The 121,896-nt window shown below is 39.1% G+C and overlaps 1 protein-coding gene across 2 annotated transcripts; it reads left to right on the top strand.

Moving 5' to 3' along the window:
* Nucleotides 1-17,302: 17,302 nt before the first annotated feature.
* On the top strand, nt 17,303-106,301 carry zc3h4 (zinc finger CCCH-type containing 4). 2 transcript variants are annotated; one of them, XM_048264139.1, is made up of 14 exons: nt 17,303-17,582; nt 32,434-32,668; nt 32,795-32,902; nt 36,427-36,685; nt 54,286-54,437; nt 65,837-65,933; nt 76,937-77,073; nt 79,574-79,675; nt 90,266-90,377; nt 92,174-92,283; nt 92,374-92,801; nt 94,775-95,088; nt 96,856-97,119; nt 103,541-106,301. In XM_048264139.1, the coding sequence occupies exons 1-14, from the start codon at nt 17,503-17,505 to the stop codon at nt 105,106-105,108; spliced, it is 3,966 nt and encodes a 1,321-aa protein (XP_048120096.1). In that variant the 5' UTR covers nt 17,303-17,502; the 3' UTR covers nt 105,109-106,301. The 2 variants fall into 2 exon arrangements, with proteins under 2 accessions (XP_048120096.1, XP_048120097.1); XM_048264140.1 differs by lacking the exon at nt 17,303-17,582 and adding an exon at nt 17,753-17,838.
* Nucleotides 106,302-121,896: the final 15,595 nt, after the last annotated feature.

The raw sequence follows: 121,896 nt of genomic DNA, 5'->3' as shown, positions 1-121,896 counted from the left end.
ATGCTAACCATGTGACTTAGCTAACTTAGCTAATCATTTTAAGCAGTTTTGCTAAAAATGGTAACTAGCATGGTAGCATGCTAACTATGCTAACCATGTGACTTAGCTAACTTAGCTAACTAGCTCCAGTGGGTAGGAGTCATAGTTGATGACAAGTAACAGTTACAATGGCTGAACAGTTAAAAGGTTCAGTAGTTTAAAGGGTTAAATTGTTTAACAGTGAAATATTGTAGTGAGGACTTTTATTCTGAAACAGTTTTTGGCAGAGGAAGCAGTTGAATAGGGTGTGTAGTCTTAATAGGGCCAGTTTGTATGCTTAAAGCCTGAGAATGGCAGTTGGGACAGGTGGCCCAACACCTGCCATAGGGATTCTAATTGCTTAACGGCTCTATTGTGATGTCATCAGCCCATGTTAAGTCTATGGGGAAATTTCGAACAGTTTTTAATTAATAGTTTAAAAGTATAAAAAGTTACAAAGCTGAAAAATACATAGCACCCATGTCCTAAGTAAGACCTACGTAACATAGTTTGAATGAAGTTTCTAATGCTAAACGGTTGAAGCTGCATTAAACGCTTAGAAGAAGAAGAAGAAGAAGAAGCCTAGGAAGAACAGTACAGTGCATTTTCATGCACTGTAACTAGAAAAGCATTTCCTGAAGGAAATACAGTGCATGAAAATGCAAAAAATATGATGTCAAATATCATACAGAGTAAAAACAAACTATGTTGGTTGCTAGGTAGATGAGGTTTAATATAGTTGGCATGACTGAACAGTTAAATAGGTGGATAGTTTATATAGGTAAATGATTTACTTGGTAGATAAGGTTTAATATAGTTGGAATGATTGAACGGTTAAATAAGTGGATAGTTTTTTTTTTTTTTTTTTTTTTTAATTTTATTTTATTTATTTTTTTTTTTTTTTTTTTATTTGCAAACATCATTGACATTACAGAAAATGCAACACTACGACATGCACATGAATACTACATACGACAAACAGACGTACATTACATAAACACATACTGTAACTTAACAAGACATCACATTGACTTGGCTTCCACAAACATAACACAACATAACATTAATAACAGAAAGGCTAAGGATGATTTATGTCCCAGGATGATTACAGATATGATTATCAGGGATGAAATTGATGACCGGAATGAAAAGAAGGGGGATGGGGGTGCGGATGGTAGCTCTAAGAGTGTGAATGAGGTGGTGTTGGGATGGGGGTGGGGATGGGGGTGAGGGGTAGTGAGTATGTGAGGATGTATGTGTGTGTGTGTGTGTGTGTGTGTGTGCATATGTATAAGGCTGGTTTGCTGTTGGGCCAGGAGGAGAGAAGCTGGAACATAGAGAGGGAGAGAGGGAGGGTTTCAGGAGAGGAGTTGTAATTATTCTATTAATGATAAGTATAATAATAGGAATAACTGATTGCCTGGTTGATTGCCTGACTGATTGCCAACCTGGGCACCCATTAATGGCCACAGTTCCACCCAGCCCCTGCAGTTATACTCGCGACGAAGCTGACAGAGGGGAGGACCTGCGTGCCACCCCATCGCCCCCAGGCCCCCAGCATATGCACACATCCCCACTACCACGACCAACCACACCTCACCCCCAGACCTTCACCCAACACGCCACTCTTGACCTAAATATGTACAGTATGTGAATGGCTAGGTTGAGGGGTCTATCTAGAATGTAGCATTAAAGAAGTGGGCATGCATGGTGAATATCTGTCAGGATTTCCCCATGCACACCACACTTACCCTGTGTAAGATGTATGCCTCAACAATGTGTGCATTAAAATAAGTGAGGCATGCAGATAGACACCTGATGAGGCATCTACCTGCACTCCACTCTTACCCTAGCCTGTTTTGTAGTTTTTGTTTATGTATGTCACCTAACATGTAGTGCGATTAAAAGAGAGTAAAGCGTGCTGTGTGCTTCCAGGACAAGGCGTGTGCATGAGCCGTATGAGGAGGGTGTGCACCGGGGCCCAGGGCCAATAGATAACCCACAGGACCCAACCAATGCCAAAACCACACAGCTTACCCACCAGGACAGAGTCTCCCAAGCCATCCAATGGGGCCCCGGCAGAATAACGATGGGAGAGGCAGAGAGAAAGAGTGAAATTAGTAAAGTTATCAGAGAATGTAAATAAAAGGGGGAGGGAAAGAAGGGGATGCTATTTATATTACTACTACTACTACTAATAATAATAATAATAATAATAATAGTTCCAGCTACCCTCCCCTGCCTAGTGTTCATGATATGTGTATCTGTTGATGAAGTGTGTTATGATCGTGTGGAGATGGAACTCAGGCAAAGAGGGTCAGGACTGTAAGTAGGTGATAAAGGGGTACCAAGGAGAGGTTGTATCCTGAGTATTGATTAAGTTTGTAGTTGATAGGTTTTCTAATGATATATAGTCTGTTAACAAGTTTTTCCAATGAGTGATGTGAGCTTTTTTCTAGATTTCCAGTTCATGAGGATTGTTTTCTTTGGCGATAGTCAGCTACCAGTAGTGTTTTATTGCCGGAGTTGCTTAAATTGACTGTGGATGTATCACCAAGTATGCATAAGGAAGGGGATGCTGGGATGTGACAGCCAAAGATGGAAGAGAGAGATTTTGTGACACTCACCCAGAAGTGGTTGATTGGAGTGCAATGCCAAACCGCATGAATGTATGTATCTGGGTTATTTTGTGTGCAGTGAGTGCAAAGATCCGAGCCAAACCCCATTTTTGCCAATTTATGTGCAGTGAAGTGGAATCTGTGAAGAACCTTGTATTGTATTAGTTGTAGATTACTATTCTTTGTCATGAGGTAGATGTTTTTGCACATTTTGGTCCAGAAGTCGGCACCGGGAGTAATTGATAAGTCTGATTCCCATTTGTGATATGGCAGGCCAATTGTTTTTTCTGAACAAGATATAATTTTGTAAATTTGGGAGAGTATTTTTTTGGGAGAGGGAATATTAAGCAGCTCTGAGATTGGTGGGGGAATGTCAAGGTTAGCTGTCTGGATGTTAATTTTTCCTAGGATAGATGATTTAATTTGCAGGTATTGTAAGAAGTGTTTACTCTCGATGCCGCGGCTTCTGGACCAAACAGGAAAATGAGGCCAGATTATTGTCTTGAAGAATGTGTTGAAGGTGAGTGATGCCCTTTCCCATCCATGTGTGAAAGTTAAGTGTTTTTTATTGACGGTGAAATCTGGGTTATTCCAAATCGGGTGCGAATTGATGGTGCTATAGGTGAATCAGTGATGTGGTAGAATCTCCACCAGGCTGTCAGAGTAGCTGAAATTGTTGGGGCTTTGAAGGATGGATGTTTTTTTTGACCGACTGACTGCAGAAAGGGAGATCTGAGATTTTAATTTCTTTACAGATTGTTTGTTCTAGGTCTAACCAGGTGTTGTCTGAGGGGGTGGGGTGTAGCCATTTGTGGATGAAGTGGAGCTGGTTGGCCAGGGCATAGTGCTGGAAGTGTGGGGCCTCTAGTCCTCCCATTGCTTTTGGTTTTTGGAGAGTGGCGAGTTTGATCCTTGGGGTCTTATCTTTCCAGTAGAATTTAGTGATTAATGAATCGAGAGACTTAAACCAGAGGGTGGTGGGCTGGGTTGGAATCATAGAGAATAGATAGTTTATTTTGGGCAGTATTGTCATTTTGATTACTGAGATTCTGCCCATGATGGATAATGGGAGGTTCTTCCAGCTTGAAGGTCATCATCTATTGAAGTGAGTAGAGGGGAATAATTTAGGCTAAATAAGTCTGACAGCCTGGGGAGACTTTTATCCCTAAGTAAGTGATATAGTTAGTGCAGAGTGGGATAGGTGAAGAGTTACTGTCACATCCCAGCTGTTGGGATGTAATGGGAGAACTGCAGATTTATTCCAATTGATTGAGTATTCAGAAATTTTAGAGAATGTGTCAATGAGTTTGATGGTTTCTTCTACTGATGTTGTGGGGTCTTGAAGAAAGAGAAGAATGTCGTCAGCATAAAGGCTGATTTTGTGATGCATATATGGAGTCTGGACACCTTTGATGAGGGGGTTCTGACGGATGGCAGCTGCTAGGGTTCAATGAAGATTGTAAATAGTGAGGGGAGAGTGGGCACCCCTGTCTAGTTCCCCGTGAAGAGTGAAACTTTGTGATGTTAGTCCATTGGTGATTACTGTGGCTGAAGGAGAGGTATATAGAAGTTTAATCCAGTTAATGAACGACTCCCCCTGAAGCCAAACCTCCCTAATGTGGAAAAACAGGAAATTCCAGTTCACCCTATCAAAAGCTTTTTCAAGGCCCAGAGTTGCTATGATGGTATTATCTTGAAAATTTGTAGAGTGATACATTATATTTAACAGTCTGCGGGGTGTTGGTGGATGAAATTCTACCTTTAATGAAGCCTGTTTGGTCTGGGTGGATAATGGATGGGGTGACCTCTGCTAATCTGTGTGCTAGCATTTTTGCGACATCTTATTGTCCACATTGAGGAGAGAAATTGGTCGGTAGCTGGATGGCAATGTTGGGTCCTTATTGGGCTTGAGGAGCAGTGAAATTGAGGCTGTGGTAGAACTAGTTGGAAGACGCCCTTTCTGTTTTGATTCATTAATCATTCTGATGAAAAGTGGAGCTAAGATGGTCCAAAATTGTTTGTAGAACTCAGCAGGAAAGCCATCCGACCTGGTGCTTTATTATCGGGCATCTGTTTCAGAGCATCAAACAGTTCTTGGTGAGTTATAGGTGATTCTAGGTTTTTTATTTCGGTCTCATTGAGTTGTGGTAATTCGATGCTGTTTAGGAAAGAGTCTATGAATTCCTGGTTGGGGTTTATTTCTGAAGAATATAGTTTATTGTAAAACTGGTAAAAAACATGATTTATTTCTTCAGGTGAGCTGGTTAGCTTCCCTGCTGAGTTCTTTATGACCGGATTGTTGATTTTTCTTTGTTACGCTTGGATTTGATTTGCTAAGTATTTACCTGATTTATTGCTATGGTGGAAGTTTTCCTGCCTTAGACGGTGAATCATAAATTGAGTGTGTTTATTGAGTATTTCATTGAGTTTGAATTTATGTTTCCTAAGTTTTGCCTGTGTTTCTTCAGTTGGGTTGCTTGCATTGGTTTCTTCTAACTGTTTAATTTTATTGTTGAGTTCTACTTCCTGTTCTTTTTCCTTCTTTTTTTTGTATACTGAATATGAGATGATTCTTCCTCTGAGTACTGCTTTTCCTGTTTCCCACAGAAGGGAAGGAGATGATTCAGGGGAGCCGTTCATTTCTAGAAAGAATGCCCACTCTCTCCCAACAAAACTGATGAAATTTGGGTCTTGTAAGAGGGATGTATTAAAACGCCATTTGCTAATTGGTCGCTGTTGGTTCGTTATGTTCCATTTAATTGTAACTGGGGCATGATCGCTAATGACTATGGGATGAATAGTTGAATCAGAGATATTTTTCATTATAGAGTTGCTGGTTAGAAAATAATCAATACGGGAATAGGAGTGGTGGACCGGAGAGAAAAAAGAGTAGCATTTGGAGTCTGGGTGCTGAAGCCGCCAACAATCGCCAAGGCCAGAATCGCCATGAACTGTTTTATTGTTTTTGTGGATTGCCAGATTCGCTTGCTTTTAGAGTGATCAGATCTGTCAAATGTGGGGTCTAACACTGTATTAAAGTCGCCTGCAATTATGATGGGACAGCCCGATAGAGTTGAGATGGAGGTGAAGAGGTTCTGAAAGAAAACTGGGTTGTCTGTATTAGGGCCATAAACATTAACAATTGTTACAGGGTATTGTGAATTGAGATGTTTATGATGACAAAACGCCCTTCTGGGTCTGTGATGGTGGCGCTATGGATGAATGAGATTCTTTTGTTAATCAGAATGCAAACTCCCTTTGTTTTGTATTGTAATGAGATGAGAAAATGTGATTGAATTGTCTTGATTTGATGCGGTGTAGTCTAATTCTGAGAGATGAGTTTCTTGTAGGAGACATATGTCAGCTTTTAAACTATCCAAATGATTTAAGATTTTCAGCCTCTTTGCCTGAGATCCAATCCCACGGATGTTCCAGGTCAGGAATGTAAGTGTTACCATGTTGTGATTGTACAGTTATGAAAATGTTTGATAAGGTAGGTATTGTGTGTGTGAGAGTGTGTGCAGGTGTCAGTTAGATAGGAGAGGGGAAGGGGGGTGAGGAATAGGTGTGTAATGTGGTGTGCGAATGAGATGTAAAGGGTAGGGGCTGAGAAGAATATAGAGCCTAAAGAGGTAGGAATTTGGTTCTGGAGTGGTGACAGCATGAACATTTCCTGTTTAGCATTGAAAACATACAGATCATAATTTGACTTTAGCCTATAGACATAATAAACAAAAAAGACAGGACACACAAGCAAACATGTATAGACAAAACACCATGAATAACATTAAACATTGAGAGAGCAAAAGAGAATGGGTGGGTAGGGGAGCAAAAGGAATGAAACATAAGAAGAGAGAAGAGAGAGGTGATCCAAGCATCAGTAGGCAGTGGGTTAGAGAGAGTTGAGGGTGACAATGTTATAATCAAGATGTATGTTGGCATGATGTATGATGTGCTATAGCCAGGTGGTGATATTGGGGTTAAGCGATACAGAGTTCCATTGACATACAGTTTATCGACTGACAATGCTGCTCGCTTGCCCTCTTGCCTGAGTTGTTTCATTATGGGCAAGAGGGCTCTTCTTCTTTCCTGTATTACTTGTGGGAATTGGTCGCTTAGTCCCAATGAAGTGCCTTTCAGTTCTTTCCCTTTGCTTTTGATGAGTTCTTTGTGTTTGAAGTGTTCGAACTTGGCGATAATTGAGGAGGTTTTTATTGTCTTTGGAAGTGAGACGGGTGTACACGGTGGAAGGTAATCTTGTCAACTGTTTCTGGCGGTAGTTTGAGAGATGACTGCAAGAATTCTTTAACTGCTTTCTCTGGGTCGCGTCGGGTGTATCTTTAGAAGTTGACAGGGGAATTCGAAAAAATGAGGTTATCGCGCATGCCGCGCACTGGAGGTCTAGGATTGTTTCTTTCATGATCCGATTTTCGCTGGTGAGTTGATTAACATGGTCGGATAAGTTTGTAATATTTCCTTTGAGTTCACGGTTTTCTAATGCGAGTGTGTCGATCTGTGATTGGGAAAATTCGAGGCTGGCTTTTAAATCCTTAATATCTGCGCAGATGTTCCAGTATTGCAAGTTTGTTGTTTATGGATTGTAGTAAACTGACCTCGATGGATGTAGAAGTAGCGCAAGCGTAGGTGATTCTGGTTCAGTCTCTGTTGAGTAGTCACGAAAAGCGCTTTTGCTGGGTTCAGATGACATAACGCCCAGAATGAAGAGGTTGCCGCTTGGAAAAGGTGGAGAATATAATCCGGTTTTTGATGAGAGTTGTAGAGAGGTAGTGGTTGTTTTTAGTAGAAAAAAAATAAAGTTTTGTATTTCTGTTTACAAGCGTCAGTGTTCAGTGCGCTGCCATTTTGGATCTCTTATATCCAAATGGATAGTTTAAATGGTTAAATTATTTAGGTAGATAGTTGACGATAACTGACACTTGGAATGGCTCTAATGTTTGCTAGCAGTTATGCTAACTATGTTAACAAAGATAATAATGTTAACCAAGTTACTATGCTAACTAGCATGCTAACAATGTTAAAATGCTAAGTATGCTAACCATGTGACTTAGCTAATTATTTTTAGCAGTTATGCTAACTAACATGCTAACACGCTAACTATGCTAACCATGTTACTTAGCTAACTTAGTTAATCATTTTTAGCAGTTATGCTAACTATGGTAACTAACATGCTAACTATGCTAACCATGTTACTTAGCTGACTTAGCTAATCATTTAAGCAGTTTTGCTAAAAATGCTAACTAGCATGCTAACATGCTAACTATGCTAACCATGTGACTTAGCTAATCATTTTAAGCAGTTTTGCTTAAAATGCTAACTAGCATGCTAGCATGCTAACTATGCTAGCCATGTTACTTAGCTAACTTAGCTAATCATTTTTAAGAGTTTTGTTTAAAATGCTAACTAGCATGCTAACATGCTAACTATGATAACCACGTTACTTAGCTAATCATTTTTAGCAGTTTTGCTAAAAATGCTAACTAGCATGCTAACATGCTAGCATGCTAACTATGCTAACCACGTGACTTAGCTAACTTACGAACACCGAACACCTGCCATAGGATTCTAATTGCTTAACGGCCGTATTGTGATGTCATAATCATAATGTTAGGTCAATGGGGAAATTTTGATAGTTTTTAATTAATAGTTTAAAAAGTATAAAAGTTACAAAGCTGAAAAATACATAGCACCCATGTCCTAAGTAAGACCTACGTAACATAGTTTGAATGAAGTTTCTACGTTAAACGGTTGAAGCTGCATTAAGTGCGTTAGAAGAAGAAGAATAATAAGAACTAGAAAAGCATTTCCTGAAGGAAATACAGTGCATGAAAATGCAAAAATATGATGTAAAATATCATACAGAGTAAAAACAAACTATATTGGTTGCTAAGTAGATGAGGTTTAATATAGTTGGAATGACTGAACAGTTAAATAGGTGGATAGTTTAAATGGTTAAATTATTTAGGTGGATAGTTGACGATAACTGACAGTTGGAATGGCTCTAATGTTTGCTAGCAGTTATGCTAACTATGTTAACAAAGATAATAATGTTAACCAAGTTACTATGCTAACTAGCATGCTAACATGCTAGCATGCTAACTATGTTAACCACGTTACTTAGCTAAATTAGCTAATCATTTTTAGCAGTTTTGTTAAAAATGCTAATTAGCATGTTAGCATGCTAACTATGCTAACCATATTACTTAGCTAACATAGCTAATAATTTTTAGCAGTTTTGCTAAAAATGCTAACTAGCATGCTAACTATGTTAACCATGTTACTTAGCTAACATAGCTAATCATTTTTAGCAGTTTTGCTAAAAATGCTAACTAGCATGCTAACATGCTAACTATGCTAACCATGTGACTTAGCTAACTTAGCTAAGCAGTTTTGCTAAAAATGCTAACTAACATGTTAACATGTTAACTATGCTAACCATATTACTTAGCTAACTTAGCATAACTACTAAAAATGATTAACTAACTATGCTAACTAACATGCTAACTATGCTAACCATGTTACTTAGCTGACTTAGCTAATCATTTTAAGCAGTTTTGCTAAAAATGCTAACGAGCGTGCTAACATGCTAGCATGCTAACTATGCTAACCATGTAACTTAGCTAATCATTTTAAGCAGTTTTGCTAAAAATGCTAACTAACATGCTAACATGCTAACTATGCTAACCATGTGACTTAGCTAACTAGCTACAGTGGGTAGGAGTCATAGTTGATGACAAGTAACAGTTACAATGGCTGAACAGTTAAAAAGTTCAGTAGTTTAAAGGGTTAAATTGTTTTAACAGTAAAATATTATAGTGAGGACTTTTATTTTGAAACAGTTTTTGGCAGAGGAAGCAGTTGAACAGGATGTGTAGTCTTAATAGGGCCAGTATGTATGCTCAAAGCCTGAGACTGGCAGTTGATCCAGGTGGCCCGAACACCTGCCATAGGATTCTAATTGCTTAACGGCCATATTGTGATGTCATAATCATAATGTTAAGTCAATGGGGAAATTTTGATTAGTTTTTAATTAATAGTTTAAAAAGTATAAAAGTTACAAAGATGAAAAATACAAAGCCCACATGTCCTAAGTAAGACCTACGCAACATAGTTTGAATGAAGTTTCTAATGTTAAACGGTTTAAGCTGCATTAACTGCGCTAGAAGAAGAAGAATAAGAAGAAGAAGAAGAAGAAAAAGCTTGAATAACAGTACAGTGCATTTTCATGCACTGTAACTAGAAAAGCATTTCCTGAAGGAAATACAGTGCATGAAAATGCAAAAAATATGATGTCAAATATCATACAGAGTAAAAACAAACTATATTGGTTGCTAGGTAGATGAGGTTTAATATAGTTGGAATGACTCAACAGTTAAATAGGTGGATAGTTTATATAGGTAAATAATTTACTTGGTAGATAAGGTTTAATATAGTTGGAATGATTGAACGGTTAAATAAGTGGATAGTTTAAATGGTTAAATTATTTAGGTAGATAGTTGACGATAACTGACACTTGGAATGGCTCTAATGTTTGCTAGCAGTTATGCTAACTATATTAACAAAGATAATAATGTTAACCAAGTTACTATGCTAACTAGCATGCTAACAATGTTAAAATGCTAAGTATGCTAACCATGTGACTTAGTTAACTTAGCTAATTATTTTTAGCAGTTATGCTAACTAGCATGTTAACATGCTAACTATGCTAACTATGCTAACCATGTTACTTAGCTGACTTAGCTAATCATTTTAAGTAGTTTTGCTAAAAATGCTAACTAGCATGCTAACATGTTAGCATGCTAACTATGCTAACCATGTGACTTAGCTAATCATTTTAAGCAGTTTTGCTAAAAATGCTAACTATCATGCTAACTATGCCAACCATGTGACTTAGCTAACTTAGCTAATCATTTTTTGCAGTTTTCCTAAAAATTCTAACTAGCATGCCAACTATGCTAACCATGTTACTTAGCTAACTTAGCTAATCATTTTTAGCAGTTTTGTTAAAAATGCTAACTAGCATGCTAACATGCTAGCATGCTAACTATGCTATCCATGTGACTTAGCTAACTTAGCTAATCATTTTAAGCAGTTTTGCTAAAAATGCTAATTAGCATGCTAACATGCTAGCATGCTAACTATGCTAACCATGTGACTTAGCTAACTTAGCTAACTAGCTGCAGTGGGTAGGAGTCATAGTTGATGACAAGTAACAGTTACAATGGCTGAACAGTTAAAAAGTTCAGTAGTTTAAAGGGTTAAATTGTTTAACAGTGAAATATTGTAGTGAGGACTTTTATTTTGAAACAGTTTTTGGCAGAGGAAGCAGTTGAACAGGATGTGTAGTCTTAATAGGGCCAGTTTGTATGCTTAAAGCCTGAGACTGGCAGTTGGTCCAGGTGGCCTGAACACCTGCCATAGGATTCTAATTGCTTAACGGCTCTATTGTGATGTCATCAGCCCATGTTAAGTCTATGGGGAAATTTTGACTAGTTTTTAATTAATAGTTTAAAAAGTATAAAAGTTACAAAGTTGAAAAATACAAAGCCCACATGTCCTAAGTAAGACCTACGTAACATAGTTTGAATGAAGTTTCTACGTTAAACGGTTTAAGCTGCATTAACTGCGTTAGAAGAAGAAGAAGAAGAAGAAGAAGAAGAAGAAGAAAAAGCCTTGGAATAACAGTACAGTGCATTTTCATGCACTGTAAAAAGCCTTGGAATAACAGTACAGTGCATTTTCATGCACTGTAATAAGAAGAAGCCTAGGAAGAACAGTACAGTGCATTTTCATGCACTGTAATAAGAAGCCTAGGAAGAACAGTACAGTGCATTTTCATGCACTGTAATAAGAAGAAGCCTAGGAAGAACAGTATAGTGCATGGAAATGCACTGTAATAAGAAGCCTAGGAAGAACAGTACAGTGCATTTTCATGCACTGTAATAAGAAGCCTAGGAAGAACAGTACAGTGCATTTCCATGCACTGTAATATGAATAAGAAGCCTAGGAATAACAGTACAGTGCATTTTCATGCACTGTAATAAGCATAAGAATAAGAAGCCTAGGAAGAACAGTACAGTGCATTTTCATGCACTGTAAAAAGCCTTGGAATAACAGTACAGTGCATTTTCATGCACTGTAATAAGAAGAACAGCGATACGATAATAGTCCATTGTATTTACATGCAATGCAATTATGTTGTGGACAGAGGAAACAGTTGAACAAGATGTGTAGTCTTATTAAAGCACCAGTATGTAGGAAATAATGGAAAATAAACTGTAACCATTCCAAAAATGATCACCATATGTTGTCAGAGAGTAAGGAAACACGATGAATTGAAGTAATGGCTTATTTGACAACATTACTCTAACCTGTAAAACCCTGTAAAACCAATGAAAAAGAAGAGTTACGGGGCGGAATCTCTTGGAATTTTCGTTTATGTTTTGAACGATTAATTCTAGAATAGCGTATTAATAATGGTCTAGCGCGTCCTCCTATTTGGGTTGCCAAATTAGCAAAGGCCAACTGTCAACAGCTGCAGTTGTAGTCATGAACGCCTACGAGAGGCAGGCAAATTTCCAAAATTAAAACAAGAAACAAAATAAGTGGACATCGGAGGAGCTTCCTGAGATGGTGACGTCTTCGTGAAACGAAGAATATCAAGTCTGACGCAGAGCTGGCCATATTTCTCCACAACAGGTAGCCTATGCTAAACTTCATCTGCATCGCTAACTTCAGCTAAATATGTTACGTAGGTTAGAGGGGTATTTTTTGTTTTGACTGTTTCCGTAATGTGTAGCTGGGTCATGGTTGGAGAAACGTTAAAGCAGCTGCAGGTCAACTAACGTTAGCTAAGTCTTCATTACATCTGGCAACCCAGAAGAGGCTCGCGTCTGGTAGTCTTGAGAACGTTCACCAGTGTTTTGATTTTGGCCTACAGAACGTTCAGTAACAATCCTACAAATCGCACCTTTAAGAGAATGAGACTGTATGCTTAAAGCCTGAGAAACTGACAGTTGATGCAGGTGGCCGGAACACCTGGCCTAGGATTCTAATTGCTTAAGTGCACTATTATGATGTCATCAGCCCATGTTAAGTCTATGGGGAAATTTTGAATAGTTTTTAATTAATAGTTTAAATAAATAATAAGTTACAAAGATGAAAAATACAAAGCCCCCATGTCCTAAGTAAGACCTACATAACATAGTTTGAATGAAGTTTCTACGTTAAACGGTTGAAGCTGCATTAAATGCGTTAGCGGAAGAATAAGAAGCCTAGGAAGAACAGTAGCCTACAGTGCATTTTCATGCACTGTAATAAGAAGAAGCCTAGGAAGAACAGTACAGTGCATTTTCATGCACTGTAACTAGAAAACGCAATTCCAGGGAATTACCAGTGCATGAAAATGCAAAACATATGGTGTGAAATATATTGTTAAAACAGATGATGTGCTAATTGGCAACCAACATGATGAGGTTTGAACTAGGTAGATGAGGTTTAATGTAGTTCAGTGGTCCCCAAACTACGGCCCGCCAACTCATTTTAGGTGGCCCCCTAAAACATGTCCGTGGTATATAGCATCTGGCCCGCACGGGAGTACGACATCGTCAAACTATAACCTCCGTAATTTCCCCATTCATTCTCTACGGCGAGTCTTAACAGTACACATGTAATACTCTTTTTGTCCACTGGTGGTTGTTTTGGTGCTGTTTCGCGTTTGCCATCGAAAACGGAATGAAATGTAGGCCTACCTGCAAACAATGTAAGAGGCCTATGCTGACTGAATCAGTGCTCAAAGTATTCTAAAAGTTTATCAATTATTCGTTAATAACTAACTTCTATTCAAGTCATATTTCTGGGACTTTCTGGGATAATTATTTCTATTTTTTATTCACACATTCAAATGTTCATACAGAGTTCAAAGTTCTCATTAGGTGAGTGAAAGTTAGAATGGTGGTCATTTCAGATGTGTTTGCCAACATTTCATAAAACGCTCATAGTTTGATAACTTTAAATTATTTGTAGGATGTTGCTTGTTCACAACATGAGTCTTTTTATTAGTATTATTTCATTTGAGCTACATTTTACACTGATATGGCATGGTGGCAACATAAACACAGCTAGCAATGGTATTAAATTGCAGTAGCCTATGATTAAATGTAATGGAATATTCAACTAAGGTAGACTGCTGTTCACAGCACTAAGCTATTTATGGTTGATATACTCCGAGTCTCTGGCCCTCTCTTAGAGCCAGGCATAGTGAACTGGCCCTCGGAAGAAAAAGTTTGGGGACCACTGATGTAGTTGGAATGACTGAACAGTTAAATAGGTGTTTGGGCTGGTGCTGTCCTGTTGGGTGATTGAGGAACAATTCTGAGGTAAGAGATTATTTAAATCTGTATGATGTTACTTCAGCACATTATTTGCACTACATCTACTCTCCCTCTTTTGCGTTGTAGTACGTTTGTCTCGTGGTTCAGCGGTGAGTTATTTGCTCTGATTTGAGCCTCTGCTTATGGCAGCCTTATATCCAATTCAAATAGGCAACCTCACCCCGAGTGTTTGTTAATGTTTTTTTTGTGCCCCATTGTCTGCTAGCGTCCCTAATTCCCTGCTAAGTATAAGTATAAGTATATGTACTTTTTTGATCCCGTGAGGGAAATTTGGTCTCTGCATTTAACCCAATCGGTGAATTAGTGAAACACAAACAGCACACAGTGAGGTGAAGCACACACTAATCCCGGCGCAGTGAGCTGCCTGCTTCAACGGGCGGGCGCCGGGAGCAGTGAGGGGTTAGGTGCCTTGCTCAAGGGCACTTCAGCCGCGGCCCACTGGTCGGGGCTCGAACCGGCAACCCTCCGGTTACAAGTCCAGAGTGCTAACCAGTGGGCCACGGCTGCCCCAAACGGCTGCCACGGCTGCTAGTTTGCCAGTGTAGAACTGTGGCCGTGCCCCTCCACCCGCAGGGGACAACGGTACTTCAGCTAACCCGGAACTTGTGGTTGACCATCTTCAAGCTTGCTGCGCCCACGTCACCTGATGCTGTCACCCTGTCTTCTACTGCTGCTTGTTTTATGTTTGCACCGTGTTTGTCCTCGTCTTGAGTGTTTGTGAGCAAATGCAACGCCCTCCCTGTGCAGGTTGTGACATTAAAGCTGACCAGGTGGTTGCGCCCATGCAGCCTGACCTCCAGGAGCTGTTGGGCCAAAGCGGGTGGCAAGCTGATTCCCAGGTGGTGGTTTCCCTTCACTGTCCTTTGTAATTGCTGTGCATCAAGTGTGTGTTGTGCTCACCTGTGGTGTGTTGTGCCTGGATCCTACCCCTTGTCCTAATGCCCTGTTCCTGGTCCTTATTGCAGTAATAGTAGGCCTATAGGGCCTTGTGCAATATTTGTGTGCAACCTGCTTGTATGTGTGTGTATCCTGTATATGATTAGTCTCTTGTGGTTGCATTCCTGTTTGTATTGTCTCTGTGCAGTCCATAATGGACCGGTTGTCATGTGTCAATAAAATGTTCTTTTTATAGAACCATGTCTCCAGTCTCAGTGTTATGAACCTGTGTGCCCAAAGGGGTCTCAACTGACCAAAAGGTTTCTAAATTAATTCCTGGGAGGGCCTAACCCAGAAAAATTAATCAGAAATCAGAAAATGAATAACTGGTGAATGACGAGAAGTTCAATAAAAATATTGTTTAATGCTTATTTCTCCTATTACTCCATTTGTGTGGATGGAGGCGGAACACGTCTCCTCGTTGCCAGGGGCGGAGTGGGGCACTAAAATCCACCGGGAAAATCCTGTAGTTTTCCTCGAAATTGATCGCTTGTAGGGTCATACCATTAGACGAGGGGCCGCTCATTTATCCCCCTACATTTCTGTAAATAGATTTGACCTGCAATCGGTTCATTGGATAAACCAGAAACACATTCCCCAGGAGGCTTTGCTCCATCCTAGCCTAGGCCTGCGTTAATTTAAGAACTAACAAACAAATGAAATTGTCATTTTTTTTATTTGTGACCATGAAAGTTCTGTAATGCCTGAATAAGACAAAAATGAATTAAGATTAAAAAAAATTAAGGCTAGCCAACACAAAAATCAGCATGGGAGAGATGAGTGTGCAGGGTAACCATGAACGACATATAGACAGTGAGTGAGTGGTTTAAAAATGGGTTGGACTTCTTAAAGTTCTTAAAGTGTAGATCTCGGAGATTTTCGCGGAAAATTCTTAATGCATTTCTCATGTACGACTCACGGCCGCGTGAAAAGCTCTATAGGCCCTCTATGGGCCGGCCCGCACCTTGGCCGGCCGACCGGGATAACTCCTGACCGTCCCGATTGCCACTCCGCCCCTGCTCGTTGCCCGATCCGCCGCCAGTTGAAACACCTAATTGCGTGCTTGGTGACCCCCACGTCCTGGCTGACCGTGTCACCATGTTTTTCCTCACTGCACCTGTAATCAAACAGACATATGTTTATGTTTTATAGTACGTGGCATCCAAAGCCAAGTATGCTTACACAATACAATATATGAGATAGGTATTAAGGAGATTAAATTTAAATAGAAACATGACTTACAAAGTTCCTCTGTTCGCTGCACGTTGAGGGCTGGTGGAGGGAGTTGAGGAGGGACTGCCGTTCCTGGCCCATAGTGAGGTGGGCAATGTGTAAGAGGGGGGGAAATTTTATTAAATGGTGGTCATCTGTTAACCATGACTGGTAAACACATGGGGCCTTTCTATTCACTAATATTTCAGAGATCAGTCCCTACCTTGACTAACTCTCCGCATGTTAAATGCGGGTGCAGGGAGTTGAGGTGGTGAGTCCTGCCCCATGGTGAGGTCATAAGGAAGAGAAATGGTTGTGATCTGTTAACCATGGTAGGGCCAAACAATGGCAAAGAAAAAAAATCTCTGGTCATGCTGGACATGAATTTGTATGTTTCAACATTTTGGTATGCACTACCTATTTCAACCCCATGAATGGATTGGCAAAATCAATGTGTTTCAATACAATCTGATACAACAATCTGATGTTGGACTTTTATTTTGACAAGTTGTCGTCATTCTGTCTTCCACATTCATGAAATGTTTGGTATGAATGTTGAGCCATGTCTCATGAAACAGTCATGAATGCTTTATGTGCTGTTTATGGCAGCTGCTATGAATGTGTTATGAACTCACCCGTCAAGTAAAGTGTCAATATTGTTTTATTTCTATTAGGCTGTTGATTAATTTGACAATTATTGTTTATTATTGATATTCTCCTTAATGTAGTCTTACCATGTTACTGATATTCTCCTTAATGTAGTCTTACCATGTTATGCGAATCAAAATACTTTTATATATCTTCATAATACCGCCGTGCCTTGCCTGTAGGCTAATCAACATTTTGATGTGCCTGTGAGTGAATGTGAATTGCGATTTTGAACAGCACCGCAAAATGACTTATTTAGGCTAAAGGTGAATTTAATCTTTGTGAATCTCGAACGGGATCAGCCCATAATGATTTCACAAAACAAGAAGATGAACACGAGACAGTAAAATTACAAAATTACTTCCGGGGGAGGTAGCGAAAATGACGCAATGTCGCCGTTTTTCACGTGCTCCTCCCATTCTCTGACGGGGCGCCATAGCCGCCATTTTAAGTCATCGAGTTTCAATTACAGCGCATAGGACGGAGAACTGGAACCAATTCAACTAATTTCTCTTCTAAAGTATTAGTAGGGAACTGACTGTTATCTGAAGCTCTTCCTTAAATCATTCATCATCTAGAGCAAAGTCAAGTTACGCATGATCAAGTAGAATCCTGCCTCGATTTTAGCCTTTAATGTAACTTAGGTAACGTTAGAGGAAATGGCTGTGGAAAGCATGACTGTCCATCCAAACTCCCCAACAACAACCAACCACGAACACAACAGCCTCACTGACGAAAGGTCGAGTAATTCTACAATCATATTTCTATCCAACAATTACTTTCCCACGTGCTTTTTAGAAATAAAAAGCCTGGGTTTTGTTTTCATTTTTTTTTCTTACAAAAGGGATTAAAGTCGCCTTTTCTGGGGAACAAGTACAGAGGTAACGAACGCCATCTTGAAACGTTGCACAGCACGGAAAGACAAACATGAGCTCAGAATATTTTCAGAAGATTATTACCATCAACTATCATAGTTTATGGGACGTTGAAATGAGGTAATTTGTGAAAGGGGTGACCATTTAAACGTATCTGATCCACACTGAGTAACTTTATGCCTCTACTTGAGAACTTCAAATGGCCTAACGTTAGATGTTAACTAATTGCCATATCGATATATAAGTTAACGTTAGGATCCATCTTGCTACAGGCTAGCAGACACCATTAAAGTTAGCCATGACCAGTCAACGTTAGCTAAGTGATCAACTTAGCCAAGTTAACTGCGAACCACCATCTCATTAATACACGGAACATCGCACGCAACTGTAACTATATAAACCTTAATCTTCACCAAGTCAGCTTGAATAAAAAGTGCTGTACGCTCTTCCTGGTAACTGGTGAGCATGGATGAGAATTGCGGTGTTAACGTTGCTCTTTAGTAACGTTAACGGGTAGAGCTACACTTGCTATGTCCAATCTTGGCAGTGAAACAAAAGGCAAACACCTCATTACCGTTAAATGTGTGCTAGTTTCAGTTTAGCTTCTATCAATGGGGTGTTTTAAATGATAATAAACTTTAGTTTGATTTCCCCCCTTCACCATTTCTAAGCCGAATCTTGACTAATGTAACAACAAAATGGCGTTAACATTGTGACAAGTTAATGTAATACATAATTTCATAGCTGTATCAAGAAGGTTGGCGTTGGTTAATTGCCGTGGCACTTTCCACGCATAAACGTAGAGTTAGGTAGCCTAGCCTCAGCCCTTATCAACGAAGGAAGAATATCGTTAAAGATAATATTCTGAGAATGCAAGTAATCTACCACGTGAGGCGGCTAATTGTTGCTACGAAATCAACTTTTGGGGGATTTTAACTTTTTTGCCCTCAAGACCCCCCTGTCTCCATGTAGATTTCCCCCAACCCTTCAATTTTATGACTTCATCTCAGAAGTCCAATGCTGTTAGTCAAGCTCCATTAGACCCCATTAAAACATTTAAAGAACTGCTTAACCATTTCAGCAATTCTTAAGAATCAGCCATTTCCATTTGTTCTATTCCCTTACGTTATAGTCTAAATGCTATTGTTGTATTTATTTAAACAAACCTATTCATGAGCTCTCTTTACAATGTGGATTTTAGTTGATAAATTAGGCTCATTGTCTGAAATAATTTCATATAATCTCATGGCCCTGCTTGCAGCTCCCTGAGGACCCCCCCTTCCTCCTCCCATCTCCTCCTCCTCTTCCTCCTGTTGAGAACAATTGCTTCATGTAATATTTGGTGGCTTCAGTAACAGCTCAAATTTGCGTAATTCACATGCTGTGACTTGCTGTCCATAAAGTGGTAAAGTGCTTACCAGGTAGGCCTAACAAACCAGGGTCATGAGTCACATGCTGTCCTACAGTGACAAGAATTAGCGTACCTGTGGAATTAGGTCTACCTGGTTTTATTCATTAATTTGGTTAAATAATGTGATCTGAACGTAAGTCATAATTAGGTAAACACAATGGGACATATAAACATGAGAATGGAATTTTTCTGCTAATGAATGCTAGCTGTTTTGTCCATGAGACTGTTGAGATTCATTGTATTTCAGCACTAGGATGATGCTTTCATGGTGCCCTTTTTACAGCATACAATGTTGTGGGTTCTTTCAAAGCAATTCAATCTATATTTCATCAGTCGTCAAACCATTTTCCCAGTAGCATTTGTGGAATGTCTGTTCTAGCCTCGTTGACACCAGACCCTTCTCAAGAGAGTGGGTCTGGAAAAGGTTAATTGACTTACGACTTCCAGTAGGGGCGTAACTAGCAGTGAAATTAAACTTAAAATGGTGCATTAAACTCTTACCAAATAGTTTCAAAAGTGTAGTAATCTTGTAAACTAAGGTTTTTAATGCAATTGTTTACTCAATTCTAAAGAAATATCCGTGCCATATCCGTGCCGGATTAGCGATTATATTTGCGTGCCTGTGTTTTAGGGACATAGGGAAATTGGCTTCAATGGTCTCTTGGCCAAACGGACCTGCCGAACAAATCCCAAATTTGCCGAAAGTTCGAATGGGTATTCCCAGGCTAGCAAACTTCCTGTGCATAGCTATGTTTTTAAAGACACACTGTCTGTTCCATGTTTTATGTTCACTTACTTTGTTGAACTGTGGGCTAATGAATATTTACACTCTTTTAAGATTACTTTGTAGCCTTTTCCAACAAATGTAAGCCTATATCATTTTTTGTTGTTCTAAGCATTATGAGATTTCACTTCAGAATATATGTCTCACAAATAGAAAACTCAAAATGTTGTGAGTGTTAGTTAAGTTAAAACTTTGAATGCCGCGCTGTTTTCGGAAGCTTTGGCCTAGAGTGCCAGCAATCTAGATCATTGTTGACAATTTTTGTAGAGCCATAGCATATTCTATGTTATAGCAATGGACACTATGGCTCGTTTGAAAGGTAAGACTTTAAGCTCTCAGTGGGCACAAACCGTGAATCTGTGATCGGTGGCGGGGTCTTTTTGAGGGAGCCGTGAGCGCGCACTTATCCACTTATATTGGGTGGTGGTGGTGGCTCACTTTGAAAATTCAATTTAAAAGAAACCATTTTGATTTGAGGTTCAAACTGTAGCAAGTCCTCAATTGTTTGAGTCTCCTCCACCAAAACTTTAGTGGTCTCTTTGAGGTCAGTTGACATGGTCACCGTTAGACTAGAGGGGAGAAGGGATGGGAAAAGGTCTGGGCACAGTTCTTCCAGAACTTCGTACCAAGTTAAAGCGGTGTCGAGATGTTTTAATGCATCCCAGAAAGATATTTGACTTGTTAGTTTTTAGAACATTTATTTTATCTAATGACATATCTAACATCATGAATTGCATCCACATATCCGTATGCACAATGCCCAACTGTTTTTCACTAGCCTAAAACCGAGTGATTGAATGCTAATTACTTCATTCTTCTTAAAGTAACAGGCACTTAACGTCTCCATTAGCTAGCATGCTCACTTGATCTGATAGGGCCCTATGAAATCCATTTTTATTATTTTCCAAATTCCGTTTTATTTTTTCTCAAATTCCGTTTTTTTGGGTTTAATTTTAGTTGTTTCGAGTTTTTTTTTTTTACTTGTCTTCACTTATAAAAACTCAATGACAGACACAATTCAGCTTTTTAAATATTCAGCAAAGCCAATAATTTGAAATTCTCCAACATTGAGCCAAATATTTAACAAATCTCTGTGCAAAAACAACAGGTTGTAACTCAAAATACTTAATACTAAATACTCAATACTTAAAAGTAGCCTACTTTATTGTAGATTCTTTTTTTTTTTTTAAATATGTGTTGCTTTCTAGAGCATTTAGCCTACCATCGTTAGCACACATCTCCACTGAAGGATGGCTACATGATGGTAAGGCGTTTGATGTTGCGCTCTCTCATTGGTGATAATCTATTGCAGCACTTTTTAAATGGTGGGTCTGCGCATCTGCTGGTCCTTACCGCCTGTGACTACGTTTCTCTTCGTCATACAGTCTGGCACAATGTAATAATAATCTGTCTCCGTAATGGGCAGATACTTATTTTGAGGTTTAAAATCATGGAGTTCCCTTAACCAATCAGCAACGTTTGGTAATGACGTATGCTGTGTGCTGGAGTTCAGGCTCTTACGCTTACCACTTCCGCTTCCAGTTCAGGCTCTTACGCTTCCCACTTCTGCTCTCAGTAGTAAACAGAGGCAGTGTCTTCGTAGTGGATATATCTCTGTTGAGCCAGCCACAGACCGAGAGTTGTATACCAAAAGCGTCACGTCACCGAGATTATATCAGCTCTTGTCACACGCCAGTTTTCCTCTTATCTCTTCTCGCTGCTTATCAGACGATTGTTGTTCTCACGCCAGCCGGTGACTTCGTCCGAGCTCACGGAGCTTTACTTCGTCCTCCACAGGCTGTTCAGACTACACTCGGATAAGTTGGATTGTACTGGCGACCCACGCAGTTATTTAACCTGGAGCTTGCTCGGTTAAAGTAACAGTTGTTGCGGCATAAAACAACGCAGCCTCACCTTGAGCCACTGGCTAACGTTACTGTCCACAAGCACGGTAGTCTCGCCTTGAGCCCAGCTCGGCCACAGGCTAGCTTCAGTCTGTCAAACACAAACACGGAGCGGTTTACCTTGAGCCCAGCTCGGTAACCGCTAGTCCCAGTCAAGCACAATCACAGCAGCCTTGGCTTGAGCCCCGCTCGGTAACCGCCTAGCTCACGTCAAGACACACCGCCTGCGCCTTTGAGCCCCCGGTAGGCTAGCTAGTAGCTAACATTCCATTCCTTAAGTAGGCCTAACATTGCCGCATTGATTTTGTAAAGGTAATTTGAGAGTAGGGGGAGAATAACGAGCAACAAACGTTTATTTGAAAACATGATGCATTTAGTACACTTGTGCGTTTAGGTTTAGTTATCACCATCTGATAAATCAAACTTTTCCCAAAGCCAGTTGGAAGGAGAGTTATACGACGTCCTTTGACAAGACAAGCCTCTTGTTCCTGCTTTAATTGCGTGATGCCCTTGAGAGTTGAGACAACTTTGCGGATAGCTTCTAGCGTCTCTTCCTTCATCGCCATTGTTGCTATGCTGTTGAACTACAAGCTTTGCTGGACTACAAGCAACTCGGCAGGCAAGTTCCGGGTCATCACTGAACTGTTCGCTGAATGGCTTGGCTACACGCGAGCCGTATAATGTGGGTTGGGCCAGACTACGTGCGAGACCTAAATCAAATTTAGGGCGGAAGTACGTACAGTGGGTCCCCGTTAAGTTTGGATGGGTTCCTTCATGAATCACGCACCCCATTTTCTCAGCAGAAATGGCACAAACTGCAGTTGACACAAACAACCACAAGATGTCACTTGGGTGCCACTACTATTTTTGATGCGACTGACTTACTGCTTCCATGACGCAGCGGGGGCACGGGAACTTAAATTGATCACGGTAGTTTAAGCTTACACTTGACAAAACATTCTAATATGAAAATGTAGATGCAATTGTTGTAAAATGGTGCAGCTCCTTTAAGAAAGCGCCGTGCAGGGGGATGGAGAGAAAGCGAGAGGGATAGGCCTATGTGTGTTAGAACTTAGCGTGTGGAAAAAAAGTACGTGCTGTTGAGACTGGAGCGAGTCATATTCAAAATAATGCAAAAAAAAGCAATTATCCTCATTCATTGCAACCAAAGCATGCCTGCTTGCCGACGTTTAAACAAAAAATATATCAAAGCACCTTTTGCGTTTGAATGAAGCACGAAAAAATGTTTAAACAGCTGGACAAATGATTTAGCTAATTGATTATATAACCTGTACACCAGCAATTGTTGAACATTTACCTGTACAAGTACATTGACAGTAGCCCAGCCTAACAGCATGTTGTAGGCCTACTGTAGAAATTTCACTTAAATTGCAACCGCAACATGCCTGCTTGCCAACGTTCAAAACGACAAACGAAAAAAAGATAATAAAACAACAAGAGGGTTGAGTCTGAATGACACTGAGTTTTTGTAGTTAATAAATATTTTTGTATAAAAAAATGGTCATTCTTCAATCTCCTTCACTGACGCCTATGGAAAAGGCTTAACGTCCCAAAACAACGATCAATGATCATCAAATTTCTCTCTCACATTGCTCCTCATAACCATCTATAAAAAAGTGTTTTTTCTTTTCTTTTTGAGCACATCCGAATCCCAGGACATAACGCACTGGACCTTATAATAGGCTCCAGATATAATTCCAAAGGGGGCAGATAGGGGCCACTGCACTTAAAGATGAAGCTTTCCGAAATTTGAAATTGCGATCAGTGACTGGCATCGGGTGAACGAAGCTTTTTGAAGTTGAACAGGCTATTAAAAACTATTTGCACACCTCCATGTCACAGGAGAGACTGGGCTCTCCCTTCTATGACAAAAAGACGTTAGGCTACCTGCAAACTGGCCTATGATTTCATTGCTGAGTTTATGGCAAAGCAAGAAAATGTTTTTTTTTTTTGAGTCAGGATATGGCGAAGTCAGTGTCATTTATTTGTCCAATGTTAGCCTATAGATACAGACCAGTACATCTTATCAATAGTTTGAATGTCGTGGTGTGTTTCTGCTCATTGACAAATACCGCTCAGCACAATGATTCATGCCCAATTAATTCCCCCTGTTAAAGTGTTCGCCTTTGTTACACTATTTGGTTTCGCGGATGTAGCCTATGATAAACACCATATGGCCAAATATGTGACTCAGCTAATGTTATAGGCTATACAATTGAATTTCCCTCTTAAAGGCAAGCTGGTGTAGCTTATTAGACTAGGCTATTATTAAAATACACCGACGGTAGCCTTGGCTATGTGTAAAGTAAGCTATCGCATGATTTCATGCACGTAAGTGAAAAGGGCCTTGCAAGTTCACACAGGGCCTCGCATCCCCTTGCGACGGCCCTGTAGCTCCTCCTAAGACAGCGAGGAAAAAGTTAAAATACGCGATAAACCCGGGAAAAGTTGACAGGTTTGTTTCGGTCCCGGTGATTATTTGTGAAATTGTGCAAACGACAGCCTTTTCAAGGCATTTCAAGGAAGGAGTCGTAGCATGCAAGCTCCCAAATTGACCCAGTAGCCTAAGGCATCAATAAATTGTTGGGACTGGGGAGGGTCATGCGTTTTTTCTCAATCACTTTGGAGGGTCATAGAAAAAACTCTTGCTGGCGAGGGTCGGTCACGTCTTTTTTGACTAACGCTCCCAAAACTCCTCCGGTAGCCCCTTAATTAAATAAATAACGAACAGTCCCTAATTGATTAATAGCCTAGGCCTACACCAGCAATTGTTGAACATTGACCTGTACAGGACATTGACAGTAGCCCAGCCTAACAAGCAAATGTTGCAAAATACATCAAAAGACGCAATTAATCAGAAATAAATAATGTAATCTGCATCGCTTTATTTAACAAACTGCAAGCAACAAGAGCATTGAGTTCGCTGTAAGGCCAAACCCAAGAGCAAAGCCTATCTGTTAAGGCAGTCGATAGGCTATATAACGAGCTGTGTGCCTGGAAAGACGATAGATGACGGCTCTGGTCATCCCATACCCTCCCCCCACTTCCTGTAGCCTACCATTATGAAGGCCTGTAGCCTAAAACAACTCGTTGCCGCTTTTGTGACATTAAGCTTTTTCACGTTAAGCCCCCTCCCCATCCCCTTCTTTCACAAGCAGTGGGGAGCCTGGGCACAAAGTAACACTTTTGGTAGACAAAGGAGGGTTCTCCGCGCTTCTGTCGCTTGGCCACAATCCGCTGCAACCAGGCCAGGACAGATATTTTTAGAGAGGAGAGCTTGCAGCTCAGATGTCTTCTTAATTTTCTTTATTCTTCAGTAAAAGGTGCAGAACATTATTAAACTTTGACTAACATTTCGATGTGTCGATGTTTTTGACTAACTAACATCTAAAACGTTAGTCAAAGTTTAATAATGTTCTGCACCTTTTATTAAAGAATAAAGAAAATTAAGAAGACATCTGAGCTGCACCGGCGCTCTCCTTCTCTAACACTTTTGGCTTTGGCTAAATATTTCTAAAATCATTTGAGTTTCACTAGTCACATGTTTTAACAAGCAACACTGGTTATTGAACTAATAACAGACGTGTGTCGAAAATTGACTTTATTTTCCATAGCCTACGGAGAAATAACATATGCAGAGTCTAACCAAGGTCAATCTTGCCAAAAAAAAGCCTCAAACCTGAAAACACATGAGGCAAAAGTGCAAAACATCGCATATTTTTGTATTGCAATCATTGTAGCCTACAGTTGTAACAGCGCGTAACAGTCGTTTTACTCGGATGCGCTCATTATAAAGAACGTTTAAAGTGTCCCAAAAACAGCTATCAATTAATCACCAAACGTCTTATAAACAAGTATTGCCAGGAGCAACACCTTGCAAAAATGATAACAATAGGCCTAGGCCTTTATATGGCTTTGCTCCTGCCTAAATTCAACTCAGAACTACCTGAAAGTTGCAGACCTGTTCTGGAAATACGTGCATTAACCCACTCGACCGTCAGACAACGCCATCTGCTTCGAGTAGGCCTATTGGGTAGGACTGTAGCCTACACTGGTTGCTGTGGCACAGTCTTGAGTGACCTAATTCGCTTTCCTTTGTCATATGAATGCTGTCATTTTGTTAACATTACTGTTAAGGAGATGCTGTAGGCAAAGTCTATATTTCAACCTCGTTAGTGTAGTAATAAAAAAACTCAGAACTATTCACAAGGTTTCTGGGCAGCATATTTATGTTCTGTTAGCAAGCGAACTTCTCATGACTACCGACAAAGTAGCCTACTGCCAGCTGACCTAAGCTCTCATTTTAAAACATTACTGAGAGACAGGCACTGTACAATCAAGAAATCTTGCCACTGAATCCAAAACTATGTTTAACATTATGTACAAGGCTTAGGCTACAGTGGACTAGCATGTTGCAGGGGGCTGCTAAAAAACACAGAGAAACGCACTGAAAACTCGGCCAATCACAGCCCTTGCTGTCGAATCGCGCCGCCTGGTTCGACCGTGGAACTCCACAGCGGACTATGCTGCCCCCCCCAAGCGGCTGCAGTTGTACTTACATTTCACCATTCACCATGATCGTGAATGAAGTGTCAATTTTTAACTGGGACCCACTGTAGGATGGTAACGACCAGGCCATCTAATATGTGCTACCAATAAGGCTAGTTGAAACAGGGCATTAGTGCGTTGTTGGGGCGAATCAATGGTGGCGGTATCTCATTGAAGAGACTTGACGTGATCTAAGAAAGGTTCCCAGACCTTACAGAACTTAGTAGAGGTGCCATGGAAAGAGTACTTCATTTTTTCCAGTGTCATAAAATGAAGGGCCTCCCTAATCCATTGAGAGTGGGGGGTCCAATGTAGCAAAAACACCTCGCAAAGAGTGAGAGAAAGGCCACAAGTTCACAAAAGTAGGATGGTAGTGAATGGCCAATAGGTAGTACATCAAACAAGGCAACTAATGGTGAGGGACAGATGTTGCTAGAAGTGATGGCTGAAAGAGTCTCAAAAAACACCCTTCCAGAACGGTGCAAGGACAGGACAAGCCCAGAACATGTGGCCAAGACTGGCCGGTCGTAAACCGGTCACAGCTTGAGTCTACACCTGGGAATATACGAGCCAGTTTACTTTTGGACCAGAGGATGAGTGGACCCATTTCAAAGCATGCTCCCATACCGCAGGGTCTATCTCTATATTAAGATCATCTGACCATGCAGTGTGTAGGGCATCAGAAGCTGAGGATTGGTGCGCAAGAAGAGTGATGACAGAAAAAGTTTGAGAACCACTGGTGTAGACCCTTGCAAAAAGTGGTGAGGCTCCTTTAAAGGCACCCGTAAGAGGTTTTTTTTACCTTAACCTAATGTGAATTTTGAATTGAGTCAAAAACAGGATGTAGAATTGAATGAATGATTGTATCAAGCACGCAACTTATAACTTAAAACAGTAACAAATTACATTTCCAAGTAACCTTCCCAAAACTGAATGTATGCTAGATTCAACACATTTATCTGTTGTGTGACTGTGGAATTGCTTTGAATTACCATGAATTTAATACCACTTCATGTCATTCAAAATTAACTTCCTGTGGGGCAGAGCCAATTCAATTAAAATTCCAATTCATGAATTGAATGGAGACCCATTCTAAAATTCGGAATTTTGCACAAGCCTGCTTATAACATGATGTACGGCACTTCTGCCATTGTCTGAGTGACCCTCTATAGGCGATACTGACCTAGTAACTTTGTGTGTTTCGGTAGGAACACTGGCCCCCCTCCAAAATCGAAATGGAAAAGAGCTGCTATAGCAGAGGTTCCCAAACTTAAGACCACTGAGACCCAATTTAATTTAATTTAAAACCAAACATTTATTCACAACTCTGAGACGAGACTAAGAAAGTATTTTCTTATCATTTATTTAATGGCAATTGAACAATTACACATACATATGATGCAATAAACTAAGCCTATTATAACCACCACTCTATTAAGACACTTTAGTCTAGCGTTACCCGCAGTCCGTCAATGACAACACCATCAAATATGTTCCGGATCAACATCAAACATCAGTTTGATAAATAAGCTTATGTTTAATTTAAATTCAACATCTCTACTTTTGAAGCTATTTAATCATTAACTTTTTCAGTATCTAGTACTTGCGGCCCTCCTGTAACACCTTAACGGCCTACACCCTGTGCTATAGTAACAGACTAGCCACCATGTGTGTCTTTCCTCCCTTTTATGATGTCATCACTCAGTTGTGTTTTGAAATACGATCTTGACAGAAATGGTTGTAGTGCATTTAGAGTACCACAGTTGATATTGAAAAATAGAGTTCGAAGGCCTTTTGGCAACAGGCATACATGCTTGTTAATATATCATGCACTATGATTTGCCGTTTGCAAAGTACAGCAGTGTGCTTAATCATAGTAGTTGTGCTCTTACTTTTCAGGTAGGGTCCTTTAAAATTAATGCCATGTTTTGCAATAATGTTAAAGCTAATTGGCCTGACCCTAACACACTAACTAAATCAACTAGATGGTTAAAGATGTAGGCTGAACCATTTCATTTGTGTGCATTAGGAACAAAATAATGCAACTGTACAAGGGATCTTTGTCTTTATGCCCACACTACTCCATCCTTATGATCATCTACATCCCAGACTCTAAAGGCACTTCAAACGGGAGACTGAGACTGGACAAACAGTCTGAATCAGAAATAGTGATCTGTTTCACACCTTTTTCCCTTTTAGATCCGGACCCTCCTAGTATAAAAGAGGAACTGTGCACAGCGTCCTATGATGCAATCACCGTTCACTGGATATCAGACGATGAGTTTAGTTTGCTTTCCTATGAGCTTCAATACGCCATATGTACACATCAACATTCATTAACGGTTGTTAACCTGACATGTTCTTTAAAATGTCAATATTTTTGCGCATCTGAATAGTTTTACAAAGAATATTATTCTGCTGTTCTGAACAATTAAATTCACGAAAACTTGGTTATAGCTTTATTTTCCAGGGTTCCCACGGGTCATGGAATTTCTGGAATATCATGGAATTTTAGAAAGTCTATTCCAGACTTGGAAAGTCAGGGAATCTTATTATTTGTGGGACAAAGTCATGGAATGTCAGAGAATTTTGTTGTAACAGTTTAAAATTTTCTTGCCAAAATGCATTATTACAAATATATTTCTACGCAGAATTTGTGTATCTGCTTACTAGCTTTACTGCTTGCTTGAGTAGCCCAACTGTGTTTATTCAATGCCCATTTATTCATCTCCTGCCCTATATTGTACAGTATAGTATATTGTACTATTCATTAGTCAGTCATTTTTTTTGTCAGGGAAAAGTCATGGAATTTTACATTTGACACCCCCGTACCCCCCACACATACTTACCCCCAACATTCCAGATCAATTTAACGCGACATGTTTTTATGTAGCATAGTCATATTTTACTCCATTTGAAAGCTTTAGACTCTTGGGAATCGATACACCTTTTTATGTAAAATATAGTGCTTTACGTTTTCAAATTTATCTTTCAGTGTCTCAATTCAAAAGGGTCCCCCTTCTTCTCCCTCGGTGGCCGGATTATTTCATTTCCCTATCCCAGAACACCCCCACTTTTAAAAAGCTTGATACGCCTCTGCACATAGGCTACAGGAAGCGCCGACTGTCATTCTTAAAAGTATATCGATACTAATAAAATTAGGTATTGTGACGTTTCTAATTTCAGGGTAATGCGATACTTTTGTAGTATTGGTGCACTGTGCAACACTAGTCAAAGGAGAACAAATGCTTATTTTGTGGAGAGATAGCAGATTCGGTGCTCACCCTTATGAGGTTAGGTGCACCAGTGCGACGCAGGAAAAATTTTAGTCGCACCATTACAAATTTTGGTCGCACTCTAGAGCCCTGTAGATGCAGCATATTGGGTCTTGGAATGTCCATAGAATAGAATATCCATGTTTTATCCAATATAAGTTCTGTAAATGTATAGTGCATCTTATACACATCTATTGAACTAGCAAATAGTACTTTTATGTAATAATTCCATATTTTGTGTAGTCATTCTATATAAGAACCACTGACATCTAGTCCATTATAGTCTACAAGAAACTTCAGAGTGTTACCTTTCTTTTGAGACCAGTATTATGCTTCTACAACAACCGGTTCATATACAGCAGGGGTCCCCAACCTTTTATGTGCCATGGACCGGTTTGATTCCTATTTTTTTTTCACGGACCGGGCGGGGTCGGGGTTCCATGTTACATATGTGTTGTGCATGCATTACTTGAAAAGAACTAGCTCCAGTTATGTATGAACAGTGAAGGTAACGATCTCTTGTGAAAAACTTGAACTTGAAGAAGTGAAAATTGAACAATATGAACTATGAATATTGAACAACTTGAAGCTAAAGTGTGAACATGCTTAACAAAATATGGGAACAAAAAAACATGGGAACTAAACGTGCATTACTTAATATAATCAGTTTGAGCCCTGCTTGTTTCCCTGCAACAAGAAGCTTCCATCTGGGGGTGATGGAAGACAGTGACACCCTCAGTGTGTTTGAAATGTCCAGTTGATTGCGCAATTTGGTCTTATAGTTGCAGTCATTGCCGAAAACCCGGCCTCGCGATAGATACGCAGGTGGGAAACGCCAGTGCTTTTACGGCTATCTCGATATTCTGCTTTGGTTTTGATCCAAAACCCGCCAGAGAGGTTTCCTTCTACACACTCTTAAGACCACCGCCATTTGCAATTTCGATCAACTGCTCTTCCTCCCGCGCTGACAAGTTACTATTCGATATTGACAAATGGGTTGCGGACCCACTCATTGGTTTGCCGTGGATCTTTGGAGGATGGGAAGTAACGCCAAACTCATTTGAAAGCGCAACAAGGTGATCGCGACCAGCTGCGCGAGAAAGGGCCCTGCCTCAGTCTCTCCCAAAACCCCCACTACTGTTTGGAACATATCAAATACACCCCGTCCACTTCGCCGTCCCCACAAATCAAGCTTGCTTTAAATGCAGCGACTTTTATCTGCCAGTTTAAAGACAGTCATCATCCTCCCCTGGAGTGAAAGGTTGAGGTCATTAAGCAACCCGCATATGTCACACAGGTAGCCTAAGCGAAGTTTTGACACCCAGTCCTCATCACTAAAATGTGCAGCTAACGGGTGACTTTTTTCTGTAAGAAATCTCTGCAGCGGCTCTCGCGAACTCAAACACTCTGGCCAGTGACCTGCTAAAGATGCTTGTTTTTGTTGCTCATTCTAGCAGTTTAGCTAACTTCGTGTGACACTACCGCTAAGCCAAGAACTGATCAAGTGAAGTGAGCTGACCTGAGGCTGCGCAGCGCTGAAGGCAATATGTAAAAGTGTTGAAGGCGGGACAGACAGACGTAAGAAAATAGACCTTGCAAAATGCAAACATGCGTAATCAAACAACTGCATATAGACCTATGCCATGTAAAAAACGTTAAACATTATTTAATTAAATTTAGTTTAGTTCGCATGCATTTTTAAACTCATGTCGTAGGCTACGTCCGGTTAAGAATGTCCTATGTTCGGTACGGGGTCCGGGCCCGTGGTTGGGGACCGCTGATATACAGTAAGCCTTTTATTGTTAGTATGAGTATTTTGGGTAACCAAAAATGTCTAGGTGGAGTCTCCATAAGACATTGAGCAAAACTCGTGGACATACCTTTACAAATAACTGTGTAAAATACTCATCGAATACTACACTTTTACACACAGCTTCATAATACCTGGTGCCAGGGCTCAGTTGAAATATGAATGAGGCGTTTCAACCAGGCAAAAACAAAATGTTTCCTTGATCTGATCATGTACACTAAAATGTCACTTAATTATACATTTTTTGTTTGTTTTGTTACATTTTTAAGGCTGTTTATAGAAACGGATGACAAAAAATTCAGTGTCTGTGTCATTCAGCGAAACTGATTATTTTAAGAAAATATATGGAAGGAATTCTTAGTGATATAGGTTTAGCTCAACTCTACTGAAAGATTCAAAGACCATGAAAAAAATGCACATAAAATAAGTTTTAACAGCATAATATTTTTTTGTTCTAAAAGGAATTTATGTACCTTTCTTATAAACCAATTATGATTCTTCATGCATATTTAAGAGGAAATAAGTCTACTGATTCATTCTCCTAGCAGTTTTATGGCAGTATAACAGTTGTACTGTATGACACTTCTCTGTTGCATTGAATGACACTGTCCTGTAAAACATCCTTTTTCCTTTCCCGATGGCCACTTTTCTGCACCTCACACACAAATGAAATTCTACAGTCCCTGTCATTTGCCTGCATGGAATTAATCTCATCTCTATTGTTCTTAAACAAACCTGCCAGTAATTTTAAAACCTGATTATGTCTCCAGGTGTACCAACCTTGGGTCAGGTTTTACAACCAGAAAGCCTTGGGTCAAGTTTTACAACCAGAAAGAATATGCTTTAAAGAGCCATGACCTATGATTATCAAATAATATTTTGCCTGAAATGCATATTGCTAATCTGAAACAGGTTGATGTTTTAACACCAATGTAATGATAAGCTGATATTGTGTTGTACAGACGTGAGGAGGGTGAGCTGGAGGAGGGTGAACTAGAGGATGATGGGGCAGAGCCAGACTCTCCTCAGAGAGAAGGGTCTGAAGCATTGGGAAAACCTCACCACAACAAGGACCATCAGGCCAGTGGTTCAGATGATGATAAAACTCATCGCCGCAAAAGGAAGAGAAGGAAAGAAAAGGAGCGTGATAAGGAGAAAAGAAGGGCAAAAAAAAGGCGGAAGTCATCTAAGCACAAAGTAAGAGTTTAGTTTGTTTACCATTTCATCATTAATCACATTGGATTTTTCAATTCCACATAAAATGTCCTCTTGATTCGATTACGGGATTTTCCAATGCAATTACGTTGTGTTTGTGCATTATAGCGACATGCTTCCTCTAGTGATGACCGTTCTGACTACAGCGATGATTCTGACTACAGCACTAACGAGAAGAGAAAATATCGAGACTATAGCCCGCAGTACACTGCCTCTGTAAGTACTGGGTAAAACTGAGATTTATATTCATAATGATACTCAAGGTTTTCCAGAGAAATGCACGTGCAACATACTTAAAATAAATAAATAATATCTGTTGGAGGGATGTCATTTTCATATCTCAAATCTCATTTCAAATGTTTTGCTGAGAATATAATGGCTATGACTGTCTTACTTATTAAGTTTCATACATATAACACATTTAGTCAATTTAAGTTAATGTATTATTAAATTGTTAATATAATGTTAATGTATTATATGTTTCATACATTTCAGTAGCCTGACGCATCATACTCAGATTCTAGTCAGAAGATGAGTCTGATATTGCTCCATTGGGATGTAATTATGGGGTGTGTTTCAACCGATACAGGGGGGGAATGCCTCTGCACTCTAAGACTAAAAAGAGAGATCAGATTATACCCATTCTTAAATCTTTACATTGGCTCCCAGTTAATTTCAGAATTGATTTCAAGGTTCTACTCCTATCATATACACGGGTTTTCCCGTTTACTAACAAAACTAGATGCGCTGCAGCAGCCGGGGCAGAAGACGCCAGGGTCAGCCCACAACGCTATAAACTTAACCTAAATAGTCGGCTGCTGTAAGCTACAATCGGATTTTTTTGTATACCCCTGTTGTCTCAATAATAATATCTCATTAGATATGTCAAAGTTTGCCGTTCATTTGCATTATTAATATAACATCGTATTTTGTCATTTTTGGCGGAGACATGCATTCCGTTAGGGATATTGAACATATTTAACATTCTCTAACCATCGCGATTTCCTCGAATTGGTGCAGTTTTCAGCACAAAAACTCATTTTATTCTTTTGCTCTTTTGCATTGCTCTATGCTGTTCTATGGTGCTTTCTGCCTCTCGGTTGCGCACGCATGTTTTCGTGACGTTGCATAGAAATCCATGTATAAGTCACTGAATGGACTTGGCACCAAATATTTTTCTGAAATGCTTCCTCAATATACACATGGTAGAGAGCTTAGATCTACTGGAGCTTGTCAATTAATAGTCGCCAGGGTTATAACCAAGCAAGGAGAAATGGCATTTAGCTATGATGCCACACAGCGCTGGAATCAGCTTCCAATAGATATTAGATTTTCCACTAGAGTGTTTTTTTTTTTTTTTTTGTTTATTATTGTTTTTATTATCATTATTTTACCTCCTATTCATTCAGTCTTATTTCCCCCTGGATCTATTTTATAATTGTATTGTATTAATTACTATTATTATTACTGTTAATCTTTTCTTTTTCTTTTTGTTTCTTTTAAGCACATTGAGTGACATTTTGTATGATAATGTGCTATATAAATAAACTTCAACTTGAATTTGAACTCAATTGGATAGACCTTAACCAATCAGAGCAACGAAATAGCTTACCGTGAGCTGGAGGTAAAACACACAAACCATCCTTCTTCTCCACAAATGCCTTAAACATTGTGTTCTGGTCTTTTGTAAAAGTATCTCCTACAACACCCGATAGCGAAATCTAAGACAACTAAATACGTAGCAGGGTAGGCTATTAGGAAAAACGGAAATTTCCCCTCCTTCGTTTTTAAAAATAATTGAACACCGATGCTAACATGTTATAAACAGCTGGGGACTGGTGTCGCAAACCCTTCGAGCAAACAGGTGGCCAATCAGAGATTAAACAAACGAGAGAACATGTCACAATTGCATGTAATGAAAGTGAAGTCTTAGAAGCCTTCTATTTCCTTCTAGCCACAACGTTTTTGTTGCAGACAAAATCAACCTAAGCGTGCTCAGATGACGTGATGGACGAGGCACTGTTGCTCACCTGTCCATCACCGTAAAGCCCAATTTGATTGGTCCTAACAGTTCTGCTTCGAGCATAGCTGCTCCACAACGGAGCAATGCCAGACCGAACTTCCCGACCTCAAATGTTGTGGGCGGGGCTAAGTTCGGCTGGCACCCAGGCTAACATATTTAATGTATATTTATTCTGTTAGCAGATAGTTTGATTTAATTTATTTAAGCTCGAGGAATCATTGAAAGCTAAGCCCTCATTTACAATGATGTTGAGTAGTAGGAGTACAAGAATGAAAACAGGAGATGAACAGGGAAAAATAACAATAACAACAAGTGATGCAATTCCAAGGAATTACTAGTGCTTACAAAGTGGTTGATACAGTGTTGCTTGGGTAATTGAGGTAGTTGCTTGGTAGTTATTGCAGGGCTTAACATTTTTCAAAATGGGGGGAATTCCCCCCTTAGGTTATTATTCATATAGGGGGGTTGATTCTGATACCAAGTCAAAAATTGCGATTTCGATACTTTCTTAAAAATGTACTTGATTTGGGGGCCCCCACCACCTTGACGTCATCAGTAATATTGAATATAAGAGTGGGATCATTCACAACAGTGGCCATCCTAGATTCTACTTTACTCTCTCAACACACACTGAAAATGATGGCTTATGTGATATGTTTCTATTTCATATATTTTTAAATTCATATAGAGTGTATTTAGTTAATAATGTATAGTATTTTACTAGTAAGTTCTAGTAGCTAAACATATTTAGTAATTTGAATGTTTCATATTGATTTTTAAACTATTACACTTAGGCATATCTTTAATGTGGTGTGTAGGTCTAATTGAGTGCACATTGGTGATGTGTAGGTGTAATTGAGTGTCTGTCACTTTAAGAAATACGTGAGTAATTAGCCTTCATCCTGACGGTTTTAGGCTAGTGAATAAAAGTTGCGCATAGAGCGTAAGGATATGTGGATGCAATTCATTATGTCTTCTATGTCATTGGATAAAATAAATGTTCAAAAAACTAACAAGTCGAAGACAATCTTTCTGGGATCAATTGTTTTGCAATGTTCACTAATGATTTTAGTGAGCATTACTGGCAGACGTGATCTGAGCTAGCAGGATAGTTACCAATGAGCTCTCTCCAGATGTAAAAAGTTTGCCATGGTTGCGTAGCCTATTTGCGTAAGCGCAAAGTGGTTTTCTCTCTCTCTCTCTCTCTCTGTGTGTGGTGTGCGTCGCTTCATGAGGCTATGTTCAATTCAACTCGGTAGTTGATCCGTCCGGTCAATAGCACCGCATTCACGCCACTTCATGATTAGATTAACGTCTTTAGACAGGCTGTAAAAGTGTATGCGGGAATTTCCGCATTATGATAGCTAGAGTTGCGGGACTTGAACAAATTATGTGCAATACCCGCAATCAAATTTAGGCCCTGTATTGTATGTAAGAAAAAAAAAACTGACTATGACCATCAAACCAACCAGGAAGTAAACTGAAATGACTATGGGATGTTTGTATGCAAGTCATTTCATAGTTGGTTAAAATGAAATGACAATACTTTAATAATCATTTTGCTTAGGTTATGCTGAAAAAAAGGATATAATATAGTCAGTATTGCACTTTCCTGAGACCTCTATAAAGTCATTAAAACATAGTAATGCAAAAATGGCTGGAGTTCTAAGGGTTAATGTATCTCTTTAATTTATAGTTGCATCTTAATTGTTTTCAGTCTCATGGAGGTTATGCATCTGCCCCTCCTTCTGGCCACGGGGTTCCTATGCCTAAAAAGGGCAGTTACATAAAGATGGAGAAGCAGGGCTATGGAGACTACGATGAATATGAAGAAGAAAACTATGAGGGTGAAGAGGATGAAGAAATGGTCGAGGATGAATACGATGACTTTACCAAGGAGCTCAACCAGTATCGCAAAGCTAAAGAGGGGAACAGCACAGTCTGCACAGGAGGTGTGGGCAACCGTGGAGGCAGAGGTAAGGACTCACACGCACACACTTTTGAAGTATTTATTAAGTTATTCATAGGGACATTTAAATTATGAATGTAAACATGATCAACCTTTTGATTATTGATTAATTTGACAATTTGTCAATAAACATAATTAAATCATATATAATTAAAGGAGAAATCTTATGATAACAGTACATTTTCGTTGCGGACCAAAACAATGTTAATTGGAGTGTTTTTTAAGTAAGACTGGAATAGAGCCAAATGATTAATTGCATTTGCAATAATATTACGATGTGATCAAACAAGATTTACAGGGTCACTATGTACGCAATATGTGTCTACTTGCACTTGCCAACTAGGGTTGTGCCGATGGACGATATAATCATTGACAGACATCACGATGGGAAGCAACCATCGTGATGCCAACGCCCTTACATGCCAGGCACTAATTCCTGCTGTAACATAGGCTAAAACATAAAAAACCTTTCCCTGGAAATTAAATTGAGCCTACTTTAAAGACTGTTGGCCAAACAGTTATCACTTATTAGCCTACCGTTTTGTAAAATAAAAGACTTATCAGTCTACTGTCTTATTCAAATAATTCCTGATTGTGGCGTGAATGTGTAATTGTCTTTTTGTATATGTCTTCCAGTAGGCCTATAGCCTACATTGAACATTGATGTAAGATACAGTGGGCATCGCTTTCAAATGACCACTTCAGTCGCGCATTACGAGGCGTGATGCTGCGTGAAGCTTTAGTACCACTTTCAGCCACTTTGCGTCGCTCTGCCACTGTACATCGCTCTGCCTGCCGCCCCTTCTGAAAAAGCAGGAGACTTGCCGAGAGTAATCCCAGCCTACTTAATTCAATAACAAAATAAATCATGCATAATTAAACATTACCTCGATTTAGGCTACTTGGGTATGTCTTAAGGCTTGACTACACGGGGGTAACGAAAATCGAAATCGAAATTTGCTGTCACATATCAGTGTTGGGGGTAACGCAGCTACGCAAATCAAAACAGTGGTGTGATAATTGAGCCAGTAGAGAAATAACTGTTCAGAATTAATCTGTAGCCTTGGGTAGTAGGCTTCTGCAGAAAACAATGTTGTTGCCGATTTAATACTATCTGGCGACGTTTTTAACAGGCTACATAATAGAGGCTTAGACAACTATGACCCACGCTTTGGTTTCAGAAAATTAATTTGCCCTACTTCTTGACTGCAATGTAGTCAATTGATTGCTTTGACATGTCATTTTTTTTTCTTCTGTACAATAAACAAATACATCTGCTTTATGCCGCAGAATTACATTCATATTTGGCTGACTTCTGCAGACGCGCAAAAAAAATACTGCCAGGCCATCCTTAAACATATTTTCGTTTGCCGTAATCCCTCGACCGACCCTGTCAATTTAGAACCGACCCAAATATTTATTTTTTCCCCTTTTAGTCTGACCGACTTGCGGTTGTAAACATACGTCCAAGACCGACCGATTTTTTTTTTTTACTCTAAACAACCAATACAAATAAAATACTATTTATTTTAGTAGGCCTAAGTATTGTGAATATAAATTGCCTACATACAAGCGTAGGCTCTCTTAAATAAAACCCTGTGGCGTCATCTCTACACCATTGGTTTACGATGTCACACTATGGCCTATACACCGTTTCATTCACACAAACATCTCAATGACTAAAGACTCAACGCTTATTACTTGCGCGAGCTCTGGAAGAACTGTGCCCAGAGTACACAACTGTTTCACCAGCACATTTAAATGACTTGACTAAAACCGTGCATAACTGGAGGTACACCTGTTATCTGAGCAGTCTGTATGTCCTCATTTTGCGAATCGCGGGACGATATGAGTCTGTTGCATAGATGTCCGAGTCCGCGATAATGTTTGAAAACCACTGGCTCGTAATCACAATAATTTAACACACGACAGTTGGATACTTCATCATGTTCCCATGCCTACATTTTGGTGAGTAGCATAGAGATTGTTAAAACAATAAAGTATGGCTCTCCGTTTGGGACATCGAAAACTTATATTTTTAATAGGGTAGACTACCGTCGGAAATGCTGACTTGCAAAGGCCTCGGGATAACACGTTATCTCCACTATCATCAGTCAATGCCTCCTTGATCAAAGTGGGGAATGAAAGAAAAAGTTTGAGAACCACTGGCTTAATAAGTTACCTGCAGTCCAGAACACAGAATATTGCAACAGAAAGTTGCCTCCCTGACTACTATTTGTTCCAACAGCATTCAAACAAAGCCTTTATAAAATTGAAAAAAATATATTCCATAAAAAGTAAAATAAAATACCGTTACTGTAGTAACTGTATCCCAAGCTTCAACCCCCCACGTCTGTGACAGGCAGACGTGACACCGCTAAATTCTCAGCTTGTTTATACCCCACACTGAACGCGTAAGACCGCTAGGCCCATCACTGTGGGGTGCAGTAGCCTAGCCTACTCTCTGGGATTTAAATCAAGCAATATAACCATACAAATGTTTAAAAATGAGTAATTTTGGCTTTGTCTGAACGGGCCATTGTAGGCTACGTAAAAAATAAACAAGTAGGCATAGTCCCTATCCAATGATATCGGCAAATGTTTGTTTTCCAAAGTAAGAATTTCACTTCACCATGCACCTTCGACAATGAATAGCTCATTACTCTTATGTTACTGTTGAACGTAGTAGGCCTAACTGGTATCATTACAAACATTATTCGGTGTCCTAAACACTGGCATTTTATGGCATTGTGTCATGTAAGGTCGTTGCAAAATCTAGAGAAATGTGTGAGGTGGTCAGCGGGGGACAATTGAGACACACATTGGATTGTGTTATTACTTGCATTCCACACTATCCACAGCTGTGGTATCGGGGGGCAGGATGATTACTGTTAGTGCAGGCTTTATATAAAATTCTTCAACAGAAGGCCCGTCTCGACTGCAGGCTTGCCCAAAATAAAGGCCTGTGGTTTGCGCAGTCTACAGTAAGTAGGTTAAATAACTTTCTTAAATAACAATGATCATCAGTAGCCTAATATTCGACCATTATTTTGTGTAAATGGGCTATGCATTGGGTTAGACACCAGGGGCCATATTCACAAAGCCTTTTATCTTAACACTAGGAGTAGGCTACTCCTAAATAGCAATAAAAGATTTTAGCTATAGGAGTTTCTCTTATTAAGTTATTCACAAAGCCTTTCAGACCTAGGCTAGGCTTAGTAAGGTAAAATGACAACTCCTGAACAGATTCTGGAGCTGAGCGCTCTAGAATCTTTGACTAACAGTCTAAGAGTGAGTGAGTCTTCGTTGCTATGGATGACGTTATTACTCATGCACGAGCTTGACTGAAGTGACCATCTTGATTGGCTGATGATTGTAACGCGGGAATGATTCCAAACACCTCCCTTACGATGAGTGGCAGGTGACAGGTCTGAGAATGCGTGCGCTACACAAGGACAGAATAACTGAATAACTGAATAAAAAGGCCTAGCCTAAATGAATCAAGAGTAAGGCAAAACAAATAGCCTAGTAGCCTAATGAAACATACGGATTGATGTATGTTTGTAGCATTATTAAATTAATCTGTTACTATGCCTATGCCTACATTTGCAAAAGAGAACATTTTAATTTGATTCACAATAATGTTACATTTAATTTACATGTTGACAATGAGTAGCCTAGTTTTGGTTGTTGTTGGTGGCGTTATTGCATGTTAGTTATGCCTACAATGCAAAATTGCTTCCTCACGATTGGAAGCTCCTGTAGCCGCATAGGATTTCAAAACAGGCGAAATGCCACAAAAACGGTTTGTGAATAGGTCTGTGAGTCCTCTTGACTTCTTTTAAGCTGTCACAGCTGGTGGGAAGGTGTGATTTGTTGGGGGCAGGGCCGGATTAACTGGGCACAAATGTCTGATGGCCCCCTCTGCCCCCCAGTCAACGTGAATCGGGTGGTCAGTTAATAGGCTATGCCGAAATAGTTTTCAACATTTTGAATATTAGTGTCGGGTGAATTAGGAAATGTTCTCAAAGTAGCCTTATGGCTGAAAGCTGCTTGGGATCCCCCCTGTCAAGCAATATAACCATACAAACGCGCGCACTCATTGTTTCAAAAGGAGTAAATTCGGCTTTGTCAGAACTGAGCTGTGGACGACACGGCACGGCATGCCCAATTGAAAATACATTAACGCAACACATCACAGACCCCGCTTCTCTCACGGCAGTCACTGACAGTAGCCTAGAATAAATGCATGGGGAAAAAAACTTCCCCATGACAGACATCGTAAAACACTGAAAGTTAATATTTTGTCACTATAACATACATCTGTCCTTTGTCAAATGTGTTATGTAACAATGTAACAAATAATACATTTGCTTATTTCACAGAAAAATATAAATAGCCAGTTAGGGTCTACAGTGCAGAGTTGGTAAGTTATGGTAGGCCAACTTGGAGTGAACATACAAACAGGGGAAATTCTTTCTCTAGTAGCTGAGTAGCCTCAGGTGCGCACATAGACATAAGGCCAACATGCAAGCCAATGAATCGCGCTCTCCACGACAATCACATGCCAAGTTAAACTTAAATAGGTTAACATCACTCTAAGTTCGCCTTCAAGCAAGGAAAATGATGATTTGAAGACATCTGTTTCGTTGGAAGGGCAAGGGGTAGCAACAGGGCAACACAGAGACGGGCCCGATGGCAGGGCTGTTATGAGAGTATTAAAATATGGGATATTCTACGGGAAAACATTAAAACGGCAAGACAGCGGGGAAAGTTAAAATAATGGATAAACACGGAAAAAGTTGGCATGCATTGTTTCGTCCCCGTGCACAGGGGATTATTTGTCATATTATTAATCACATATGATTATTTGTGTAATTGTGCAAACAGGCTAAACACATTTCAAAAGGAAGGACTGGTAGCATGCAAGCTCACGGAAAGATTGATTTAAGAACGTTATCACAGTGTGTGTGGCTGTGGCGCGCAAGCAGCGGGCGGAAGACAGCGACAATTGGCAGGAGGGTCATGTCTTTTTAACAATTCTGTCGGAGGGTCATTGAACAATTTCTAGCAGGCAAGGGAGGGTCATGCAACTTTTGACTGAAGCACTCAAAATTCCTCCGGTGGCCCCTTCAATAAATAACGAACAGTCCCTAGATTGCTGCTGGGCTAAATGTCTTGGTTCATGTCTGTTAACAACTCATTGCCGTCAAACACGTAGCCTATCTCGCGGATGCATCCATTACAAACAAACATGCAATGTGAACGTCTGGGATTGGGAAGAGCACTAAATGCTCTACTGAATAAGCACAAAGTCAAACCCTTAAATAAAAAACACTCTTTAATAATCAAAAAAATAAACCGCTAATGAAGTAAACTTGTGACCATCAAAAATCGTTTATCGCCTGTAACTCCGTGATAACAGGACGTAACAGGAAGGCATTTGGCTGAGCAACGGAGGTCAATATGGTCTATATTTTGTCCAAATGATGTCTGTCTATCATCGTTGCACTCTGAGAAAACCTGAATGTTTAATTTGTCCTGCGTTTTTTCTACGGCTGCAAGCGGGATTCACTCGCAGTTAACCAAATATTTCTTTATTAGGGCAGGGCAGGCATATTTCTGGCTATTAAATTATTTCTAAACCAGTCTGCTAAAGTCTGTAGTGAAGTCTGTGTAGGGTTTTCCAGGCTCCATTTCTTTCTTTTTACGAGACACCCTGCTCACTTGAGTCATCTACCGGTTGTTTGGGTTGTTGCAGTGTCTCACTGGGAAAATACAAATTAAAGTCGCGTGATACCGCGTGATCCCACGCACGGACCGCGAGTGAAGCTGACCAAGTCGAAGCACTGCCCACTGTATGTAGCCTCTAATATTTTTGCAAGGCTACAGCACTGAAGCGCCAAATGTGTCCTTCTCCTCCGTGTTAAAATGAACCATTTCTTTCATTAGTTATAGGATCAGAAAGTAGCCTATCCGTCTTTAACTGTAAGGCTTGTATTTCATGCATTTAGGTAGATAGATAGATTGATAGATAGATTACTTTATTCATCCCCAAAGGTAAATGATGGTGCTACAGCAGCAATTAATAATATAAACATATATCACACATATACATACATACATACATACATACATACAAGTTAAAAAATAAATACAATTGGATATGGTCTCCGTTGAAGAGGTTGCAAACTGTGCATTATCTCTCAGCATAACATTTTCTTCTCACGACACAAAGGACAGTTGTTATAAAATAGTTGGCAGTGGGCAGGAATGATTTCCTATAACGGTCCTTGTTACAGCTAAATTGAAGCAACCGCCTGCTGAAAACACTCTGTTGTCTGACCAGTAGTTCGTTCAGTGGATGTGAGATGTTGTCCATAATGTTAAGGAGCTTTTGCAACATCCTTCTCTCAACAACCAAATCTAGGGGTTTAAGTGTACTTCCAAGCACAGAGCCAGCTCTTTTAATCAACTTGTTGAGTTTTTTGGTGTCATTTGCTCTGATACTGGTGCCCCAACAGATGGCTGCAAAGAAAATGGCATTAGAAACAGCAGACTGGTAAAACATGTTCAACATTCTGCTGCACACATTAAAAGATCTAAGCTTCCTCATGAAGTATAGTCTGCTCTGACCCTTCCTGTAAACAGCCTCAGTGTTGCACTTCCAGTCCAATTAGTAGGGTCATTCCACGTCAATTCAACCAGGGCCCACACACTAAGGTCTCAAAAAATTCCAGGTGTACCTATGTTTGAGCTGCATTCTGTGTATGAAAGGTGCTATACAAATAAAGCTTATTATTATTATAATGTCAAAAACACTGACCGTACATACTCTGTGATTAATTAATCCAAATGAATCAAATGCATCCATTTTTGCTATGAACATCTTAAAAACAAGTTTGGCAGATGAGCGAATCAATGAAGAGCCAAACCAACATTACAGACTAAAGTTCAACATCTCTCTCTTTTATTATAATTTTCTCTTTGGCTCAGGCATCAGTGTAGTGCCTGGTGTCAGATTTTTAGCATGATAAATGCAAATGACTGAAGTTACCAGTCACTGTCTATGACATGTGCAGCGTAGGCTACCCTAACACCAAAGTAACATTTGGAATACCCCCTATGATTTTTCCTTTTTTGGCCATTCAAACATGTTGTAGATTTTAATTAACATAATTACTAGGTTGTTGCCTTTTCTATCCAGTAGATGGCAGTCCAGGATAGGAAATAGAGAAGTTCAAAACAGTACAGTAGGAAAATGAGAGAACGAGCCTACAAGTGCAAACGGAAATGTAGTTTGTGAAGTTATTGGAATGGAAATAAATGTAACCACCTTCAACATACTTTTGAAGACATTTTGTTTCAAGCTGCAACACATGTAGTCAATTTATTAAGGGAGTTTGTCTGTTAGTTAAGGTAGGCTCAGCAAAACGTTAGCTAAGTTACCTTTGACAAGGCTGGTAGCTAGCATTTCAGACGTGAGAACTGCTACGGTAAACAACAGAAATTCCTTACTGCAGATTCAGAAATAGTAGATTGATGCTCCTGTCAACAGTACTGGTCTGGGTGTTCTTTTTAAAACGTAGGCTAAATGTTTCATTCAAAGCAGTGCTTTCTGGTCTGCCTGCTTCAGTCACAATAGCCAGACTGCACTGGGTCAAATGTCACTATGAAATGGGATTAATGAGCGAAGACAGCTGAAATCAGTCACAGCTGTGTAACTAAGTCTGTGCATATTAATGTAAACAATCTAACTGTTGTGAAAACGTCCTCGAAACTGTGCGAAGTTCTGCAAACTCGTCTTTGTTCTCCTACTATGCAACTTGCTGCTGCGTTTCTTTAGCTGTTATGCCTGCATTTGCCGCGGCTTTTTAAATGGCTCTGCTGCTTCTGCATAGATACACCTACCCTCAAAGATTCGCTCTGATTGGATTTCTTCCCAACTTGTCCGACAAAAAGAGTAGTTTTGATTGGATCTCTTCTCCATTTGTCCCTCCCTAACATTTTCGTCTCGTTTATATTTGTTGACTTAAGTGTCAGTTATATTTTGTCATAGTCTTCGTCATCATATCTGATTTTTTATTTAGTTTTCATCTGTGAAAAAGGTTTGTTGACGAATATTTTTCGTCTTAGTCAATGAAATGAACACTGGTCCGCTGTAGCATTGCTGGTAAACAGGGCAGCGGACTGCATTCAGCGGCAGTGTGATTGATGCTGTAAGCCATTGGTTCCCAAAGGAGATTTTATTTGAGTCGCCAGCATAGCCTAGTGACAATTTATGTTGTGTAATAGGCCTAGCTTATACCTTATATAGCTTAGGAAAGCTAACAGCTTTCTATTAGGATCTAGTTTGTTAACAGTCACGGTTTTGTCATAACTCCCTCTGTGCATTTTTGCATTTAGAATAGCTCTGAAACTGGGGGGGCGAACACGTCGCAGAGGGGATGCCAGAGCGTGGATATCTCACTCGCAAAATGAAATAATATAATATTTCTGTCGGGGCCTACCATGGATCTCACAGTTACAAAATGCAAGGGGACATGAATCAGCCTATATTTGCATGAACAATAATGGACAACAACTCTTCAACTTGGCCTGTTAAAATCTAAACAGTATAATTTGAAATTGTAAACAAATGTGCTGTCAACAACTAAGCAGACATCCATAGACCAGGACATAAGGCTATTACATTTGCGTCATAGGCTGCAGGTAGCCTACCGGTAGTTTCAGGGGAGCCGCTAGGGTTGCACTATGCCCCCCAAAAAAAAAAAAAAATGAACGTTGGGTCGCGATAGTCTGTCACTTTTAAAAAGTGGGTCCCCAGAAAAAAAAGTTTGGGAAACACTGCTGTAAGCTACAGAACAATACTAAAGATCACCTCGTTGAAGTCATACAGTAGACTAGGCTAAATGAGAGCTTACTCTTTTTATCAAGCTGGGGCCAGAGATGATGGCCTTTGGCGAACAGTTTAGGTCTACTCAAAATGAGTAAAACCAAATTTGGCGAAATCTCACACTTTTTTCCCTTTCCACTTTGCACAGTAGTTTCATTAATTCCAATCGGAGGAAAGAAAGACACATGCCGTTTTCTTGTTTAATCAATTTGGTAGTTTTATTATCTGCTAGTAGGGCTGGGCGATATGGACCAAAACTGATATCCCGATATTTTGGGGCTGATTGGCGATATACGATATCGATACGATATTGATATTTCAAACAGAAAGAGCGAAGTGCTTCATATATTCACTCAACACAACATATGACAACACAGCCAGTTTTAATTATATTAATTTCAGACTGCTCTAACAGAGCTGTGCAAAAAAGTGTAAACAATAACATAGGCCTACAATAGGCATAGGCTACAGTTGCTCTGATAAAGCTGTGCAAATAACAAAAGACCAAAAGTTGACCCTGACTGACAACATGGCCTACATTGTACTGCACAATGCAATAGGCTATTTTGGGCACAACAATATTGAAAAAACCTGCAGTTTTGTCACACAATGCAGTTTTTTTACCTGTAAGGGTTTGATAGGGCCTAGATGACAAGCAAATATGATGGCCTAGACATGTTGCTATCAACAACAAAAATAGTTTTAAACAATTAGTCTACTTAAACAATGTAACTGAGTCACTCATCAAGAGTGTGATAGTAGTAGTAGTAGTAGTAGTAGGCCTTTATTGTCACATAGTCACAAAGTAACCAGCGAAATGAACCATCAACCTGTCCATACAAACATACATATAATATGACAAGGGGGGTAGACAGGACAGGGAGACAGGGCGTTGTGGAAGAATACAGCATAACATGAGGAGAGGGGAGGAGAAAAAAAAGGCAACCCCCAGACTATGCTCCTATGGGGAGTACAGTGTGGGAACAGGAAAAAAAACACCTCAGCAACATTAGCACATACACTTTACACAACATGAGAGACACACGGCTTGCAACGAGGGGGAGGGAGGGGGGTGGAGGGGGATACCAGTGCAGGCAGGCAGCCATCCGGTCCTGCAGCCATTTCGGGCGCTGGTCACAGACCAGCTTTGACAGACTGGGGGTACAAGCGCCCGAGGCGTGGGATGGGGGTAATGGGGGTGAATGCATGTCTGTATATATGTTAGATGTATGTGTAGGCCTGGTGAAGCGCCCTCCCTGGTGCCCAAAGTCTTAGTGCCTCAGTCCGCGAGGATTGTCAAAGCCGATAACACAGCAAGTTGCTATGGAGACAGCCTTGGTCATGTCCCAGTCAGAGTCCACAATCAGCAGGTGTCTGTGGGGGGTGGGGAAAGGGATGCAAGAGCGTCTCGCTGCAGTGCTCTTCCGGGGGAGTTGTTTTCCAGCAGCTTCCAGCTCTTCCGGGGGAGTTGTTTTCTAGACGCTACCGTCGTTTTGTATGCGTTCATTTTTGCATGTTCCGGTTCGTAAGAAAAATCCCTATGCACGATTGAATTGGGGTTTCAGGAATCATAAAAAATGATGCCCTAACTGCTCGCGAGTCGCGTGCATATCATCTTAATAAAATCAGCGTTTAGGTTGTCTCCCTGAGGACTTTAGATCTGCGACTGTCGCTAAACGCAAGTGTATTTAAATTAGCTAGGCTATGTACCAAAAATGACATTTTACCGTGAGTCGAAGAGCTGTAGTTGCTAAACAGTGTTGTAACTTAAATCTGCGTGTACAAAACCGCTTGGAGCTCCAGTGGAATTTTGATTTCTAGCCGTTTATGTGCCGACGGAATAGGCATCAGCACCAACCTCTGATCAAGGTAAACAAAATCTGACTCGGGTGTCGTCATGTTTGAAAGTTTGTAGTGCTCTGCGAGGGAGAACGGTAACACGCAGGGGGCGCAGTTGAGCAGAGCTGCGGCTATCTGAATGGTCTGAACACAGAAGAGCAAGTGGCTTTGATAAAATGGCCCATTATTTGACATAATACCGGTATTACGATATTGTCTCAACTACATATCGTTTTCAAAAATATATCGGTCATAGTCGTAATACCGATATATCGCCCAGCCCTATCTGCTAGGCTATAAGCCTAATGCAAAACCATTTTCTGATATTTTGTATAGATTGGCTATATGAAGATATAGATAGGCATAACCAGGGCGCCCAATGCGTGAGACACACACATTTCAATTCGTTCACTTGTGTAGTGGGCGTTGGACCAGGGGGAACGCCGTCCCCCCACTTCTTGGAGCATTGTTTTGAGCATTTTAATATGCATTTATTAACAAAACAAGCGTTGTTACCAGTGATAACAATGCATCACACAGTCTCCAATTAGGCCTCTTTGTCATAAAATTTGTTACAGGAATGACCGTCATGGTGTAGCACTCCACCATGTGTCAAGGTATTAAAAAACTATGCAGCTCGTCGTTCCACGTTACCCGAAAGTAGCTAGAAAGTGCCTAGAAAACCATAGAATATACAACTGCCTGTATCGGAATCTAGCAAGCATCTTCATTGCCCACTGTTGCAATTCCTTCGTTTGTGTTTTGCAGAAAGCAGGTAGGCTAATCCAGTGGTCAAAATGACACGATAAGCATGTGTGAGTAATAAGAGTGATTTTTATCGAGGGAGCTCCAATATAAGTGATAGGCTATTTAACCATAATTAATGACCCAACGCTGAACCTGAAAAACTTTAGGAAAAACTTACGATTGGTGCAGCTACTTTCATCCAAACAAACTTTTCAAAACTTGCCTGCCCAATGTTCTTTCTGTTATTTTTTTGTTTTGTTTTATTGACTGTGCACCTCTGCATTTTAATAATTTGCAATGACATTGATATTACGCCCCATCAAATTGAGCTACACTGCCCACAGTGTGTTGAATGCGTGTGAATCCTTTGTGTGCTATTGTTATTGCCATGGTTTACATGTGGTAATGAATGAAGCCATGCCGCATGTTATTAGACTAGGCTAGATTACATAGGCTACTCTACATTATGGTTTGTCTGTTTATGATACAACAAAATCAAAAGCTACAGACCATATTCATAGACTTTGGTGGAAAAGTGTAGTTTGGGTGAAGACATTACATTTTTAAGCTAATCCAAGTCATTTAATTGTTTTTTTTTAATTCAGTTTCATGTTCACGAAAGCTGGTAACAATTGGGCCTTGGCCTTACACACCGATGTATATGGAAGTGCGAGTGTGACTCCCCACTACACCACTGAAAATTCGACTTGAACTCAAGCAGGATCTTCCGACAAAAATGCTAGGAGAGAGGGAGATAGAGAGCGCGCGTGTAAGTGACGATTATTCCTGGTGGTAGCAGAGTAATGGATACCTACAAGAATTGTTTCGAATAAGGCAAAAAATATGAAGGCAACGAATGAAATGTTAGGTATCCGCGCGATGTAGGTAGGCACAGGGGGTTTGGACAGTGGGTTTAGTGAAATAGAGCAACCTATTCTGTTCTTACTGTTTGCTCTCATGATACAGCCCTTACTGAAACTATAGAAAGGCCCAGACGAATAGGCAAGAGGTTTTGTGTTGCGTCGGAAAATGAGACATTTTATTTTTCATTTTTTTCCTGAAAAATGGGGTAACCACTGGCCTCATGACCTATTGACGTTGGAAGTGCTCACCCCACCCCCGAAGCGCACTAAGACACTTGTCATTTACCTTGTAGACAGACCCATGGCTACACTAGACAGGCAACTGTGTTCTGTTCCCAGAGCATGCTTTCTCTGTCTATGATCTGCAGGCTTAGGGCCTCCTCGACGAGGAGATTGCTATTCCGCAGATATTTTGTGGCACAATTGAATGGTAGCCTATTAAGGAACTGCGGACCGAAAGAATTTCCTGAATAGAAAATATTAATATTCTTAATTTAGTCTTATCAAATAAAGAGACATGCAATTAGGGGGTAGTGGTGTCAGCGCTCATTCAATGTATGTGCGCGTCTGGAGATGACGTGTGTAGAAGCAATAAACAACGTTATTTAAAACAACGAACAAAGCGGATCCTTGCTGTCCATGAAAACAGCACAGAGGCTCTAATCCAAAAATGGAAATAACAGGTCTTTGAATTGACACACAAAATTAGACTGTTGTAAGCCTATAGTAATTATATATTATAGGTTCTCTCCATTGTTTACCTGCGACAATTCTCCATGTGGGGTAGTGTCAATCAGTAAAGTGATAGCCTATTGCAGGTAGACAATGTTCAGACAGAAGATGAACACTGCTTTCTCTGTTGGTATTTCTGTCCCTCCAAAAACTGCGTTAAAATGGCGTTTTTAGCAGTCAAATTAATGAAAGTAAGACAAACATAAACAAAACAGCCAGATGCCTCTTCATAAAATAACAGACACATTTATAAACAATAACAAGTTTTATCGTGAGACTGCATTTTGTTTGGAGATTTTCCGTTTGCTTCGGGATTTAGGCCTACCGGTAATTCACTTTTGGATTGTTTGATTAACTGTTGGGAATGTCGCAGGAGACGTGCTGTAGGCCTATCAGCCAGTTACAGAAAACCACGAGCCGCTAGGTTTTAATCTCTAATATCATTTAGTGTAATGGAAAAAGATATATATGCAAGTGAAACAATCCACTTTGCCACTTCGATTTTCAAAAGAAATTGTTATTTGTTTTTTGGCGAAGTATTGCTTCACTTGTAGTTAGGGATCGACCGATATGTTTTTTTCAGGGCCGATACCGATATCAATTATTACCAAAACAGGAGGCCGATAACCGATATGTAAAACCGATATGTCAGTTGTCAAAAAGGGGGTAGATAGTAAAGGCTATATGCTGCAAAAAAATAATTAAAAAATCATTTAATTATGCAAACTTTTCTTTCTTCTTTTGATACACAATTGTCTATCAACTTGCATCACTTTGCAAGTGTAAATCCTGTGTATCATGTTAATCCAATAGCTGAGTGATAGCAATTATTTTCATAGAGTACAGTAAGCCTGCACAATGGGCTATGTGCTTGTTAAGGGACCTGTCACAAAGAGGATGCTTTGCCATCGTGTGTGTGAGTGCACGAGAGAGGGAGAGGTGCATGCGTGATGGCAAGTGTTACGCTTGAATAGTTTAACAAAACAGTTTTAAAATATTTGTTAGGCTATTTAAGCATGCAATTTGTGTCCATGTGTAGGCTATAAGGCTAAGCTACACTATTGAGAGCCTAAAAGGCACGTTAATAGCCAGCTCATGACGCGATTTTGTCCAGGTCGGATTAAATTACGGTTGGCCCTGGGTGCATAGTCTTTTCTGACAGTCCGTTTCAAAAAGCAGCTATTAGACTTTTTGACGTTCACTATCGCATAATTTATGACTTGTTTGTAAGCTACTATGTCCGCCGACGTCTCCCGTTACAATTAACGAACGAGGCGGAGGCAGAGAACTCCCGACGCGCAGCACCCGAGTTTGTGGGCTAACTAGTAAACAGCATCAGTAACGTGCATCAATCGGGAATTCGCTAAATGAAGGAAGTGGGTGCTTTACATATTGATCCGGATCAAAGAGACAATAGCTTACAACGTGGTGTTTTTGTAACTTTGCTGTAGATGATTGTGATTCACTGCAACTTCAGCAATGTAGGCTACCTTCCTTACCTTCGAAAAATAGCTCCGTGGGCTACAGCCCAGTCTGCACTCTGCCTCAGTGAGAATCCTAAACTTTGTCTGTGTTCAGTCTTCGATCCTGATTGGCTGCATTCGTGCTAACTAACAAATCAGACGGTGTAGTGGGCGGGACAATGCTCTTGACCACAGAGTAGCAAATGCAGGGAGTGAGAGACGCTTTACAGACAAAATAGTGCTTCATTTTTATCCATTTCAATATCGGCTTATCGGTGGAAAAAAATGACCGATACCGATTATTATAAAAATGCTAAATATCGGCCCTAATAATTGGCCAGGCCGATAATTGGTCGATCCCTACTTGTAGTCTCAGGGCTTAAAATTCTTTTTTCAAAATGGGGGGGAATTCCCCCCTTAGGTTATTCATGTAGGGGGGATTTGGGGGAGGGGGGGTCGATTCTGATACCAAGTCAAGAATTGCGATTTCAATACTGATACTTTAAAAAAAAAAAGTGTTTGATTTTGGGGCCCCACCACCCTGGCGCCATCAGTAATATATACTGTAGTGGGATCATTCACAACAGTGGACATCCTAGATTCTGCTTGACTCTCTCCACACACACAAACACACACTGAAAATGATAGCTTATGTGATATGTTTCTATCATATATTTTTGAATTCATATAGAGTGTATTTATTTAATAATGCATTTTTTAAAGTATAACATTTTACTAGTAATTACTATAGTAGCTAAACATATTTAGTAATTTGAATGCCTCATATTGATGTTTAACCTATAACACTTAGGCATATCTTTAATGTGGTGTGTAGGTCCAATTGAGTGCACATTGGTGATGAGTAGTAGGTGTAATTCAGTGCCTGTCACTTTAAGAAAATACCTGAGAGTAATTCTATGGAGTAATTAGCCCCCCTTCAACCTGACGGTTTTAGGCTGTAGTCGCTAGTGAATAAAAGTTGTGCATAGTGCGGTATGTGTATGCAAATCATTATGTTTTCTATGTCATTAGATACAATAAATGTTCAAAAACTAACATGTCAAGACAATCTTTCTGGGATCAAGTGTTGACGGACCTGAGCTAGCAGGATAGTTACCAAGGAGCTCTTTCCAGATGTAAAAGTTTGTCATGGTAAGCGAGCCCTATTTTGGCGTAGTTTAAAGTGGTTCTCTCTCTCTCTCTCTCTCTCTCCTCTCCGTGTGTGGCCTGCATGAGGCTATGTTCAATTCAACTCGGTAGTTGATCAGTCCGGGTCAATACCGCATTCACGCCACTTAATGATTAGGCTATATTAACGTCATCAGACAGGCTGTAAAAGTGTATGCGGGAATTTCTCGCATTATGATGGCTAGAGTTGCGGGACTTGAACAAATTATGCGCAATACCCGCAATCCCGCAGTGAAATTTAAGCCCTGAGTCTGATAGAAACCTACTCTGAAAAATACATATTACTCATACAAGATAATAGTAAGATATGCCTCTTAATGGGTGCTGTTTGATGACCCTGAAAGATGCCATTACATTGACATTAAAATTATGGAATTGGTTCTTGAACAGAGATATTCAAAATCTGATGGCTGATGTTGGTTTTACCAAAAAGTTAGTTAGAAATTGAGGACACATGACAGGTGGTGAAAATTTTACGGTCAATTTCTGTTGGATCACTAGGGGTAGTAGTATGTTTCTGCATAAATTGTAAAATTCTCTAGCTTAACCCTTAGAACCCTCAGCTGTTTTTAGGGCATTTTCACTACCTTTATTCATAAGGATTTATTCTGGTCATTGTAAGTGCCACACACACATATTATATATTGTTTTTTTCAGGAGAGTCTAGGCTATCCAGATCATCATTTCATGTATTGCCATCATTTCATGTATTAATACTAGCATTGATTTTATTTTGATTTTTAAAGAATTAAAATATAAAAAGTGTATTATAAAAATCTTATATTTCGACACATGTATCTCACCACAGCAAGCTCACAGCTCTACATGCATTTCATGTGTGTGTAGGGCAGACTGTCCTGAATCGGGCAATATAATTGCCATGTTGGAGGGATACTCTGGGGCTGAGCAATTTACAGAAATATGTGCTGTGTGATTTACGGAAATAAATGCCATTTTTATTTAGTGATGAAAAATGACCTTTTCTAAGCCCATATCTGTGACACTTAACTGATCTGACCTGACTTGACCCGAGGTTGTTAGCCTCATGCGTGCCTGTGTGTATGCAGTCATAATAATTCTCAACTTTTTACTGCATTGCCATGAACAAACGGGTCCGCGAGTAATTCAAACGAGAGTAATGGGTGTGCAGCGCTGGTTTGTGTACATGACGTTATAATTTTGCAGTCACTTCGTCTGGTTTTATAAGCCAGAAGGATCGATAAACATGGTACCAATGGATAGCCCTGTGCCCCCTCTTTCATCTGATATGCTTGCCATATCGATGCGATCACGGGTTCGCAAGTAATTCAAACGAGAGTAATGGGTGTGCAGGTGAACGCAGAGAAGTATAAACTGTAAATATGATGCAATTTGATTTAATTTCATGATTTTTTTTATTTTCATACTTGATCGTACAGACAAGTGTGTAGTCTCGTTGAAAGCCCCACTTCTGCCCTGTCATGCAATAAAGGTTTCATCTCGCTGCGATGAACAGTTCTGGAGCAATGTAACAGAGAAGAAAGGGTGTGTTTTTTGACGCACTTTGTGTCAATTGGGTTCTAAGGGTTAATGGCTCACCATCACAATTAATATAAGGAAGTATCTGGTTGCTATGCATTCATCTCCATTTATTATAAATTACACGGTTAATTATGATTAGAGTTTCTGTCAAGCTTAACAGACTACCTGAAACATTGTACCCTTATCTCTTGTTTGGTTGTACCAACATTATTTGAAAGATGATTAACTGTACATTTACTGTAGGATACTCAATAAAGCATGTCTTCATTTTTTTAATTGTCTGGACTGATTTTGACATGTCATGCCCAAAATTATATACATTTGGCTAATTATTTGGGGTTCTGTGTTCTCTTGACAGGCGGGAAAGGCAGACTCAAAAACCAGAGAGGTCGTGGGCGGGGTGGTATGAGGGGTCGCGGTGGGCGAGGTGGTGGAGGAAGCAGAGGAAGAGGACGGGCAAAGATGGGTGCAGACAACGATGATGAAGGCACATATGGAGACGATTTGGAGGTTAGTATGATGTCCTGTGTTGGATGCTTTATTGTTTCTAACTACTGAAGTCCAAATTCAAAATGTTGGAGAATGTTGTCTCCCCCGCCCCCTCTTCTCCAAATTCGATGGTCATGCGGTTTGCCATCAGAGGTGACTGCTCGAAGACTACAAGGGAAGCTGCGCCTCCTCTAAAATATTACGAAATGTTTTGTCAAATACTACAGTAACATTACTATTCCAACTAGAGCATGCCTGAACGTGTTGAACTTCATGGCTACTTAGTTTACGATTAGTCTATCGTGATTTTGTTCAATTTAAAAACCCATAAAAGCTCAGCTTCACTGGACTGTCAATCTCTCAGCGCAGCAAAGCAAAAATTGTAATTTCCAGTGAAGCCCGGCGTCTGGCAGTGAATGGGGCAGTGGAATGGCCCAGATGCCGAGCCACTGTATGATTATTGAATGAACCATCAAAGTGGCTGGCCTCTTTTTGATTGAAGCGTCCTTGACAGGGCGACCCGAGCTTCTTTGGAAGCTCAAGTCGGTGGCGGTGTGTACGTACAGTCAGAAAGTGGAAGTCCTATCACCATTTGTGACTGCTCCAGCTGACTCTAATTAGCCCAATTCTCCAGATAGGTAGATCAGCTAATTAATGAATGTGTGTGTGGGTAGATGCAATACAGGGTAGGACTTTACTTCCTAAATACATTTGAAAAATGCTTTGATTTTTACAAACAATTTTTAATGAAAACATGCTCATCAGAGGACTGCTTTTCTTATGTAAAACTGTCTATTCTAATTGCGAGTGAACAGTAAGTATTTCTTATTTGAACGGTTAAAATGTGCATGAATAAGTTTTCCAGCATCATGCACTGGTAAGCTAAGCTGTGTTCTTCTATGCTTGATGCCAAATTAGCAAGTATATTAACTGATTGTGTTTTCTTTTCGGTCTGTGGTTCAATGATTCTATTCAGTTGTGCCACAAGTCATCAAGCGGGTGATGGAAGTACCAAACATAATTTGACTTCAGCAGTGAAGCCTCCACAGACCAGTAGTTTTCTTTGCATGGTCCATAGTTTGAGAAACTCATGTTTGCAATGTTTTTATTGATTGCGAGTTATAGTTGTAGCATCCATCTCCCATTTCCCTCTAACTTACGATTGTATGTTTCTCTGAAGGTACCCAAGTTGCCTGATCATGTATGAAACATGTTCTTCATGCACAATTCACAAATTCTGTAGAATTTCAATAAAGCTGCCACTGGAACCTGGCAACTTACATTTTGTTTGCGTGCAGCAACTGTCTGTGCAGGCCAGAAGGCAACAAGTGCTCTTCCAAACTGATCAAACTCTCTTTTCATACCTTTCAACTACCCAAACAGTAGTTTTTGAAGGCAGCTGCGATGTATCCTTTATGCCAGTTGTGCTTAAACTGGGGGTCCCGAAATTATGTGCACTATGAAGTAAAGAACATTTTCGACCAACTGGGAAAACTGAGATAGTTAGTAGCCCCATAATATAGGCTTACAATTCACGCCTCATGTAGTGATGATCTCAAAGATGCTGTGCATGAGCTTACCGGTGACAGAGCACTATGCAACCTCCTTTTGCCACAGGAGCGCCAGTTATACACTGGACGAGTACTAGTTACTAGTTACTAGCAAGTAAAACATGTTTAAATGGCTATATTTATTTTTATTAGCTAGAAATGATGCCGCATGTCTAAATTCAATGCTATTTAAGCCACTTCGAAAGTTTGTTTAGATCCAGTGATTCTGCAGTCATGGAAACACAACGTCACACTTTCGGTACTTCAACATAGAATTTTACAACCTTCACTTGTTGTGGAACGGAATCTTATGTTAGAATGTTCAAAAACGTACACCTTTAAGGGTTCAGAGAATCCAGAGAAATCTTTGCGAACAATGGAAAGAGCTGAAAAACAGATTGGATGGCCGTGGTCTTTTGGACCTCAGAAGGCACTGCATCAACTCCAGACCTGTCATTATATGGGCTCAGGAAAACCTCTGGTAACCATTGTCTATGTCTAGGGGCAGATGGCCTACTGGTTAGCACTTCTGACTTGTAACCGGAGGGTTGCCAGTTCGAAACCCGACCAGTAGGCAAGGCTGACCCCTCACTGCTCCCCGAGAAGAGAAGAGAAGAGTTTCCCCCTGCATTGGTCGTGATGCCCCTTTGAAAATCGGAGGTTCACAGGCTACAGTGGCCTTGGTGGCCCCTTTTTTCAATATTCTGTGTTACGTCCGACTAGCGATTTTTATTTAGCCTATGGCCTGGCAAATTAAGCTTAGCATTCACAGGGCAAATTAATTTAGTATTTTACGCAGTGGAGAAAGTGACGGCGCAATGCCAAAAAAGAGAGTGCGTCCAAATTCACCCATTCTTTGCTGAACTAGGCTACTCGCGAAGTAGCATACTCATCATCACACAGACATCACATGTATCACACAAAATGAAATTATTTTATCTTATCTTTAATTTAAATAGTAGGCCTACAACATAGAACATCAACGTGTGGTGGCCGGTTTTGATTTCGTGGTGCCCAGCCACAGATTAATCAACGTATGGAAAACACTGAAGGTGTAAGATTAAAAATATTTAGCAGCACACGTTATGCTTGACGAATCGACGCTCATATTTTGCGTCAACGTATTTTTTGCGTCGATGTCATCGATTACGTCGATGCGTTGTCCCAGCCCTAGCGCCCGTCTCCCTACCCATTCATCTCGGTGGAATACTTCACCAACTTTCCCTCAACACATGACCAACCATATATCAGAATAAACAGCAGACCTTACCGAACACAAAGGTGTATAGCTGTACCCTGTACAGTTAGCCATTCCAGAGTAATCCGTTTTTTTGCAGACATTTGCAGCAATGTCTATATGCATGTCTCCAACTTTGGGGTTTAGGTTTCACAATGTGTTTAAATTGTTCAATACACAATTTTATAACAGGCCAAATAAATGTTACAAATATCGCCTAAATATCTGTAAACATTAAAGGAACCATATGTAAGATTGTGGCCAAAACTGGTACTGCAATCACTTTCAAAATACGGAAGAGCGGTGTATCCCTTCCCCCTCCCCCCTGATCGAGGTTGCCAACCCTGATGGCGAAACACTACTGACTTCGTGATTAGTAGATAGGTGGAGGGTGGCGCATCAGGCCAAAACACAACATGACGTGACAAAACACAACATCAACATCAGTTGAGGGCTGCAACTTCACTTTTTAAATGACAATATCCTGGCCGCACTACTGTTGTCAGTGATATAAGTATTTGAAATGAACATGATTTCTTAATGTCTAGTGACATATCAGGGCCATTTTATGATTAATTGAAATATTTTTCTTACATACGGTTCCTTTAAAATCAGAAGATATACAGCGGGGAAAATAAGTATTGAACACGTCAACATTTTTTTCAGTAAGTATACTTCCAATGAGGCTACTTGCATTCACCAGACATTAGTATTAACTCAGACAATCCACCCATATAAAAAAATCCAAACATTAAAGTCCATAGGTAGAGTTATGTGTAATAAAGTGGAATGACACAGGAAAAAAGTATTGAACACGCCTGCTGAAATTTCTTAAATACTTTGTGGAAAAGCCTTTATTCGTAATGACAGCTTCAAGGCATTTCCTGTATGACGAAACTAACTAGTTACAGTATTCTGGTGTGATTCTGGCCCATTCTTTTCAACAGATAGTCCTTTAATATTGAAGATTCCAGGGGTCCTTGTGAATCCTGATCTTTAGTTAACTTCCAAAACTGTTCAATTGGATTGAAGTCAGGGCCTTGATTTCCTTTCTCTGAAACCAACTGAGAGTTTCCTTTGCTGAATGGTTTGGATCATTGTCCTGCTGGAAGGTCTAGCCATGTCTCATCCTCATCATCCTGGTGCCACCACCTCCAAACCTCACTATTGGTAGGGTATTTTTAGGGTGATGCACAGTGCCATTTCTCCTCCAAATATGGTGTGTAGTATACCATCCAAAAAGTTCAATTTTGCTCTCGCCTGACCAGAATACATTCTCTCAGTATTTCATAGGATTGTCCAAATGTTGTGTAGCAAACTTTCAACGAGCTTTGATATCTTTTTCTTCAGCAATAGAGTCATGCAAGATGAGCGTGCATAGAGGCCATGGCGGTGGAGTGCATTACCTATGATTTTCTCTCTAACAACTGTACCAAGTCCTTCTGGAGCTTTCTCCGAGTGGTCCTTGGCTCTTTGGCTACTCTTCTGACTATCCTTCTGACTTCCTGGTCAGAAATCTTGCAAGGAGATCCTGTGCATGGCCAGTGATGATGCAGTGATGTTCCTTCCACTTGCAGATAATGGCTCCAATACTGCTTGCTGGATGCTTCGGAAGTCTTGATGTGCATCTGTAACCAGTTCCATTGATATGTTTTGCAACAATAAGATTGCAAAGGTCTTGGGAGAGCTCTTTGCTTTTACCCATTATGAAATGTTTCTTGTTTGACACCTTGGTAACAAAAAACCTTTTTATAGCCCACCAGTATGTACTAACCCAGCTTATATCAATTTGCACAGATAGGAGGGATCATTTCTCTAACTACTTATAGATTCCAGTTTGTTCCTTGCCATTTCTTACCTTTGTGTACTGCTTTTTCTTAGCGTGTTCAATACTTTTTCCCCGTGCCATTCTACTTTTTTACTCATAACTTTTAGACATTAATTTTGGGATTTTTATATATGTGTGGATTACCTAAGTTAATACTAATGTCCGGTGAAAATTTCATGCGAATAGCCTGGAAGTATACTTACTGAAAAAAATATTGACGTGTTCAATACTTATTTTCCCCGCTGTACATATAGGACAGATAGGACGGACGCTAATAAGTTCATGCTTTGTTTTATCGCTGGATTTTAGGATAGCCTATAATGGCAACCATTGCATTCCGAGCTACAGTCAACTCTAGCAGGCGTTAAATGACTGGGGACTTTGTGATTGTCATAATGTGCTGTCTCTGCTATTGCTGCTTTTGATCAGTCAGATTTGCAATCTCCTGTGGTGGGCTGGACATGATGTAGCATCAAAATGCCCGCCCAGATTCCCATTTCCGCCTTAACCACTGAAAGCTCATCAGGGGGTAATATTGTGGAAACAAACGTTGCGTAGGCTAAATTTATGGGCCATACTTGGGTCATTGCAGCTTCACTGGGGAAATATAAATAAAAGACATGTGATTCACACGTGAGGTCATGTGAGAATCATGCGTGAAGCCAGACAATTGAATGTAGTACCCACTGTATGGCCACTTGGCCAGTGCGAATACAAATGAAAAAAAGGTTTTGGGGGAGAGTAGTTAGTAGAACTGATTTAGAAGTGGACTGTTCCTATAAATAAGTTCCTGTAACTACGTAGTCAGAAAAAGCCTACTGTTTGTTGATGGACAGCGTTTTTGATTAAGTTTTTCTACCATTTTAATAAACAACACACACACACTTCCGAGGTCAAAGTAAGGAATTGTCTGAACTTGTTTTCTTGCAGTTCCCAACATTAGATAGGCCTACTACCTTTTAAATATGTTGTTGGTTGATGGCCTTTTAAAATAGCATATATTCACACAGATCTAACTTTGTTACTGATTAGGTGGTTTGTCATTGTATGGTTCTGGATAATCACAGTCAGTTGGCAGTGCCAGCGTCAGCTGAACTCAAACTATTTACACAGCAATCAAGTCCACAGTTGCGTGTTAAAACTTCCAGCTGAAATAGTTTTACTGCGGAGGTAAGCTAATAAGTAATGTGAAATAAGATAGTTGCCCCAAATTCATTAGACATCAATGAGCTTACCAATGGGGGAGTGAGTGTATATTTTCTGAGGGAAAGATCAGACAGGACACGTTTTTTTATGTTGTTTCGTATTGGCAGTAAGTGTTCTGCATGCTGCTTATGCGCCCAGAGCGTTTGGTGTTTTTTGCACTTGCCGTGTCTTGCGTTTTTGCGGAAGTGCCTTGAGCGCCTCGAATTGAAAAAAGTTCAACTCCAAGCGGAAAAGCGCCTATGTTTATGAAAACATAGTGCACCTTGCATTTTATAAGTGGCAAAGCGCATCCTGTCTGATCGTTACCTTAGGTTATCTACCACTCCTTTGCTACCAAAGTTCTGCCACTACTACGACAGTGACAACTAGTAGATTGATGCTAAAAGTCGAAGCAGGTATGTAAACCATAGATATATATAATAAAGCTTAGATGTCTCGTCCGCGCTGCTGGCCAATGGAGGTCGACATCCGCACCTCGCGGCCATCTTGTCACAGTCAGCTCGCTAACTCATAACATTGTGTTTTAATGGTGCATACTGTAATGACCGGTAGTGACCTGAAGGTGTCATTGTAATAGCCTGGGGGCATTGTTCTGCCTTTAGTAGAAGAGATATATACAGCGGATGTATGTGGTAAAAGTAAAGTTTAATAAACCGAACACTGAGGAACTCACGTGTGGAAGTCAAGTCCAGATTATAGCTACGTTAATAATGTTTGTAAGAAACCAAACCGTTTGTAAATCCGTCAAGATTTCAGCGAGATAAGAGTATTGGTGTTCGTGCAGATCACTCACCTTACACCAGGTACCACAGAGCCCACCAGATAGCTTGCCTGTGACAAGATGGCTGCCGGTGATGCCGTTAGAGACTTCGCCATAAGACATCTAGCCTTTATTATGTACAGTGGGTCCCAGTTAAGAATTGACACTTCATTCACCATCAAGGTGATTCACGCAGCTGGGTGAAATGTAAGTACAACTGCAGCCGCTTGGGGGCAGCATAGTCCGCTGTGGCGTTCTGCGGTCGAACCGGACCAGCAAGGGCTGTGATTGGCCGAGTTTTCAGTTTGTTTCTCTGTGTTTTTAGCAGCCCCTGCAACATGCTTGTCCACTGTAGCCTATACGCTTTGTACATAATGTTAAACATAGTTTTGGATTCAGTGGCAAGATTTCTTGATTGTACAGTGCCTGCCTGTCTCTCAGTAATGTTTTAAAATGAGAGCTTCGTCAGCTGGCAGTAGGCTACTTTGTCGGCAGTCATGAGAAGTTTGCTTGCTAACAGAACATAAATATGCTGCCCAGAAACCTCGTGAATAGTTCTGATTGTTTTTAACTACACTAGCGAGGTTGAAATATAGCCTTTGCCTACAGCATCTCCTTAACAGTAATGTTAACAAAATGACAGCATTCATATGACAAAGGAAAACATATTCGGTCACTCAAGACTGTGCCACAGCAACCATAGGCCTAGGCCTACTCGAAGCAGATAGCGTTGTCTGACGGTCGAGTGGGTTAATGCACATATTTCCAGAACAGGTCTGCAACTTTCAGGCAGTTCTGAGTTCGAATCTAGGCAGGAGCAGAACCATATAAAGAAGACGTTTGGTGATTAATTGATAGCTGTTTTTGTGACACGTTAAACGTTCTTTATAATGAGCGCATACGCGGAGTAAAACGACTTGTTGCCGTTTTGGGACATAAGCTACGTTAAGCTTTTTCACGTCAAGGTGGTGTTGTTAGGTCTACAGCTTCAGAAAGCTGCAGGGGAGCGCGGGGCACAAAGTAACGCTGGGTTAAATGTAACATGAACTTTTTTCCTAGTTGCAGATGGTTGATCGGGACATATTGGTCAGTTAACCACATTACTATGAGACGGTGTTCCACAAATGTTCAGTCCGTATGGACGGTTTTCAATGTAGATCTACAGCAAAACGCCTTTTGAAGGCATCAAAGTAAATAGGTGGTAGGCTACTTGTCTTTCGATTACTGCGTTGTGGGTGCAGCTCACTGACTAATAATCGTCTTGTTGGCCAAAAACGAACACCGTTTTAAAAACATGTAGTCAACACATAGGAGCTATCTTATCTTAAAAGAAACGTGACCCAGCGGGGTTAGTTGTAACGCGCTGTTACAACTGTAGGCTGCAATGATTGCAATACAAAAATATGCGTGTGTTAGTTTAGTTAGTTTTGTGATGTTTTGCACTTTTGCCTGTTTTGTGTTTTCAGGTTTGAGGGCTTTTTTTGCCAAGATTGACCTTGGTTAGACTCTGCATATGTTATTTCTCCGTATGGAAAATAAAGTCAATTTTCGACACACGTCTGTTATTAGTTCAATAACAAGTGTTGCTTGTTAAAACGTGACTAGTGAAACTCAAATGATTTTAGAAATATTTAGCCAAAGCCAAAAAATGTTACTTTGTGCCCCGTGCTCCCCCACTGCTTGTGAAAGAAGGGGATGGGGGAGGGGGGCTTAACGTGAAAAAGCTTAATGTCCTAAAACGGCAACGAGTCGTTTTAGGCTACTCCCCACAGGCCTTCATAATGGTAGGCTACAGGAAGTGGGGGGAGGGTATGGGATGACCAGAGCCACATTCTATCGCCTTTCCAGGCACACACAGCTCGTTACCATATAGCCTATCGACTGCCTTAACAGATAGGCTCTGCTCTTGGGTTTGGCCTCACAGCGAACTCAATCCTCTCGTTGCTTGCAGTTTGTTAAATAAAGCGATGCAGATTACATTATTGATTTCTGATTAATTGCGTCTTTTGATGTCTTTTGCAACATTTGCTTGTTAGGCTGGGCTACTGTCAATGTCCTGTACAGGTCAATGTTCAACAATTGCTGTGTAGGCCTACAGGCTATTAATCAATTAGGGAGCGTTAGTCAAAAAAGACATGACCCTCCCTCGCCAGCAAGAAATTTTTCTATGACCCTCCAAACGCATTACCCTCCCCAGTCCCAACAATTTATTGATGCCTTAGGCTACTGGGTCAATTTGGGAGATTGCATGCTATGACTCCTTCCTTGAAATGCCTTGAAAAGGCTGTTGTTTGCACAATTTCACAAATAATCACCGGGACCGAAACAAACCTGTCAACTTTTCCCGGGTTGATCGCGTATTTTAACTTTTTCCTCGCTGTCTTAGGAGGAGCTGCAGGACGCCGCAGCAGGGGTGAGGCCCTGTGCTTAACTTGACAGATGCAAGGCCCTTTTCACTTACGCGCATGAAATCATGCGATAGCTTACTTTTACACATAGCCAAGGCTACCGTCGGTGTATTTTAATAGTAGCCTAGTCTAATAAGCTACACCAGCTTGTCTTTAAGAGGGGAAATTCAATTGTATAGCCTATAACATTAGCTGAGTCACATATTTGGCCATATGGTGTTTATCATAGGCTACATCACGAAACCAAATAGTGTAACAAAGGCGAACACTTTAACAGAGGGAATTAATTGGGCATGAATCATTGTGTTGAATGGTATTTGTCAATGAGCAGAAACACACACGACATTCAAACTATTGATGTACTGGTCTGTATCTATAGGCTAACATTGGACAAATAAATGACACTGACTCGCCATATCCTGACTCAGGAAAAAAAAAAAATTCTTGCTTTGCCGCAAACTCAGCAATGAAATCATAGGCTACCTGCAAACTGGCCTAACGTCTTTTTCATAGAAGGGAGAGCCCAGTCTCTCCTATGACATGGAGGTGCTAAATAGTTTTTAATAGCCTGTTCAACTTCAAAAGCTTCGCTCAATCTGATGCCAGTCACTGATCGCAATTTCAAAGTTTGGGAAGCTTCATCTTTTTAAGTTTTAAGTGCAGTGGCCCCTATCTGCCCCCTTTGGAATTATATCTCGAGCCTATTATAAGGTCCAGTGCGTTATGTCCTGGTATTCGGACGTGCTCAAAAAGAAAAGAAAAAACACTTTTTTATAGATGGTTATGAGGAGCAATATGAGAGAGAAATTTGATGATCATTGATCGTTGTTTTGGGACGTTAAGGACGTTAAGAAGGAGATTGAAGAATGACCATTTTTTTATACGAAAATATTTCTTAACTTCAAAAACTCAGTGTCTAAAACTCCGTGTCATTCAGACTCAACCCTCTTGTTGCTTTGATATCTTTTTCGTTGTCGTTTGAACGTCGGCAAGCAGGCATATTGCGGTTGCAATTTAAGTGAAATGTTTACAGTAGGCCTACAACATGCTGTTAGGCTGGGCTACTGTCAATGTACTTGTAGAGGTAAATGTTCAACAATTGCTGGTGTACAGGCTATAATCAATTAGCTAAATCATTTGTCCAGCTGTTTAAACATTTTTTGTGCTACATTCAAACGCAAAAGGTGCCTTGATATCTTTTTCGTTTGAACGTCGGCAAGCAGGCATGCTGAGGTTGCAATGAATGAGGATAATTGGTTTTATCTGCGGATTTATTTTTTTTTGCATTATTTTGAATATGACTCGCCCAGTCTCAACAGCACATACTTTTTCCACACGATCTGAGTTCTAACACACATATCCCTCTCGCTTCTCTCTCCATCCCTAAGACGGTGCTTTCTTAAAGGAGCTGCACAATTTTACAACAATTGCATCTACATTTTCATATTAGAATGTTTTGTCAAGTGTAAGCTTAAACTACCGCGGATCAATTTAAGTTCCGTGCCCCCGCCAAGGCCATGGAAGCAGTAAGTCAAGTCGCATCAAAAATAGTAGTGGCAGAACTCCCAAGTGACACCTTGTGGTTGTTTGTGTCAACTGCAGTTTGTGCCATTTCTTCTGAGAAAATGGGGTGCGTGATTCATGAAGGAACCTGTCCAAACTTAACCGGGACCCACTGTATATCTATGGTGTAAACAATCAAATGTAAGGTGGACTTCAACAAGGCTGCATGCCGCCATCTACAGCTTAGGAGGGCAAGAGAGAAATTTCATGTGGAGAAAATGTTGGTGCAAAAATAAGCATGCATGTGTTGATGCTTAATGAGTCACGTCTCTCACATTTGAGAGAAAGTGGAATAGAGCATTATGTCCAATATTAATCTTCTGCAATTCTCATTAGTGGGTCACTTTGATACTAAAAATATGAGTCTATGCAATGACTGTATGATATCTGTACTGTCCCTGTGTATATATCAATGTGTGACTGTATTTAGAGATAAGCGGGAATATTATGACTTTGCACTGTTTCACTGTTCTGCATGGCTGCGTCAGTAGCTATCTGCTCCGGATTGCCAGGTTGCCACTAATCAGAGTCTGATTCAGTGTAGTCCACGTGAGATGGGATGACCAACGCCATCTCCCGTCAGCCTGGAAGGATACTTAAACCCTAATCCATTCATTGTCTAGTTAGAGCAGCTGATGGATCTTTAGGTGAAGTCATGCTGTCTCTCCCTTGATGCACATCATTGTAAATAAACTCTGTTCCTGATTTTTCATACTATTGGTCTGACTGGGTCTCTATTCATCTGTGGTATCAAAATTACCATCACATTGTTACACCCTCATTTTTATGATTTTATTAATTAGTATAATAAATAAATGACTGAATTTCAAGACGTGTATTTTCTAACAAATATTTCTGTTTTGTTCAGTTTGCAGATGATGACTTTGATAACATGGGAGAAGATGATTTTGAAGATTACTCTAAAGAGATGAACCAGTATAGAAAGTCTAAAGACCGTGGACGTGGTAAGAGTTGTTTAGCATTGAATTGTCAGACAGGTACGCTCCATTCATTCAAAGTAAGAGAGCAGCAAGGTTAGGTTAGATAAGGTTATCCCAAGCTCTAGTTTAGACCAAACAGTATTGATAGGTAATTTAAGTATAAGTGAGGGAAACCCGTGAGGGAAATTTGGCCTCTGCATTTAGTCATGCATAGTAATCACATACTACAACATATATTAACACCAACACGATCAAATTTGTGACTACAGAGTTTTATTTTAGCATGGGTTTCCTCCGTAAAAGAGATCTGCATGTAACTTCACAGCATGCGGTTAAAATCCTTAAATTCACGGACGTATTTTGGCTTTATTTTTTAAGCAAAAAACGTCACTTTTCACAGCCGCCAGTCTTTGAGAAGACGTGAAATATCCACTGGAATTTTGTTTCTTTATATTACACCTGCCAGGGAATGCGTGTTATGTGGGTAAGCTGCTGCCTAGCAGGTAAAGCACGTTTAAATGGCTATAGCCTACATTTAAAACAATTTATTAGCTAGAAATGATGCCACATGTCTACATTCAATGCTATTTAAGCCACTTCGAAAGTTTGTTTAGACCCAGTGATTCTGCCGTCATGGAAACGCTACGTCAGACTTCGGTACTCTATTATATTACTCTATTGTATACACAACCATACTCTACCTGCACTTGGTATTTAATGCTTCTTTGCACTAAATTTGCACTGAAATGCATGTCAACTGCATTTCCATGGCTCTGTACCTGTACTCTACTAAATGACAAAGTTGAATCTAATCTAATCTACTGGCTAGTGAGAATTTAAGCAGCAGCTTGCCTTTTGACTTTACCTGCCCAGCTTTGAGGCCAGATCACTGCCCCATTCACTCCCAGGCTTCCCTGGAAATTATGTAATTAAATAATTTGTTCAATAAATGTACAGCTTTGCTGCACTGAAAATAATGTATTCAGAAAGTGCAGGTCTGATGATCTTCAGACTAAGCCTCAAAATAGTTATGACATTAATTGTAAGTGTTCGCCCATCACAGCTAAAATCGAACAAGAAGTCGCCTTAGGAGGCAGTCTTTGGTTGCTTGACATGAAACTTGCTGTGAGTGCTTACAGTCATGTTTCTGATAGCATCGAGTTGCCGTGGCAACTCCGGCCTGCTGGACTGCTTGGCCCCCTCATTGCTGCTTGTAGCTGGGTAGATGACAAATAGCAGAATTCAGACTGTCCATGTGTCACACACTTATAAAAAATGGCAATTGTTAAGAATTGATATGGAAATGTTGTAGGTCTGGTAGGTTCAAGTTCTGTCATAATAAATTTATTGGATTTGTATTTCACTTTTGACTTAAAATAATCATCCAAACATAAAAAATGTCATATGGTGTGACTGTCCACCATGTGTGCGAACTTCCTAAAAAGAGTGTATATCCATAAAAAGTATAATTACTTTAAAGTTTTACCATGCATATAAAAGAATTGGATGTTTTTTACAACCACAGAAAGTTTTGATGTTTATGCATGCTGTCCAACTAAGTTATAATCAAATATATTTTGTCCATAAAATGGTTGGCTTTTTAGATTTTTATATAAAAAGCTTTGAATTGGACATCATCAATCGTGGCCAAATTTTAGTGTCTTATGGTGTGACATCATTTGCCTAAAAAGTAGCTATTTTCCACAAATATTCTTCATGAATTCTTAAAAAGCACTGCTGCCATGTGGTCAGTTGCATGCTAAATAATAGTTAGCTGTATTTAACTGTCTAGAAAATTAGCTTAACTGTCAAAATATCATATAGTGTGACGCTGCATCATATGGTGTGACAGCTTTTTTCAAGTCACACTATATGACATTTCTGTCACACCATATGACCAAATTGCATTTTTAAATAAAAGTTCTTGTAAAAACATGTTTTAAATTCAGATATTATATGTTTTTTGTTAAATCTGTGATAATTGGAAAAAAATATGTACAATTCATATTTCTCATACTTTTTTCTTTTATGTTACCATGCCATGTAAGTTTAAAAAATAAATACTAAACTTTCATCTATTTTGCTGTTACACGATACACCATTCATAGAGAGACTTCAAAATTCATTGTTAATGATTTTATTGTCATTAAAAACCCTGTTTTGCTCTGACACATGGTGGAGTGGTGCAGTTCATCATATGGCGTGACACCATGTCATTTGGTGTGACATTAAATAATGTCACAAAAAAAAGACTTTATAATTGAAAATCATTAAAACATCAATAGCACACAAAGGAAATGGTATCTGCAAGAACCTCAAGAATTTTGAGTGAGTTCTTACAAGAAATATCAGAATTAAGCTAAAATATCTGGTTACAGTTAGGAGCATTCTCCACCTTGACAAAATAACTTGTTAAATTTTAGGTTTTTCTTCTAAATATTCACAAGGAAATGTTGCAAATCAAAGCAAACGTGATTAAAATGTACAGTGACATAAATTAAAGTAGAAAAAAGTATCTAATTTTCATTTTATTTCAAATTATTTTCACGTCACACCATATGACAATTTTAGAGATACAGCAACACATAAAAACACTTTTTAGGGATGATATTTGAAGTTTTTTAAAATTCCTTTTTTCAGGCTTATTTGTCATCCACCCAGCTACATTTTCATTTTTTCCCCTCGTGCACAAAGCTACAATTCATTATGCATGCTTCATAACCAAATTTCTATTAACCTGTTACTGCAGAAGCGTCCCCTAGTGGGCCCGCTGCAAGGCCAGTTGTGACTTTCAAAGTTAACTTTATGAAAACTCCCAAAACTTAGCCCTTTAAACATGTTTAAGATGTAATATATAACCTTAGATTTTGTCACAGGAAATTAAATTACCTTCCAAACATCTGAATCACAAGTTTCAGCTTGAAGTGGATGCCTATAAAGTTGTTTATTTTTCTTGCTCACTAGGTAGAGGAAAATGGTAACCGTAAGCATATGTAAACACAAGCTAATGTTCTCTAATTTTTCACGACCACATAATGTGTCTTCACGTAAAGTTGTACATGAATACAAAGCTGAAGATGTCCTCTCCTAGATTCTGTGGTTTGTACTGGCTGTCAACCAACTATTTGGCATGAGTGACAGTTTTGCACCTATGGTATCAGCACTACATCATGTTCAAATGTGTCCCATCATATCACTTCCTAGTTCTTGTCAGGCATCCCAGAAGTGATTGACACCTTTCCTAACAAATAGTACTTATTCTAACAAAAACGTAGGTGGGTCATTTGTCATGTTTGGTTGTGTAATTGAGTTTGCATGACTGGTGCTTAACTCAGGATTCCGAAACAATTTCCACATCTGCTCGGAAGCCATTTTTTAGTACAGTAGCTCGGATACCGTGCAGGTGACATGGTCTGCTGCATTCGTAGTGACTTTGTTAGAGCAATATACAGTCTGTAGCTGGTCTACATTGCCTGTGGTCATCATGACAAGAAGAAGCCAGACTATGGTTGAAATTCATGAGGAGCTTTTCAGAAAAGACCGTGAGGAGGATAAGGAGGATTATCTCAGCAATGCTAGCCCTATGGCCGCTAGCATGGACTGGGTGGTTGGATGTGTTGGAGTTTGGAATTCATGCTGACGTCGGTGTGTAAGTGACTTAAATACATATTGATTCACGTCATGTGCATGAAGTAATGCATAGTAATAATAATTTCAGTATTTGTCCTTAGCATATTAGTGTAGCTTATTAGCAATCCCTGTAATAGGCTTGCATGTAGCTGAACACTACAGTGTAAAACAACATAGCAGAGCTAGCTTGACACCCCACTGTGTGCTTGCTTGGGCACAGTAATGTATAATAATATTAAATGATGTGTGTTTTGTTCATCAATATATTAGAGTAGCCTATTTGTAACGATTATAATACAGGTTAGCATGTTGCTGAGGACCATGTTTGAAGTTACACTAGAAGGATCAGAAATGCATAGTAATGATATACCTGTTGGAATGCCAATGTTGGATTGAAATCCTCTGAAATTCTGAAATTACTGTATCTGGTAGCCATTTAAATTATAGTGCTTGCTCAATTTAATAGCTTGAAGCAACAGTTTACCGTAATCCATTACACAATTAAGTCATGAGAACATTTAGTTATTATTAGTTAATTTTGCATTTATTTATATTGTATTATTATTTTTTCTTGCAGTGATAAAACAGGGTCTGGCGCTGTGATTCTGGCAGCTCTCCCTCCGCCTGTCTCTCTCTCACCTCAACATGCTCATCTGCAGAAGGCACCAGTTGGGCATCAACATCTATAGAATTATACAGGACATTTTGTTCTGTATATAAAAGCGAACTTAATGAAGTCAATAAAAACCCTGGAGATGAATTTATAGCTTGGCCTGAATGATCATTGTGCTGCATGTAGAACTTGAGATAATGAGTGTGTACAAAAAAAAGTACAAAATGTTCAAAAATGTGTTGAAAACAGCAATACTTTTGTGATGTATTAAACATATTATTTTTGAACTGAGACTAGTCACAAAATACTGAGAAGTTTCCTATATTCCACCCTTGAAATTCAGTCCTCTTTTTCTCTGGTATATTTAGATTTCCCAAGTGCTATCTTAAAACCTGTCATTTGAAGTTTGAAGAGTGATGTGCATAGGTCTTTTTTAGATGGTGCCCTCTGTTGGATGGACTCAGTGCTACACTCTGGAGGCATGGACATGGGGGCTCATGAACATGCCCCAGAGTGTAACACTGTAGCTGCCTGGCAGCTCTAGCTGTTGACTGCAGCAACTCGAGCTAGGTAGGACAGATTGTTTTCCATACCGACAGTACTCGGTGACCTCGAAAATCCGAGAACTATGTGAAAAATGACCAAAATTCTCCTTTAAGGTTTGCAGAAAAGAACGTGGCACAGTATTTGTAGTATTTGTTTGTTTTTTCCCCACAGTGTTGTGGGCCAGATGAAAGTAGAATGTGGTAGTTTAGTAGTAACTATCTTTTGGGGAAGGCAAGATCCACGTTAGAAAACAAAATTTTATGTATTTAAACTTGATTAGTTGGTAGTAGAACTGTTATATAAAAACAATTAGAACATATTGATGGGCTATAAAAAGGTTTTTCGTTACCAAGGTGTCACACAAGAAACATTTCATGATGGGTGAAAGCAAAGAGCTCTTCCAAGACCTTTGCAACATTATTGTTGGAAAACATATCAATGGAATTGGTTACAGATGCATTTCAAAACTTCAGAATCATCCAGTAAGCAGTGTTAGAACCATTATCTGCAAGTGGAAGGAACATCACTGCATCATCAATCGGCCAGGATCTTCTCACAAGATTTCTGACCAGGAAGTCAGAAGGATAGTCAGAAGAGTAGCCTAAGAGCCAAGGACCACTCGGAGAAAGCTCCAGAAAGACTTGGAGGCAACAGGTACAATTGTTACAGAGAAAATCATAGGTAATGCACTCCACCACCATGGCCTCTATGCACGCTCACCCCACATGAATCTATTACTGAAGAAAAACATGTTGAAGCTCGTTGAAAGTTTGCTATACAACATTTGGACAAGCCTATGAAATACTGAGAGAATGTATTCTGGTCAGGCGAGAGCAAAATTTAACTTTTTGGATGTCCTACTCTACACACCATATTTGGAGGAGAAATGGCACTGTGCATCACCCTAAAAATACCACACCAACAGTGTGGTTTGGAGGTGGAGGCATCACGGTGTGGGCCTGTTTTTCATCTCATGGTACTGGCAGACTTCATACAGTTGAAGAAATGATGAATGAAGCCATTTTTTTCTGGGAGAATCTTGCCATCCACCAGGACGATGAGGATGAGACATGGCTAGACCTTCCAGCAGGACAGTGATCCAAAGCATTCAGCAAAGAACTCTCAACTGGTTTCAGAGAAAGGAAATCAAGGCCCTGACTTTAATCCAATTGAACAGTTTTGGAAGTTAACTAAAGATCAGGATTTACAAGAGGGACCCCTGGAATCTTCCATATTAAAAGACTATCTGTTTAAAAGAATGGGCCAAAATCACACCTGAATACTGCGACTGATTAGTTTTGTCATACAGGAAATGCCTTGAAGCTCTCATTACAAATAAAAGTATTTAAAAATTTTCACTAGGCGTGTTCAATACTTTTTTTCCTGTGGCATTCCACTTGTTTACTCATAACTCTACTTATGGACATTATATTTATATGTGTGCATTACCTAAGTTAATACTAATGTCTGGTGATAATTTCATGCAAATGCTTCACTGGAAGTATACTTACTGAAAAAAATGTTAACATGTTCAATACTTATTTTCCCCGCTGTAAGTAACGGCAGCAGCGGACTGATATTACCTAGGCTATTACTAGTAGAGCCCGACCGATAAAGGATTTTGAAGGCCGATTCCGATATTTACGACAAATATTTGTTGATTTAAAAATCCGATATTCCGATATATCGCCTATATATATATATATATATATATATATATATATATATATATATATATATATATATATATATATATATATATATATATATATATATATATATATATATATATATATATATATATATATATATATATATATTTATATATATTTTTTTTTATATATATATATATACAAAAAACATTAAAAACATTAACAGATTTCCTAATATTAGTTATTTATGAGTATTGACTAAAATAATATGATAATGCATTTTAAAAACAAACTTGTTTATTTTTAAATAATATTGTCACAGTGGAATAGAGGAACATCGAAATATATTAAAGTTCTGATAAATAAAATGTATAAAAATAGAAACTTAAGATATTAAACCTAGTCTTTTGAACAAAAACACAACAACAACAACCAAATCAAAGTTACCAGTATTAAAAGACTTGGTAAGCTTCATAAATATAACTTTGAACTAAGACTTAATAATTACAAAAAATAAATATAGCTGCAAGCAGCAATGAGGGGGCCAAGCAGTTAAGCAGTTGAGCAGGAGTTGGGATTGGATTGGACTGGACTGGACTTGATTGGATTGAATTGGATTGGACTGGACTGGATTCGAAGGTCACCGAATTTATTGTGTGTCCTCAAGTCCACATACCAAGTTTGGTTTAAATCGGTGAAAGTGTTGATAATTATAGCACCCCTAGTGGTGAAAGCACACCAAATTAATTGTGCATCCTCAGGATGTAGTCCCAAGTCCACATACCAAGTTTGGTTGCGATAGGTGAAAGTGTTGCTAATCATAGAGCCCCTAGTGGTCAAATGTCACCAAATTTATTGTGGGTCCATAGGATGTGTTTATGAATCAACGTATCAAGTTTGGTGTCGATACGTAAAAGTCTTCCTAATTATAGCGCCCCTAGTGGTCAAAGTATACCAAATGTATTGTGGGTCCTCAGGATCGGGTCCCGAGTCCATGTACCAAGTTTGGTTTTGATAGATAAAGGCGTTGCTGAGATATGAGCTAATTTCCTGTATCTCTAGCGCCCCCCTAGTGGTCGAAGGTCACCAAATGTATTGTGTGTCCTCAGGATGGGATTCCAAGTCCATATACCAAGTTTGGTTTCTATATGTGAAAGCATTGCTGAGATATGACCCTACTTCCTGTGATTATAGCGCCCCCCCCAGTGGTCAAAAGACTTCAAATTTATTGTGTGTCTTCAGGATGGGGTCTCAAGTCCATGTACCAAGTTTGGTTTCAATATGTGTAAGCATTGCTGAGATATGAGCCTACTTCCTGTGATTATAGCGCCACACAGTGGTCAAAATGTACCACATTTCTTGAGCCTCCTCCTAATTGGGTCCTGAGCCCATGTAACAAGTTTGGTTTTGATACGTGAAAGCATTGCTGAGATATCCCTTCACTTCCAGTTTGGTGGCTTCGCCGCCAATTTTGATTGGCTGTTACGGGCGAACGGTTTTAGGTTTGAAGACAAAAAGGGATAACTTTTTTGAGGCTTGGACTGAAGATTATGTGTGTCAAGTTTGGTGTCAATTGGACAAACTTTGTGACCTGTGAAAACTTTTAGCTGTTTTTGATTAAATCCAATATGGCGGCCAAATCAATTACGTTGACGTCACAAATTCACATCTGTCGGACTTAGGATCTCCCACAGAATTAAAAATCACCATTAGTAAGTTTTAATTCCAAACACAACACCCGTTACAGGCCAAAAGGTAATTTAGCTAATTATAGCTCCACCTATAGGTCAAAAGTCATTATATTTATTGAGCCTCCTCCTTATTTGGTCCTGACCCCATGTACCGAGTTTGGTTTTGATACGTGAAAGCTTTGCTGAGATATCACTTCACTTCCTGTTTGGTGGCTTCGCCGCCAGTTTTGATTGGCTGTTACGGGCAAATGGTTTTAGATTTGAAGACAAAAAGGGATAACTTTTTTGAGCTTTGGACGGAAGATTATGTGTGTAAACTTTGGTGTCAATCGGACAAACTTTGTGACCTGTGAAAACTTTTAGGTGATTAAATCCAATATGGCGGAAAATCCATCATGGCGTAAAATGACGTCATTCAACGTTGAACTCGGCTTGGTCCAAAGATTCTAACGATACCTCATATTTGACAATCGGGCCAATGGGTCAAAAATTACTTGCATGAACGCACGTCCAACTTTGGCCTGTTGGTGGCGCTAGAGTGCTCGAGGTGCTGACTTGAACCTCTGGTTAAATTAATCATGGGACTGTGCCTAATTAGTGTGCCAAATTTCACAACTTTTCACCAGACGGTTATATGGGCTGCCATAGACTCCCATGCCAGAGGAATAATAATAAGAAAACTAACAAACACAATGGGTGCCTTCGCAGCTTTGCTGCTTGGCCCCCAATGATGACATTATTACTATCATCATCATTTGTATTATCATTAAACAAGATAAAGGTCACTCCTAAATGTTTGAGTGTGTAATAATTAGTCCCTATTGCCTTATAAGCTACCTTATAATTACAATGTCAGCTTGCTTATCCCTTTACCTGCACTTTTAAAATTATTTCCATAAGCTACATCAAACCAATTTCAATCATCAGTTGCTGCCTGCCTTCTAAAACCTACTATTTAGTGGTCTAAATCCATTATGTAACTCGTTAATGCTGCGTCTGAACGACAGTCTGAAACGCACACTTGGCGTCATTGGATTTCACACACGTGTAAAAGAAAAGCTAACTTTTATGCACAAACTACGTTTTGCACAAGCTACGTTTGATACTTTCTCTCTATGTCTAAATGTTCACTCCTCGCACGTCTAACTTACATTTTACAATGCAGGGACTGTAACTACAGATATACTAGTTAAAAATACAGTAATCATTACTTTATTTAGGCAGAATAAGTTCGTTGTGGTTTCCAAGCTCATTAATGTTAACGTTAGTGGTCTTCCACTGATATTCATGGCATTAGCTAGCTTTGTGGTTAGCTAGTCTATGATGAGCCATAATTTAACAATGGATAACGTCATACTGCAAATTGTAAAACATACGCTTTCAAAATAACAGGCCGGGGAGAGATGGTACGTCTCACTGCTATAACTGTCACGCTATTAAAGAAATACATCTTCAGTCACATTGTCAAAAGTTAAAAGGACAGACAGTCAACCACACTGTAACAACGTAACGTAATTACTAGCTAATTCCGCTTCACTCTCGGCTTATTTAACAGCAGCAAAACTGGACATTGTTTTCACGAATTTTGTCATGCTTATTTGAGTTAAGAAAACTGATGGGGATGTTCTTTTAATTGTTATTCAAGCAATGTATGTCTCGTGACCAAATCACCATGAACACACTTCATTGATGATCTCACTCGCGGATAACTGGTTCTCTCTGCCCGACTCTGCCTGGATCAGCAGGTTGCAGGATGTGTGGCGCGTTATACACGAGTGTTGCCAGCAGGGACGGTGTAGAGTGCCCTCTGGTGGACAAACTATACAACGCCAACACTCATGACATGGTTGAAGGGTGTTTCGTCCGTTTTTATTTTATTTTTAAAATATTCATTTATCGGCCATTATAAATGCCGATACCGATAGTTTGGAAAATGCCTAATATCGGCCGATATTATCGGCCCTCCTATAAATCGGTCAGGCTCTAATTACTAGGTATCCTGATTGGAGTGCGCTTCTCTGTTTACTTTTAGGCGCAGTACTACTAACTGGGGCAAGTAAAATTCCGCTGCTGCTGCATTAGTCCCTCAAAATGTAATGCCATCATTGAAATGCAAGGATAGAATAATGTTAGAAATAAAACTATCAACACAGACATTTACAATAATAGTCTGGCATTATTATTTATTTGCCTAGGGTGTACCTTGGAGTGGGTAAGATTGTTTTTACTGGCAGGCTAACACATACTGATGACTTGCGCTAGCCTAGCACATGCAAACTCTGCAACTAGAAGGACTGGATGAAACATGTTGAAAACGGTCTCCACTGATAAATATCACACTTGGAACAAACTTGGACTTGAGGTCCTATGCCCAAAATCGTGAAGCACCCCTTTAAACTGTACTCTATTCATTTAAAGGCAATCCACCCTTTGAAGCTGGCTACATTATTGTCAATACAGAGAAAAATTAGATCAGTTTTGTGAACTGAATCCATTCTTCGTTCTTCTTATCACACCAACGCAATGACTTTGCGATAAGTGTTTAACCTGTGTACATTCTTGATCTCATTGTTATCTCATAATTATGTGAATTACTGACAGATTACTTTGGAAGGGAAATAATAGGGAAAGTGTTCCCATCTCTAAAAGTGGGAGGTACATAGCCTAGCTATTTCAGTTTTTTAAGATGTACCCTAGTTTTGGAGAGATAAACAGTGTTTATCTTTTAGTCTTTAATTGCACTCTTCTACGACATTAACATATTATGGTTGGACTTCACATATTTTACTGTTTGTAAACTTATTTTTCACATATTTTACTGTTTGTAAACTATTTTTACTGTATGTAAATGTATTTTGTATGTTTTTGATGAATATTCTACAACTCTTGATATAGGTGGTAAAGGTGGAAGAGGGCGTGGTAGAAGTAAAGGAGGACGTGGCATAAACCGTGGCAGAGGAAGAAATAGAGGAAGAGGTCGTGGAAGTGATCAGGGAAATGATGAAGAAAACATTGGGGATATGGACATTGGAGTAAGCAAATACACTGCCCTTGAGTTCCCTGAGGCTTGCACAGGCCAACAAGTGAAGTCATTGTAAAAAATCCTTTAATCATCTCCCAAACGTGGATTTTCACGTCATGATCCATGATTGATTAGTGAATAACATTTGACAATTAGCAAGTAAGTAGAACAGCTAGCATGTTAAGTGAAGGCTTGTAACAGCCAATGACATAATAATGGCCATTACCCCCTGCAGACAATAACTACTTTTTTTCTGATGGCTATTAAAAGTGGCTATTTATTCTGTAAATTAGGACTCCTATGAAGTAGATCTGGTAAAAAGTTTGTTAACCTTTCAATGCTTATTTGAATGGTAATTATAACAACTATAGTAAACAACGGTTGATCTAGGAAGCAGGCTTCACAAAAATGAAATCCGCTGTAACCAAGCTAACAACACACCGCTATTACTATCAGTAACTGAAGAAAGTAGTACAACAAGCTGATCAAGTCAGCTTCTGATTAATTTGAAGCCACATTTTCCCTTTGTGTGCGGTAAATGCATGACTATTGCCTACACACATGAGTTGTAACCGGGGTATAAGCGGGATAACTGCCTTCGATGTGTCCCGATATAATAACTTGGTGGGAGTTCTTAGCCTCTGTCTTTTCCATTAATTCCGTATATAGGGACACCTCGGTGGCTGTTATTCCTTGCATTATGTCTTTCTAATGTAATGAAGTGGATAATGTAGTAACTTTTTGCCAAAAAAAAGGAATAAGGTCATTGGTTGGTTGTTACATTATTGGGCGAGTTAAAAAATCCTTTGAAAATGTCATAACAGGCTGGAAATGTAATAATATACTAATATATCTATTTAATATCACCACGTAAATTAGAAACTAGGTGGGCATGTAGTCCCACTAGACTGATAAGGTATATAAGCTTTGAGGCACATTGTCTGCATCCTAAGGGAAATCAGTCCATATAAATCTATATCATGTAAACACTAATTGCCATGTTTGTACAGAAATAAATTTATGATTTTCTACATAAAAAAAAAAATATATAGGCTATATGGCCTGATGAAAGTGGACAGCTAAGAGACATACTGACCAGGTTACCGAAGTTGAATGGAAGATCTGTTCCAAGAAAATCGGATAGACAATCAATCTGAACATTTGCATATGCACCAACCAGTGGAATATTCCACATTGCCAGCCTTCGCTGGGCCTAGCAAAAAAAGCTGCTTAAGACTACTATCGTGGTCACTCATCTAAAATCTTCAGTAGTACGCTACGCATCCCATATTATAGGCTACTGGCCATGACGACTATGAGGGCGGCAGAAAGTGAAAGTAAGGGGCTGCGATCGCACAGTCCAGGCTATAGGAGGGCGAAGTAAAAAACTTTTACAAATAACAAATCCCAATTACCACTCCACTGCTGTAAGGGCTTTTGCTAAATGCATGAAATACAAGCCTTACCGTGAAAGACGGATAGGCTACCTTCTGATCCTATACCTAACAATAGAAATGGTTTATTTTAACACAGAGGAGAAGGATGCATTTGGCGCTTCAGTGCTGTAGCCTCGCTAAAATATTAGAGCGCTAGAATGTCCTAGTCGTAACAATAATAATTCATTAGGACTATTTTCTGCTTAAACATTAGGCTACATATTTCACGTTCAATATAGGCTATAGGCCTACTGCGAGATATGTACAAAAAGACAATTACACATTCACGTCACAATCAGGAAGAAGTCTTTTTGCAAGACAGTAGACTAATAAGTGATAACTATTTGGCTGACAGCCTTTAAAGTAGGCTCAATTTCATTTCCAGGGAAAGACATTCAGGGAATGTTTTAGCCTATGTTACAGCAGGAATTAGTGCCTGGATGATATCGCCCATCGGCACAACCCTACTACTAATGCCAACTGGATGAGTTGAAACTCCTCATTCAACACATGGGAAGGGTCACCATTTATTTTCTCAGCCAATTTAATAATGTTCTGATATTTTACCACTGCCTTTAAGTTCCAAGCACCTTGGCTTTAGGATCATGGACAGACTACTTTACCATTTATAGATGCTGTAGACAAAGCTCAGAATAATTGACCTGTAGAACAAAAATAAGGCGTGCATACTTGTTCCAGTCGATCTTATTTTATTTATTTTTTAATAGATGCTAATGAAATAACCTGAAGAGTAGCCTAGTATCTTGCAGATGATGTCAACTGAATTTTAACAACATTTGTCACCATGAATTTATATAACTTAGGTAAATGATTCATGGACGAGAGCGTAAACATCAATAAAAATGTAAGATCAAAGGCATATTTCTGAATTTCTCAGACCCATCTAAGACATCTACTCCTATGAATCCTGGGAATTGAGTTGTCAAACAACAGTAGTTTTGAGATTTTGCACAGTTACATGAATCAAATAAATATTTTTCCTTTTTTCTTGAAAGTGCTTAATTAATGTTGCATTAAGATTTCCTCTTATAATATGATCGATTGTTTCTGCAGGATAGTGGAGGAGGACCACGACGTGCTGACCAAGATAAGCATGGCCAAGAGAAGAAGGGGAAAGCAATTTGCAAATACTATATAGAGGGCCGCTGCACATGGGTACGTAATTTTATTCCCCTTATATCTCTGACCTACATCTGGGCTACACTTGTCGAATTTGTGATATACAGTATAGTAGCAAGAAAAAGTAAGTGAGCCCTTTGGAATCATCTGTGTTAAGGTTAGGAATTACACGGTACACATTTTCGAACAAATGGTACGCCACCTACGGTTTGATACGCAAGTGTGAACGTGGCGTGATAGAAAATCACTGGTGTACCATCATTTGCAGCACTATTCTACACGTGTTCTGTCCCCTCCCACACACATTTAGGCTGCTAAGTAATTCCTGATTCCTTTGAACCAAATGGACATCCTATCTAGATCTCCACTGATAGTCTGACTTCGAGAGCAATTGAAAGCTACCAAAGTAGTACAAACTGTAGAAACCAGCACCATGTGTTATTCTACATACTTCTGTCAGTGCACTGAAATCATGTAGTGCGTAAATTTCAACAAGGTAGTGTTGTTTCCATGCAGACTAACTTCATGCACTTAGAGTAAATGACGGATCTCAGCATTTAGACATAAGATTGCTGGTGATGAGACCAAATCCGAGGGAGTGTTTATAGTTTTTTTATTTTTGTAATATTTTCTTTTTGTTCTTAGCTTAGCGATTTCAATTGATATATGCGAAATATGAAATATTTCGCTTTGAGGTAGCACAAAATGACACTAAGGGCTCTATCTTGCACGTAGCGCAATTGACTTTATACACTGGCGTTTGAATCATTCCTATTTTGCATTGAACGCACAGCGGAATTTTCCCTCCACAGACGCAGGTCGTTAAATTAGGAAATGAACTTGCGCTCCTGGGGGCTGTTCAGCGAAAAGAGGAGGCATGTTCCAGCGCAAACGTTCCCTGGTGCTATTTTGCAGATACAGAAAACAATTCCGCCACTGACACTGAAAAACCTAGTCTAAAGTCAGTGGCGGTTATTCAGATGCTATTTTAAGGGCGCATGCATGTCCACAGGGGCGCTGGCAGGAATGAATGAATATATGTACACCCATCTACAGACACCCCTGTGCACGCACTGAAACATTCAAAGCATTGATAATATTTGTCCGTTTCCCGGTTTCGTTTGTGTGTTGGTCACCTAAAAAGTAGCCTATATACAACATCCACATGCAATATCTTTACAACAACGCCTAATAACAACCTATTCATTTGGACAACTTTATACAGCCCTATAAAGGCTAAAGTTACCTTTATTTCTGTCCCAATTTACAGTTGTTTATGGCTTTAAACATCGTGTTAGCTTTAACATCAGCCTATAATCATTATTCCAGCTGTAACGCTAATGTTTTGACAAGCACCACAATTTTGCCTACCTGAAATAACTCCTAGCTTTGCTGCCTCCATCCTTTGCTTCCTCCATCCTTTCGTTGTTTTCAAAAACGTTTTATATCCATGATGGCCTTGAAATTAGTGTATTAGCTTAAATCAGTTTATTGTGTGCTGATAACCAGCAACCATAGATGATAAAAGAAAGTAGCAAGCCTACAATTTCTGTAATTGCTGCGTCCGTGCATTGTTATGCTCTCTCCTGCTCAAACAAATGTTGTGCGTGCATTAAGTTGATTTTGATAACATGTTTACAAACTTTACAGAAAATATTGTAAATAGCCTACTGTCATGCAGTTAATGGGACACTGTACAGAGTTGGGAAGTTATAGTAGGTGAACTTGGTGTGAAGACTCATATAGAGGAAATTGTCTCTCATTGTTGAGTTGCCTGATGATAAGCACACCTGCTTGGCCATAATGTAGCGTGTGCTTAAAGCACATACACTTTGCTCCTCTCATATACACGGTCGGACGCAGCAGTTCCCATTTCTGCAAATCATACATAATTACAAGGAAAAATACGAGGGATCATTGTGGTGTCCATGAAAATGTGGGAAAATAAGCATAAATCTAGCGTACACAACATTTCCATGAATCATGGATGTCATAAATGAGGAAATATTAGAGGACTTAAAGGGGTGATAGAATGATGATATAGGGTATTTTGTGCTGGTCCTTAAGGTCTCTGAATAGGGTGTGTAACATTGGTTGGGCTGAAAATGGCATATGTGCTGTTCTATGCGCCCTAATGCAAGCCTGGTTAAAAGCCCTAGAATGAAACGAGAGGTTTTCTTCCTTTTATGGTATGCTCATGAATATTTAGATAACCTGCGTGCTGATTGGTTGGTTTACAACGAGCGAAGCTCCGGAGCAAAGACGCAAACATGGCCGACAGCACTCACTGAAACAGCCAAGGTGGAAATACTATGGAGACATAGGTGTTGAACAGCATATTTGAACCTGAATCAGAGGAAGAATCTGAAATAGAGGAGCAACCAGTCGCCCGTAGATTGGAAATGACTACTTCAGAGTGGTAAGTTTTGTCATTTACTTGAGTTTGCCACACGTAGCCCAGTTAGCTACCTGTAATATTCGCACGTTAGTGTGGTAGACTAAGCTAAACATTGTATTAGGTTCGTTTTTAGCATTGTAAGCAACAGAAGTTATTCATTTGCACACAAACAAATGTTTTACAACTTGTACCCTTGTGCAATTTTTGTCAAGATGTCCAGTTAGAAGCTAGCTGAAAAGTTTGTAGCCAGTCGTTGGCAGTTCAGGCTATGCTGTAGTGAAAGGAGTGCTGCTTGCAAGGAAAGTACTCGTTTTAGTCAGTAAGTATATTCTCCTGCTGAATAGGTCATCTGATTAGGAGTTACATACATTATTGTAGTGGTAATATGCGATCTTACAACAGGACGTCCAGTTAGCTGGGCAGGAGCTCTGTGCAGTTCGTAGGCTATAACGTTATGGCTGAAGTGAAACGAGTAGCCCACTGCTCGCGTCAATGAAAATATTATGTTTGTGTCAGTAGGTCTAATGTACCTACTGATGTACCTACTACTCGTGTAACTACTATCCTGCTGATTAAGTCATCTGATTATCGAGATTTTTCTTCTTTCCATGTAGTAATGTATGATCTTACAACGGGACGTCCAGTTAGCTGGGCAGGAGCTCTGTGCAGTTTGTAGCCTATGGCTGAAGTGAAACGAGATCAACGAAATTTACACAGTACAATGGAGTAGAGTACAATAATAAAAAATCCTATAAATATCACTGTTTAAAATACAGTAGGTACAGTCAGTAGGTCTAATGTAATCGTGTAACTATCCTGCTGACATCTGATTGAGATTATTACCTTCTTTCCATGTAGTAGCCTAATATGTGATCTTACAACTCTGGTAACTAAAACTGGAGACATTTGCTACTTTGTGCTACCTGCTCATTCAAAACTACGAAATAACAGCAGGGAAATTATGTTTGTTTTTACAGGTTATTAAAAGAATGACCCAGGTTCCTGAGGAGCTGACCTGAATGACCATCATGGCCTCGATCCGTTGTGCCTCTATATTCTTTGCAAAATGCAATGAATATTTACAGAGCTGACCATGGCCTTTTGAGAATCAGAGGAATGGAAAGGTGAGGACAATCTGATACAAGTGTTAGCAGTTACAGTATATAAATAAAATATTTTTAACCGATACACATTCATTATTGGTTCAGCATATTGCTAAAACACAGTTTGATCAACACCACAAAATGATTAACTTTATTTTTTTTTCCAACAATCGTCCAGTGATACTCTGATGTAAAATATAAAAAAATTAATAGGAAAAAAATAATTGCTTTTCCACACGGTTCTCGTTGCAGGCAATGAAGTGACTTGGCCTACAGGTATTTTGTGAGCAGGAGCTGGGGTTTCCTTAGAAGAAGCGTCCGTGTCATGATCCCCTTGTGTGTGGTGCTACGCTTATGGAGGGAGCTTCCGGATACTTCAGGGCAGTACTTTAGATTCAGACCCCTTTTCAACTGAACCGTGACACATGTTCAGCAATAGCATCCTCCATGGAAGGTCTGTCAAGCTGAGCACACAAGTCCTGGGGCACAGGAATCCGCTGGACGGCATCCCAATAAGGAAGAGGGTCTTTGATGATCTCGAAGAGGACAAGAAAGAGGACTTATATTGGATACTGTAACAGTGCATTGTAGGCTGCATACTGTACAATAAACAAATTGTATGGCCCTGAACATTGTACTTTGTTTACAGTACTGATGATGATGATTTCGACACCAGTAGCATCAGGTCTAAGACAGCCTGTTGTGTGTGAATCAATAAGTTCTTTTTAGTGCCTATACTGTTGCACATTTTGATTTGTTGTTTGTATTAAAAATATATATTTTATTAAACTTACAAATCGTTTGGCAGTCCTTGGCTGTCTTCCGTTGTGGGGACTCAGCATTCTCATTGAAGTGCATGGCTGCAAGATAAAACCTAAACCAAACAACAGAAATGTTTTAACACAAGTGAAAGTGAATTTTGCATGCACACACCAAGCTGTTAACTCACAGCAAAAGCATTTGCTAATATTCTAAGCCCCGCAAAATGCCACACTTGGAGCATCTGTTTGGCATGCTGCGTTTGTCATGTTGCCGTTCTTGTAATGTTCTAAAATAAGAACGTGCAAATAAATCCATTGTATCTAGACAACACGGTTTTCAACATATCGACTAGATATCATTTGAATTGATAACGTGAAGTTGTTTCCACTTCTGACGTCAAAAACGTATGTGTTATATGGGTTTATCTACAGCTTAGCAACCAAACTATCGTGTTACTCAGCTTCAGTTAGCTATCTTGCTGAGAACATAACCTGTCAGAGATCTCGACAAACATGCATAGTAAAATGTAGGTTAACATGACAACACAGGTTTTATCCGAATGATACACAGGAAAATTAAATAGCCTTGCCAATGAACTAAATCACACATTCTACTTGCTAGATACACGTTAGCATGGCTAATAACTGCTTCGACAAAATAATACAGCATGCGGTTGTGATCAACTTACGGTCGGAACAGCCCCTCGTTTCAGTAACAGCAACTTAGCAAATCCTGCTTAACTGTCCAAGGTTTTGAAAACTGCCTTCGGTGAAATGTTTTGCAAATTAATAACGGAGTGTCGAACTTTGCAGGGATCTTCTGGTAAAAAAACATTATCCATGCCCCTCGAACTTTTGAATCCTTGGGAAGACTATGGAAAGTCTCAGCTTTCTTTGTAGCCTAAGTTTCAGCCTAGAACACCGCATTTACGACCGTGGCTCATTTTTGATATCCTTGAAAAACTGTCTGCTTTATAATTCCTGTGGAAGTAAACAGCAGGCAGCTAAACTAGTGTTTGTCTCATCTTCGCCTCCATTCACGCCCTGGGCTCAGAGCACCAGTGGGCTGGTCTGTATGTAAATTTTGAGGCGCGGACAAATGAACAGGCCAGAGCCAAATAAGGTACCACCTGGCGAAGTTTTCGCGTAAACTCACAGCTTCGTTGGGATTCGCCCGTTTTATGGCGGGAGTTTTGAATTGTGAGATTTGCATAGGAAGGATGTGTCGGTGGGGTTTTGAAGTTCTCTGTATGTCCATTTCACCCACTGAACTATCGCTATTCATCTATGACAAAGTAAACTCGGTTTTGCATTCTATGACCCCTTTAAGGAGACGTGATGTTGAACTGCATGCCATTTAACCCAAATGCCCAAGCAGCAGCACGGGAGAGGAGAGCTTATCTGACAGAAGAATATTGCAAAAATATCACCATGCATTCATAGTGATTCAGTTAGAGTGAGCCCAAAACATCGGAAAGTGTCTTTGTGACATTTCTGTATTTACATTTTGTCAAAAAGAAAAATCAATAGCAAACTGTTCTTAACTGAACAGTCCTTGCTGTGAACCGCTCCTGGCTGTGCCTGAAAAATCCGCCATCATAATAGCAATCCGCCATGGAACAAGCGCACCTGTTGTTAACCTGTTGAGTAGTGAATTCTTTAAGACAATGCCGTTCCCCAGAGAGTGAATTATTTTCCTGGCTCCTTCTAGAATTCTACGCGAACGTTCTATAGTTTCAGTGTTCTTAAAATTGTTTAATGGCAGAAAAGTCCCTGAGGGTAATTGTTGCGTCATGTTATAGAACCTTTTTCGAAAACGTTCTAATCACATATTTGTTATCGTACTCCCAGGGGCCCAGCTGCATCTGATCACATATTTGTGACCGTACTCCTCAACAGGTTAAAGGGAATGTGAGACGACACTCTGATTGGTTTATTGCACGTTACGCCCAAACCACACCCATGAGATGACAAAATTGTCCCCACCAATATTTTAGCGAACTCCTCTGTGCTATTTGGACCTTTCCAACGTCCAGGGCGACAGTAAAAGAAACATTGTTGTTTGATTGGCTGAAACCGAAGGAGGTTTATCTGACAGGCACAACAGCGTCAAAGCATAGCCTAAGTCTACTTCACTTTGTGGTGACACTGTCAGAAAAGCGGAAAAGCAGAAAAGCTATCAGGGGTGTCTACCAATACATAACCCAAAAAAGCCAGTGTAAAACATTTTAATATTCCCTTTGCCCTTCAGCATGCACATTTTGCCCCTTTTTGTGCTCTGTAGATCAGTTATGCTACCAAAGAAGAAGAGGAACATTCAAAGCATTTTCATTATGCAGAGTCTAAGTAGGCAAAAGAGTAATACTTTGTTAATCGTTCGTGTTATTTTTTTTTGTTAAATCACATCAGTTTTACAGTTACAAATCCTGATACACACACAATACATATAAGGTGGTGCAAAAGTCTGTGCACCTGCAGAAAAGATTTGTAACTGTAGGACAACCTTTTGTGCGTAGAAAATTGATTATACTTGTAGAATATTTTTGTAATGGTAAAATATTTGTAACTGTAGGATGATTTGTAGCTGTAAAACTGATCTGTGCCCGTAGAATAGATATCTGTGTAGGGTATATTTGTAATATTGACAATTACTTGTACAGGTCATTTTTACAGTTACAAATAATTTTCTACAATTTCAAAACATGATGTACACATACAAAACATTTGATTGTGATATTCTTCCATATGAACTAATTCAGATAGTGTACACAACAGTACAGCAAACTAAACTAGAAAAGCATTTCCTGAAGGAAATATAGTGCATGAAAATGAAAAAAAAAATATGATGTAAAATATCATACAGAGTAAAAACAAACTATATTGGTTGCTAGGTAGATGAGGTTTAATATAGTTTGAATGACTGAACAGTTAAATAGGTGGATAGTTTAAATGGTTAAATTATTTAGGTAGATAGTTGACAATAACTGACAGTTGGAATGGCTCTAACGTTTGCTAGTAGTATGCTAACTATGTTAACAAAGATAATAATGCTAACCAAGTTACTTAACTTAGTTAATTTAGCTATGTTAACAATGCTAATAACTATGTGACTTAGCTAATAATTTATAGCAGTTATCAGACTTAGCTAACCTAGCTAATCATTTTTAGTAGTTAAGCTAACTATATTAATTAGCATGCTAACAATGTTAACTATGCTAACCATGTGACTTAGCTAACCTAGCTAATCATTTTTAGCAGGTATGCTAACTATGCTAATTAGCATGTTAACCATGTTAACATGCTAACTATGCTAACCATGTGACTTAGCTAACCTAGCTAATTATTTTTACCAGTTATGCTAACTATGCTAACAATGTTAACGTGCTAACCATATTACTTAGCTAATCAATTTTTAGCAGTTTTGTTAAAATGCTAACAATGTTAGCAATGTTAACTATGCTAACCATATTACTTAGCTAACTTAGCTAATCATTTTTAGCGGTTTTGCTAAAACAATGCTAACATGCTAATCCTGTTAACTAGCTACAGTTGGTAGGAGTCATAGTTGATGACAAGTAACAGTTACAATGGCTGAACAGTTAAAAAGTTCAGTAGTTTAAAGGGTTAAATTGTTTAACAGTGAAATATTGTAGTGAGGACTTTTATTTTGAAACCGTTTTTGGGAGAGGAAGCAGTTGAACAGGATGTGTAGTCTTAATAGAGCCAGTTTGTATGCTTACAGCTTGAGACTGGCAGTTGATCCAGGTGGCCTGACCACCTGGCATAGGATTCTAATTGCTTAACTGCTCTATTGTGATGTCATCAGCCCATGTTAAGTCTATGGGGAAATTTTGAACAGTTTTTAATTAATAGTTTAAAAAGTATAAAAGTTACAAAGCTGAAAAATACATAGCACCCATGTCCTAAGTAAGACCTACGCAACGCAGTTTGAATAAAGTTTCTACGTTAAACGGTTGAAGCTGCATTAAACGCGTTAGAAGAAGAATCAGAAGAATAAGAAGCCTAGGAAGAACAGTACAGTGCATTTTCATGCACTGTAATAAGAACTAGAAATGCAATTCCAAGGAATTACCAGTGCATGAAAATGCTAAAGTTGTGATGTAAAATATCATGTATAGTTAAAACAGATAATACAGAGATGGTTACTATGGTGATGCTAGGATAGACATGGTGGTTGCATAGCTTAATAAAAGTTGATAGTTTAAAAGTAGACTGTTTAAAAGCTGAATGTAGATAGTTTAAAAGTTGTTGATAGACAGTAGATAGTTTAAAAGTTGTTGATAGACAGCTAGTTTAATAGATAGTTTAATGATAGTTTAAAAGTAGACTGTTTAAAAGTTTAAGGTAAATAGTTTAAAAGTTGTTGACAGACTGGAAGTTTAATGAATGTTTATATTCAAATAGTTTAAGGGCTGTGTATAGGTAGATATTTGACGATAACTGAAAGTTAGAATGGCTCTAATGTTTGCTAGCAGTTATGCTAAGATTTTTAAATATGCTAACCATGCTACTTAGCTAACGTTTTCTAGCAGTTTTGCTAAACATGCTAACTATCTAGCAATGCTAACTATAACTATCTTAACCATCTTTACTTAGCTAACTTGACTAACATTTTCTAGCAGTTTTGCAAAACATGCTAACTATGTTAGCAATGCTAACATGCTAACTATGTTAACCATGTGACTTAGCTAACCTAGCTTATCATTTTTAGTAGTTATGCTAACTAGCATGTTAACTATGCTAACCATGTGACTTAGCTAACCTAGCTAATCATTTTTAGCAGTTTTATTAAAAATGTTAACAATGTTAGCAATGTTAACTATGCTAACCATGCTAACTAGCTACAGTGGGTAGGAGTCATAGTTGATGACAAGTGTTGACATAGTTGATGACAAGTTAAAAGTTGTTGATAGACAGCTAGTTTAATAGATAGTTTAATACTAGTTTAAAAGTAGACTGTTTAAAAGTTGAATGTAAAAAGTTCAGTAGTTTAATGGGTTACATTGTTTAACAGTGGCTTATTGTAGTGAGGACTTTTATTTTGAAACAGTTTTGGGCAGAGGAAACAGTTAAATAGGATGTGTAGTCTTAATTGACCCAGATTGTATGCTTAAAGCCTGAGGCTGCAGGTGGCCTGAACACCTGCCATAGGATTCTAATTGCTTAATGGCCGTATTATGATGTCATAATCGGCAATGTTAAGTCTATGGGGATTTTTAAAAAGTTTTTCTTTAATAGTTTAAAAAGTTGAAAAGTTGAAAAGACATAGCAGCTTGGTCCGTTTGAACACCTACGTTACAAAGTTTGAACTAAGTTTCTAAGTTAAACTGTTCAAGAGAAATTGCGTACGGAAAAAGTGGTAAGCGGAATAATAAGTTGTTGTTGATGTTGCCTTGTAAGAACAGTACAGTGCATTTTCATGCACTGTAATAAGTTGCCTAGAAAGAACAGTAAAATGCACTGTAATAGTAAGAAGAAGAAGCCTAAGAAGAACAGTACAGTGCATTTTCATGCACTGTAATAAAATGCCTTGGAAGAACAGTACAGTGCATTTTCATGCACTGTAAAAAGCCTTGGAAGAACAGTACAGTGCATTTTCATGCACTGTAATAAATCGGATAACAATAGAGTGCATTTTCATGCACTCTAATAAGAAGCCTAGGAAGAACAGTACAGTGCATTTTCATGCACTGTAAAAAGCCTTGGAAGAACAGTACAGTGCATTTTCATGCACTGTAATAATAATAAAATGCCTAGGAAGAACAGTACAGTGCATTTTCATGCACTGTAACTAACACTGAAAGAGAGTCAAGCTTGCGTCACTGATTATGGTTGGCTGGTTGGCAATGGGTTTGTGAGTTATACTGTTAGTGAGCCTTTAAAGAGGTATGGTGTTATGCTCACTTTTTGTCCAGGCTGAAGGGCAATGATTATGACAGTAGAGATATTTAGTAACAATATACAAAATGAAAATACTTGACACTCAATTTAATTCTAATCTTTGAGGGCCTGGTTCTACCTCAATATCTGATTCCTTCTCCAATTCCGGCTCCATGGGTCTATCACTTTAGTAGGGCTCTAGAGCAATGTTACTACTTTGAAGGAGATCCAGGTAGAAGCTGGAGTGTGTTGTGAGTAGTCACTCACATAAGGGGCCACTAGATATCTTCTAAAATAGCCTGTATATTCCCCAGCCCAAATACATATGTTATCAACGTTGCATACTTTCTATGTTAATATCAGAGAACAAAATAAAATATCCTGTTCTGTATCTTTAACCAGTACGTTATTAAGCTAAATTTGTTCCATTTAATCATCCATGAATCTTCCTTTTTATTGACAGGGTGAACACTGCAACTTCAGCCATGACATTGAACTACCCAAAAGGAAAGAGCTCTGCAAGTTTTACATCACTGGTTTCTGCGCCAGGGCAGAGAACTGCCCATATATGCATGATATCCTTTCTCTTGTGATTTTTTTTATCTCATGATCATTATGATGATGGTTATTATTATTATGATTATTATTATTATTATCCAGTTGTTAAGTCTAAAGCCACAAGTTTTTTCCGGGTCCAACCACTCTTCGTCCAAAAAGTTTACTAGCACAGCCAACCTGTTTTCACAATCTTCACCACCACCACTTTTTAAGTGAGGGTTTAAAAAGTCGCTTAACTCTTATAGAGTTATTAGTGTAGCTGTGCAGTCAGATGATATAATCAAGGCCAGACCTCCATGAAACATGAGGTTGAGGCAGAGGTGAGAAGTAGAATGTCCATTTTTATTGTAGATTACTCTGAACAGCAGGAACTGTCTCTCTATAGACCTCTCCAGAATAAGTCCCGCCTCCGAAACATCCATATCCACCAACACCCGGTCGTCATATGTCTATGGGAAATAACAAGGCGTTTCGAAATATCATACCTGTCAAACTCTGTAGGTGACAAAGTAGAAAAAGCTGGTGGGCCGATTTGCCTACACACTTCTGCCATCTAGTTTCCACTGGATTTTTTGATTGTCGATGCCGTTAAAGTAGTAAACGATTATTAATGCTAACCGAGAGCTAGTTCCGATGTACGTGGGCGGAGGAGGGCGTTAGATCTTGCCTACAACCAGTCACAACCTAACGTGATGGTCATTTTCAAGTGTGATTAATGTGTGATTTCAGTGGTCTATAAATGTAAATTGTTTGCAAGGTTCAGCCTCTTTTCAACACGACTTAACTTTGGTTTGACTGTGCGAGTTTGTTGGCTGTTATTGAGATATTTGAAAAAGACAAAGACACTAAAGACATGACGAGATTTTTTTTTTCATGAAAAACAGAAAATGATAAGCAGACTAGGAATCAGAGGCAGAGTTGTATTGAGTCGATAGCTTTATTTTGCATGACCTTGATCAGAACAGTAACATTTTCAGAATGTATTAACAACCTATTAAACATGATGATTTCACGCAGGGTTAGTGCCACCTCCGTAGACAGGCTCTGGTGCCACGAACTCCATTTCGGTGAAGACAAACTATGAAACATTGCCGTTGCTATGCAACCTTGACTGGGGGAGTCGCGGCATCTGAAGCGTTAGCTTAGTGCTTCTTACTGATATATTTCTACTTTAACGGCACCGACAATCAAAAAATCCAGTGGAAACTAGATGGCAGAAGTGTGGATACAAGGATACAAGGAAGTTTATTGTCACATGCATATAGTTACTGGAAGTAAGAAATGCAGTGAAATTATGTCTGATGTCAGCCTATTTGTGCAAAGTGGGGGGGTAAAAAGTGCAGTAGAAGAGGGGTTTAGTAGATTAAGTGGCAAGGGCTGCATAAGAAAGGTGGGGGAGGATTGGAATTGGGGGAGGGGGGGCACCAACAAGGAGCACCCAAGAGCAACAGGGGCAAGGAAAAACTCCTTTACCAAGGAAGAAACCTTGGGCAGATCGTGTGTGTAGGCCAATCGGCCCACCATTTTTTTCTACTTTGCCACCTACAGATGTTTGACAGGTATGATATTTCGAAACGCCATGTTATTTCCCATAGACATTCGACGCCCGGAAGTTGGGTGGACACGGCTGTTTCGAAGGCGGGACTTATTCCGGAGAGGTCTATGGCAAAAATGAGCAGTTCTGGGCTTAGTTGGACCCGGAAACAGAATTGTCGGCACATTATTGCATCACGACTTTAACAACCGTATTGTTACAGTGACACTTATTGTGATTAAAAAGTCAGTGTTTGTAAGGTCCTTAACTTATTAGCACGTGACTTTCCTTGCAAGCTGTTTCATACCACCGGAAATTGTGTGAATGGAGATGAATGTATGTTTTCTCACAAGCCCTTGACAGAAGATACTCAAGAGTTGTTGGACAAGGTGATTTTCTATAATCATGTTAAGAAAACATCAGATCATCACATTACCTATTCATTATTCATAGGTTCTCTCTTTTGATTTTTTCTGAAGATGCTAGCAGAAGATGCTGAGGCTGGTGCTGAGGATGAAAAAGAGGTAGAGGAGCTGAAGAAGCAGGGTATTAACCCTTTACCAAAACCCCCACCAGGGGTGGGCCTTCTCCCAACACCACCAAGACCAGTCTCTGCTGATTGTGCTGGCCCTGTGGACTTTGGGTTGACTGGACCGTCTTCAACCAATATGCCTCATAATGCCCCACAAGGAACTCTTTTGGCTTCTGGAACTGGCCCCTGCCCTGGACCTCCACCTCCTTGTCCAGACAGTAACCCATTTCAAGGGCCTCCAAATTCTAGCACACCACCTCAGCCACCCTTGGGCCAACCACAACCTTGTCAAGGAGCTACAGGGAAGAAGATTCCATCTTTATTTGAGATTGTTGTGCAGCCCACAGGACAGCTGGCTCAGAAACTTGGTGTCAGGTCTGCCTTCATTGTCTCTTGTTTCTAGCAGTGATGCCACATTTTTTAAATAACTAAACACCATTTTTAAAAAGCCATTCCTGTTGATAACCTGATAAAGGTTTCTACCTTAATGTTGTGTAAATTAGTTGGAATTGAAATAGGGGGGTGTGTGATGTCTATTGTCTACGATAATAACGTAATTCTAGTTTTAAGGATGTGCAAGCTTGTCATGCTAAGAATAGACAGAGTTAGATGGTCATCACTGGTCGGTTTGCATGTTACTGTAGCACAGTTGTTTGTTTAAGCCGACTGCAGCACTAGCTGTATTGACAGTGTTGATGCTTTCATCACTAATTTACCAATTAAGATTCACATCAGCCGAGGTGAACAATTGTCCTCCGTAGTCTGTTATCTTCAGTCCCTGCCACATATTGTGGTTGTTGTGGTTACATAAATATGTCTCCATTTTGTCTGTACCCCGTTTTTGATGCGTTCACAGCTTTTCTTATTTTATTATGGTGGGCGTGTCCATGTTCCGTTGACAAAAGCTGTTCACACATGTGTATTGTGTGTAATTATCCTTAACATTAGAAAACCCAATGGATTTCTGGGTGTTTCCCCCTAACTAAAAAGTACAACTATATGGACAACTATAACGTATGAGTGAGAGCGAGGACGGAACAACACCCGTTAGCTCTGGCTTGTGAATAAGTTGGTTAACAAAGTAAGAGACCTTTCAGATTTTGAAATTTTTCCTGTGAGCTACAGTAAAAACCGTTAAATTAAGTTGCCTTAGTAACAGACTATATCAGCAGTAACAGACTATATCAGCAGTAGTGGTTGAGAATATACTCATTGTCGACTGATGGTTCTCTAGGAATTCATGTCAGGTTAGAGTTGAAAGACCAGCTGAGGGAGGAGTGGTGGTTAGTAAACTCTTTGGACATTTCTTGTGTGATAAAAATTCACTTTTATCCAGATCTGTTGGGTTATTTTGGAAAGTAATGCATAGCAGTGCTACCTGGCTGTGAGGGTGATGTGCCGTGACAAATAAATGACAACTGCAAACATGCCATCCTTTCTTCCTCACATTAAATCCTTATTCTAATTTCCTGAAACAAAATGAAATTCCAAGATCAACAGCAGAGGTGTGAGCCTGGCCTACTCGTAAATGTGTCTCCTTATGTTTACTCTCCTGCATGCGGGCTTTAGCGGGCGGGAGCGGGACATCATGTTACAGATGTGGGCAGGAGCGGGACTAAAAATGACACATTAATGCGTGAGCGGGTGGGAGCGGGACAGAATATTGCGGGAGCGGGCGGGCACGGGACTGAAAAATCAGTCCCGCGCAGACCTCTAGCCCTCCAGGTTCTTGGACAGCATAATAATTTGTACATTTTTATGGATGATAGATTATAATAAAGTTATACTGTTAGTGAGCTCTAAAGGGGTAAGGTTAAGATAACATTGTGTCTAAGCTGAAGTGCTACGATTATGACAGTAGAGAAAATATACAAAATAACAATAATTGACACTCAGAAACATTTTATTCCAATCTTTGAGGGATTGGTTCTTCCTTAGTGTCTGATCCCCCCTCCGATTCTGGCCCAAACATGTACAGCACAATGTGTATGGGCTCCATGGATCCATCTCCAGTAAACGCTCTGGAGCACAACATTCCACTTTGAGTAGGAGATTCTGGTAGAAACTGGAGCCTGTGTGAGTAGTCACTGGCTGCAAGGCAATTAATTATTCGTGTCGATGCTAGAAAACCATTAGGAGGCGCTTGATATCGGCATAAATGGACCGTTTTATTCCCAAACCTAATTACAAGATAGTAAATGGTACAATAACATCTGAGCATTTTTTGACAGAATAAAGTTGCAGACCTTCTATGTTACCATGATTGTTGACATCTCACACCCCTAGATTAAAGACATCTGCTAAATAAATGACCATAATCATGTTGTGATTTTTCGTTATTGTTTCAGGGGTCAAGGCCCTAGCGCAGGTGTCCCCTCTGGCCCTTCGGGTGTAACCCAGGTAGGTCCACTACCTCGATTCTCAGCTCCTCCACCAACTGGACATATAGGGCCAAATCCAAGTGGAATGATCCCACCTGGCCCTGTGGACATGTCCTCAGGAGGTAATCCCAACCAAGGAGTGCCATCTGTGATATCCAGTTTTGGACCTGGGGAGGGATCACCTCATCAGGGAATGACTCATCAAATGCCTGCACCTACTGGAGGCAATTTCTATGATGGTTTCTTTCATCAACAACTGGGAATGGAAAGTGGAGACAATGGTACTTTTTTTATTATCCATACATGTTGTTAACTTGTTAGTGTTGTTAGAAGTGTTGTGGCCTTGATCTATCTTAAAGTTTCCCTTAGTCACTTTGGTGCATTTTTCAGATCAGAATCATCTAGTTACTTGTGCCCAACAGCAATTTATCAATGCTTCGAATGAACAAGTGCTTCCATACATCCATGCAATTGCTTATGTACAGTACAATCAATTACTTATGTCATTATAAGTGCTGAACCAGTTCTCATAATCTGTAAAGAATAGTTTTGCCAGTTCTATTACACTTTTTTGGAAAGACCTGCTGTACTGTGATTCCAGTTCATCCATTGTCATTGTTACGCTAGAGACACCGCTTATGTCAAGCCACCTTTATGTCAATAGACCACCTATTTTTGTAGCGCATTTTTGTATGCACAGAGTGCAACCCAAAGCGCTCCACATACAAGACATTGACACACAAGACAAAAGATGTCGGATGGAGTGGAATTTGAAGGTGTGGACCCTCTCGACACTAGTCCCTTCTATGAGGGGTGGCGGTGGGTCCATCTGCCGCTTCCTCCTAAAGTCCAGGATCAGCTCTTTGGTCTTTGATGTGTTGAGCTCTCCTGACCACCACGCTAAAGATAAATTTTCCTTTAACATTAACCCTTAGAACCCGATTGACGCAAAGTGCGTCAAAAAACACACCCTTCTCTGTTAAATTGCTCCGGATCTGTTCATCGCAGCGAGATGAAACCTTTATTGCATGACAGAGCAGAAGTGGGACTTTCCAAAGAGACTACACACTTGTCTGTACGATCAAGTATTAACATTTTAAAAAATCATGAAATTAAATCAAATTGCATCATATTTACAGTCTATACTTCTCTGCGTTCACCTGCGCACCCATTACTCTCGTTTGAATTACTTTCATGAACCATTGATCGCATAGATATGGCAAGCATATCAGATGAAAGAGGAGACACAGGGCTATCCATTGTGGCTTATATAAACAGACTAAGTGACTTCTAGCTTATATAAACAGACAAAGTGACTGCATAATAATAACGTCATGTACACAAACCAACGCTGCACACCCATTACTCTCGTTTGAATTACTTGCGGACCCGTGATCGGATAGATATGCCACGCATGTCAGATGAAAGAGGAGACTCATAGCTATCATTTGACATCCTTCTGGGTTATAAAACAAACAAAGTGACAGCAAAATAATAACTTCATATTGCTGGACGTACCCCACGTTTTTGTCTGTTTTTGTGGCAAAGCATGTTTATAATCCGGTTTTGAGATCCTAGCAAATTCCTGCATGGCATCCAATTCAAGGCTCACATTGCATCCCAATTTGTTCAACAAAGAAACACCTTTTTTGCCTTTCCTTTGTTCATGACAATGCAGTAAAAAGTTGAGAATCATTATGAGTATGATTATAGTTTTCCCTCAAAATGACTATCCGCCAAATTGACCGTATCAGTTTTCTTCCCCTTTCTGGTAGTCTAAACCAAGTCCAAAGCTCTGTGGTCTGCCTGTGAGTCAACCTCTGCCCCTGCCCTCACTGACTCTAGGGGTATTCTGTTTATTTGTTATTTTGTAGCTTAGTTACATCACTTAGAGCATCTTTAATGATGTGCTAACGTTAATGATGATTTGAGAAGTGCACCAAAGGAACTGTAAAGACTGTAATACTTGTATACCTTTTGTTGGGAAAGAACATTTTTTGTGTGATTTATGAGTAAACTGTGGTGAATATAATCTATTGTACTGACAGGTAAAGAATACCCTGGCTTTAGAAAAATTGAAGAATGTGCTGGAGAAGGAATACTTGATCAAGCCTCTAGGACTCAGAGTACCACTGGCAGTGGTGACTCTTCCTCCAATGGATCTGCAGACAGCCAGATATCCAGCCTGACAGTACCTGACTTCCTTCCACCGGCTCAACGTGTGTTGTTTATGAGGATCCATCAGAAGCAACAGGAGGATGAGGAAAAGGCCAGGAGGTTGGCGGAAGTTGGAGCTCAGAAAGACATAGAAGGTCTGCCAGAATACAGTCTTATCTCATATTAGAATTACAGTACAGACAACAATATGTCAAACCATGCCTGTCAGTAAAAATAATGCTTACCTTGGTTACCTTGGATACCTTGGTTATAGCAGACTGCCAAGACAAACGACCTATAGTCTGCCAGTGTTGTCCAAAGTCGTTAATCTCACAAAATGTCTCATTTGGTGGGCTTTTAAAATATTTCCACACAGACAAGGCAGTCAGGCAAACATTCTCATCTACTGATGTAATTTAAATAGTGTTAGAATTCTAATGCAGCCTAATATTAAAAACAACATAAAGAAACAAATTCAACTTAAAGTAAAAGCTTAAGATTGATGGTTTTTGATGGTGCAAATATTTTCTGTTTTTATGTTGCATGTAAAGTTTCCCAGAAACCAGATTCAAGTTTTCAGAATTTTAGTCTAGTAACACCATTTAGATTTGATTATGGGGCATGTTTCAAGGTGGCCTGGTTGCCAGCCAAAAATGATCCCACCCATAAAATTTGAGGTCAAATGTGTGTCCCTATTGTAGTGGGCTCTTCCAATTAGCCAATGATTGTTGGGCATTATATGGGTGAAATGGAGAGTAGGTTGAGAGTTGTTTGTGAGGCTATACATCTTTGGCTTTTTTTTTTTTCATGGTAGACTTGACTCGGGATATCTGCCGCTTACTTGGCCTCGTCCATACAGATAGATACACTAACAAAACCGCACCAAAAACATAGCCTAATATCTCCAAGGTAGGCTAATAAAACCTGGAGTGTTGTCACATTCATGGATTTGGTTACTGCCTCAGGATTTTGTCACATGATAGAAAAAAGTTATAATGTCATAGTCAGTTATAATCAATAATGTCAGTAGACAGCCCAGTGAAGATGAACACACAGAGGGCTGAATTCAAAGACCCCCCAAAAATCTCTGAAGAAATTATGCGTCAGGCTAGCCCAGGGGTGGGCTGACTGCGGGCCGGATGCGGCCCGCCAAGCACTTTCATCCGGCCCACAGAGCATTTAATTTGGTGATCAGGCTGCTCGCTATTTTTTTCCTGCGATAAAGACTATGTTGGTAACTCAGAACTCATCTCCAGTGGAACCTCAATCTCTCCCTCCAACGTCAACAGCTGCAAAGTTCCATAGTCTTCGGGTCTTTTACCAAATGATGGAGTGGAAAGGTGGAAGTGAACGTATGGACCCAAAAGACTGGGAGTGGCATGTTTTGGATGAGAGATTTATGCCAATAATGACCGGTCAGCCTGCGTCACCACCAGAAATATTAGATGCAGTCCGCTGTAGTTGCAAGAAAGACTGCAGCACAAAGAGATGCACATGCAAAAAACATGGACTCCCTTGCACTGACATTTGCGGAGACTGTCGTGGTACTAGCTGTACAAACTCACAGTTGCCTGATTTATCAGATGAATATGACCCAGAGGGGGAGAACTAAGCAAAGAACAAACCAGGTACTGATATATAGTGGGGCTGTTAAGCTCAACGATCTTGCTTTTTATGAAAGAAGCATGAAACTTTCAGGGTTTGTTCTTGATGACGTATCTCATTAAACATGTGCTAATTTGTCTACATTTTAAAAAACAAAATCAGATTGTCTGATAAAGCCAGGCTCAAATTTTTTTCATTGTGTTGTCATATGAGATGGGAAAAGAATTACTGAGGGGTTTATGGACATCTATTTCTATTATCATGTAATTCACCTCTACCACTGTGATGTGACATTTTTAGGCCCAAAAATAGAAATGGGTGTATCTTAGGATCAAAATGTGATAGAAATGTAAACTAAATATGTTTTTCATGTTTCTGGGCATGAGGAACTCATCTATAGCATTGGTAGCACTCTAAGAGGTCAACATCGTTAAGTGCAGTGGCGAAAGATCCAATTAAGTTGCCACATTAATTGGCAAAAGATCCAATGATTGGGCAAATCCAAGTACAAAATGTATCAGTTCACCAAACAATTCCATATAAATATGGACATGACAAAATGTAGCCCTACTTGAACTTGAGCTCCTATCAGAAACTCACAACTTGAACTCCTATCACAAATCCCCAATGTAACATTGAACAGGTAACATATCAGCATTCTAAAATAGTACAGTGAAAGTTGTTGTAGAGGCCTTAGCTTTTGGGGGTAAGAAAAAGGCATACAAAATAGCTTCAGTCACTGCAGTCACCAGCACATGTGCAGAGTGCTGTGCAAATTAATGCTGCCTTTTTGGGGTAAGAAAAAGGCATACAAAATAGCTTCAGTCACTGCAGTCACCAGCACATGTGCAGAGTGCTGTGCAAATTAATGCTGCCTTTTTGCATTTACAGTGCCCGGTACAACTCTTTTTACAACCACAGTGCACAAGCTCATAGCATGCCTGTGATGCCTCAAGGAGTGTTGTCCAACTCAATCCATCCCCAGTCTGAAGGACTGGAAGGGCTAGAAACCAAGGCAAGGTTCCATATGTTAGCCTGCATTGCTCTTTTGATGTGTTGCTTCAAAGCAGCTTGTGTAGGGGGGATGTATTCCAGGGATCTTGACCTCTGGATAAAAAGTTGTTTCCTTGCCTCATTGACCTCTAAGCATGCACTTGTTCGGTCATAGATCAGCACCACAAAACATTCTAGTTGAGACAAGGAAAGATCACTTAACTCTTGTGGCATATGCAACAATTCATGGAAAGCCTCTGCAACTTCTGGATATACACGGCATGTATCCCAGGTAGTCTTATTACCACGGCCACAGAATGCAGATGTTGTATCACAGCCAGTGAAAGCATGAAATGCAAGCAGTGCAGAACCAGTGGAAGGACCCAGTGCAGTAACACATTGTGAATGCCTATATAACAGAAATGGCTTCCAGTTCCAAAGGCAATTCACATTTCCTCTGAGGTTAGCAAATGATTTTTAAATGGACTTCAAGAAAAGATTCAATGGTGCAATTGAAGAACTGAGTCTGCTGTTTATCGCTCTGTACTGTTGGACAGTCAAAGGAGAAAGTGAGAGAGAGAGCAGCACACAACCTTTTAGGTTTCCAAGTGCCGGAACTTCTGAAACCACACCCAGGCCACACCCATTGCCCCACCCTTTACCCCAGAACTGTGGGAAAATAAGATCCCGTTCACACGAAGGGAAAACGCAGATATTTCAACGTGGTTTGGCCTCTCATTTACATGAAAACCACAAAAACGATTTGGAAACTCCAGTTTCGCAGTTGCAGTATGTAAATAGGGAAACCGGTGTTTTTGCATTGTGACATGTTGGTCTCTCATTTGTTTCGAATCTCTGATTGGCCACCTGTTTGCTCGAAGTGTTCATGTCACCCTTCCCCTGCTGTTTTTATCATTGTTGTCAACAGAATTATTTTCACAAACGAAGGAAGGGGAAATCGTTTCCCCCCCGAATACCCTGCTATATATATGCAGGATATCAGAATGTTTTGCCAGTGATCTTCACTGCACTTAATGATGTTGACCTCTTAGAGTGCTATCAATGCTATAGATGAGTTCCTCATGCCCAGAAACATGGAAAAACATATTTAGTTTACATTTCTATCGCATTTAGATCCTATCGCAAGATACACCCATTTCTAATTTCGGGCCAATAAATTTCATATCACAGTGGTACAGGTGAATTACAGGATAATAGAAGTAGATGTCCATAAACCCCTCAGTAATTCTTTTACCATCTCATATGACAACAAAATGGAAAAAAATATTTTGAGCCTGGCTTTATCAGACAATCTGATTTTGTTTTTTAAAATGTATGCAAATTAGCGCATTTTTAATGAGAAGGCCTAATTTGCATATTTAAACATTAAAATATAAAAACTTTTTTCTTAGCTTAACATGAGTAATCAACTGAGAAAGTCTCATGGTGATATCTATTATTTAATTCAAGTCAAGTCAGATTTATTTTGAAAGCGCATTTAACATGCACATAGTGCAACCCAAAGCGCTCCACAAACAAGACACATAACAACAAGACAAACGATGCCGGATGGAGTGGCGTAGTACCCATGACATCAAGACATGACAAATACATTTAAAAAATAACAAATACAAAAAATGCCGGACGGAGCGGCGTAGTCGCCAGCGTACCCGTGACACCAATACATACAAGACAGACAACAAAACAAATAAACAAATAAAAAAAAAAGAAAATATATTTAAAAAGGGGGAAAAGTGATGTTAAAATTAGTCCAATTTCCAAACCAGCTGAAAATGTCCAAGGGCAATGATGATCCGTGAAAACTGCGCACAGAGCTGTGTCTTCACAACCGATGCAATGCCAACAAAGTTCTTTAGCAACTGACCAACCCGGTGAATTCACTGGCAGTCTAGAGATAACGTTAACGTTAGAAGCTAGGCCTTGTAGACCGCAGTCTGGAGATGACTGGAGCACAGTCAAAGTACTGGGCGTCGTGTAGATCCGCTGTTGATTGGACTTAACAGCGACCGTTTGTTGCTCCGTGAGATTGCAGCTCTTCACCGTTAACGTTAGTCTGCAGTTGGCAAGGCAGCTCGCAGGTCAGCAACAGCTCGGCGGCCACGGGCAGATCTTTAGCAGAGTAGATAGCCTAGGTCCAGCTGTCCTGAGAGTCCCCTCGACCAGACAGTGAAGTGCACTGTTCACGGATGGATGGAAGGATGTCAGAGTCTGCAGTTGGCATGGCAGCTCGCAGGTCAGCAACAGCTCGGCGGCCACGGCAGATCTTTCGCAGAGTAGCCTAGGACCGTCCAGCTGTCCCGAGAGATCCCCTCGACCAGACAGTGAAGTGCTGCACCGCTCACAGATAGATGGAAGGATGTCCGATGCCAAGCTAGGGCAAAAGCTAGCCATAGCAAGCTCCCAATGGACAAATGTCAACGACATCAGCTGACTTAGAAGCAGTAAAAGGACTAAGAATAACCACGAAAACTATCAAAAATAACGTAAATAAATAGGGAAAACATTTAACTAGACAAACCAATACAAAAAATAAACATGACATTACATAAAAACAAACAAAAACATGATGCCAGACGGATCGGCGTGTCTCGCCAGCGTCCCCGTAACCTAGCAACGCTTAAGAGCTTAACAGCCCCACTAATAGGGGGGCTAGAGCCACAGAGAAGGGGTTGAGGATCCAGGCTGGATTTAAAAAAAAACTAAAAAAACATTACATTTTTTTTTTATTTTTTATTTTTTTAAAAAAACACTCCCCGTTGCTACTTTGTCGTGGTGGGGAGGTGTAGGTTCAAGACTATGGACCCTTTCAAGAGAGTTCCATTATCAGCATCATAGTTGGCCCCACAAGACTTCCTTTTTAACATTCCATATGTTATCTTAATGCAGAGGAAGTAGATTGGGGCCCAAATAGAATGTTCAAGCATTGTTTGTGTTTACCTTGTTGAAAGGGTCTATACCGGCGGGGGTTATCAGGTTAGAGTTTTCAGGTTGGAGGCCAGTCTTAAAGCAGCAGGATGATTGAATGAAGATTGGGCCGATATAAATCATACATATGAATGGTGTTTCTGCCTATGCATATTAGGACATATTCAATAAGTGTAAAGCTCAAGCTCATGTGCATATTCAAATTCATTTCAAAAGAAACTTGTAATACAAAAAAGTTACTTTTGGGTGTATTTTGGGCATATTCGATTAGTGTATAGCTCATTTGCATATGTCTTGAACACACACATTGGTTGCGGATACAAAGGAAGTGTCCATATTTGGATTGCACAACGTCATGCAGGAAAAACAGTGCTTTCCAACGGTAAAGTGGTTCAGGGAGCATGAGGAATCGTTTTCACAATTAAGTTGGTTAACACAGAGTGACGTTAAACCCATTGAAAGTCTTTGAAATGTGCTAGAGTATACATTAAGCAATGACTTGACTTTTCCTGTTGCCCTTGTTGACGAAAAATGAATGCCATCCTGGATGGAAGTACATGTTGTGAAGTGGCATGTTGGCATACTGACTTTAACTGTGTTACTTCATTGTGTTTTCTCTCTTTTGCAGTTATAGATTTGTGGCATAACATACGTTTCATCTATTTAACTGTAAACTATTACTTAAAATATCTGTGAATGTTGTATTCTTTGAAAATCAAATGAAAAGCAATTTATAGTGACCAATGAAGAAGTTAAAATAGTTTTTGAAAAATTGTGACATCTAATTGGGGGCCAGTTTCATCAAGTAGGAAATATCCGTAAAGTTACAATCCAGTCACATGGGGTTGTATGTAAAACAAATATAGGCAGAGATTCAATCTGATTTCAAATGGTTTTGACACTCCAATCTGTACCACTTGTGAGCAAAAAAATCATAAAAGGGTTGTTTTTGTCGCTGTGTTTAATGCATAACCATAGTTGCTGTCCATTGAGTCTATTCTTTTTATTTACTTAATTATTTGGTGCTTTCAGGTGACTCTGCAAATTGGTACTCCAGTGAAGATGAGGATGGAGGCAGCAGTGTTTCTTCAATAATCAAAACACTGCGACAACAGACCCAGAGCTGCAGCAAACCTGAGTGTCCTCCCTTTGACCCACGGCTGTCCAAAGCAGCTCGTCCAGCTGACCCACGGCTAGCTCGTGACCCACGCCTGTCCCGAAGCACAGAGTCAGCGCAAGCCTCTGATCCAAATCCAAGTGCCTTGCTATCTTCCTCCTCTTCTGCTCCTGTTGACCCACGCCTGGCACGCAGCACTGTGCTATGTCACAAATCTGACACAGTTCTTGTATACAAGCCGCCTGGCCCTGTAACACCACAAGCTGAGGAGGAGGAGGGGGAGAGGATTCTGCGGGACAAACCGGTCCCCATTCCTCTAGACCCTCTCATGGGCATGACCCTGCGTGACCCACGTTCTCAGTTGCAGCAGTTTAGCCACATCAAAAAAGACCTAAGCTTTCACATCCCTAATTTCGCCAAGGCTGTGTTGTGGAACCCTGAGGACCTCATTCCTGTGCCCATCCCCAAGCAGGACTTTCTTCCGCTCCCTCCTGGCATCCCTCCTGTGGTTACCCTGGATCCCCGAATCTCACGTGCTCAGCAGCAGCTTCACACAGCTGCACCTGCTCTTCCTGCTCCTCCTGCTCCCATAGAAGACAACCAGTCTTCTTCCTCCCTTCCAGACTTTGAGTTGTTGTCTCGCATTCTCAAGACTGTTAATTCTTCTTCTGGTCCTTCTCAGAATAGTCCTGCTGCTGTTGTCTCCACGGCTCAAACAGGAACTGCATCTGCTCACCCCATACAACCTGAAAAACCAATGGACCCACGTATGGCCCGCAAGGTCCAAGCAGATCCCAGGCTACAGCACCAGAAATCTGCCTTGAAATCTCCTTCAGAATCGACTGGATCTCAAACCTCTCACTCTTCTAGCCCTAGCCCACCCACTCCCTCAGCCCCCCCTATTGCACCATATGATCCACGGCTTCTGTCTGCAGGTGGGGTGGGCAGGGGTGGTGCAGGAGTTACTGGCACCAGCAGCAATGTGCTTAGCAGTATCAGTTTATATGACCCCAGAACTGCAGATAGTTTAGAGAGTTCAGGGCAGGTGGCAAATTCTGCAATCTCAACTGAATCCAAACCTATTGCTCCTGATGTGGTAGTCAAGGCCAAACCCAAAGAGCCTCTCTTTGTGCGCAAGTCTGCCCTGGATCATCCTGAAAATGAAAGGGGTGCTAATGAGCCAACCACTGACCGTTACAACAGTTATAACCGTCCACGACCCAAGCCCTCACCCTCCCCCAATTCAGGAGGGTCCACGTCTGTGAGTACAGCTACTGGGCTTGAGCAGCAGCTGTCTGGTGTCCATAACTTACCTGTGTCCACGTCTCTCTTCCAAATGGTTAAGCAGGTCAACAAACCTGGCTCAGGCAGCCCCTTTGGTGGCAACAGTCCAGCACAACTAGACACTTCAGAGCAGGATGCTGCTTCTCTCAAAGATGTATTCAAAGGTTTCGACCCTACAGCGTCCCCTTTTTGCCAATGACACCTGATAGTGCTGTCATTTGAGTTTAAAACAGCAGCCTGGTCTGCATTCTCAGCTTGCTGACATTGCTAGGGAAACAGGGCCACAACCCTCCTTGTCAAACTGTTAAAATATATATATTTTTTTGGATGCTGAAAAGTGGCAAAGTTAGCATTTCTAAAATAACCAAATCAGGTTCAAATCGATTTATTTTACTAGAGCCATGCTCTAAACAGTCAGCACCAGCAGAGAACCAGGGTAACCTAGGCTATATCTTCGTTGCATAAGAGACGTTTGAGTGTCTCATCTTTTTTGAATGTTTCCCCGAGCCTTCTTGATCTGTAAATGACCCAGCCCCTTACATCAAGACTTTTCCGATGCTTACTTTCTTGTAGCAGTTTTGTTTGCATTCAGCTATTGATTTGGGTCTCATTGTCAATTTACATTTGAGCAGCAAGATAAACAATAACAAAGTTGTACACTGCCACATCATCCAACTATGACAATAAATAGGAATACAATAGTTATGCTGGTCTAAATAATCTGTAAACTCGACTGCCCTGATGTCCTCTCTTTGTTGCTTTGAGCAACCTCTCAGCTTTAAAATGTTTTAACCTATCTGTACCTGCACTGTATTAACTCTACGCCTAGTTGTTGTAATTTGTGGTTTTGTCAGTGTGTTTTTGTTGTGGTCCAGTGCCCAGAAGGGGTCTATCCTGTAAGTTTTGACTCCTGTTTGCCATTCTGAAAATCTGTTATTGAGCTGCTGTGTTTGTCATTCACATGTGAAATATGATCATTTTAATTTATATTTTTTATACTTACACATTTCTTTCTTTTGAGATATCACCAACAAAGCAATTTTATCAAAATTGTACATATGTTTCCCCAACTGTATTTTGTAAGGGCATTGATAGAATGCACTGGTTGTGCATCATCAAGAGAGCAAGAAAAAATAGATATAGAAAATATTTTCATTTATTTTAAAAAGGAAACTACCCTACTCATTCTCTTCTTGAATAGCTGGTGACTGTTCAAGAACATCAGAGTTTATTGGTTTTCTGTATTCTGATGTTTGAAGAAGAACTTTTGTATATTAAATAGTGTCCATATTTGAGAAGAGGCTACCTTTTTGTAATGCTTCACTGTAGATAAAGTGTTAAAGGCAATAAAATATGCACAGTAATGTACATTAATAAAGGCTTAAAGGGTAAGTTGATCTCAGCTCTTGTTTTAAAATGTGGGAATCTTAAATTTTGGGAATCTTACACATACAGTTTGGCCATTTTGTTAGTGCCCTTCCAGAAAAACTTTGAAACTGACTATTTATCAATCACTGCCAACAGTTTTCTGTAGTTCCCAATGAGACTTCTGAATCTGTCAACAGGTAGTTTGGCCCACTCCTCCTGAGCAAACTGCTCCAGAGGTCTGAGTTTGTAGGGTAACTTCTGCAGACTGCATGTTTCATCTTTTTGATGTTTGATAGGATTCAGATCAGGTATCTAAGGCCACTTAAGAATATTCCACGTTTTTTTCCCTAGCCATTCTTGGCTTCTTCTAGCTGTATGTTTTGGGTCACCATGTTGGAAAAGTTTATTGGTGTTTTAAGCCCCCAACGTTGTCTTCAAGGCAGCGCTGCCTGGAAGGTGCTAGGGTTAGGCATGGGCTAAGTTTAGGGTGCCTTTAAATTGTCTGTGGCAGCGCTACCTGGAAGACAACGTTGGGGGCTTAAAACACCATTGAGTTGGAAAACCCATGACCTGCACCTGAAAGAGAACTTTCTGTATGTTGCAGAATGTTTCCCTACAGGAGGCTTTGGTAGTCTTGAGATCAATAATAATAAATAACACAAAGTAAAAATAATAACAATAATTAAAAATAATAAACAATTAAATTACTTAAATAGCCTTAAAAGCCTAATTAAAAGCTTGAGACTAAATATGTTTTTAGTCTGATTTTAAAGGCGTTCTAAGCAATGCTTGGTAATGTCACTTCTGTTGACGTTCAAACAAAACAGAAAGCTAGCTCGCTACTTCCTCCCCCTCCCTCCCGTGCAATTGAAACTCTCCTAAACGCGCATCTCGTCGGTGATTTGCTGGAAGGGTTTGTTATGTTTTTATGGGCAAGGTTTGCCCAAGTTTTGTGGCTGTTTTTGGAGCCTGTGTTGTCCACAGAGAGAGATTGTGTTTTTTTTACAGTGTATTCAGGACACAGGCAGCTAGCGGATGGTGAGGTGATGTTTGACAAAAACTGATTTGGCCTAAAAACATATGACCTCGCTCCTTAGAGCAGTCCTTAGTTCAGGAGGCAGGGAATTCCAAAGAGTGGGGGCATAGTGACTAGAGGCTGAATGTGAATTAATTCAGGCAGCTAGCGGATGGTGAGGTGCAGCTAGCGGATGGTGAGGTGATGTTTGACAAAAAATGATTTGGCCTAAAAACATATGACATCGCTCCTTAGAGCAGTCCTTAGTTCAGGAGGCAGGGAATTCCAAAGAGTGGGGGCATAGTGACTAGAGGCTGAATGTGAATTAATTCTGGGTATTGCAAGGAGCCCTTTACATGAGGATATTAGCTTCCTTCTACATTTCTGACATAGATCCCTAACACCCATCAATGATTTAAAAAATAATCAGAAGTATGTAAAATCAATGTATTGCTTTGGGTGCCAATGGAGTGATTTTAATACTAGAGTGATGTGATGATATCTTTGTGTTCTGGTTAGTACTCTGGCTGCGGCATTTTGGATAAGCTGGAATTTGTTTACATAGGTCTGAGTCTGTTTTGTTAGTCCAGCAAAAAGTGTGTTACAATAGTCTAATCGATTAGATATAAAAGCATGAACCAGCTTTTCAGAGTCTGCTTGAGTTAAAAAGCATCTAACCTTAGATATTTTTCTAAGATGATAAAATACAGTCTTGGAAATATTAGATATGTGCTTCTGAAAGTTAAGATCAGCATATAAGATCACGCCTAAATTTCTGACATTCTCACACGGTTTTATAGACAGAGGAGTTAGCAATGAATGAAACTGATGTCTCAAGACTTTAAGACCTACTAAAAGAATTCTGTTTTATTATCATTAAGTTTAAGAAGTTTTGGGTCATCCAAGTTGTGTCAGCGATTGCAGGCCCAAAAAAGTCGAAACATAAATGATCACATTCATCTAATCTTTCCTAATGATCCACTAGCTGCCCGCCCCAGAAGCAGGCCGTCAAAAAAATGCGTCTCTGTAGGCAGCCTTGGCTCTGAGATCTACACACAAAAAAAAAATGTTGCCAACCACTCAAAGGCAAAATAAAGTGTTCCAACCAATAACTGACGAGATGCACGTTGAGGAGAGTTTCAATTGCGCGAGAGGGAGGGGGAGGGAGTAGCGAGCCAGGTCTCTGTTTTGTTTGAACATCAACAGAAGTGACGTTACCTCGCCTTCGCTGATACAACCTTTAATATCAGAAATAGCATTGGTTGAGGCCATTCACTGGACTAGGATTATTGGAAGAAACAGAGATTGTGTGTCATCTGCATATGAAAAGAAATATTGTACTGCTGAATGATAGGCCCAAGTAGCCTGGAAAATCCAGACCCTGGTAATCTAGAAAGATTAAGGGTCTGGCCACGAACAATGTAATGGCCCAACTCGAGGGGCGGCAACAAGCATGCATTTAAAAATCTCACCGCACGCAATTGGATAACACTAGACATGTTTACTCTGAATGATTTTGGACTTCGACGCAATCGGATAACACTACGAACAATGTTTACTGTCCTCCAACGTTGCAGCACTGTCTTCATCAGTTTAGCTGGTTCCCCGGGATTCAAGGGGGAAAAGTAACGTGTGTCATTGCACATTGCCAGTGTCTCACAGAGACATTTCCATTGTGCTCTTCCGAGAACTCTGGATTTCCAAGGCCCAAGTGGGAGCATGTACAGATTGAAAAGCAGAAGACCAAGACCATAGCGACAGAAAGTGATCTTCCAGTAAGATAGGAGGAAAGCCCATTAAGAACTGCCTCTTAATACCCAGGGGGCAAACCACCCGTTTTTTAGGAAATCAGACCTGGGCTGCTGTAAAAAGTTGTCATATAAAAATGAAATATATGATGTCTGAGGATCACAACCTGGGTGGACAACCCGGTCAACAAGATGCTGGAAACTTGTAGGATGTGTTCAAAGTATGCGTGTCCCCCCGCAAAAAAATGCGCTTTTGAAGCTCTTTGCAGTTCCCTATCAAGCAGCTAGCAGCCGCGATCAAATGCCATCATCCATAACTGCTTTCATATCTCTGCTATATATCATTTTAGTTTTGAAATCAACAGCCCTACCAACACAACGGGAATACAGCTTTCAAACGATATCTTGATTGTACAAGCAGTATGAAATAAATTTGTGATCATGTAACGTTACATTGAAAGACTTTGAACTTCTGTTAATGCTAATTATCCATGTTTCTCCACTAGCACTAGTTCTAGCTTAGCCTGCTGCAAAGAAAATAGTTTTGAATAGTTTTACGTATACTACTTACCAAAAAGGTGATTTTGTAAAACAGACCATGTAAAGTTAAAACAAATAAGACATCAGTCGGTTCTGTCTTTGTATCCTTGCACTTTTACTGTGAATTTAGTCCACAAACACATCAAAAACACAACGTCGTCTTCTGCAGTGGTGCACAATTATGTTAACGCTACTGTACTTGTTGGAAATCCCATGTAAAATAGGCTACTTGGATTTTCATTTCACCACTAGATGGCAATAAATAACAACTTATTGCTGCTGTGGACTGCAAAGACATTAATTTGGCAACGATAAAATATCGAGAAGCTGGCGAAATCAAGGTCGAGAAATTTCATGGTAAGTGCTTTTCAGTTTTCATTATAAAACAATCTTATTTCAAGTCGCTATGATATGAACACTATAATATGAACACTATAATAAATATAGCTGCAAGCAGCAATGAGGAGGCCAAGCAAATAAGCATGAGTTGTCATGGAATTTATGGTTGTTACATAAGACATTGTGACAGTTTCTATCCACAAGCCATCAGGATACTGAATTATGGCGTCCCTAGTCAGTGCTGGATCAACAGATCATAGACACCTGAGCACAAATGTTTCTCCAAACTCATTCTTTCATTGTATCTGTCCTCTGCTTTCCATTCCTCCAAACTTCAAGTTCTTTCATTGTATCTGTCATCTGCTTTCAAAGTTCTTTCATTGTATCTGTCCTCTGCTTTCCATTCCTCCAAACTTCAAGTTCTTTCATTGTATCTGTCATCTGCTTTCAAAGTTCTTTAATTGTATCTGTACAATGTATCTTTGCTTTCCATTTCTCAGAACTCAAATTTCTGTCATTGTATCTGTCTTCTGCTTCCGATTTCTCCAAACTCAAAGTTCTGTCATTGTATCTGTCCCATTGAAAATCCATTGGTTAATACAAACATCACTACATTTACTGTGCGTCTTCAGGATGTGGTCAAAAGTCCACGTACCAAGTTTGGTGTCAATATGAGAAAGTGTTGCTAATTATAATGCCCCTGTAATGCCAACGCTAGGGTAGCAGCAGAGCTAGTAGCCGACAACGCTAACACCATGCTAGCTACCTACCCGGAGGCTCCGGCGTTTATCCTGGGTGATTTTAACAACTGCAGACTCAGCGATGTTCTGCCATCCTTCCACCAGTTCGTGGATGTTCCAACGAGGAAGGAGAACACTCTGGACTTGTGCTACGGCAATGTTGCTGATGCCTTTACCGCACGTGCCTTCCCGCCACTCGGTTTCTCTGACCACAACGTCATCTTCCTCCTCCCGCAGTACAAACCAGAACTGAAACGGATCAAACCAACAACCCACAGCGTCACCCTCTGGTCAGAGGACGCTATTGAGCAATTACAGGGCTCTCTAGCCTGCACAGACGGGTATTTTTCAGGGCACCCTGGACGAGAGGGTATCCACCATCACTGACTACATCAAGTTCTGTATCCACACCACCAGAACTGTCAGAAGATACCCCAACTCCAAACCCTGGATTACCCCCCACATAAAACATGCACTTCAAGAAAAACGGACAGCATTCAGGAATAAGGACTGGGACACTCTCAAAATACTCAACAGACAAATAAAGAATGACATCATCAGAGCCAAAATGCAATATAAAAACAAACTGGAGCAAGAGTTTAGCAACATGAACACAAAACAAGCATTCCAGAGAATCAAGAAACTTACAGGTTAAGAACATAACCACCATCACCAACCAAGTTCGGACCCTCTTCATCTTGCGAACACCCTGAACAGTTTCTTCAACCGGTTTGACATCCATGACCACACCCCCACCTGTAAGGAACTTCTCAGAACCCTCCCCTCCCATGAACCTCACCACCCGCCCTTCACAGAGGAGGATGTGCAGCAGCAGCTGGCCAGGTGCAAAGTTGGCAAGGCACCAGGGCCAGACGGCATCCTGGCAAAGGTGCTGCGCAATGGAGCTCTCCCCCATCTTCCACTCCATCTTCTGGGAATCCTACAGGACAGCAACAATACCGACCCTCTGGAAAACATCAACCATCACACCTGTACCAAAGAAGCCACGCTCCTCAGAGTCTAACCACTTCCGGCCAGTCGCACTCACCCCAATAATCATGAAATGCATGGAGAAAATCATACTACAACTCATCTTACCTACTGTCAGCACACAACTGGACCCATACCAATTTGCATACCGGCTGAAAAGGGGGACAGAGGACGCAGTGGCATGCCTTCTCCACTCCCTCCTTCACCACCTCCAGACTCCCCATAACTGTGCCTCAGTTCTGTTTGTTGACTTCAGCTCCGCATTCAATACAATCCAGCGCCATTAACTCATCAAGAAACTACAGCACCTGAATGTCACCCCTCCCCTCATCCACTGGATAAACAATTTTCTCAGCAACCGGCCACAGACAGTGAAAATAGGGACAACATCATCATCAACCATCATCACCAACACTGGAACCCCCCAAGGTTGCGTACTCAGTCCCTTCCTGTACACACTTTACACAAATGACTGCCAGAGTTCACTACCCAACACCACTTACTACAAATATGCAGATGACACAGCCATAGTAGGACTACTTACAGACAACAGTTCCATAACAGCTTACCACCAGTCCATCACAGATTTTGCAATATGGTGCTCTGATGACTACCTCAACTTAACATTGACAAGACAAAATAACTGCTCATTCATGCATCAAAATCACCCCCTGAACTCACTCACATCACCATCCATGGCCAACCAGTTGCACAGGTCAGCACTTTCAAATATCTTGGTCTCACCATTGACAATAAGCTTAACTTCAATGAACATGTCACCATCACACAGAAACGTGCACAACAGAGACTGTATGCAATACGCAAACTAAGATCACTGTATGTTGCCCCCCATCTCCTGCTACTCTACAAAATCATCATCCAACCCCTTCTACTCTACTGCTCCCCCTGTTTCTTCACCATACTAAATGTCACCAGCAAGAACAAACTCATTAAAATCTCACACTTAGCATCCAAGATAATACAGCTTCCCACCCCCAGCCTCACTGATGCAAATGACACAGCCACCAGACGCCTTTTACGCACCATAGTAAGCAGCCCTGACCATCCCCTGAACCATTTCTTCACCCTACTCCCATCTGGCTGCAGATACAGAGCCCTGGACTGGAAAAAAGCGCACTTTAAGAAAAGTTTTGTACCCTCAGCAATCACTGCACTTAACAAACTCCTGTGACAATCATCCATCCCCCCTATTCTTTTGTGTTCTATGTTGTCTGTACTGTCCACCTTTTTGCTTGTTTGGTGTTGAGGAGGGAGGGAAACTGGGTCCACATACCAAGTTTGGTTTTGATAGGTAAAAAGTTTTGTTAATTATAGCGCCCCTAGTGTTCAAACGTCACTAAATTTATTGTAGGTCCTCAAGATGTGTTCATGAGTCCACGTGCCAAGTTTGGTGTTGATACAAGAAAGTCTTGTTATAGCGCCCCTAGTGGTCAAAGTACACCAAATGTATTGTGCGTCCTCACCGTGGGGTCCCAAGTACATATACCAAGTTTGGTTTTGATACATGAAAGCGTTGCTGATATATGAGCCTACTTCCTGTATCTCTAGCACCCTCCTAGTGGTTGAAGGTCACCAAATTTATTGTGTGTCCTGTTGGATTCACGATTGTTTTGCGTTGTGTTTTAGTTCTGATGTCTGTATTGAAGATGGTCAATAAAGCTTGACGGCTGGATCAGGATCGGTGATCAAAAGAATTTATTGTAGATGGTACAACACTCACTAACCGAGCACAGGCTAAGTCTCAAACAGTAAAACTGCACAGAGTCTAACAGGTGTGGTAGTTAGTAGAAGCGGGCTGCTGTTGAGCGTCTTGGCATAAGATGCTCCACGAGTCGCTTCCTCGATCCGTCTCAAAGTCCAAACCTGAGACAAAGCCTGTTATACTAAAAACATATCTACGTAAATCATGCCAACGTGGAAGGTACCAGCCATAGCTCAAAAATAATAGGAAGATGGAAAAGTACTAGCCCTGAAAACAGAATAACAAGGTGATATCTTATTCTGTCCATGCTATCAATAAGGCCATGAACAACTGTATGCAATATGGCAGTCTGACCTTCCTGATGGTAAATCCTATGTGTAGCCACACATGCGCCTAAAGATTAAAACTAGGGAGTGAAACACAGGCATGCACCTCTCCACGTCTCTACACACAAAACTACTACACACAAAAGTAACACAAAAGTAACACAGATGAACACATCAGAATACATACAGAAATACCCCAGATTTCTAGAGTCCTCAGGATTCGCTCATAGGTCCATACACCAAGTTTGGTTTCTATATTCTTTTTCGTACTTCTAGTTTGTCTTAGTTTTCGCGGTCAGGATGAGAGACAAAACAAATTTCAAAATATGTCAGATATTGTCCAAATTATTTTTTATTTCACGTCTAGACATGTGAAATGCATGAACTATGGCAAAAAAAAAAAAAAAATTGGTCTGATTTTTTTTTCATTTTTTTCAGATTTTCTTAGTTTTCCCATAAGGTCCGGGGTCAGGAAAAAAGACAGATTTTTGATTAATTTCAAAATCTGTCAAATATTGTCCAAATTATTTTTTAATTCACGTCTTGACATGTGAAATGCATGAACTATGGCAAAAAAAGTGAAAAAAAATTGGTTTGATTTTTTTCGTACTTTTCAGATTTTCTTAGTTTTCACATAAGGTCCGGGGTCAGGATGAGAGACAGATTTTTTAACAAATTTAAAAATCTGTTAGATATTGTCCAAATTATTTTTTTATTTCACTTCTAGACATGTGAAATGAATGAACTATGGGAAAAAAAATGAAAAAAAATTGGTTTGATTTTTTTCCATTACTTTTCAGATTTTCTTAGTTTTCGTGGTCAGGATGAGAGACAGATTTTTTAACAAATTTAAAAATCTGTTAGATATTGTCCAAATTATTTTTTATTTCACTTCTAGACATGTGAAATGAATGAACTATGGGAAAAAAAGTGAAATAAAATTGGTCTGATTTTTTTCGTACTTTTCAGATTTTCTTAGTTTTCGTGGTCAGGATGAGAGACAGATTTTTTAACAAATTTAAAAATCTGTTAGATATTGTCCAAATTATTTTTTATTTCACTTCTAGACATGTGAAATGCATGAACTATGGGAAAAAAAAGTGAAAAAAAATTGGTCTGATTTTTTTTCTTAGTTTTCAGTTTTCAGGATTTTTTTGACAAATTTAAAAATCTGTTAGATATTGTCCAAATTATTTTTTTATTTCACTTCTAGACATGTGAAATGAATGAACTATGGGAAAAAAAGTGAAAAAAAAATTGGTCTGATTTTTTTTCAGTACTTTTTCAGATTTTCTTAGTTTTCACATAAGGTCCTGGTCAGGAAAAAGACAGATTTTTGACAAATTTCAAAAATCTGTCAGATATTGTCCAAATTATTTTTTTTAATTCACGCCTAGACATGTGAAATGCATGAACTATGGGAAAAAAAAGTGAAAAAAAAATGGTCTGATTTTTTTACTTTTCAGATTTTCTTTTTTCACATAGATTTTTTAACAAATTTAAAAATCTGTTAGATATTGTCCAAATTATTTTTATTTCACTTCTAGACATGTGAAATGAATGAACTATGGGAAAAAAAGTGAAAAAAAATTGGTTTGATTTTTTTCATACTTTTCAGATTTTCTTAGTTTTCGTGGTCAGGATGAGAGACAGATTTTTTAACAAATTTAAAAATCTGTTAGATAATGTCCAAATTATTTTTTATTTCACTTCTAGACATGTGAAATGCATGAACTATGGGAAAAAAATGAAAAAAAATTGGTCTGATTTTTTTCGTAGTTTTCAGATTTTCTAACAAATTTAAAAATCTGTTAGATATTTTTATTTTTTTTTTTCACTTCTAGACATGTGAAATGCATGAACTATGGGAAAAAAAAAGTGAAAAAAAAATTGGTCTGATTTTTTCAGAGTTTTCAGATTTTCTAACAAATTTAAAAATCTGTTAGATATTGTCCAAATTATTTTTTTAATTCACGCCTAGACATGTGAAATGCATGAACTATGGGAAAAAAAAAGTGAAAAAAAATTGGTCTGATTTTTTTCGTTACTTTTATGATTTTCTTAGTTTTTCTCAGGATGAGAGACAGATTTTTTTAACAAATTTAAAAATCTGTTAGATATTGTCCAAATTATTTTTTATTTCACTTCTAGACATGTGAAATGAATGAACTATGGGAAAAAAGTGAAAAAAAAAATTGGTTTGATTTTTTTTTGTACTTTTCAGATTTTCTTAGTTTTCCCATAAGGTCCGGGTCAGGAAAAAAGACAGATTTTTGACAAATTTCAAAATATGTCAGATATTTTCCAAATTATTTTTTTTTCACGCCTAGACATGTGAAATGCATGAACTATGGGAAAAAAAAAAAAAAAAAATTGGTCTGATTTTTTTTTAGATTTATTTTCAGATTTTCTAACAAATTTAAAAAAAATCTGTTAGATATTGTCCAAATTATTTTTTATTTCAAAATGACTAGACATGTGAAATGAATGAACTATGGGAAAAAAAATGATGAAAAAAAAAAAGTGGTCTGATTTTTTTTCGTACTTTTCAGATTTTCTTAGTTTTCGTGGTCAGGATGAGAGACAGATTTTTTAACAAAGTTAAAAATCTGTTAGATAATGTCCAAATTATTTTTTATTTCACTTCTAGACATGTGAAATGCATGAACTATGGGAAAAAAGTGAAAAAAAATTGGTCTGATTTTTTTCGTAGTTTTCAGATTTTCTAACAAATTTAAAAATCTGTTAGATATTGTCCAAATTATTTTTTAATTCACGTCTAGACATGTGAAATGCATGAACTATGGGAAAAAAAAGTGAAAAAAAAATTGGTCTGATTTTTTTTTATAGTTTTCAGATTTTCTAACAAATTTAAAAAATCTGTTAGATATTGTCCAAATTATTTTTTTAATTCAAAATCTAGACATGTGAAATGCATGAACTATGGGAAAAAAGTGAAAAAAAATTGGTCTGATTTTTTTTTACTTTTATGATTTTCTTAGTTTTCATGCGGTCAGGATGAGAGACAGATTTTTTAACAAATTTAAAAATCTGTTAGATATTGTCCAAATTATTTTTTATTTCACTTCTAGACATGTGAAATGAATGAACTATGGGGAAAAAAAGTGAAAAAAAATTGGTTTGATTTTTTTTCACTTTTCAGATTTTCTTAGTTTTCCCATAAGGTCCGGGGTCAGGAAAAAGACAGATTTTTGACAAATTTCAAAATATGTCAGATATTTTCCAAATTATTTTTTTATTTCACGCCTAGACATGTGAAATGCATGAACTATGGGAAAAAAAAAAAAAAAAAATTTGGTCTGATTTTTTTAGTTTTCACAGTCAGGAAAAAGACAGATTTTCTAACAAATTTAAAAATCTGTTAGATATTGTCCAAATTATTTTTTATTTCACTTCTAGACATGTGAAATGAATGAACTATGGGAAAAAAAAGTGAAAAAAATTGGTTTGATTTTTTTTTCAGACTTTTCAGATTTTCTTAGTTTTCACAAAGGTCCGGGGTCAGGAAAAAAGACAGATTTTTTAACAAATTTCAAATATGTCAGATATTGTCCAAATTATTTTTTAATTCACGTCTAGACATGTGAAATGCATGAACTATGGGAAAAAAAAAAAAAAATTGGTCTGATTTTTTTTTTTTCAGATTTTCTTAGTTTTCTTAGTTTTCTTTCAGGATGAGAGACAGATTTTTTAACAAATTTAAAAATCTGTTAGATATTGTCCAAATTATTTTTTATTTCACTTCTAGACATGTGAAATGCATGAACTATGGGAAAAAAAGTGAAAAAAAATTGGTCTGATTTTTTTTTTTCAGATTTTCTTACTTTTCAGATTTTTTTTAACTTAGTTTTCCCCAAATTATTTTTTAGGTCAGGATGAGAACTAAAAAAGACAGATTTTTTTTTTTTACAAATTTAAAAATCTGTTAGATATTGTCCAAATTATTTTTTATTTCACTTCTAGACATGTGAAATGCATGAACTATGGGAAAAAAAGTGAAAAAAAATTGGTCTGATTTTTTTCGTAGTTTTCAGATTTTCTAACAAATTTAAAAATCTGTTAGATATTGTCCAAATTATTTTTTAATTCACGTCTAGACATGTGAAATGCATGAACTATGGGAAAAAAAGTGAAAAAAAATTGGTCTGATTTTTTTCGTACTTTTCAGATTTTCTTAGTTTTCGCGGTCAGGATGAGAGACAGATTTTTTAACAAATTTAAAAATCTGTTAGATATTGTCCAAATTATTTTTTATTTCACTTCTAGACATGTGAAATGAATGAACTATGGGAAAAAAAGTGAAAAAAAATTGGTTTGATTTTTTTTCGTACTTTTCAGATTTTCTTAGTTTTCCCATAAGGTCCGGGGTCAGGAAAAAAGACAGATTTTTTACAAATTTCAAAATATGTCAGATATTTTCCAAATTATTTTTTATTTCACGTCTAGACATGTGAAATGCATGAACTATGGGAAAAAAGTGAAAAAAAATTGGTCTGATTTTTTTCGTAGTTTTCAGATTTTCTAACAAATTTAAAAATCTGTTAGATATTGTCCAAATTATTTTTTATTTCACTTCTAGACATGTGAAATGCATGAACTATGGGAAAAAAGTGAAAAAAAATTGGTCTGATTTTTTTCGTAGTTTTCAGATTTTCTAACAAATTTAAAAAATCTGTTAGATATTGTCCAAATTATTTTTTAATTCACGTCTAGACATGTGAAATGCATGAACTATGGGAAAAAAAGTGAAAAAAAATTGGTCTGATTTTTTTCGTACTTTTATGATTTTCTTAGTTTTCGCGGTCAGGATGAGAGACAGATTTTTTAACAAATTTAAAAATCTGTTAGATATTGTCCAAATTATTTTTTATTTCACTTCTAGACATGTGAAATGAATGAACTATGGGGAAAAAAGTGAAAAAAAATTGGTTTGATTTTTTTCGTACTTTTCAGATTTTCTTAGTTTTCCCATAAGGTCCGGGGTCAGGAAAAAAGACAGATTTTTGACAAATTTCAAAATATGTCAGATATTTTCCAAATTATTTTTTATTTCACGTCTAGACATGTGAAATGCATGAACTATGGGAAAAAAAGTGAAAAAAAATTGGTCTGATTTTTTTCGTAGTTTTCAGATTTTCTAACAAATTTAAAAATCTGTTAGATATTGTCCAAATTATTTTTTAATTCACGTCTAGACATGTGAAATGCATGAACTATGGGAAAAAAGTGAAAAAAAATTGGTCTGATTTTTTTCGTACTTTTCAGATTTTCTTAGTTTTCGCGGTCAGGATGAGAGACAGATTTTTTAACAAATTTAAAAATCTGTTAGATATTGTCCAAATTATTTTTTATTTCACGTCTAGACATGTGAAATGAATGAACTATGGGAAAAAAAAAGAAAAAAAAAAATTGGTTTGATTTTTTTTCAGACTTTTTTTTCAGATTTTCTTAGTTTTCCCATAAGGTCCGGGTCAGGAAAAAAAGACAGATTTTTTGACAAATTTCAAAATATGTCAGATATTTTCCAAATTATTTTTTATTTCACGCCTAGACATGTGAAATGCATGAACTATGGGAAAAAAGAAAAAAAAATTGGTCTGATTTTTTTTTTTTTAGTTTTTTTCAGATTTTCTAACAAATTTAAAAAATCTGTTAGATATTGTCCAAATTATTTTTTTTTCACTTCACTTCTAGACATGTGAAATGAATGAACTATGGGAAAAAAGTGAAAAAAAATTGGTTTGATTTTTTTCAGTTTTTCAGATTTTCTTAGTTTTCACATAAGGTCCGGGGTGAGGAAAAAAGACAGATTTTTAACAAATTTCAAAATATGTCAGATATTGTCCAAATTATTTTTTAATTCACGCCTAGACATGTGAAATGCATGAACTATGGGAAAAAAGTGAAAAAAATTGGTCTTATTTTTTTTCAACTTTTCAGATTTTCTTAGTTTTTAAATTCAGGATGAGAGACAGATTTTTTTAACAAATTTAAAAATCTGTTAGATATTGTCCAAATTATTTTTTATTTCACTTCTAGACATGTGAAATGCATGAACTATGGGAAAAAAAGTGAAAAAAAATTGGTCTGATTTTTTTCGTAGTTTTCAGATTTTCTAACAAATTTAAAAATCTGTTAGATATTGTCCAAATTATTTTTTATTTCACTTCTAGACATGTGAAATGCATGAACTATGGGAAAAAAGTGAAAAAAAATTGGTCTGATTTTTTTCGTAGTTTTCAGATTTTCTAACAAATTTAAAAATCTGTTAGATATTGTCCAAATTATTTTTTAATTCACGTCTAGACATGTGAAATGCATGAACTATGGGAAAAAAGTGAAAAAAAATTGGTCTGATTTTTTTCGTACTTTTATGATTTTCTTAGTTTTCGCGGTCAGGATGAGAGACAGATTTTTTAACAAATTTAAAAATCTGTTAGATATTGTCCAAATTATTTTTTATTTCACTTCTAGACATGTGAAATGAATGAACTATGGGGAAAAAAGTGAAAAAAAATTGGTTTGATTTTTTTTTTCATTACTTTTCAGATTTTCTTAGTTTTCCCATAAGGTCCGGGGTCAGGAAAAAAGACAGATTTTTGACAAATTTCAAAATATGTCAGATATTTTCCAAATTATTTTTTATTTCACTTCTAGACATGTGAAATGCATGAACTATGGGAAAAAAGTGAAAAAAAATTGGTCTGATTTTTTTCGGTTTTCAGATTTTCTTCGTAGTTTTCAGATTTTCTAACAAATTTAAAAATCTGTTAGATATTGTCCAAATTATTTTTTATTTCACTTCTAGACATGTGAAATGAATGAACTATGGGAAAAAAAGTGAAAAAAAATTGGTTTGATTTTTTTCGTACTTTTCAGATTTTCTTAGTTTTCACATAAGGTCCGGGGTCAGGAAAAAAGACAGATTTTAGACAAATTTCAAAATATGTCAGATATTGTCCAAATTATTTTTTAATTCACGTCTAGACATGTGAAATGCATGAACTATGGGAAAAAAAGTGAAAAAAAATTGGTCTGATTTTTTTCGTACTTTTCAGATTTTCTTAGTTTTCGTGGTCAGGATGAGAGACAGATTTTTTAACAAAGTTAAAAATCTGTTAGATAATGTCCAAATTATTTTTTATTTCACTTCTAGACATGTGAAATGCATGAACTATGGGAAAAAAGTGAAAAAAAATTGGTCTGATTTTTTTCGTAGTTTTCAGATTTTCTAACAAATTTAAAAATCTGTTAGATATTGTCCAAATTATTTTTTATTTCACTTCTAGACATGTGAAATGCATGAACTATGGGAAAAAAAAAGTGAAAAAAAAATTGGTCTGATTTTTTAGTTTTCAGTAAGTTTTCAGATTTTTCTAACAAATTTAAAAATCTGTTAGATATTGTCCAAATTATTTTTTAATTCACGTCTAGACATGTGAAATGCATGAACTATGGGAAAAAAGTGAAAAAAAATTGGTCTGATTTTTTTCGTACTTTTCAGATTTTCTTAGTTTTCGCGGTCAGGATGAGAGACAGATTTTTTAACAAATTTAAAAATCTGTTAGATATTGTCCAAATTATTTTTTATTTCACTTCTAGACATGTGAAATGAATGAACTATGGGGAAAAAAAGTGAAAAAAATTGGTTTGATTTTTTTTTAGTACTTTTCAGATTTTCTTAGTTTTCCCATAAGGTCCGGGGTCAGGAAAAAAGACAGATTTTTGACAAATTTCAAAATATGTCAGATATTTTCCAAATTATTTTTTATTTCACGTCTAGACATGTGAAATGCATGAACTATGGGAAAAAAAAGTGAAAAAAAAATTGGTCTGATTTTTTTTTTTCAGATTTTCAGATTTTCTAACAAATTTAAAAAAATCTGTTAGATATTGTCCAAATTATTTTTTATTTCACTTCTAGACATGTGAAATGCATGAACTATGGGAAAAAAAGTGAAAAAAAAAAATTGGTCTGATTTTTTTTCGTGACTTTTCAGATTTTCTTAGTTTTCACATAAGGGGTCAGGATGAGAGACAGATTTTTAACAAATTTAAAAATCTGTTAGATATTGTCCAAATTATTTTTTAATTCACGTCTAGACATGTGAAATGCATGAACTATGGGAAAAAAAGTGAAAAAAAAATTGGTCTGATTTTTTTCAGTACTTTTCTTA

This window comes from Alosa alosa, chromosome 15 (genome assembly GCF_017589495.1).
Source record: "Alosa alosa isolate M-15738 ecotype Scorff River chromosome 15, AALO_Geno_1.1, whole genome shotgun sequence".
Taxonomy (NCBI): domain Eukaryota; kingdom Metazoa; phylum Chordata; class Actinopteri; order Clupeiformes; family Clupeidae; genus Alosa; species Alosa alosa.
This window is presented reverse-complemented; position numbering and strand designations above follow the sequence as displayed.

Coding starts and splice junctions, on each gene's coding strand:
- zc3h4 (XM_048264139.1), top strand. CDS start 17,503: ATGGCTGTGGAAAGCATGACTGTCCATCCAAACTCCCCAACAACAACC. Junction 36,686..54,285: donor GGGCAACCGTGGAGGCAGAG/GTAAGGACTCAC, acceptor TTCTCTTGACAG/GCGGGAAAGGCAGACTCAAA. Junction 95,089..96,855: donor AATGGAAAGTGGAGACAATG/GTACTTTTTTTA, acceptor TTGTACTGACAG/GTAAAGAATACCCTGGCTTT.